Here is a 105658-nt window from a genome sequence, read left to right on the forward strand (position 1 = left end):
GTCCCAGCTACTCCGGGAGGCTGAGGCAGGAGAATGGCATGAACCCGGGAGGCAGAGCTTGCAGTGAGCTGAGATCACGCCACTGCACTCCAGCCTGGGCAACAGAGCGAGACTCCGTCTCAAAAAAAAAAAAATTGCAACACAAAAATCACTGGTAAAATGTTAACAAACAGAATCCGTACCATATTGAAAAAAATATAGCAGAAGCCTGGGTGGCATAATGAGATCCTGTCTCTAAAAATACCAAAACCAATCAACTTAGCTGGGCGTGGTGGCACACACCTCTGGTCCCAGCTGCTTGGGAAGCTGAGGCAGGTGGATTGCTTGAGCCCAGGAGTTTGAGGCCAGCCCAGGCAACATAGTGAGATCACAACTCTAAAAGAAAATACCTACGGCACAACTAAGAAGGGTTTATTCTAGGAATTCAACCATGTTTCAATATTAGAAACTTCATCTGTTTCTCCAGATGTCTTAGCATTTTGGAGAAACACTAGAGAAACTGAATAAGGTCAAGAATAAGGCGAGGATGAAGGATGCATAGTACTGCTGCTACTGTTCCAATTGCACTGGAAATATGAGCTAATGCAATTAGAGAAGGAAAAATAATTAAAAGAATAATAATTAGAAAGGGAGATGAAAAATTATCTCTATATGTAGATGATATGATGGAACATGGAAAATCCTGCAGAATTAATGGTAAGACTAATTTAAACAAAATGTAGCTTTCAGGCCGGGCGCAGTGGCTCATGCCTGTAATCCCAGCACTTTGGGAGGCTGAGGCAGGCGGATCACTTGAGGTCAGGAGTTCCACACCAGCCTGGTCAACATGGTGAAACCCCGTCTCTATCAAAAAGATAAAAAATTAGCTGGGCGTGGTGGCATGTACCTGTAATCCCAGCTACTCGGGAGGCTGAGGCAGCAGAATCACTTGAACCCCGGAGGCAGAGGTTGCAGTGAGCTGAGATCGCGCCACTGCACTCCAGCCTGGGCGACAGAGCAAGATCCCATATCAAAAAAAAAAAAAAAAAAAAGTAGGCTTCATCTTATAAACATATAACCAGTCAGGATAGGATATAGTGGAAGAGAAAAAGAGAAAACCTCTATTAACAATAACAATGAAATAGATACTTAGCAAAAACAATTTAGGAAATGTTAGAAGTCTTTATGAGAAAAATTTTAAACTCAAAGACAAAGTAGATGAGCAAATTTAAATGATATTCCTTATATCTCTCAACAAAATAAACCTGCTATTTTCCCTTAATTTATAAATGTAATGTAACCTAATATAAATGCCCACAACCTTTTATTAAAACCTTTCATTGCAAAATAATGATAGATCCATAGGAAGTTGCAAAAATGGTAGACAGAAGTTGAGAGTACCCTTAACCCAGTTTTCTCTAATGACTACATTTGTACAGAATATCAAAACCAGGAAAGTAACATTGACACAAAGTGTGTGTGTACCTCTAGGAAGTTTTATGAAGTACAGAGAGGTCGAGAGTACCCTTAACCCAGTTTTAGTGTTTGTATGGAATATCTTTTTTTCAGTTTTATTATCAACCTTTTTATATCATTATATTCAAAATTTCTTAGGAAATACTTTTCAAAGTATTTCTTAGGAAATTCTTTTTTTTTTTTTGTCAAGGTCTCACTCTCTCGCCCAGCCTGGAGTGCAGTGGCACAATCAGATCACTGAAGCCTTGAGCTCCTGGCCTCAAGCAATCCTCCTGCCTCATTCTCCTAAGTAGCTGGGGCTACAGGTGTCTGCCACCACACCCGGCTAAATTTAAAAAAACATTGGCCGGGCACGGTGGCTCACCCCTGTAATCCCAGCACTTTGGGAGGCCAAGGCGGGTAGATCATGAGGTCAGGAGATCGAGACCATCCTGGCTAACATGGTGAAACCCTGTCTTTACTAAAAAATACAAAAAATTAGCCGGGCGTGTTGGCGGGCTCCTGTAGTCCCAGCTACTTGGGAGGCTGAGGCAGAGCTTGCAGTGAGCCGAGATCGCGCCACTGCACTCCAGCCTGGGCGACAGAGCGAGACTCGGTCTCAAAAAAAAAAAAAAAAAAAAAAAAATTTGTAGGGACAAAGTCTTGCTAAGGGAGGAGACCACCCCTCATATTGTCTTATGCCCAATTTCTGCTTCCAAAGAAAGAAAAAGTAAAAACTAAAAGGCAGAAATAAAATCCACAAGCAGACAGCCCGGCATCACACCCTGGGCCTGGTAGTTAAAGATCGACCCCTGACCTAATTGGTTATATTATCTATAGATTACAGACATTGTATAGAAAAGCAGTGTGGAAATCCCTATCCTGTTTTGTTCCCATCTCATTACCGGTGCATGCAGCCCCCAGTCACGTACCCCCTGCTTGCTCAATCGATCAAGACCGTCTCACGCGCACCCCCTTAGAGTTGTGAGCCCTTAAAAGGGACAGGAATTGCTCACTCGGAGAGCTCGGCTCTTGAGACAGGAGTCTTGCCAATGCCCCCCGCCGAATAAACCCCTTCCTTCTTTAACTCGGTGTCTGAGTTTTGTCTGCGGCTTATGCTGCTACATTGCTATGGTTGCCCAGGTTGGTCTCCAGCTCCTGGGCTCCCTCCTGCCTCAGCGTCCAGTGTGAGCCACTATGCTTGGCTGTTGGTTCTTTTTAAAAAAAAAAAACAAAAACAAAAACAAACAAAAAAACACCTACTCTGCCAATCTGTCTTTTTATTATTTTATTTCTATTTGATTTCAAAATTTTCATGGATGTGGCAAATTTGTTTGCCTCAGTATCATGAAATTGTAAAAACTAGATTTACAAAAAGATATATATATATATATTAAAAGCAACCAGTGTAGTGGTTATTCTAGACTGTGGAATTATAAATAATTTCCCCCCTTGCATGTTTTATATTTTTCAGTTTTTCTACAGTGAATATATACTGCTTTATATTAAGGAAATGTTTATGTTAAGAATACCCAGTAGGCTACAGTTTCAAGATGGATTTTGTGGCCTGAAAGCTGGGGCTGTTGCCAATATTGTAAGGCCTTTGGCTTCCATTTGCTGTGAGATGTGGTACCGATGGAAGGTTGTGAGCAGAGAAGTGACATTATCTGGCCTATGTTTATAAATACCTGCTTATTTACTTATTTATTTAGAGATGGAGTCTCACTCTGTCACCCAGGCTGGAGTGCAGTGGAGCAATCTCAGCTCACTGCAACCTTCACCTCCCAGGTTCAAGTGATTCTCCTGCCTCAGCCTCCCGAGTAGCTGGGATTACAGCCACCTGCCACCATGCCCAGCTAATTTTTGTATTTTTAGTAGAGATGGGGTTTCACCATGTTGGCCCACCTGGTCTTGAACTCTGGACCTCAAGTGATCTACACACCTCAGCCTCCCAAAGTGCTGGGATTACAGGCGTGAGCCACTGAGCCCGGCCGTATGCAGTTTTGTTATATGCATAGATTACATAGTGGTCAAGTCAGGGCTTTTAGGGTATCCATTACCCAAATAATGTGCATTGTACCCAATTAGTAATTACCTATCATGTGACCCCCTCATACTCCTTCACCCTTCCAAGTCTTCATTGTCTGTCACCCCACTCTCTGTCTTCATGTGTACACATTTTTTAGCACCCACTTATGAGTGAGAACAGGTGATATTTGACTTTGTGTGCCTGGCTTGTTTCACTCACCAATCTATCTTTTTATTAGTGTATTTAGACTGTTTGTATTTAATGTAATTACCTGTATATTAAGTCTTAGGCCTTCCATAGAATTTTTTTGTTATCTTTGTTTCCTCTGTTCTTTGTTTCTCTGTTTTCTTTTTCCTACTTTCCTTTGGGTTACTAGCACCTTTTTAGAATTCTATTTTGATATGTCTATAGTGATTTAGTGTGTATCTCTTTGTGTAAATTATTTAATAGCTGCTCTACATATTACATTATATTGATATTTCAGTCTACTAGTATTGACATTTTACCAGTTTGACTGAAGCGTAGAAACTTTACAATTCTTTTAAGTCGTTTTACCCTCTCTCACTTACAATTATCTTAATAATTCTTCTACATACTTCAATAACCATGTTAGACATGTTAAAATTTTTGCTTGGACAAAGATACTCTCGAAAACGCAACAGAAGAACTGTCTAGTGTATTTATCTACTCTTTCTGTTGTTCTGTGTTCCTCCCTGATGTTCTAAGACTTATCATTTCCTTTCTATTTCAAGAATTTCCTTTAGCCAATTTTTTAATGGTAGGTCTGCTGGTGACAAATTCTTAGTAGTTCTTCATCTGAGATTGCCCTTCCATTTTTGAAGGCTGTTTTCACTGGATAATAGAATTCTCGATTGACAGTGCTATTCTTTCAGCACTTGGAAAATACTGTGTCACTTCCTTCTGGTGTCTGTGATTTCAGAGGAGAAATATGCCATCATTTAAAAATTGCTTTTCCCGGCAGGGCGCGGTGGCTCACGCCCGTAATCCCAGCACTTTGGGAGGCCGAGGTGGGCGGATCGTGAGATCAAGAGATTGAGACCATCCTGGCCAACATGGTGAAACCTTGTCTCTACTAAAAATACAAAAATTAGCTGGGCGTGGTGGTGGTCGCCTGTAGTTCCAGCTACTCGGGAGGCTGGCGTGAACTGGGAGGCAGAGGTTGCAGTGAGCCAAGATGTGCCACTGCACTCCAGCCTGGGTGACAGAGCGAGACTCTATCTCAAAAAAAAAAAAAAAAAAAAAAAAATAGGGCAAATGATCTGAAAAAATTTTCATTTTCTCAAAAGAAGACATACTAATGGCCATCAGATATATAAGTAAATGCTTGACATCACTAAGCATCAGAGAAATGCAACTGAAACCACAATAAAATAGGTATCATCTCACCTCAGTTAAAATGGCTATTATCAAAAAGACAGAAAATAACAAATTTTGGGGAGGATGTGGAGAAAAGGGAACCCTCTGTACACCGTTGGTGGAAATGTAAATTCGTACAACCATTGTGGAAAACAGTATGGAGGTTCCTCAAAAAATTGAAACTAGAACTACCATATGATCTAGCAATCCCACTGCTGGGTATACACCCAAAAGAAAGCAAATCAGTATATTGAAGAGATATCTGCACTCCCATGTTTACTGTAGGACTAGTCACAATAGCCAAGATATGGAATCAATCCAAGTGTCCATCAACACATGAATGGATAGAAAACGTGCTAGATACGGCTGGGCATGGTGGCTCACGCCTGTAATCCCACCACTTTGGGAGGCCAAGGAGGGCGGATCATGAGGTCAGGAGATGGAGACCATCCTGGCTAACATGGCGAAACCCTGTCTGTACTAAAAATACAAAAAATTAGCCGGGCGTGGTTGCGGGTGCCTGTAGTCCCAGCTACTCGGAGAGGCTGAGGCAGGAGAATGGCATGAACCCGGGAGGCGGAGCTTGCGATGAGCCGAGATCGTGCCACTGCACTCCAGCCTGGGCCACAGAGCGAGACTCCATCTCATAAAAAAAAAAAAAAAAATGTGCTAGATATACACAGTGGAATACTATTCAGTCATAAAAAGAATGAAATCCTGTCAGTTGTAGCAACATGGATGAAACCACGTTAAGTGAAATAAGCTAGGCACAGAAAGATACATATCCCACCTTCTCACTCCTATGTGGGAGCTAAAAACCTTGATTTCAGGGAGGTGGAGAGTAGAATGATGACTACCAGAGGCTGGCAAGCAATAGGAGGGAGGGAAGGATGAAAAGAGGTTGGTTATGGGTACAAAGATAGTTAGATAGAGGGAATGATAGCACTGTGCAGTGATAATAGTTAACAATAATTTATTGTATATTTCAAAATAGCTGGAAGATTTGGAATGTTCCCAGTACAAAGAAATAATAAACGTTTGAGGTGATGAATACCTTCATCACTCTGATTTGATCATTGCACATTGTATGCATATATCAAAGTATCACACGTAACACATAAATGTGTACAATTAGTATGTATCTATAAAAAGAAACAAAGGAAAAAAGTTGCCGTAAAAACAATGTTGGGATAATTGTCAAAATTTAAATATTGAATATATCATATATGGGAAAGTTGTATGAATATGAAATTATCTGAATTTGGTAATAATTGCACTGGGGTTATGTATGAAAACATCTTTGATCCTATGAGGTTCATATTGGATTATTTAGAGCTGAAGAATGTCGATCTCTTCAATTTACTCTCAAGTAGTCCAGCAAAAGAAAAAAAGTGATTGTGTAAATATATACACATATATACTGTGTACACACACACACAGATGTGTGTGTATGAGACAGAAAATTAGTGAAGGAAGGCTCACAGGGTTGTTATAATATTTGTATAACTTTTCTTTATGTTTAACATTTCTTTTCTAAAATAAAATATTTAATTTTGAATGGTTCTCCATTAAGGCAACAAATTGCCAGAGCCTGGGAAAGGTGACAGATGCCAAGTCATATTCTGTTTGAGTTGCACCCTGAAACCCACGCCAGGAAAATGAAATGTGTTCTGTGACTGCTTCCACTCAACAGCTCCCTCTCCTCCGGAGAATGCGCGTTCCCAAACCAATACTGAGAGGGAGGTTCAATGTTTAATTCATCTTAAAAATTATTTTTTTATATTTGGAAGCATGCAAAATACAGTACAATTTAAAATAAACATCCTGACAAGACGCACAGACGAAAATAGGCAGGAGAAAGTTGTGGAGAGGGACTGAGCAGAGGTCACATGAAACCACGCGTTTGTAGAGAATGTGTTTTGTAAAGGAGTACTACTTTCTCACACATTGCTTCTGTTTTCTTTTTTTAAAAAAAATCACTTGCTTGTTTTTTTTTTTGAGACAGACTCTCGCTCTGTCGCCAGGCTGGAGAGCAGTGGAGCGATCTCGGTTCACTGCAACCTCCGCCTCCTGGGTTCAAGCGATTCCCCTGTCTCAGCCTCCCAAGTAGCTGGGACTACAGATGCACACACCACCATATCCAGCTAATTTTTGTATTTTTAGTAGAGACGAGGTTTCACCATGTTGGCCAGGATGGTCTCAATCTCTTGACCTCACGATCCACCTGCCTCAGCCTCCCAAAGTGCTGGGATTACAGGTGTGAGCCATCGTGCCTGGCCACATCACTTGCCCTTATCCCCTGCAACAAACCCTGTCCTTTCCCCAGGACAAAAATTCTTGTCAGTTTCTATAAATTGTTCCTCACGTTGGGCAAATAGCTTTTTTATAAATAGCTTTCCATTTTGAGGGGAACTAGATTATCCCGTTAAAGTTAGCCAACATCTTCCTCTTTGACCAGGTTTTTAGATAGAATTTTAAAGTGAGGTAGGTAGGTGTGGCCTTTTGTCTCATACTTCTTTATTTTATTTTTTTTAAAGGGAAAAAGAGTAAGAAATTCAGACGATGAGAATTCCAGGGACACTGACAGTATCCCGAATTGGCAGAAATACTGTGTAAACTACAGAAATTGCTTCTCAGGGCCCACACTTTCTTTTGAAACAAATATTATACAGTTTCATTATAAACTCTTTCGTGTATGATTTTGAGAAGTCTTTCCACCAATGCTTTCAAAAAGCACAATCTGTCTTAATAAAAAACTACTACCTGGTAATATTATTTTACATTTTAAAATTGTGAAACAATATTAAGCCTACAGAAAAGTTGCAAGTATAGTCCAAAGAACTTCCTTCTTGAACTATTTGAGAGTCACTTTTCCACGTGACGTTGCATTTCTCCCAAATCCCCTCCTGTGAAGTTACTACCACCTAATCCTCAGACCCCATTCAAGCTTCACCAGTTGTGCCAATATTGTCCTTTACAGCCAAAGGATCCAGTTTGGGATCTCCTGTTCATCTATGACCTCTTTGGTCTCTGCCAGTCTGGAACCGTTCCTCAAAGCTCTCTTTGATTTTCATGAATCATTTGAAGATGGCAGGCCAGCTGATCTGCAGAATGCCCCTCAATTTGGGTTGGCCAGGACCTGCGTCCTGGCGAAGGGGTTCCAGTTACTGACCTTCGACGGGAACAACACGGAAGTGACGCCGCGCTGGCTCCACCCTGTCCTCTGGTGGCACACAATTCCAGTGTTCCCCGAACTGATGACTTTATTGTACTGAATAGTTACATTAATTACATTCTTTATAGTTATAATGTAATATTACATATGAGACCATGGGGTTCATCTGATTAGGTCCGCCCAATTTAGCCTGCCCTGCTTGCTTTGGGTCACTTGCTTTTGTTATTTTTTTTCTGTGAAGCTGAAGGCTGCACCACTGAGCGCTGTAACTTAACCTTGCCGGCTTCCTTACAGATAACATGTATGTCACTACTGTCATGATTGTTCAAATTGTTTTTCAGGAACTTGGGGCAGCTCCTGCCTAGTTCAAACCAGTTGAGACTGTGAGCTTTTTTTTTTCTTCTTCTTCTTTTCTTTTTTTTTTTTGAGACAGAGTCTCGCTGTCACCCAGGCTGGAGTGCAGTGGCACAATCTCGGCTCACTGCAGGCTCCGCCCCCTGGGGTTCACGCCATTCTCCTGCCTCAGCCTCCCGAGTAGCTGGGACTACAGGCGCCCGCCACCACGCCCGGCTAATTTTTTGTATTTTTAGTAAAGACGGGGTTTCACCATGTTAGCCAGGATGGTCTCAATCTCCTGACCTTGTGATCCACCCGCCTCGTACTTCTTTATCTATCTGTGTACACATACTGAAAATCATGGATCCACACTGCTAAGTTCAATTCCAGTTCAACACTAGTGGGCTCATTCTCCCTTTCCTTATTTGTAACTCCTATCTCTGACAGTTTCAACTCTGGCTCCAATTATCCTTAATACATTCAGTTACCTGGTCATCCCCCTGTATGTAACTAATCTGTCATCTCCACCAGCACCCTGCCTTCCCTGGACAGCACACACTGGGCCACTCCAATACCGGGATGTGCCACATCCTCAAATTGCTTGGGCTCTGACACCTGGGCCAGGCTGCACCGGCACCCATTTGTGTCTGACACTGTGCTGGGCAGCCCCACTGTGCTGCCATCCTCTGCAATCTGCTCCGGTCCAGCACCCTGCTTGGGCCACTGTGGAACATACTACACAAACGCCCACTTTGCTTGACACACCTGATGGCCTTAGCACGGAATTGTTCAGGAGGGTACCATGAAGGATGGAAGGAAGAGCCCCATAGAAATGTAATGGAGCCTCACATTATATAGTCCAGCCTCCACCCCAAGGTTCACCCTTGTCCATTCTGCACTGGGGCAGCAACACCAATTACTTTGCTCCACTGACCTACCAAGTTTCAGATAGAATCATTGGATTGACTATTAATAGTTTTCTGCTGATAGTTGCTGCAAGCAACTACAGCTTGCTCCTTAGCCTTCTACCGACTTGCTATATTTAGCATATTTTATCAAATTTTGCAACCTCCTCTCCTCATTGCCCTCACTTGAGTTTTTGAGGTTCCTGTTTGTGGACAAGACTTACCAGATGTATGAAGCTGGTTATATAACTGGTCAGTAAATATAATGAGGACGGACCCTGCACTCAGCACCGTGTACCTGTGTAAACACTATACTGTGCACAGTCCACCAGCCTTCCAGGGAGAACACGCTGCACTGCGCGCGACACTGCCTCCATTCCAGCAGCAATCTAAGCGGAGTCTGGGCTGACGATGGACATGTGGATAGCCTGTATGTATGTGTCTGTGCTCATGCTTCTAACACACATCCACCCTATTATGGACACGTTTATACATTTTCATGCCATGGCATTTTGTACCTTACTGCAGACGCTACCAACGCTTCAGTGAGGTCCTGGCAGCTTTGGGTTTTTGGAGGCTCTCTATTTGTCCATTGCTGCGGGGACGGCTTTCAGAAAGAATGATCGCTTTGGGGGAATTGTACTCTGCTTTCCTGCGCAAATTCCAGCGGCTGGAGTTTGAGACCCCTAGCAGATAACCTTTCTGCCCTTACCCCCATGAGTCTACATACAAGAAATACATCTCTAAAGAGGTAATAAGCCTTTCCGGTGTGCATGTTATAGATCTCCTAACCTTATATATACACAGATGGTCCATCACTTACCGTGGTTTCACTTACGATGTTTCGACTTCATGATGAGTTCACTGGGACTTGACCCATCTTTTTTTTTTTTTTTTTTTTTTTTTTTTTTTTTTTTTTTTGAGAGGGACTCTTGCTCTTGTCGATCTCTGCTCACTGCAACCTCCGCTTCCTAGGTTCAAGTTATTCTCCTGCCTCAGCCTCCTGAGTAGCTGGGATTAAGCGCCACCACCCCCAGCTAATTTTTGTACTTTTAGTAGAGATGGGGGTTTCACTATGTTGGTCAGGCTGGTCTCGAACTCCGGACCTCAGGTGATCCGCCTGCCTCAGCATCCCAAAGTGCTGGGATTACAGGTGTGAGCCACCGCGCCCGGCCTGACCCCTTCTTAAGTGGAGAAATATGTATCTGGATGCCCACAGGGGAGCTCCTAATTACACCACGTGCCGCATCCACGCCACAGGCCGGTGATGTGAAGACAGCCGATCCAAGAAATACAATAGCATTAAGAAAGAAAAAATGCTGCCATGGATACTACCAAACGCCAAATGACTCTAACACGTATGCTAATTGCAAGGACCTTAAAATCGCAAATAAAAAGGCGCCTGTAGGTCGCGCGCGGTGGCTCACACCTGTAATCCCAGCACTTTAGGCGACCGAGGCGGGCGGATCACCTGAGACCAGCCTGGACAACATGGCGGAACCCCATCGCTACTAAAATACAAAACTTAGCCAGGAGTGGTGGCGCATGCCTGTAATCCCAGCTACTCCGGAGGCTGAGGCAGGAGAATCGCTTGAACCCAGGAGGCGGAGTTTGCAGTGAACCGAGAGAGCGCAACCGCAACCGCACTCCAGCCTGGACGACAGAATGAGACTCCGTCTCAAAAAAAAAAAAAAAAAAAAAAAAAAAAGCGAGCACTGGAAGTCTGGAGCAGGTGCGCGGCTGCAACGGCCGCCGCGGGAAGCTCGGGCCGGCAGGGTTTCCCCGCATGCTGGCGCCCGGCTCCCGGTGCGGAGGCTGCTCTAAGTTTCGCTTTCCATTCAGTGGAAAACGAAAGCTGGGCGGTGTGCCGCGAGCGCGGGGCCAGACGAAGGCGGTCCCGGAGCGGAACTTCAGCCTCAGCTCGGTCCCCGCCTCAGTCCCAGCGTGGAAGTCAGCAGCGGAGGCTGGACGCTTGCGTGGCGCTTGAGGCAAGTTTGGGGCTCATTTTGGAAGTTTTCTTTCTAGCACAGACATCCAACTCTGCTCCTATGCCAGTCAGATAATTAAGGAATTAAGTAATAATTGTGCTCTGCAAATTATGATAGTGATCTGTATTTACTACGTGCATATATTGGGCCAATGAATTTTTTTCTAAGCTAATAGAGTTATTTGGACTTTTGACATGACTTTGTGTTTAATTAAAACAAAAAAAGAAATTGCAGAAGTGTTGTAAGCTTGTAAAAAAAATTCAAACAATGCAGACAAATGTGTCTCTCAATCTTCCACTCAGTATCATTTTTGTTTGTACCTTATAAGAAATGTTTCCATGTACAAGTCTTTAAAATCGTTTCGAACTTGCTTTGTCCACTGAGTATATTTTGGACATCTTTTCATGGCAGGACATATAGATATGTTAATAGCATTAAAAATAAAACAAAAAACTGATTCGGCCTGGCATGGTGGCTCACGCCTGTAATCCCAGCACTTTGGGAGATCGAGGAGGGCGGATCACCTGAGGTCAGGAGTTCCAGACCGACATGGAGAAAACCTGTCTCTACTAAAAATACAAAATTAGCCGGGCATGGTGGCACATGCCTGTAATCCCAGCTACTCGGGAGGCTGAGGCAGGAGAATCGCTTGAACCCGTGAGCAGAGGTTGCGGTGAGCCGAGATCGCACCATTGCACTCCAGCCTGGGCGACAGAGCGAAACTGTCTCAAACAAACAAACAAAAAAACCTGATACATAGTAGGGGAAGTACATTGTTTAAACAATGCATGGAGATTTAGTTTGTTTCCAGTTTTTACTGGCACAGATACGGCAATGAATATCATTTTATGTACACATTCATACAAATATATCAGTGGAAAATTCCTAGAAGTGGAATGGCTGGGTCAGTGGGCATTCATATTGAGAAATTGGAAGGATGTTGTCAAACTCTGCAAATCAGAGTATTTTAGTCTTAACCTCTCTTCTTCCCCCCCTTTTCCTTGGAAGAAAGCTAAATTTAGACTTTTAAACACAAAACTCCATTTTGAGACCCCTGAAAATCTGGGTTCAAAGTGTTTGAAAATTAAAGCAGAAGCTTTAATTTGTACTTATTTAGGTATAATTTTTACTTTAAAGTTGTTCCAGACAACAAGGCAAATACTCAAAAGTATTTCATCTGAAGTTTCTTTCTGGTATTGTACAGAGTTGGATGGAGAGTGAATGCAGGTTACTGATGTGTTCGCAGGAACAAAACGGGAGGGAGAGTAACACAGGTGCACGGCTTCATCTTGATTTATCAAAGAACTTGCTTTTGGACTGTTAAAAAATGTGTTGCACAGTTCTGACACTTTTACACAATGATGAGCTCACAAAGGGGAAAATGCTTAACATAAACATGGTTTCAAAGAAGATAAGTCCTAGGTCTTCCACATGAGCTGTTTTTTTCTGAGAGAGTAGTCCCAAAATTTCCCTATTATGTGGTTTTTCATCCAAAGTGTTGTAATCCGTGTGTTCTAACCCGCATATTACGATTACTCAAGAAATGCAAAATAGGCCGGGCGTGGTGGCTCACGCCTGTAATCCCAGCACTTTGGGAGGCCGAGGCGGGTGGATCACGAGGTCAGGAGATCAAGACCATCCTGGCTAACACGGTGCAAACCCGTCTACTAAAAATAAAAAATATTAGCTGGGCTTGGTGGTGGGCGCCTGTAGTCCCAGCTACTCGGGAGGCTGAGGCAGGAGAATGGTGTGAACCTGGGAGGCAGAGCTTGCAGTGAGCCAAGATCGGGCCACTGCACTCCAGCCTGGGCGACAGAGGGAGACTCTGTCTCAAAAAAAAAAAAAAAAGAAAAAAAAAAAGAAAGAAAAAAGAAATGCAAAATAATGTGAACACATCATCGAGACTGCGGTCTACAATTGTGATTGCCATGATGGAGTGGGTCGGAAGACACCTAGGCTGCTTGAATCATGTTCCTAGCAGGTTAATTTTGTTCCTTTAGGGCATCTAAATGTTGGAGTTGGCTTTCCTGGCACAGAGTCCAGTTGTGGGTGGAGTATTGGGTGGAGGCCCCACCCTCCCCAGGTTTTCTGCAGCACATTCCTGGCTTTTCTGGGGCTTCTCTGAGGACCCCGATTGGTCCTGGGGCTACTTTAGTGGTGGGCCTGGGCCAGTTCCTTCTATTGCTCACCTTCCCCGAAGCTTAAGGATAACATTTCGGGAAGATCATGAGAGAACGTGAACCAGAAAAAAAAAAATTCAGGTAGGGTGGGAGCTAAGTTAGTTTAGTATTTGGGTTTTTTTGTTTTGTTTTGTTTGAGACAGAGTCTTGCTCTTATTGCCCAGGCTGGAGTGCAGTGGCACTATCTCGGCTCACTGCAACCTCTGCCTCCCGGGTTCAAGCAATTCTCCTGCCTCAGCCTCCCAAGTAGCTGGGATTACAGGCACCTGACACCATGCCCAGCTAATTTTTGTATTTTTAGTAGAGATGGGGTTTTTGCCATGTTGGCCAGGCTGCTCTCAAACTCCTGACCTCGTGATCTGCCCACCTTGGCCTCCCAAAGTGCTGGGATTACAGGAGTGAGCCACCGCGCCTGGCCTAGGGGTCTTTTTTTGAGTCGGGGGTTGAGTTTGAAAATCCCCTTCCTTGGAATCTACCCACACTGTTTTCTCTGGTGGATGCTTATTGCCCCTGCTAACTTCAGCTGCGGTCTCTCTGCTCGCCTTGCCCTCTCCATCCTCCTTAGATCTTTTAAGCTTCACTTTCATTTCCTTGCTGCCCCATCTCCCTGTCTCCCCAGTGTGATCTGCCCTGAAAGGCTGCTGTATTTTCTGTTTCCCTTTGGGACCGAGCCTGCCCAAATGATCTGCTCCATGAGGTTTTACTGCTATATCCTACTGAAGTATCCAGGAGGTCTTGGCGGAGTAGAGGACAACACCCTGGAAAATGCAGCCTGGAACCTCTCTGCTCTCTTTCATCAGCTTTCCTTCAATGAGCTCAAAATCCTCTTTCTTGCTGATGGAATTGTCTGCTGTCATCATTTCAGCTGATGCCTCCTAGGCTGGGCCTTGTAAGAGGAACAACTGTTTATAACTACTGAAAGTCAATATTTACTACGAAAAAGAGGTTGTTGTTATCCTAGCCATTCAACATGAATTTAAGAATATATTCCAGGCTGGGCGCGGTGGCTCACGCCTGTAATCCCAGCACTTTGGGAGGCCGAGATGGGTGGATCACCTGAGGTCAGGAGTTCAAGACCAGCCTGGCCAACATGGTGAAACCCCGTCTCTACTAAAAATACAAAAATTAGCCATGGGTGGTGGCACACGCCTGTAGTTGCAGCTATTTGGGACACTAAGGCAGGGGAATTGCTTGAACCTGGGAGGCGGAGGTTGCAGTGAGCTGAGATTGTACCACTGCACTCCAGCCTGGGTAAAAAGAGTGAAATTCCGTCTCAAAAAAAAAAAAAAAAAAAAAAAAGAAGGAGACAGGGTCTTGCCCTGTTGCCCAGGCTGGAGTGCCATGGCACAATCATAACTCACTGTGGCCTCAAACTGCTGGGCTCAACTGATTCTCCTGCCTCAGTCTCGCAAGTAGCTGGGACTACAGGTACATGCCACCATGCATGCCAGCCTAATTTTATTTTTATTTTTAGAAACAGGGTCTTGCTATGTTGCCTAGACTGGTCTTGAACTCCTGGCTTCAAGCTATCCTCTTGCCTCAGCCAACCAAAATGCTGGGATTGCAGTTGTGAGCTGCCATGCCTGGCTTTCTATTCTCTATTTCTAGGAGATACGCTTTTTGAGTTTTCACATGTGAGTGTGAACATGTGGTATTTATCTTTCTGTGCCTAGGTTATTCCACTTAACGTAATGTACTCCAGGCTCATCCGTGTTGATGGGAATTACAGGATTTCATTCTCTTATAATGGCGGAATAACATCCCATTGTGTGTATATAGTCCATATGTTCTTTATCCATTCCTCTTTTGATAGACTTAGGTTGATTCCGTATCTCGGGTATTATGTGCTGCAATAAACATGAGAGTGCAGATATCTCTTCAACATACTGATTCCCTTTCCTTTGGATATATATATTCAGCAGTGGCATTACTAGATCATCTGGTATATCTATTTTTGGTTTTTAAGGAATCTCCATACTGTTTTCCATAATGGCTCTACTAATTTACATTCCCACCAATGATTTGGTTCAGTTTATTCCTCACTCTGAGCAGCATGTTAGCTGGACTTAAACCCCGTCCAGCTTGTCTACATCTGGCCCATCACTTGCCAATGCGAAAGGCACTTACTTCTTTGTATCTCAGTTTTCTCATCTGTCAAATGGAAATAAAACAGTAATTAATTCACATGGCTGTGTAAGGATAAATAAGACAGTACATATAAGAGGCTTTCACCTTTTATAAGAAATAGTGCTTAGATGTTACCCATTATTATTATTTCATCTTATTTATTTATTTAGATACAAGGTCTCATTTGTTGCCCAGGCTGGAGTGCAGTGGCATAATCATAGTTCACTGCAGCCTCAAACTCCTGGCCTCAAGTGATCCTCCTCCTTCACCCTTCTCAGTATTTGGGGCCACAGGCATGCACCACTATGCCTATCTAAATTTTTTGGGTATTTTTTTGTAGAGTTTTTTTGGTATTTTTTTGTATGTTACCCGGGCTGGTCTTGAACTCCTGGGCTCAAGTGATCCTCCCACCTCAGCCTCCCAAACTGCTGGGATTACAGGCCTGAGCCACCATGCCACGCCTCATCTCTATATCTTTAGGGTTAGTCACTGGCACCTTAATTTGTTCATTTGGTGATGTCATATTTCTCTGATTGATCTTGATCCTTATGGCTGTGTGTCAATGTCTGTGCATTGACATAGGTACCTAAGCCAGTCTTCATTGCCTGGCTCTGTTTGGGCTCGTCTTTCATCAGGAAACCCATACGAAATTAAGGAGAGGCTGATTGGTCAGGACCCTAAGCCCATGACTGCTTCAGCTATTGTAGTGCTAGGGGGTGCTCTAAGCCCAGGATCACTGTGGTTGGAATTCTTTAGCCACTGAGGCTGACACAGCCCTGGGTTACGCCTGAAGGCCATGGCTGCCGAGACTGGCACAGCACTGGGGCACGCCCAGGACCCACAGCTGTGATGGCGTGCCTGCTGCTGCTGAGGTTATTCAGGGCCCAGGGCCACTGTAGTTGTCAGGTGGTGATGTGGGCCAGATCCCCAGTCCCTGTTACTGGGGCTGTGGATTCTCATCTGGCACTAGGGTGGGGTGAGATCTGCCTGTGGGTACTGGTCTAGTATCAGGGTGATGAGGCTCTGCCCAGTACTGGGTTTTACTGTAGTGAGCCTAGTCCTGGTGACAGGTGACAGCCTGCTGGCAGCCCTCACAGCCCTCGCTCGCTCTCGGCGCCTCCTCGGCCTTGGCGCCCACTCTGGCTGCACTTGACGAGCCCTTCGGCCTGCCGCTGCACTGTGGGAGCCGCTTCCTGGGCTGGCCGAGGCTGGAGTCGGCTCCCTCAGCTTGCCGGGAGGTGTGGAGGGAGAGGCGGGGGCGGGAACCGGGGCTGCACGCAGCGCTTGTGGGCCAGCGCGAGTTCCGGGTGGGCGTGGGCTCGGCGGGCCGGGTACTCGGAGTGGCCGGCTGGCCGGGCCTGCAAGCCCCGGGCAGTGAGGGGCTTAGCACCTGGGCCAGCAGCTGCTGTGCTTGATTTCTCGCCGGGCCTTAGCTGCCTCCTCGCAGGGCAGGGCTCCGGACCTGTAGCCCGCCATGCCTGAGCCTCCCACCCCCTCCGTGGGCTCCTGCGCGGCCCAAGCCTCCCCGACTAGTGCCTCCCCGACTAGCGCCGCCCCCTGCTCCACGGCACCCAGTCCCATTAACCACCCAAGGAGTGCAGGTACACCGCGCGGGACTGGCAGGCAGCTCCACCTGCAGCCCCTGCGTGGGATCCACTGGGTGAAGCCAGCTGGGCTCTTGAGTCTGGTAGGGACTTGGAGAATCTTTATGTCTAGCTAAGGGATTGTAAATACACCAATCGGCACTCTGTATCTAGCTCGAGGTTTGTAAACACACCAATCAGCACCCTGTGTCTAGCTCAGGGTTTGTGAATGCACCAATCAACACTCTGTATCTAGCTACTCTGGTGGGGACTTCGAGAACCTTTATGTCTAGCTAAGGGATTGTAAATACACCAATTGGCAGTCTGTATCTAGCTCAAGGTTTGTAAACACACCAGTCAGCACCCTGTGTCTAGCTCAGGGTTTGTGAATGCACCAGCGGACCCTCTGTATCTAGCTACTCTGGTGGGGACTTGGAGAACCTTTGTGTTCACACTCTGTATCTAGCTAATCTAGTGGAGACGTGGAGAAGTTTTGTGTCTAGCTCAGGGATTGTAAACGCACCCATCAGCACCCTGTCAAAATGGACCAATTAGCTCTCTGTAAAACAGACCAATTGGCTCTCTGTAAAATGGACCAATCAGCAGGATGTGGGTGGGGCCGGATAAGAAAATAAAAGCAGGCTACCCGAGGCAGCGATGGCAACCCGCTCAGGTCCCCTTCTATGGTGTGGAAGCTTTGTTCTTTCATTCTTTGCAATAAATCTTGCTACTGCTCACTCTTTGGGTCCACCCTGTCTTTATGAGCTGTAACACTCACCGCAAAGGTTTGCAGCTTCACTCCTGAAGCCAGGGAGACCACGAACCCACCGGGCAGGAACGGACAACTCCAGATGCGCCGCCTTAAGAGCTGTAACACTCACCGCGAAGGTCCGCAGCTTCGCTGTTAAGCCAGCGAGACCACAAACCCACCAGAAGGAAGAAACTCCAAACACATCCGAACATCAGAAGGAACAAACTCCGAACACGCCGCCTTTAAGAACTGTAACACTCACCGCGAGGGTCCGCGGCGTCATTCTTGAAGTCAGTGAGACCAAGAACCCACCAATTCCGGACACACTGGGTTCCAAGGCAAAGTCCTCCACTTACCTCTTTTTCCCCCAAGCAAACAGTGTCTCTCTTCACACGGCTGTGCTGGGTTGGGGGAGGGTACACGGGTACCCCTATGGCCACTGAAGCTGACACAATATTGGGTCACACCCAGAATCCATGCCAGGAGACCAGCCCAGCACCAGGTTGTGCCCAAGGCCTGCGGGTGCCACAGCCTGCCTGTAGCTAAGGTTTATCTGACTGCTGCAGCCGGCCGGCAGTGATGCGGGCCAGAACACGAGGCTGTCCTGCCAGGGCCGCAGGTCCCCTTGGGTGTTGGGCGGGTTGAGAGGCTTCCTCTGTGTGCCAGCCTGGCATCAGGGGCTGAGGGTTCCTGCTCAGTGCTGGCTTTTACTGATGTGGGCCTGGTCCTGGGTTGTAAAGCAAAGTCCTATGCGCGCTTCCCTGTCTTTTCCCAAGAGGGCGCTCCCGGTTAGGATTTGGCAGTCCGCTCTGAGGATGAATGGAAACGCCTGGGACGCAGGGTAGGGGATGTGTAGCCTAGCTGTCATTTCCAGCCTAGAGCTCTATGAGTCAGTCTCCGCAAACATTTATCTCCCTCTGAGACCTGCTCTTTGGCATCAGAACGGATTACAATGAATACACATTCCTCCTTCTCTAATCCCTACCTACCCGCATTGTATTTTCACAGAGATTCCATCGTGCCTGGCTCACATAAGCTCTTCCTGGAAGTGAAGTCGTGCTGTCCTGAACGCGGGCCAGGCAGCTGTGGCCTGGGGGTTCTGGAGTGATCACGAATGAGCAAGGTGTTTGGGCTCCTGAGACAAACCTGGCAGTCCATCCTGGCTGCGTCTCCGCAGTCCCCGGCAGATCTTGAAGAAAAGAAGGAAGAAGACAGCAACATGAAAACAGAGCAGCCCAGAGAGCGTCCCAGGGCCTGGGACTACCCTCATGGTCATTAGACACCTCCCATTTTCCTCTTCTTGACTGCATGTAAATGTTCGGCTCACCCCGTCTGCTCTGAAGCAGCAGAGCTTTGTGTTTGATGGCTCCTGGTTTCCTGTGCCTGAGTTTCTGCATCTTTTAGATGGGGATACAGCCTGGGCCATAGTGAAACCCTATCTGTAAAAAAACAAAAACAAGGTCGGGCACAGTGGCTCACGCCTGTAATTCCAGCAGTTTGGGAGGCCGAGGCAAGTGAATCATGAGGTCAGGAGTTTAAGAGCACCCTGGCCAAAATGGTGAAACCCGGTCTCTACTAAAAATACAAAAATTAGCCGGGTGCAGTGGCAGGTGCCTGTAATCCCAGCTACTTAGGAGGCTGAGGCAGGACAATTGCTTGAACCTGGGCAGCAGAGGCTCCACTGCACTCCAGCCTGGGTGACAGAGTGAGACTCTGTCTCAAACAAAAAAATGGGGGTAATAATAGTACCAAGCACATAGGGTTGTTGGGAGGATTAAATGGGGTCATCTGTGGAAACTGCTTTAAGCCAGTGCTGGGCATCTAGAAGCACTTAGCATTAGTTCCCATCTTTACTGCTACCTTTTTACGGGTCTGTCTGGAAGCAATGTGCTCCTGATAGTCTGGAGCAGAAATCTGTGCTCACCTGCGACCCCAGATTGTTACTTTCTTACTGTCCTATCTCATAAGCCAAAGCCCTCTCCCCAAGAATCCTGAGATTAGTGGTACTTCCTCCCTCTTAAATTGCTTACCTTGTGGGGTCTGCTGAGCCTGAGGTTGGGTTGGAAAAGAGGAGGTTGGTTGCTAGGGGTCAGACAAATGTTACCTTTTGTTTTTCTCGTATTCTTCTAAGTTCCTTCTGCCTTTCAGCCTCTCAGGGTGACACTGGATTAGGCGAATCTTCCCCAAAGTAACCGTCTGATTTATTTCCTGCCTCCCTGTAGTGGGGACTAGGCAGAGACCTCTCCACTGGAGTCTGACATAGACAAACTGGGGAGTCCCTCTTATCCCTGAGCCCCACAGATGCACATTTGGACTTAGCTCCGTGGAGAACGATTTGAATGAGAGGAAGCCATATTCTCAGTTATGCTTTCTCTAATGTTTCTTTTTCTCTCCCAACAATTGCTCATACTACTCATTTGGCAGTGAGTAATAGACACTTTTGGTGACATCTCACTTTTCCTAATGGACTATATTAAAACTTTTCTTGTTATCAAACTCTTTTTTTTTTTTTTTTTGTGAGTTGGAGTTTTGCTGTGTCGCCTAGGCTGGAATGCAGTGGCACGATCTTGGCTCACTGCAACCTCTGCCTGCCAGGTTCCAGCAGTTCTCCTTCCTCAGCCTCCCGAGTAGCTGGGATTACAGGCATGCACCACCACACCTGGCTAATTTTCGTATTTTTAGTAAATATGAGGTTTCACCATGTAGGCCAGGCTGGTATCGAACTCCTGACCTCAAGTGGTGTTCCCGCCTCGGCCTCTCAAAGTGCTGGGATTACAGGTGTGAGCCACTGTGCTTGGCCCTTCTTGTGACAGAGCTTTTTAAAGGTTCATGTTTGATATCTTCTCTCTGATTTGTTTGCAAGCTGAGTGAACACTTTGTACTTGAGAGACTTTACAGGACTTCATGTCCTTAGTAGCTTTAAGAAAAACATTAGATTTTTGTCAACTTCTTTTTTTTTTTTTTTGAGACAGAATTCCACTCTTGTTGCCCAGGCGCTGGAGTGCAGTGGCGCGATCTTGGCTCACTGCAACCTCCATCTCCTGGGTTCAAGCAATTCTCCTGCCTCAGCCTCCCAAGGAGCTGGGATTACAGGCACCTGTCATGACGCCCGGCTGATTTTTGGATTTTTTTTTTTTTTTTTTTTGAGACAGAGGCTTGCTCTGTCACCCAGGCTGGAGTGCAGTGGCGCGTTCTCGGCTCACTGCAAGCTCCACCTCCCGGGTTCACATCATTCTCCTCCCTCAGCCTCCCGAGTAGCTGGGACTACAGGCGCCCGCCACCAGGCCTGGCTGATTTTTTTTGCATTTTTAGTAGAGACAGGGTTTCACCATTGTTAGCCAGGATGGTCTCGATCTCCTGACCTCGTGATCTGCCTGCCTCGGCCTCCCAAAGTGCTGGGATTACAGGCGTGAGCCACCGCACCTGACTGATGTTTGGATTTTTTTTGTAGAGACACGGTTTTACCATGTTGGCCAGGCTGGTCTCAAACTGCCGACCTCAGGTGATCCACCCACCTCGGCCTCCCAAAGCACTGGAATTACAGGCGTGAGCCACCATGCCCAGCCTTGTCAACTTCTTTACCTAGGCCTTGCCCTCAGCATTTTTTTCTCTTCCCCTTACAGGCCTGGTTGGTTTACACAACATTGGACAGACCTGCTGCCTTAACTCCTTGATTCAGGTGTTTGTAATGAATGTGGACTTCACCAGGATATTGAAGAGGTAAGACTGTTCTTCAGGCTGATAAATGTTTGTATTATTTCTCTTTTTTTTCTGAGATGGAGTCTCGCCCTGTTGCCCAGGCTGGAGTGCAGTGGCGCAATCTTGGCTCACTGCAAGCTCTGCCTTCCGGGTTCAAGCGATTCTCCTGCTTCAGCCTCCTGAGTAGCTGGGACTAGCCCGCCACCTCGCCTGGCTAATTTTTTTTTGTATTTTTAATAGAGACGGGGTTTTGCCGTGTTAGCCAGGATGATCTCGATCTCCTGACCTCGTGATCCGCCCACCTCAGCCTCCCAAAGTGCTGGGATTACAGGTGTGAGCCACCGCACCCGGCCTGTATTATTTCATTTTTAATATATTCCGTTATTCACAGTGACTTGGACTTTTTGAGATCTTCTCTCAAAAGCTGGCAGAGGAAAGATCGGCTTCTGCATATTCTGGCCTGCACATTATTTCTAAAACTTCTTAGGTTGGTCTGGGGTGCAGCTCAGGTATTGGTACCTTTTTTTTTTTTTTTTTTTTTTTTTTTTTTGAGATGAAGCCTCGCTCTGTCCCCAGGCTGGAGTGTGATGGTGCAACCTCGGCTCACTGGAATCTCCACCTCCTGGGTTCATGGGATTCTCCTGCCTCAGCCTCTCGAGTAGCTAGGATTACAGGTGCCCGCCACCACACCTGGCTAGTTTTTGTATTTTTAGTAGATACGAGTTTTCACCATGTTGGCCAGGCTGGTCTCGATCTCCTGACCTCAGATGATCTGCCCGCCTCAGCTTCCCAAAGTTCTGGGATTACAGGCGTGAGCTACTGTGCCCGGCCAGGTATTGGTACTTTTTAAAAGCCCTCTTTGGGTGATTTTAAATGCAGCCAGGATTGACAACAACTAACTTGGTTAAAAGACAGAGTTGGGACTAGACCAAAGTCGGAGGAATAAGTCAGTGGGAGTCCACACCCCTCCTTCCACCAACACTCACACAATGCACTCTCTCCCTCTGTCTCTCTCTCTCACTCCTTTCCTGCCCTGTGCTCTCTCCTTTTTCATTAAATGAATCATTGCCAGACCACACAGACAGCCTTTCATGTTGCCTTTCTTCCCAGGACCTAACCCAGCATGTGCCTCTGCAGTCTGGAGAGCTTTAGGCTGGACATTTTGCTGCTTGCCCGAGATGTGGAGTCAGGACCTCGTGCATCTGCCGTCTGCTCTAGCATTAGTGCTGAGCAGGGTGCAGAGGGGCCAAGGCAGCAGTCGTGCTGATCCCCCTCTCTAGAGGGTCCCCTGTAGAGCAGATTCACTCACATGGTGCTTCTCAACCTTGACCACACATTGAAATAATCTGAGCAACTGAAAAATTCTGATAACTCCCCGCCCCCACCCCCACCCCCTGACCCAGAATTCTGGTTTAATTTGTATGGGAGTGGCCTGGATATGAAGATTTAAAATTTCTCCCAAGTGATTCCAGTGTGCACCTAGCTTTGAGAACTACATGTAAGGAGGTTTCTGGCTGTTCTTGTGTGGCAGGATCACAGTGCCCAGGGGAGCTAATGAGCAGAGGAGAAGCGTCCCTTTCCAGATGCTTCTGCTGCTGGAGAAGATGCAGGACAGCCGGCAGAAAGCAGTGCGGCCCCTGGAGCTGGCCTACTGCCTGCAGAAGTACAACGTGCCCTGTAAGATACCCTCCTACTGGGCTCCTGGCTGCTGATCCAAAGGGGGTGGGAAGCTTACAGAGAGAGTGAAGAGAGGAACTAATGGGCAGTGAAGCAACAAGAAGCAAGTTAGGTAGCCTGGACCCCTCAGATTACAGAGACATTTGTGTAAGAGGCACACGTCTTTGGAGGTGCAGAATTGATATTATTTATGGACACTTTACTTCCATATCTACCCTTTTTCTGCCTCTCAGTAGAGTAAGTGAAGGCATCTCCTTCAAGCTTATTCCACCACAGTTAGGGAACTGCAGGAAAACAGAATAAAGGAATAAAAAAGAGAAAACCTTCTACAAAATAATTCACAAATAGGTTAGGTGTTTTTTTATAGCTATATTGAGATGTGCATCACATGCTGTAAAATTCATCCGTTTAAAAACATACAATTCAAAGGTTTGTAGTGTATTCACAGAGTTGTGCCTCCATCATCACAATCTAATTTCATAACATTTTCATCACCCCCAAAAGAAATCCCACACTTACGGGTTTTCCCTTGTGTATAATACATTGCTTTTCTCTTGCTGCTTTCAGAATTCTTTGTCTTTAACTTTTGAAATTGATTACAATGTGTCTTGATGTGGGTTGCTTTAGATCAGTCTTATTGGTGTACTTTGGGCTTCCTGGATGTGGATTTCGATTTCCTTCCCTGGGTTGGGAAGTTTTCAGTCATTATAGGTATGTGTTGCTTACCAACAGAGATACGTTCTGAAAATGCATCAGAAGGTGAATTTGTCATTGTGTGGACATCATGGAGTGGACTTACACAAACTTAGATGGGACAGCCTACTACACAGCTAGGCTGCATGCTATGGCCACTGTGCTAATGTGGTCTGCCATTGACTGAAATGTTGATCTGCAACTCGTGACTGTTATTTCTTTGGATCAGCTTTCTGTCTCTTCTCACTCTCCTTCTGGGACTCTGATAATGCCTATTTTGGTCTGCTTGATGTCCCCTAACTCTCTTAAGATATCTTCACTCTTTTTCATTCTTTTTCCTTTTTGCTCCTCTGAATGATTTCCAGTGACCTATCTTCTAGTTTGCTAATCCTTTCTTCTGCTTGATTTAGTCTGTTGAGCTTCTCTTTTGAGCTCTTATTTCAGTTATTGTATTCTTTAGCTCTATTATTTCTTTTGAACTTTTTTCTGTCTCTTTGCTGAAATTCTTACTTTGTTCATGCATTGCTGTCCTAGACATGGTAAGCATCTTCATGATCATTATTTTGAATTGTCTGTAAGGTAAGTCACTTATCTTCATTTCACTGGGGGCATTTTCTGGAGATTTATCTTGTTCTTTTGCTTGAAACATATTTCTCTGTTTCTTCATTGTTCTTGATTCTCTGTTATTTTCTGTACTTTAGTTAAGAAAAATACCTCTCCCAGGCTAGGCGCGGTGGCTCACGCCTGTAATCCCAGCACTTTGGGAGGCCGAGGCGGGTGGATCACGAGGTCAGGAGATGGAGACCATCCTGGCTAACACGGTGAAACCCCATCTCTACTAAAAATACAAAAAATTAGCCGGGTGTGGTGGCGGGTGCCTGTAGTCCCAGCTACTCGGGAGGCTGAGGAAGGAGAATGGCGTGAACCTGGGAGGCGGAGCTTGCAGTGAGCCGAGATCGCGCCACTGCACTCCAGCCTGGGCCATAGAGCGAGAATCCATCTCAAAAAAAAAAAAAAGAAAAAAGAAAAAAAAGAAAAATACCTCTCCCAGTCTTGTCCCACTGGCCTTGTATAAGAGACGAACTTACCAATTAGCCCTGCCAGACACTCGGAGCACCTCTTGACCCTTTGTGTTGTCCAAACTGTCATCTATGTTCTTAGCGGCCCTCAGGAGATTAGAATGTGTCAAGTCCTGTCAGTGCCCCAGACAGGGGAGATAGAAACCAGCCCCTTGAGGTGCAGCTGGAGATGTTGGGGCATTGAATGTGTGTTCTAGTTTATTCTATCCTCAGGGAAAAGCTGGGAGCATGAGTTTATCTGCCAGTTGCTCTGCAAAATGCTGGACAGAGGATCTGTGGCAAGTGCCTGCACTCGTGTTTAAACTGCACACTCCTTCATGCATTGTTTTACTCTTTGTCACCCCCAGGGGCCTAGCGAATGCTGGCTCCTCTCTGCTTAGAGACGGACAGGTTAGTTGGAAGCTTGATGCTATCTGTCGAGCAAACCAGTGGGAGCAGCTGTGGAAGTGCTCACCTGCCTGTTCAGGGTCTCAGAGGAGCACTGGTTCCTGCTCTGTCAGCTCCCAGATGCATGGAAACCCCAGGGCAGCAGCTGCACTGTGCAGACAAACTCCTTCTAGGGAGAAGATGGGAGCCGGGCCTTTTTGCCTGTTCACGCTGCACTGGGCCTGGGAGGATGTTCTTTGGTCTCATGCCCCTGTGGGACTCACAAATACAGAGCCTTGTCAGCTCCCAAAGCTCGGTGATTGAGGAGCTAGACCTTCATTTGAGAGGGGTGAATGTTGTGTACTCAGTGTGTGAAGTTAGAGACCTGACTTTATCGTAGAGCAGGGGGTGGGAGAAGGCATGGGACTTGCCCACAGGCCTGTCCAGACTCCTGGAAATCTATTGTTTACCTGCCTCATTGGCTCCAGGTGCAGGCCAGTTATTAATAGAAGCCCATCCCTCGGGCAACAGCTAGGAGAGCCCACAGACATATCCTACCAGGGAGTAACTGGGAGCCTGGCATTTCTGCCTGTTTGCTCTGTGCTGAGCACAGGAGCACAGCTGCTGGAAGTGCTCACGTGCCCATTTAAAACTGCCTCTTTGCCCTCTGTGGTCGCAGAGGATTCATAACTGCTGACCCATGTCTGCTCCCAGAGCTAGGTGACCTAGCAGCCAAGCCCTTGAGTGGGAACTGCAAAAGCTGGGGCTGCCTGTGTGTGGTCCAAACCCTCCCCTCTCCAGGAGAAAGCTGGGAGTAGCGATTCCTTCCTCGCAGTAAGGTACTGTGTCTAGGGTGGGGCTTGTGGTGGAGTGTGTCTCGGCTTTTCCAACCCATTGTGATGTGGGTGTTCTCCCCATTGCCCCCTGTGCAGGCCTCTCTCAGCTAGTTTCTGGGTTTCTTTCAGAGGGAGTTGATCTGTGTGTAGATGAGAGTTTTACCGTGCGTCCATGGGAGAAGGGAGCACCAGGAGCCTCCTCCTCTACCATCTCGCTTATGTCACCCTCTGTGATTCTTTTTATATGTAGTTGAATTTGATTCACTAATATTTTGTTGAGGAATTTTGCATTTATGTTCACGGGAGATACTGGTTTTTAGGTTTTTTTCTTATAATGTCTGTCTGGTTTTGGTGTTAGGATAATGCTGGCCTCAGAGAATGAGTTAGGAAGTGTTCTCCCTGCTTTTGTCTTCTGGAAGAGGTTGTAGGGAATTGGTATAATTTTTCCCATAAATGTTTGGTAGAACCCATCGTTCACTAGTGAACCCATCTGGGTGTAACTGAGTACTCTCATTTTCTAAGAGATAGTTTCATTAGTTTTCTTATGATTTTCTTTTCACTTCTCCTCTTCCCATCCCTCACCCCTCACCGAGGCCGTGTTTCCTGCTTCCTGTTAGCCCTTTAAAAATGCAAATATCACCTTTCGCCTACCCCTCTCCAGACATTCCCTGCTGGGCAAAAGGAAGAATCTGTAAATGGAGGTAGGCTGATGGAGGTTTGATTGAGAACAGGGCAAGTTCTTCCAGCTGATCTTTCCTGAGACTTGGCAGTAGATTTGCAGCCCAAAGCATCCCCACCAGGGAACTCTCCCTGACAGGGGGTGGCTTAGAAACTTCCACCCTCTAGGGGTTTGTCTTTCACCCACTAGGAAAGCATGGAGAAAGCATGTCCACTCGGCCACTTTTATAATTTACTTCTGCCCGGAAAGGTGCCAACTCAACTACTGGGAACTTGATAACTGCCCAGTAGAAAACTGCCATTGCTTACTTATGACAACACACCTTATGAAAATGCCCCTCTCTCCTCCAAAGGAGAAATGGCACATTAAAAGGCAGGATGTGTCTTGCTCCTTCCCCCAAGCTGGCTTCAGAATAAATTCACGTTTGTATATAAAACCTTTTGTATCACATTTTTTTTTTTTTTTTTTTTTTTTTTTTTTTTTTTTTTTTTGAGACGGAGTCTCGCTTTGTCACCCAGGCTGGAGTGCAGTGGCGCAATCTCGGCTCACTGCAAGCTCCGCCTCCCGGGTTCACGCCATTCTCCTGCCTCAGCCTCTCCGAGTAGCTGGGACTACAGGTGCCCGCCACCACGCCCGGCTAATTTTTTGTATTTTTAGTAGAGACGGGGTTTCACCGTGGTCTCGATCTCCTGACCTCGTGATCCGCCCGCCTCAGCCTCCCAAAGTGCTGGGATTACAAGCGTGAGCCACCGCGCCCGGCTCACATTTTTTTTTGTATCAGAGTTAGTTGAACTCTACACACGGTGAGCAGCTCATCAGCTTTTCGGCTGCATGGGTGCTGTGTTCAGCTTTCCTTCCATCCTCAGTCTGGAGAACCTCAATCATCCTAGCTCCAGGTTTATGGATTCTTTCTTTTGCCAGCTCTAATCTGCTATTGACCTCCTCTAGTACATTTTTCATTTCAGTTATTGTTCTCCTCAACTCAAGAATTTCTGCTTGGTTCTTTTTTTATCGTTTTTTTCTTTATTGATACTTTTTATTTGGTGAGGCAGCATTTTCATACTTTCTTTTACTTCTTTTGACATGGTTTTCTTTAGTTCTTTGAACATATTATAACAGCTAAAGTCTTTGTTTAGTAAGGCCAACATCTAGGGCTTCTCAGTGAAAGGTTCTACTGATTGCTGTTTTCCCGTGTGTGGCCATACTTTTCTGTTTCATTGTATGTCTTGTCTCTTTTGTTGGAAAATGAACATTTTAGATAACGTAAGGTGGCAACACTGGACATCAGAGATCCCCACAGCAGGGTTTGTTGTTGCTGCTGTTTTATTGTTACTGGGCAGTTCATGATTCTATATTCGCCTTCATCGCTTTCTTGCATGTGGCCTTGTGGTCAGCCAGAGGGGAGGGATCGGAGCCTTCTCAGGTCTTACTTGGGCATGCGCCTGGCCTTCTAGATCCTCAGGAATGTATCAGTGCTTTTCAAAGTCCCTATGGACATCTCATTACCCAGGCTGAGTGCAGTGGTGACATCACAGCTCACTGTAGCCTCAGCATCCTGGGCTCAAGTGATCCTCCTGCTTCAGCCTCCCAAGTAGCTCTGACTACAGGCGTGCACCACTACTCTCAACTAATTTTTTAAATTTTTTATAGAGATGGAGTCTTGCTATGTTGCCCAGGCTGGTCTCAAACTCCTGAGTTCAAGCGATCCTCCCACCTTGGCCTCCCGAAGTGTTAAGATTATAGGCATGAGCCACTACACCTGGCACTGGAGCTTAAGTTTTAAGAGGCATTCTCAAAAATCAATACCAAACTTACTGTTCGTTTATTGATCACTTCTTCTGTAGAGCCAACTTAGCCTTGCAGTGGGGTGGAGGGCTAGGAAGAGACAAAGTGATGAGTGTTCATGTGTGTCTAAGTACCAGGGCATGAGAAGCGACTCTGAAGGCCTCACTAATTGGCTGTTCCTTTTCTCTGTGGCCAGTGTTTGTCCAACATGATGCTGCCCAACTGTACCTCAAACTCTGGAACCTGATTAAGGACCAGATCACTGATGTGCACTTGGTAAGAACCTAGAACCAGAGCACTCGGAAGCTTAAGATGCTGCTCATTTCACTCATTCAGCTGTTGTTCCTGTAGTGTATAGACGAATAAAAGAGTTAATCCCCTGTAATCCCAGCACTGTGGGAGGCTGAGGCGGGTGGATCACGAGGTCAGGAGATCGAGACCATCCTGGCTAACACGGTGAAACCCCGTCTCTACTAAAAAATACAAAAAAATGAGCCGGGCGTGGTGGCGGGCGCCTGTAGTCCCAGCTACTCAGGAGGCTGAGGCAGGAGAATGGCGTGAACCCCGGAAGTGGAGCTTGCAGTGAGCCGAGATCGTGAGGATCGCACCGCTGCTCTCCAGCCTGGGTAACAGAGCGAGACTCCATCTCAAAAAAAAAAAAAAAAAGTTAATTCACATAAAACACTTATCACAATTTCATAGTATTGTTACTGGTATTATTTTGCACCTTTGTGAGGGGCTTCTGTCTCTTGGCTCCACCTTCTGGCAGTTGGCCTGACCTGGCTTATGGTGGTGTTCCCATCTCACCCCTCCGCTCTCCCTCTTGCAGGCGGAGAGGCTGCAGGCCCTGTATATCATCCAGATGAAGGACTCCTTGATTTGCCTTGACTGTGCCATGGAGAGTAGCAGAAACAGCAGCATGCTCACCCTCCCACTTTCTCTTTTTGATGTGAACTCAAAGCCCCTGAAGACACTGGTAAGGGGATTCTCTTGGTATTTGCTGCCCCCATATGTGTTAGTCCATTTTCTGTTGTTATAACTCAATATCTGAGACTAGGTAATTTATTTCTTACAGTTCTGGAGGCTGGGAAGTCAAGGTTGAGGGGCTACACCTGGTGAGGGCCTGCTTGCTGGTGGGGACTCTCAGAGTCCTGAGGCGAGGCAGTGCAGGGCATCACATGGCGAGGGGGCTGAGCGTGCTAATGTGCCAGCTCAAGTCTCTCTTCCTCTTCGTATGAAGCCACCACTCCCACTCCCAGGATAACACATTAACCCATTAATCCATGAGTGGATTAATTCATTTATGAGGGCTTTGCCCTCATGACGCAATAACCGCGCCCCCGCCTTTTTTTTGGAGACAGAGTCTTCCTCTGTTGCCCAGGCTGAAGTGCAGTGGCACAATCTCAGCTCACTGCAACCTCCGCCTCCGGTGTTAAGCGATTCTCCTGCCTCAGCCTCCCAAGTAGCTGGGATTACAGGTGCCCGCCACCATGCCTGGCTAATTTCTGTATTTTTAGTAGAGATGGGGTTTCACCATGTTGGCCAGGCTGGTCTGAAACTCCTGACTTCAAGTGATCCACCTGCCTCAGCCTCCCTGGGATTACAGGCATAAGCCACCTTGCCCTCCCCAATTATCTCTCGAAGTCACCACCTTTCCATACAGCCACACTGGGGATTCAGTTTCAACCTGGGTTTTGGGGAGGACAAACCCTCAAACCATCACACCACACAGCACAGTGTGGCCAATTACCCCTTGCCTCTTTGATCACAATCTCTGGCTTCTGAAAAGTCACTCATTTCATTTTCATGGCTCTGGCCAATTTCTCCTTTGTTTTGCAAAAAATGTTTTTCCCTCCTACCTCCACTTCCCTCATATTGCTCCCTTAATAGGAGCCCCCTCCTGTTTTGTTCCTCCAGTCAGTAGGTGCCCTTTGAGATCCTGCCAAGTGGACCACAGCAGGCCAGGCATTAAGGGGGATATGAGGAGAACCAGAAGAAAAGCTGAAACCCTCAGCTGTGAAGTGTGGGGAGGCTGTACCTGATACAGTTTGGGTCTGTGTCCCTGCCCAAAAATCTCCTGTTCAATTGTAATCCCCAGTATTGCAGGTAAAGCCTGGTGGAAGGAGATTGGATCATGGGGGAGGGTTTCTCATGAATGGTTTGGCACCATCCCCCGTGGTACTGTCTTTGTGACAAGTGAGTTCTCATGAGATCTGGTTGTTTAAAAGTGTGGAGCCAGGCTGGGTGTGGTGACTCACACCCATAATCCCAGCACTTTGGGAGGCTGAGGTGGGTGGATCACCTGAGGTCAGGAGTTTGAGACCAGCCTGGCCAACATAGTGAAACCCTGTCTCTACTAAAAACATAAAAAATTAGCTGGGCGTGGTGGCGCAGCCTGTAGTCCCAGCTACTTAGGAGGCTGAGGCGGGAGAATCGCTTGAACCCGGGAGGCGGAGGTTGCAGTGAGCCGAGATCGCGCCCCTGCACTCCAGCTCCCCACTTGGTCTCTTGCACCTGCTCTTCCCAGGTAAGATGCCTGCTCCTGCTCCCCAGAAGCAGATGCTGCCATGCTTCCAGTCAGCCTGCAGAACCATGAGCCAATCAAACTTCTTTTCTTATAAATTACCCAGTCTCAGCTATTGTCTCACAGCAGTGTGAGAACAGACGAATATAGTACTCTAGGTGGGAAATACCAGCGCTGCTTTTTCCTTGTTCTCTTGGGTGGGACAGGAGGACGCCCTGCACTGCTTCTTCCAGCCCAGGGAGTTATCAAGCAAAAGCAAGTGCTTCTGTGAGAACTGTGGGAAGAAGACCCGTGGGAAACAGGTACTCATTCCCTAAATCAGACTCAGCTGTCCCTCGGTGCCTATGGGGGATTTGTTCCAGGACCCCTGCTTTTACCAAAATCCACACACACTCAAGTCACACCCAGTCGGCCCTGTGGAACCCACGTATAGGAAAGGTCAGTCCCTCATCTATGCGGTTGTGCATCTGGGATACCGTATTTTTGATGAGCATTTGGTTGCAGATGTGGAACTCGTACCTATGGGGGAGGGCAGACTGTATTTATTTACAACAATTTGTGTATAAGTGGACCCACACAGTACAAACCCGTGCTGTTCAGGGGTCATCTGTCCTTCACTAGTCTGGGGTTGCCCCCCGTGGATTTCCTGATAGAATCATCAGAGGCCCTGAGGACACCCCGTGGTGGGTGAGAAAGGGAATCTGGGTCTGGCTAGTATCTGGGACGCTGGGGTTCTGGTATCTAGAGCCCTGGATGTGGCTTCTCATGGTCGCATCACTGAGAGGGACTGCAGGAGGGGGCCTTAGAGCAGCTGGCAGGGCGTTTACCTTGGGGCGAGACCAGCTCCCTGGAGCAGACGCGGTGGCTCCCTGGGTCCTGGTATCTGTGCAGAGCCCTGTGCCCTTGTGCCTCTTGTAGGGGGCCACATGGTGGTAGAAGAGCCAAGTTTTGCATTATTCTCAGAGGAGCTCAGCAGATTCAGTGAACAGGAGCCTTGAACTCCATGATGTCACCCTGTTCCCCTCCTTTTGGGAAGAACGCGTTGCTAGCCCTGACATTTCTCTGACTCTCTCATTCCAAGTGGACTTTATCTCCAGAGCGATTTTGTTTTTTCAGGTCTTGAAGCTGACCCATTTGCCCCAGACCCTGACAATCCACCTCATGCGATTCGCCGTCAGGAATTCACAGACGAGAAAGATCTGCCACTCCCTGTACTTCCCCCAGAGCTTGGATTTCAGTCAGGTCCTTCCAATGAAGCCAGAGTCTTGTGATGCCGAGGAGCAGGTGGGATGATCCCGACCTCCTTGCCGTCCTGCCTCTCCCCAGATGCCACGTCCTTTCCGTTTTCCCTTCCTTCACCCCCAGTCTGCTAGGAGCCACCTGTTCCTCAGAGACTGTCCCCAGCCTCAAAAGACTTTCTTCTTTCTAAATATTGGATTTGTGTTCACGTGCTTCACAGCACTGAGGGACGGAATCCAGAATTCAGCAGGCTCCTTCGGAAATAACGTGGAATACATAGAAATGCATGGGCAAACATGTCATTGTGGGTTCTTAGTACCAACCAAACTCTCTTCCTCAGATGGCCTGTGCCCACTTTGAGGATAATCATGAAGTAGCCAGTTGACTGGACCACATTTAATCAGAGTAAAGTTTAATTCGCTTGTCCTGAGATAATAACCTATTGAGAGATTCTGAGAAAAAAAGAGACACAAGGCCAGGTGATGTGGCTCATGAGCCTGTGATCCCACACCTCGAAGGGCTGAGGCCGTAGGATTGCTTGAGCCCAGGAGTTCGAGACCAGCTTCGGCAACATAATGAGACCCCGTCTCTCAAAAAAAAAAAAAAAAAAAAAAATCAACTGGGTGTGGTAGCACAGACCTTTAGTCCCAGCTACTTGGGAGGCTGAGTGGGAGGATCACTTGAGCCCCGGAGTTTGAGGCTGCAGTGAGCTATGATCTATCATTGTACTCCAGCCTGGGCTACAGTGCAAGACCCTGTCTCTAAAAACAAAACAAGAAAAACTAAAAAAAAAAAGGCACAAATATCTTTTTTCCATAGATTTGAAATGCTACGTAGCAAATTTTGTATTCCTGTATGTACGGGTCTATTTTTGGAGCGTCTCTTCTGTTTTATTGGTCTGTTTGGCTAGTTATGCTTTAGAACCATGACATTTAGAAAATTAAGGTCTGGTAATACGTTACAATAGCTCCTATTATATCATGATTTCTTTACCTACTTAGGCCGTATACATTTCATAGGATTCTCTTTTTCTTTCCTTCTAGTTCTTTTTATTTCTACCTGCAGATTCTGCCTGATGAAGTATATTTAAAATTGTTTTTCACTTAAAAAAGACTTTTTTGGCTGGATGCAGTGGGTCATGCCTGTAATCCCAGCAATTTGGGCGGTCAAGAGGATTGCTGGAGTGAGGAGTGAAGCCCAGCTGGACAACAAAGCAGGACTCCATCTTTGCAGCAACAACAAAAAAGACTTTGTTATGGAACATTACAAATAGATATCAAAGTGTGTAGTGAAGGAAGAGTTAGACAGTGAATCCTCGGCTGTAACAGTTACCAAAACTCATGGCAGTCTTGCTTTTCCTATAACCCACCCTCTTGTTTCACCCAACCCTGTACTGGATTTTTTTGAAGCAAATCCCAGACATCATACTATTTCATTTATAAACACTTCATTATGTATCCCTAAAGAATAAGCACTCAAAAGATAGTCATCTCCATCTCGTAATTCCTTAATAGCATCAAATATCTGGTCAACCTTCAGACTTCCTGACTGTTGTATAATCTATGTGGTTTGTTTGACTCTAGATCCAAACAACGCCTACACTTGCATTTGGTTAAGTTTCTTTCTTTTCTTAAGTTCTAGATTTCCGCTCCTTTTCTTTTCCTTGCAGTTGATTTGGTTGAATATTTTTTTAATATGCCAGCACTGGCTGGTTGGTATCATTTAACGTGTTCCTGTAACCCTTTTATTTCTTGTAAACGAATATTTAGATACAGATATTGCCCTGCATTTTGTAAAGTTCTGCACAAAGTCTGCAAATGGAAATAGGGATAATTTCAGCCTCCACTGTGGGTGACTCAGCTTTGGGTGTGCCGCCCTTGCCCTCTGTCTCCCCTCCCCCTACAAAAGACTTTTTTGGCTGGGTATGGTGGCTCAGGATAGGGTCATTCCTGGGCTTGTGGAGAAACAGAACTGTGTTCTGATGATCCCCACCCCTCCCAGGGGAAAGTTCTAATCTTGCCTTGGCTTTGGGGGCCTCTCTCGTGACCTCCTGCCTTCCATCTCTCGTGTGCTCTGCCCTGCTGAGCTGCTGAGCCTTCGCAGTTCAGGATCCACACTCAGGAAAGCCCCTCCCGGAGGGTGCCCACTGGCCGTGGGTAGGGACTGTTTTCTAATATTCTAAAGTCCCAGAGTCGGGCCTAGGGTGGGCAGGTATAAATGTGTGAGGCAGTTGTGTTTGTGGTGGTGGGTGAACTGTCTCGTGCCTGTCTCTTTACAGTCTGGAGGGCAGTATGAGCTTTTTGCTGTGATTGCGCATGTGGGAATGGCAGACTCCGGTCATTACTGTGTCTACATCCAGAATGCTGCAGATAGAAAATGGTTCTGCTTCAATGACTCCAATATTTGCTTGGTAAGAAACATCGTCCACAATTGCCTCCTGCCCTGGATTGGCCACGTCTAGCAAATGCTGGGCTCAGGGCTGCATGGGTCTCCGAGATCAAGACACACTGTGGTCCTGCTGTCTGGGTGTGGGGCCTTTGATGAGGGTTCAAGCCTTTTTCGGTCTGAAGTCCCCATGTGGTTTGCACCTCTGTAAAGATTCAATTCACTTCCCTCCACTTCTAAGTTTTTGGTGCTCTAGGCTCATGCTCTGCAGCTTCCTGCTTTGTGGGAAATGTCTAAAGAGCAAGGAGAGTTAGAAATATGTAAGGCTTCTGGGATAAGCATGACCAAGTTTAAACACAGGGACAAGGGTGCTAAAAATACTTCATTGCACAAGACATCCTGCTGCTGTTGCACCAGGCTCTTGGGAGTTGCTAGGGGTGGGCTTGTCTGGAGGATGAGGGGCACATTATAGCGTCCTGTCCTCTGTGAGTGCTTGTGTCAGCTGGCTGCTTGACCCCATTTGTTTCTGGCTTCTAGGTGTCCTGGGAAGACATCCAGTGTACCTACGGAAATCCTAACTACCATTGGTAAGAAACGGATTTGGGTAGTGGGAGTCTGATGAGCTCACATAGGGTCCTTGGAGCTGCATGAAACGCCCGTGGATTCCCCTGTTACCAACATGCTAATGGCTCACTGTCCGCCTCATCTCCAACACTCACCCCACCACCCCATGCTTGCCTGACACGTCACACTCCAGGAATATTAAAGAACAGGTAGCTGCCAACCAGCCATGCCCTCCATCTCCCGTCTGCTGTGCACATGCACTTCCTGACCATATTGTCCTCTCCTCGTTTAACATCTAGGCCAACTCCCCACTCATGTGTTCATACTCATTGTTTTTTCCTATCCTGTGAAGCCTCTGCTGATTCAGCCAGATTCGTAGGGGCTTCTTGTATGGTTTTCTCTTTTTTTTTTTTTTTTTTGACAGAGTCTTGGTCTGTTGCCAGGCTGGAGTGCAGTGGCACAGTCTTGGCTCACTGCAACCTCCGCCTCCCAGGTTCAAGTGATTCTCCTGCCTCAGCCTCCTGAGTAGCTGGGACTACAGGAGCGTGCCACCAGGCCCAGCTAATTGTTTTTTGTATTTTTAGTAGAGACGGTGTTTCACCATGTTGGCCAGGATGGTCTCGATCTCTTGATCTCATGATCTGCCTGCCTCAGCCTCCCAAAGTGCTGGGATTACAGGCATGAGCCACCATAACCGGCCTTCTTATATGCTTTTATTGCATTTGAGCATACCTCTTTTACAGCGAAGATCTTTTTTTTTTTTTTTAATTTTATTTTTAGAGATGGAGTCTTGCTTTGTTGCCCAGGCTGGAGCACTGTGGTGTGATCATAGCTCACCGCAGTCTTGAACTCCTGGGCACAGGTGATCCTCCCACTTCAGCCTCCTGAATAGCGGGGACTACAAGCATGCACCACCATGCCTGGCATATTTTAAAAAAAATGTTTGTAGAGATGAGGTCTCGCTATGTTGCCAGGCTTGTCTCAAACTACTGGGCTCAAGCCATCCATCCATTTCAGCCTCCCAAAGTGCTTGGATTATAGGCACGAGCACCGTGCCTGGCCATCACACTGTTTTTTTGTTTGTTTGTTTGTTTGTTTGTTTTGAGATGGAGTCTTGCTCTGTCGCCCAGGCTGGAGAGCAGTAGCGGGATCTCAGCTCATTGCAAGCTCCGCCTCGTGGGTTCACGCCATTCTCCTGCCTCAGCCTCCTGAGTAGCTAGGACTACAGGCGCCCGCCACCACGCCTGGCTAATTTTTTGTATTTTTAGTAGAGACGGGGTTTCACCATGTTAGCCAGGATGGTCTCTATCTCCTGACCTCGTGATCTGGCTGCCTTAGCCTCCCAAAGTGCTGGGATTACAGGCGTGAGCCAATAAATATTTTTATAATCATTAACTACCAAGGAGAAGCTGGAGAGAAAAAAGGTGGATGAAGTTAAAGCAGAGACACTTTGTAAGTTTCTTGGCTGAGCTTTGAGACTGTGTATCAGAGATGCTATTTGAGGTGATTTTCAGCTACAGAGATAGGCCTGGTCATTTGGAAAATAACGGATTAGGTGAAGCTTGTGTTTGAAATCCTCCTTCTACTCTCTTGTTTATTCTGAGCATCCATCTTAGACACCCAATCTTTGTCACTTTGAGGTTGTCATTGATTTCCCTGTTATTGAGATTAGAGGTTGGCAGACTTTCTCTGTAAAGGGCTGGAGAGAAAGTACTTCAGACTCTGTGGTCTGTACAGTGTCTGTTGCAACCACTTAACTCTGCCCTATACAGCAAAAGCAACTGTAGACAGTACATGGGTGGATGAGCATGGCCGGGGTCCAGTTACACTTACTTGCAAAAAGGGGCTTGGGGACTGGGTGTGATCTCACACCTTTAATCCCAGCACTTTGGGAGGCCGAGGCAGGAGGATCCCTTTAAGCCAGGAGTTCAAGACCAGCCTGGGCAACAAAGCAAAACTCTATCTCTACAAAAAATTAAAAATTATTATAGCTAGGCATGGTGGTACACACCCGTAGTCCTAGGTACTCAGGAAGCTAAAACTGAGGCAGGAGGGTCAGTTGAGCCCAGGAGCACGAGGCTGTGGTGAGCTATTATTGTGCCACTGCGCTCCAGCCTGGTGACAGAGCAAGAACCGGTCTCACCAAAAAATAAACAAAAGGCTGGGCACGGTGGCTCACGCCTGTAATCCCTGCACTTTGGGAGACTGAGGCGGGCAGATCATGAGGTCAGGAGATTGAGACCATCTGGCTAACATGGTGAAACCCTGTCTCTACTAAAAATACAAAAAGTTAGCTGGGCGTGGTGGCGAGCGCCTATAGTCCCAGCTTCTCAGGAGGCTGAGGAGGGAGAATCGTTTGAACCTGGGAGGCAGAGGTTGCAGTGAGCCAAGATTGTGCCACTGCACTCTAGCCTGGGCTACAGGGCAAGACTCCATTAAAAAAACAAACAAACAAACAAACAAACAAAACATAATGCATATTCTTTCTTATAAATGGGAGCTAAACATGGGGACCCATTGACTTAAAGATGGCAACAACTGGGAACTGCTGGATGGGGAGGGAGGGGAGGGGTGAAAGACTAACTGCTGGGGAGTATGCTCATATCCACGTGACAAACCTGCACATGTGCCCGCTGAATCTAAAATAAAAGTTGAAAGTAGATTTAAAAAAACCCAAGAGGACTGGATTTGGCTTGTGTGCCCATAGCTTGTTAACCTCCGCTTTAGATATTAACTAATAGAAACGTAGTGCTTATCTTCCCAGGCCATCTATTTTGTTCCTCTCCGAGGTGATGGATAGATGAAGGCTTAATCCAGCCACCTGGAAGTTGGCTGACGCTTGTCCTGTCATGGATTAATGAAGCATTGTTTTCTGATGAAGATTTCATGCCACTGTGCTGATGTGTCTTCTCTTCTCTCTAGGCAGGAAACCGCATATCTTCTGGTTTACATGAAGATGGAGTGCTAATGGATATGCCCAAAACCTTCAGAGATTGACATGCTATCATTTTCCATTTCCGTTCCTGGATCTACGGAGTCTTCTAAGAGATTTTGCAATGAGGAGAAGCATTGTTTTCAAACTATGTAACTAAGCCTTATTTATAATTAGGGATATTATCAAAATATTTAACAACAAGGCCCCTCAGGTCCTGATCAGTCAGAATGGATGCTTTCACCAGCGGACCTGGCCATGTGGCTGCTCAGTCCTGGGTGCTCGCTGCTGTGCAAGACATTCGCCCTTTAGTTAGGCCAAAGGCCAGTGGCAGGGGGTATTTCAGTATTATACCACTGCTGTGACCAGACTTGTATACTGGCTGAATATCAGTGCTGTTTGTAATTTTTCACTTTGAGAGCTGACATTAATTCCATATAAATCAAGTGTTTTGTAACTGCTATTCATTTATTCAGCAAATATTTATTGATCATCTCTTCTCCGTAAGATAGTGTGATAAACACAATTGTGAATAAAGTTATTTTCCACAAAAGGACTTTGCAGTTTTAATGGGGGACAGTAGGGCTTGTGCTGTAGGAATTCAAAGGCAAGGGAAGTCACTTCTGTTGTGGGGCCCTAGGAGGAGCGTCTGGGCTGGAAAGGGTTAGGGTGGAGGTCCCCGACAGGGGCAGCGTACGCAGTGGACTGGCTGCAAAAGGGCGTGCTCAGCATTCAGACAGCATCACACACTCAGCTTTTCTCTACCAGGGAGGCGGGTGGGGAAGGATAGCGATGGGAAGGGAGATGGAGCTCAGAATGTGGAGGGGATCCAGCAAGGCTTGGAAGTTTGCACCTGATCCGGTGGGTGGTGAGGGGCCCCTGAAGGGGCGAGGAGGAGAGGAGCACTCAGCTGTGTTCTGCTTACACTGATCTGCCGCTGGGCTTAGAGACAAATGTGGTGGGAATGGAAAGCCATGCACAGTCACTAGCACCTCTGGGGGGAGAATGGATGTGGCTGGTGAGAGAACAGGGGCCCAGGGAGAGTCTGGCACCAACCTGGGAGGGGAGCCCGGTGGGTGTGAGCACCCCCACTTTACAGATGAAGTGATGGAGACATTCAGATGTTTAACCCCTTGTTCAAGATTCCATACTTGATAAATGGCAGATCAAACTCCCAACATAAAATGTGGGTCATTTCTTTATTATTTTATTTGTATTGGCTAACAATGATCAGCCATGCAAGAATAAGTGATTGTTGTAAAATCTTCAAACAATGTAGATATGTAGAGAATCCCTTCCTTGGAGCTTGATCTTGTCAGACAGGTGTAGATGAGCATCCGGTGGCAGCCGTAAAAACTGCCAGAGACTGGGTTGCTTATAACAGAAACGCATGGTCTCCCAGAAGCCCACATTCAAGGTGTCCAAAGGCCTGGCTCCTGGAGGCTCTGGAGGAGAGCCTGTTCCCTGTCTCTCAGCTTCTGCTAGTTGCCAGCAATTGTTGTCGTTCATTCACTCCAGCCACTGCCTCCATCTGCACACAGCAAAACAGCATATCCTGATGTGCTCAGCCTTATAGCCAATATTTTAAAATATCCGGAACACACAGGACTGTGGGAGTGGCTGTTGGAGAAATTTTCATGAAGGAAGAAAAATTACAACTAAGTTATAAAATGCTAGTTTTGTTTGTCTTGGAGGTAAAAGTGGGAGTAAAAATAGGGAGTTTGGTGTAAGGTGGGAAAAGCAAAGGAACCCCTCATGGATGGGCTGAAGGATGTGATGGGAGAACAGTGAGAAGTACGTTTGGGGAAGCAATTGGAAATAGTAGCTAAGCTTAGTCACAATCTATCAAAAGGGACTTGTGGAAGAATTAATGTGTGACTAGGAACAGGGAGGTTATGGGCTTGTCAGCTTGACAGTGGGCACTCAGTTCCACTAATGAATGATGCCCGTGTGGACAGACAGAATGATGGGCAGGCAGATGAATGCGTGGGTTTTACGCGAAACAGGTCCGCTTGGTTGCTGACAAGATACTGTTTTAAAAGTTCCATTTTGCCATACTTCTAATAGCTTTTCATTAGCTAAATTTAGCCACATGTAAAATCACTAAGGCAGACTTCCAGAGTTCCCACATGAAAATCAAATGTAAACCAGGAGTGACCTACTTCAACACCATCATTGGAAGTCAGAAGTTGAGCTCTTTTTTGATGTTTAACGCCTGCATAATATTCGCTGTATTATTATTCAGCATATTACTATTTCCTTCGTGATGGAAATTTGGTTTATCCCAATTTTCTATTCTATCAAAACACCGCTACATAGAAAATCCCCATGTGCATATTTCTCCTAATTGTGGAAATATTTTACATAAAAGACTCTAGACATGGGATGAAATTCCCAGGTTATTGGAATTTTAAAGTAGATAGGTACGCCCACATTGCCCTCTTACAAATTATATGAATCCGTAAGCTTCCAACTGTTACGGAGTTGCCCATTTTGAGAAATCTGTGCCAAAAGGACCCAAACAATGCTGATGACAATGATCAGGATAACAAGTACACTGGGAAGACAACAAAATGATTTAGATCTTAGACAAGTCATTCTAGGTGTCTCCACTGTTTCAGTTCTTGTGTTCATTCTTGTGCTTTTTCGTTTTACCAAATAAAAAAGCTCTCTGACATCACATGAATCCGTGCTATGCTTAATGAGTATTGGTTAGTAAAATGCCTATGACTAGTCATCTTCATCTATGCAATTAAATATTAATTCATCAAACACTTCAAATGTAAACAATAATTAGTAAACGAAAAGTACATAATACCTCAATTAGAAAAAAATCACTCCATTTAAAGACATTTGTGTGATAAAAGAGATTGCCATTTTTGTATTTTTCTACAAGGTTAAAGAAAACTAAGTCAGCTTATACAAGTGAATTTTAAAAGACTTTAGGGCGGGCGTGGTGGCTCACGCCTGTAATCCCAGCACTTTGGGAGGCCGAGGAGGGCAGATCACCTGAGGTCAGGAGTTCGAGACCAGCCTGACCAACATGGTGAAATCTCATTTCTACTAAAAATACAAAAAAATTAGCCCGGTGTGGTGGCATGTGCCTATAATCTCAGCTATTTGGGAGGCTGAGACAGGAGAATAGTTTGAACCTGGGAGGTGGAGGTTGCAGTGAACCAAGATCGTGCCGTTGCACTCCAGCTTGGGCAACAAGAGCAAAACTCCATCTCAAAAATAAATAAATAAACAAACAAATAAACAAATAAATAAAAGCCTTTAACCCAGAATGCTGAGTAAATTGGCCAAAAATGCTAACCTATGCATTTCAATACTATAGGATTCACATAGGTAGAAATAACCAGATGAAATACTTCCGGTATTTCACCTTCCCAACCCACACAAGCCAGTGTTTTTTCTGTGAATAACAAAAACAGCAGAATTTACTTGCCTGTCCATAAGAGGTTACCACTTCTGTGTGTTCCCCTGAAACAGGTGGTGGCTGGGTGAGAAGGGGGACAACACTAGGGCAGGAGATGGGGGCTCCAGTATCGTGGGCGAGCTTCCTAAACCTCTGCAACTTTCGGCCCCTAAATGGGATGAGCCATCGGAAGTTTTAGCACAATGACCAGAACAAAGTAAGGATTTGACACGATGCCTCTCTCTGCATTGTTCTGTCATCAGCCACCGCATCCTGCACCTCCAAGCCCACTGGGCTCTGGCTGTTTCCATCACATGGAGAATGACCCAGAGCTTCGCCTCCAGCCGCCCTCCTGGCCCTGCTGCTTCTCACTCTGCCACTGGCTCCTCAAGGACCAGCCTGGGTGTCCTCAGACATACCACACACTTCACTGTGGGAGTCACGCAGCCCTCACTGCTCCTTCCCCAGGGACTTTCCTCCTCAGGAGGGCTCTGCGAGCACCTGGATGAAGGGCCCTCTCATCCCTCATCCTCCCTTAATTTTTGTCGCAGTTCTCCTTCTTTCCACTCAGTGCAGCACACACTGATTGATCCTCCATCTTCCCCACAAAGACAAGAATAGCACGAGCAGTATAGATTCCAATGATAGAAAAAATAGTCAATGATTTCTCATTTCCATTGATCATCAATGAAGAAAATGTATGCCAAAGGTCACGTACCTCCCATGGGACTGCTGCATCCTCAGCCTCCTGAATTTCAGCCCAGCACCTTCCTCCCCAGCAAAGCAACAGGTCAGCCCTTACCAGCAACCCTCTCTTATTGCCTTTGTGCAGAGCCAGGACCAGGGCCAGGGGAGGCCTTGGGATTGTCCCTCCCCAACAATCTGCGAAACAATCCTTTACATCACCAACAAAGCACAGCCTTATAAATTGGTGGTCAGTCCCTCCCAACACCTCTATCACTATAAAGCTGGCAGGCAACCCTCCAAGGTTGGCCTTCCCAGGCCCTCCCAGGCACTGCACCTCTAGGTGACGGAGCGTGTCCTTACCTTGAGGCCTGGGTGCCCAGTCTATCCTGTCCAATGAGCGAGCTGTGGAGAAGGGGGGATTCCAGGTTAAGGGGAGACTAGCAGGGCTCCTGCTTTTATGTTGCCCTATTGGGAAGGCTGTTAAAGAAACATAAAGTGCTAAGCAGTGAAGATAGACCATGTTTTCATTATTTAAACCAATACATTCCACAGACTGGAATAATAAGAAATGCTACAACCAAGCTAACCGAATCCATCAAAAAGATCATCCACCATGATCAAGTGGGTTTCATACCAGGGATGCAGGGATAGTTTAACATATGCAAGTCAATAAATGTGATACATCACATAAATAAAACTGAAAACAAAAATCACATGATAATCTGAATGGATGCAGAAAAAGCATTTGACAAAATCCAGCACTTCTTTATGATTAAAACCATTCATCAAAATCAGCATAGAACGGACATACCTTAAGGTAATAAAAGCTATCTATGACAAACCCACAGCCAACATTATTCTGAATGGGGGAAAGTTGAAAGCATTCCCCCTGAGGACCGGAACAAGACAAAGATGCCCACATTCACCACTTCTACTCAACATAGTGCTGTTCACTACAGCATTGGTTATAAGAGCAAGACTGGAAACAGAACAAATGGATACCCATAGTGGGGTGCTTAAGTAATTTGGGGAATAGTCATAGGGTGCAGTACTTTATAGCTCTGAAACAATACAATGGATTTACATTTGAAATGTGGAATGATAACTAAGGTGCATTGCCCAGTGATATATGCAGAGGGGCAGAGGACTTTGTGTAAACACGATCACGCATCAGCATGCATTCCAGGTGCATGTTTCTATTTGCACATAGATTGCAGGGATGATATGCAAACAAAAGTGTTGACTTGGTGTTTGGAAGTTCAGAGTGGAAGGGAAACTTCCTTGCTAACCTTTTATGATATTTAGAGTTTCTAAACGTGAGTATGTAATACGTTTAGAAATCTTAGTTAATAAGAAAAGCCTCTGTTCCTGGCCTCCTGCTGGCACATGTCAGGTGGTCATGGGGCTGTCATGCTAATGTGTGCAAACTGAAGAAAAATCCAAGAATAGGAGTCTGCTTTTTTCATCATACAAATAATTATTAATAGAAACAGTATGATAACTGCTTATTGATATATCATGCATATTCTATTAGATAATAATAAATTTCTGACATTTGAACTATATTTACACATAGAAATTGAAATATATGGATGAAATATTGTGGCTTATATAGGCAATTGTTTTATTGGCATTTTACAAACTGATCATCATTCCTCATGGCACGGGTCTGTGTGATATTAAGTAGCTTGTTATGCTTGGGAAAGGCAGTGATGACCACAAGAATAACTTCAACTACTAAAGTACAATGGAGATTTCAATAATGTTTTGTTTAATATTTAAATATTTCATTGTGCTCCCAGGTTTTTTCTCACCCTAATAGCTCTCACCCATATCATGTGGGTCCCATTAATACAGATACCTCCAAATGCACCACTCTTCCATCATATCCAGTCAATTGCTGGTTACCTTGGGCCTACAACTGGGGGAAGGCAGGGGCTGCTGGCCACCTCCTCAGCTACAGTAAGAGTCAATGAGCAGTTAAGTGGATACTGAAACCATTTATCCTGCTGGAGTGAGAAATAAATGGTTTCTTTCAGTAGGGTAGTAAAATGCATCTTTTCCATCAAGGCCCATCTCAATTCCAGATGCAGATTCTCACAAAGGTGAGTAATTCCTGATTCTCACAAAGGTGTGTAATGTCATCCATGGCCCAGTGCAGAGGAACACAGGTGTTGCCGTCAGACTGCCAGGGTCCGATCCCGCCTCCTCACTCACCCCGGGAGCTCCCTTTAAGCCAGGAGTCAACAGTGAGGATGGAAATATGAGTGCTTTTTAAAGTCCTAAAAGTTCAGAGGACGACCATCAATTTCTCCTGCACCCCTGGGCACACACCAGGAGAACTTTGTCTCCAGGTTGAAGTAAGTGCCTGTGAGAGAGTTGTGTCCCTCAGACTCTGTTCGCCACAGGTGACACTCGATGCGACCCCAAACCTCTTCTGCACAATCCCAAGGGGTGCTGACTAATCCAACCCAAAGGCTGTGATGTTTGGCAGAGGCAGAAAAGAAAAGGCCAGGTGTTCCGGGAAAGATCACCTTCAAATAACACAGCACTCTCACAGCCCAGAGAGACAGTTCTTACTATTATGCCAATAAACCCAGAAAAGACCAAATCCAATTTGATACATATTTCCTTTTTTCTTTTTGATTTCATGCCCCCTCCCTCAACCTCCCAAGCAGCATGGATACCCCGAAGGCCCCTGGGAACTCTCTCCCATTGAATCTCACGTGGAAAGTAGTTACCTACCTACAAATCCCCATCATCGGATACGCTCTCCAAAAACAGATCTTTAAAACACAAACATCAGGATAAGTCGTTAGAGAGGCCCATCCACTCCTCCCACCCCAGCTAAAGCCATGGTGCTTCACACAGGATCCCCTGGTGTTTCCTCTGGTTCACAGACATCCCTACAGCCTCTCTGGACATTGTTTTATACTTGCAAAATCATCTGCTCTCACCAGACCCCAAATCCTCCTTCCCAAAAGGAGCCCAGAATCAGGTTTCTGTACCCTAGAGACAGCGTTTTTTCCTCAGGAAGTGGGTTATCTCGGGGTACATACCATTCTCCAGTGTTGATGGCTTCTGCAATTATAGAAAAGAAAACATTAGGAGGGTGAAATGATGCCATGCACGTCACACAGATCTGATAGTCTTTCGACAACTTGAGAAAATAAGAAGGGGTATAGTGATTGAGTCAAAGGTCAAAGCCCCCCAAAACTAGCACGGAGGACACCTGTGGAAAAGACAAGACCTTTTCCCACAGAATTTATCTTTAAAGTGTATCTAGATTGGCAGTTTCACAACTCTTAATCCATGGGGGAAAACTGCTGTGGAGGGAAACACCTCTGCATTGCAGTGGATCATGGATGCTGCCATCTACCACGCCCCAGTGTGCCCGGCATGGGTTGGTGAGAGGCTGCCAATCAATAGCACCACACCAAGGGAATTGCAGATGTCATAAATAATCCACACTGGCAGATGTTCATGCCTACATTTGATTAAATTGCAGATGACATCGATAATGCACATTGGCAGACATTCATGTCTACATCTGATTGGAAAGAAGCCAGGAAAGTAACATTTCTGTTCAAGACAAAGAAAAGTGTCTTACCTTGGCAGCAGCATCTTTTTTACAGATGTCTTGTACAGTGTCCTCATTAGCGATGTCATATACAGCATCCTTATTAGCGATGTCGTATACAGCGTCCTCATTAGTGATGTCTTGTAGTTTCCTCATTAGCGAATTTGTATACAGCATCCTCATTAGTGATGTCGTATACAGCATCCTCATTATCGATGTCGTGTACAGCGTCCTCATGGGGAGCTAGGAGAACACAGAGTAAAGGTCAGTGCCCTTGGTGGTGGAGACCGTGAATCACCCAGGCAGCTTGCTTGCTGTGGTGCATGGAGGTGGCTGATCACAGCATGGGCCAAGCTGATGCTGGGCCATCCTCCCAGGTGGACCTGCACTAGTGAAGCTAAGGGACATGGCTCAGAACACTTTCTGCAGTGGGAATCAGTTTCCAGGTTCAGGTATGCATTATCCGGGGAAGTGGGGAAATATAAAAAAATAGAAATTGACAAATTCATGAAAAGCCTTCCATGAGTGCAAGTGTGATTTTTTTAACCACTTTACATTCAGTATGCATTCACACATACAAAATATTTTTACAAGAAATCAGAAATTTTAATTTTTGTCAGTTATATGTAACTTAGCTGCCAACATAAAGATTCTATCTCATTTACTTTGTGGTCTCGAGAAAATCTAGCACATAGTAAGTAGACCAAAATGTTTATTAAATGAAAACACAGAGCAGAGATGGGGGGCTGGTAGGCAGACCAGGTTGCACCTGATCACCTGGATGATAATAAACTGCACAAAACCTCGGTCAGATTAATATTGAAACCGCCTTTTGCTTGGGCTCGTTTCCCTTGCGGAAGAAGGATGACCAAGAAGATGAACAGGAAAGAAATGAGAAACAGAGGCCCTTGCTTAGTAGCTAAAGGCCACCTTCTGTAACATGCAATAGTCTACAAGTGGCCTTGAACTCTGCCGTGATTCAGTGACAGAGTTCCCTCATGTCTTCTACCCAGGTTGAAGTCCAGCAAAATTGCGACTGTCTTCTTTACAACTTGCAAGACCACGCTGCTTCTGCATTTGCCGGTTGTATGTAGGAGATTCACACTTGTTTTAAAGCAACATTTTGTTTCAGTTGGGCTGGTGGCCATACACTGCACTAGCCAGTCAATAGTGAGATGGCTCCTCATAGAGGAGGCTTGGCTTGAGGCTGAGGGTCTTTATCCCACATGCACAAGAGAGTTGCCACGAGGGGATGGAAGCCAGGCTAATAACCAAGTGCGCCTCTGTCCCTCCTCACCATTTTCAGCTGGCAGGATTTGAGCATTTTAGGGCTTGGGAAGATAGTATTACTAAATCTACTAAAATACATCACCCATCCTTATAGACTTCAGCCAGTTGCTGAGCAAATTAACTTCACAACTGAAGTGGGCCACACTGGCCTGCGTGGTCCCCCACTCCTCTTAGAATTTGTGAGTGTGGGGCCTACTGGAGGGTGGGAGGTGGGAGGAGGGGGAAGATCGGGAAAAATAACTGATATTAGGCTCAATATATGGGTGATGCAATAATCTGTACAACAAACTCTCATGACACACATTTACATATGTAGCAAACCTGCACATCCTGCACATGTACCCCTGAACTTAAAAGTAAAAAAAAAAAAAAAAAAAAAAGGATCTGTGAGCTGCCCCAAACACCTGGGGATCTCTGTGCTTTTGACACACTGATGACTATGCCGGTCCATGGGGAGATGTGCCTATAACTGCCCTGGGTTGTGGGACCACAGAGGCCACTTTATGATGATGGGCAGTGTCTGGGGCCTTTTGGGCTCAGTGCTTTAGGGCTTATACGTGAATGCTGGACTCCCTGTGTGGTGGTGAACACCCCATGACTAAGTGCATGTCAGCGTCAGCACTGGCCCACACTCCTGGGTTCGTGTTTTCACTTTTTCATTCAGGAACTCGGGAGCTGGGGCCACTCTCTTGGCCCTTCAGGTTCTCCACCTGAGCAGTGGGGATAATAAGCCAGAGCCAGGGATGGCTCTGCTGAGGGTGGAGGAGTCACTGTACAGACAGAGTAGAGCGGGGGTGGATTTTATTGTTAGAAGTGGACACTGGTGATTGGACTGTATAAATGGGAAATCTCTCCTGAGAAAACACACAGCCTCACCTGTACAGAAACACACACATTCACACCACACGATGCAGCCTCACACAGGACACCACCAATCCTCAAGCACCCAGCTCAGCACCACCCAAAAGGGAGCACGGCTGCTTCCTCAAAATTTGGCCATAATTTTTCCCTGGGGAATTCAGGTTTTAAAAAAACACTTCCACTATACTTACTCCTATCACAACCCCAGGATCAGGGTGGCTCTTCACATTGAAACCAGGCAAGGATGCCACACATTTCTTGGCATCCAGATTGCTTTCTTGGTGAGTAATTCCAGAATACTTACTACAGCCCCTCTGAGGGGCTGCCTGCACCACCTGCACTCATAAAACAAAGCTTTATGAGGGGTACATCTTGTTGTGGATTGTTTGCACAAGGCTCTGTTTCTTTCAATGAATATTGAAAACTTGATCAGAAAGTGTAGTCAACTTCAAGGCCCCCCAAAAAAGGGTAGGATACACACTGGAAAAGACATCAGCTTCTGGATGGTGGATCTCTCAGGTCCACATAGGTTGGCAAGTGCAAAATACTGAATCCAAGGAGAAGACATTGCTTCCAAGGACAAGGACCCCAAGGATACAGTCTACAACCTGAAGCCATCATAGCTAAATGCCATTTTGGATTACATATCAGTTGCTAAGAGTCACTTCTTCCACTCCCTCAGAAAACTGCATTTAATACCTGTAATGGACATTGTCATTTTTTCACATATAAATCAGTTGAAAAAGAAAGATGCCAAGAAAGGAACATTTCTATTTCAGAGAAAGCAAGGCAACCTTACCCTCGCGTTGACCGGCGTCTCTCCATCTCCTCTATCCTTGTGAACTAGAGACTCCTCAGAGGCTAGGAGGACACAGAGCAATGGTTAGGCATAGATGCTTTTGTTCATGAGTTATTCAGAGAGCTCTGCTTAATGTGAACAACAGGACAGTGTGTGCAGATGTGTTTCATTAAAAGCACAGCTTGAGCTCCTGCTAGAAAATCTTCCCTCATGGAAAGATAGGCAAGAATGAGGAGATAAGGAGCAAGAAATAGAGTCCCTGGCATTTTGCTGATGGCAACTTAAGGCAACAGGAATGAGTCAGTCTACAAATGGTACTGAAGCACATGCTGTAGTTTGATGAGAGTCCCACTGCTCACACTGTGAGGTTTGAAACCCAGCTAAATGGTTTTCTAAATCCTGTAAAAACAATATTAGCTTGTAGGATTTATGTCCCAAGACTACTTTTACCTCTGAGGATCCACAGTGCCTGTCACTGCAGTTACATGTTTTAGCATTTTGCATTTGAATAAAAGCAAAGTTTAATAGACAGATTGGATTCAATTCTAGGCAAAACGGTCTATTGTATTTATTCACTAATCCTTTGTTATAATTGCTGATGGGAGAATTAGAAATACTGAAATTATATCCTTTAAAATTAATTAAAGCATAATTATTAATCACACAATATTTTTTCATCCAGGCCTCCTTTTCTTTGTCATGCATGCATATTAATTGAGGATGGAGAATATCTACGCTTGTTCAGGCCAGCCAACATAGGACAGTTTACTTCAAGAGAGGAGACATGGGTTGAATGCTGGTATGTTTTAACTCTGCAGCACAAACAGTTGCAACAAGTGTGGTGAACTAATCACCAAATGGCCTTTTGCTGCCTTATTTGTCATTGTGCCTTACGTGTAGCTTGCAGGATTTGATTACGCCTATGTTTTGTGGTGATCATACTTTCAACTATTCCTAAAACACTGCTTCAGTCTTATCTGTTTGGGGTCAACTGCTGAGGATTTCATACAAATTAATGAATTGTGTGAATCTAAAGTTCTACACAAAGGGGGAAATATTTGCAAATCATTTATCTTGTAAGAGACTAAAATTTAGAATATATTTTAAATATATTTAAGATATATTCAAAAATCTACAACAACAAACTAACTAAATAAAAGTCAGACAACTCTTTCAAAATGGGCAAAAGACTTGAACATATATTTCCCTAAAGAAGACACAGCCACAGATAGTAGCACAGGAAAAGCTGCTCAGTATCATTAGTCATTAGGGAAATGCAAATGAAAAACACAAGCAGACACCAATATACACCTACTAGGATGATTTAAAGGAAAATAAGTGTGAACAAGGATGTAAAGAAATTATAACCCTGATACATTGACAGTAGAAACGGATAAAGTTGCAGCCACTGTGCAAAACAGTCTGCAGTGGCTCAGAAGGTTAAATATAGAACTTCCGTTGGACCCAGGAACTCTACTCTTAGGTACCCCAAAGAATAGAGAACAGAAATCAAAGAGATATTTGTATACTAATGTTCATAGCATCACTTTTCACAGGAGCCAAAAGGTGGAAATAATCCAGCCATCAATGAACAAATGAATGTAACAAAAGCAAGGTGATCTACATGCAATACTACATCATCCATCTGTAAAAAACGAACATAATTTTGATAGATGATACAACATGGGCGGACACTGAGAACATTAAGCTTAGTGAAATAAGCCAGACACAAAAGGAATATATTGTATAATTGTACTTATATGAAGTGCCTAGAATAGTCAAATTCATACAAGAGAAAGTGGGATAGGAATCACCATGGGCTGGAAATAGGGGCAAGGTGCTATATTCCTTATTGTGGACAAGATTTTGTAAGAAATCATCAAAATTGTGGGTGTAGATAGTGGTGTTGGTTATGCAACACTGTGAATATATTGAATGCCACTGAGTGCACACTTTGGTTAAAAGGTTCAAATGATAAATATTGTGATATATCTATTTCCCCACAATAGAAAACACGCACAGCCAAGCCCAGATGCCAGTCTTGTTAGCTGCCTTCCTTTACCTTCAAGAGTGGGCTGAAGCTTGTCCAATCTTTCAAGGTTGCTGAAGACTGTATGATGGAAGTCGTCTGCATTGGGAAAGAAATTAATGGAGAGAGGAGAAAACTTGAGAATCCACACTACTCACTCTGCAGGGCCAAGAACTCTGTCTCCCGTGCATTGCTGATCCATCTCAATATTTCCTGTGACCACCTCCCTTTTCAACTGAAGACTTTGCACCTGAGGCGTGCCACTGTGCCTGGCCCCTTTATTATTTCTTATTGGTCAGGTCTAGTGGTAATAAACTCCTTCAGCTTTTATTTATCTGGGAATGTCTTAATTTCTCCTTCACTTTTGAAGGACTGTTTTGTCAAATATAGTATTCTCAGTTTGCAGGCTTTACTCTTTCAGTACTTTCAATGTATCATCCCACCACCTTCTGGCCTGCAGGGTTTCTGCTGAAATATCCACTGATAATCTTCTAGAGGCTCCCTTGCACATGAGAAGTCACTTTTCTCTTGCTGCTTTCAAGATTCTATATTTACTACCATTAAATTCTACACTTAAAAATGGTATAATCTGTTATGTATATTTTGCCACAATAAAAAAATTGGAAAGAGGTACCATAGAAGAGCATATTACATGCACCACAGGCTGGAAAACATTTTCAGAGATTAGGCTATTCTCAGGAACTCACATATCTAGTTCCAGTAAACACTGATTGATTTAAACAAATATCAATGAACAAAGTATTACATGCACCACATGCAGCTAAACAGTGTTTCACTGAGATAACACTAGCACCTAGATCTGATAAACTATCTAAACAGGCATCACTGAAAACTATACTACAGAAAACACAGAATGCTAACCACAGTATTTCCAAGAGTCTACGCTACACCTAGGCAATCTTGCACCTATCTCTGTTAAACACAGGGTTTGAACTTGGAACAACAAAGAAGGTAGTACCTGCACCACATACTTCTAAAAACAGGGTTTTGGCTGGGTGTGGTGGCTCACGCCTGTAATTCCAGCACTTTGGGAGGCTGAAGCAGGCAGATCACCTGAGGTCAGGAGCTCGAGACTAGCCTGGCCAACATGGTGAAACCCCGTCTCTACTAAAAATACAAAAATTAGCTGGGTGTGGTGGCAGACGCCTGTAATCCCAGCTACTCAGGAGGCTGAAGCAGGAGAATTGCTTGAACCTGGGAGGCAGAGGTTGCAGTGATCCGAGACCACACCACTGCACTCCAGCCTGGGCGACAAGAGCAAAACTCCATCTCAAAAACAAACAAACAAACAAAAAAAACCAAACAAACAAGGTTTCATAGGGAAAACACTATGCTAAGTCACTCACAAACCTATTTCTAATAAACACAGATAGTGAACATGCATTAAAGAAGGCTATCTTAGATGAACCACACCCTGCTAAACACATCGATTCTCAAAGATAATGCGAGGCTCACTCACTCATGGTAGACCTGTTAAACTTAACATTTAAATATGTATCACAGAAGATGGTAGTACCTGAACCTCATGCTTCTAATGCAATGCTTCACCGAGGTAGCATTATTCTCAATCACTCATGCATCTGCCTCACTTCAATACAGAGCAAATATGTATCAGTGAACAATGTGCCACATGCGCTATACATGGCCAAACACAGTGGCTCATGTAGTTAACACAAGGTGCGGTCATTCACTGACAGAATGGGAATGAGGAATGTGTCCCACTCTCTCAGCTGTTGTATTATATCATGCAAGGTGCAGTGACTAAGTTCATTCAAGAACCCAGCTCTCTTAAACACAGAAATTAAACACATATATGGGACACAGCACACAGTGTGATTTGTGTCTGCATCTCCCTCGTGCATGTTGTATATTTCATACAATGTAGGTACAAAATGTGACTTTGGTCTTCACCCCCATCGGCTATCATCTATCACAGGTTACATAGTGACATAATACAACTCAGTTCTGCATCCCCCTCTGCTATCATATGGTATCATGTGTGACAGTGTGACCCGAGGTAATGACTATCCCCTCTCCCTTGCTGTATGGTGTCATAAGTGACATTTGTGACTCACATACACTGTGAATCAGGCCTACAACCCTTCTGTCAGTTGTTGTATGATACTGTATGTGCCATAGTGACATAATGCAACTGAGGTCTGGGCTCCTTGATGTCATATAATATCATAAGTGACATGGTGTGAACAGGGCTGCCTCTCCCTCTTGGGTTATCACTGGCTATCATATAGGACATAGTGATACAAAGTGACAAGTGTGTGTCCCCCTCAAGTGTTATATATCACGTGACATAGAGTAAGGTGAGCCTGAGTCCCTCTCTTGGCTGCCTTAGATTATTTTATTTTTTTGAGATACAGTCTCACTCTGACCCCAAGGCTGGAGTGCAGTGGTGCAATCTCAGCTCACTGCAACCTCTGCCTCCTGGGTTCAAGCAATTCTCCTGCCTCAGGCTCCTGAGTAGCGGGGACCACAGGCATGCACCACCTCACCCAGTTAATTTTGTATTTTTAGTTACACAGTGACAAATGTGACTGAGGTCTGCCTGCGCTCTCAGCTGATGCTGGCACCTTTATTGCCTAGGCGTTAAATGCTTCTCAGGTCTGCATCCTATCTCCCGTCACACACTCTCATATACTATGTAGGATGAGGACACAGCTGACATACTTAGTCACTGCACCTTGTATGATATAATACAACAGCTGAGAGTGGGACACATTCCTCATTCCCATTCTGTTAGTGTAACATAGCATATAGCAGCTGAGAACGGGGTACATCCCTGACTCACATGATGTCACAATGTTACATACGATATCATAAATCATCCAGTGGGCCAGGCACAGTGGCTCACACCTATAATCCCCACACTTTGGGAGTCAGAGGTGGGTAGATCGCTTGAGCTCAGGAGTTCAAGACCAGCCTGGGCAACATGGTGAAACCCTGTTTCTACTAAAAATACAAAAATTAGCCAGGGGTGGTGGTGTGTGTCTGCATTCCCAGCTACTCAGGAGGCTGAGGTGGGAGGATGGCTTGAGCTGAGGAAGCAGAGGCTGTAGTGAGCCGAGATTGTGCTACTGCACTCCAGCCTGGGCAACAAAGCTAGACCCTGCCTCAAAAATAAAAAATTAAAATAAGTCATCCAGTGATACAATGTGACTCACATCTGCAGGCCATCTCTTGGCTGCCATATGGTATTGTCAACCTTAAATAACAAGTTTCAGGAAATATGGTTAAATGTAGAGTTTATTTGAGCACAAACCTTGACGGCAGCCACCCAGGAACACAGATTCCAAAGAATGGAATTCAGTGCTCCAAAGTGGAGAAGTTTTGGAGCTCGTTTACATAAATAAGGTTTGGGAAGCTTAGCAGGGTTTCAACATATTCCCTCAAGGCTAGCATGCAGTTACAGTAATCTGATGTCAAGGCAGTATTCCTTCTGAGAAAGGCGTATTTAACATTCCACAATGAAGATGTAAAAGGCATGGGGTCTTTTGTACCATCTCGTCTGAGTTAGGTACAGGACAATAAAGGACACAGTTAATCTATGACAAAGATCAGTGACTAGAAGGGGAGGCCTGGTTTCTGGTTTCTCCTGGTCATTTACAGAACATGAACAATGAGGAAGAGAGAATTTATGATCTAAGAAGCTGAAGTTGCAACTACCCGCTTACGTGGCTCAGATCACAGTCACATCTCTCTCAAGGCTCAAAGTGTCTGGGGGGTCCCAGCAGCTTTTACATTTTATCTACTTTCACAATAGCATATGTTATAAAGCAGCATAATGTGTCTCAGGTCTGTGTCCCTAGTTTTGGCTATCTGTGATGCCACATGTCACATAGTGGCATAATTGAGTCCGGCTCCTGTGTGTGATTTGTTAGTCCCGACCACAGGCAATAACAAAGGCTTTACTCGGCAGGGCTGACAGGAGAAAACCCCCTCTCAGAACAGGCTTGTTGCACAGTCAGTGCATGGCAGGCCCAGGCCGAGCACAAAGGCCACATGCACGGCCTGTTGGATGGTTTCTAGGCTTGTTGGCTGAATTGCGACGCAAAAGTGGCTGTCTTTTAAAAGATCTTATGTAATGAGCTGAGCAAGGTCTCCGGGTGAGGCATGAGAGGCCGCCAATACTTGAGCAAGCAAATCAGAATCGGAGTATCGGTGCCTCCTCTTCGTTCACTGGAGGTTTCTCTCTAGCGAGCTCAGAGATCGTTCATCAACCCCCATGGTCCTGTGATGGTTGATTTTGTGTTGACCATCGTGGCTGGACCACAGCATGCCCAGATTGCACACTGTTCCACGTGTGTCCATGAGGGCATTTCCAGGTGCATTTAGCATGTGAGCCAGTGGGTAAAGCAGACCGCCCTCTCCAGTGTGACAGGCATCACCCAATCCACTGAGGGCCTGAGTGGAACAAAGGCTAGGGAAGGAGAATTCACTTCCCTTTTCCCTCCCTCACTACTGGAGCTGGACACCTCATCTCATCTCATTTTCTCCTGCCCTCAGACTGGCATTTCCACATCCACTCCCCTGGTTCTCAGGCCTGGGGAGCGAAGAGTGAAGGTGTTGGATGGACAGACACCAGTCAGAGCAGCACAGGCCTCAGGAGGGGTCTAGGGCCTCCAGGTCTGTGATCCTATCCAGCAAACACCAAGGGAGACGGGGATCTTTATTTTTATTTACTTTTTTTTTGATGGAGTTTCACTCTTGTCATCCAGGCTGGAGTTCAATGGCACGATCTCGGCTCACTGCAACCTCTGCCTCCTGGGTTCAAGCGATTCTCCTGCCTCAGTCTCCCAAGTAGCTGGGATTACAGGCACCCGCCACCACGCCTGGCTAATTTTTGTATTTTTAGTAGAGACAGGGCTTCACCATGTTGGCCAGGCTGGTCTCAAACTCCTAATCTCAGTGGATCCACCCGCCTCAGCCCCCCAAAGTGTTGGGATTATAGGCGTGAGCCGCCGCGCCTGGCTGAGATGGGGATCTTTAAATGCGTGGTCCTTCCGTGGCCTGGGAGGGAGAGAACCTCCATTGTGGGCAGATGACTGATCTCTTCGGGAATACCCTGGTGTCACAGCCAGGCCCACAGGGTCCTCCAGCCTAGTCTGGAGTTTCCACTGTGGTCCTTTTCTCTGCCTTACAAGAAGGGCATTTACCTTGGCCTGGGTCTACTCTTCCACGCTAGGAGCTTGTTGCCAGGAACTGAAGAGTTTCCCAAAGGCTGACTGTGGGGCCAAGAGAAGATTGCGTGTTCCCCAACAGCCTGGAGGTGCTGATGGAACAAGCTCATCAATCTGACCCTCACGACTGTGATGGGTTCAATTTTGTCTTCCTTCCAATTCATATGTTGAAGTCCTGACCTCCAGTTATCTCAGGAGGTGACTGTATTTGGAGATAGGCCCTTTACAGAAGTAATTAAGTTAAATGACCTCATGGTCATTGGGGCGAACCCTAATCCCACTCTATAACTGGTGTCTGTATCAGAAGAAATTTGGAAACAGACTGTTAAATCAAGTTTAGTCTAAAACTACCTCCTTACATATTTTAAGTTCAGCCTAAAGGTTCCTCTGCACATTGTAAACTATAACCTAAATGGAACCGTAAACAGACTCTAGCCTACCTTTGTGCCAATCACCGAGTTTTGGCCAATTAAATGTGGCCAACTGTTCAAACTGTGTTGAAATAAGGCAAACGCCGAGCCGTAACCAAGCCGGTTGTTTCTGTCCCTCACTTCTGTTTTCTGTAGGTCACTCTCCTTTTTCTGTGCATAAATCTTTCACTACGTGCCTGCACTGGAGTCTCTGAGCCTACTCTGGCTTGGGAGGCTGCCAACTCACAAATTGTTCTTTGCTCAAATTCTTCTAAATGTAATTTGGCTGAAATTTTTCTTTTAACAAGACACACAGAGGGAAGACATTGTGAAGACACAGGGAGACGTCAGCCATCAACAAGCTAAGGAGAGTCCTAGAACAGATCCTTCCCTTACAGCCTTCAGAAGGCACTGTGAGCCCAGAAGTATGAGACAGATCTCAATCCAGTTAGAAAGTCCATTTTGCCAAGGTTAAGGATACACCTATGACACAGCCTCAGGAGGTCCTGATGACACATGGCCAAGGTGGTCGGGGTACAGCTTGCTTTTATACTTTTTAGGGGAGAAATGAGACATCAAGTAGTACAGATCAGATTTACAATCGGCTTGGTCTGGAAGGGCGGAGCAACTCAAAGCAGGGGACTTTGGGGTCATACGTAGATTTAAAGGTTTTCTGATTGGCAATTGGTTGAAAGAGTTAAGTTATTATCTAAAGACATGGAATCAATAGAAAGGAATGTCTGGGTTACGATGATAAAGGATTATGGAGAGCAAAGTTTTATGCAGATGAAGCCTCCAGGTAGCAGGCTTCAGAGAGAGTAGATTATAAATGTTTCTGATCAGACTTAAGGTCTATATTGATGTTAATGCTGGTCAGCTTTTCCTTAATTCCAAAAGGGAGGAGACATGTCCAACCTCTGCTTCTCGTCACTGCCTGAACTAGCTTTTCAGGCTAACTCTGGAATGCCCTTGGCCAAGAGAAGGGGTCTTAGAATTTTATTTTTGGTTTACAGAACCAACCCTGCCAACAACTTGATCTCAGCCCTCTGGCCATGAGAACTGTAAGAAAACACATTCCCGTTGCTGGCCTCCGTCTGTGGTCCTTTGTTATGGCAGCCCACAGACACACACACACAGTGACATCTCATCATCTGGGCAGGCCTGTTTTCCATTCTAAACCCAGGCTGGGGTTACAGTGGCCTGGGAAGATACAGCTGTCCCTCATATTGTCCATGGCGCTAAGCGGATGAGGAAACAAATCTGGGCAGGCCAGGGTTCCCTTGTGGAGGTGAAGACCCTTTGCACAAGTCCTGGTGGGCCTTTGCAAGTTTTTCCTCATGCTCACATCACTGGCACAGTGGTCATGGCCTGGCCGGCTTGGGACATGGGGGTGGCCATTGGGCACCTGAGTGACATTCACTCCTCATCCTGCATGTGCCAGCAGAGGACCAGCCCCCTGGAGGCTCACTGGGCTTTTGCCCAAGCCCGTCAGCAACATTCCTTCTCTCATTGGCTCTAGGTGCAGACCGCAGAACGTGCATGTATTACTGACTGCCCATGGGATCTAAGGAGAATTCTATCCATGTTCATACCCCCCAGTCAGAAGGAAGCAATCTCACTTTCCCAGTGGCGCAGAGGACGAGCAGCAACTGTGGACTGCTTTCCTGAGCTTTCTGGGTCTTCTCTGCATTATCTCTAACTAGCCATCAGTGTGACTCATTGGGGGTGTCTGGCACAACAAAGATCCCTTGGCCCCTCATCACCAAACACTTCAGCAACCAGGCCATGCCACCACCAGGGCTCTGCTTCCGACCTAGCTGGTTGGCCTGCAGGGTCTCACCTGTCGTTTTTCCAAAGAGCACTATAACTGGGTCAATCTCCAGGAGAGGAGATGAAAGGTCCAACAGCATGGATCTCTCTGGAGCATGCAGGGCAAAGCCACGTGGCACGTGGCCTCTTTTCTGCAAAACAAACACACCTGCTTTTACAGGATTTGCAGCTTTGGCATGAGGAACCTCAAGTTCTTTACTTTGTAATAGACAGAGAAGGCCGGGCATGGTGGTGCACACCTGTAATCCCAGCTACTCAGGAGGCTGAGGCAGGAGAATCACTTGAACCCAGAAGCAGAGGTTGCAGTGAAACGAGGTCGCGCCACCGCACTCCAGCCTGGGCAACAGAGCGAGCCTCCATCTCAAATCAAAAAAAAAGAAAAGAAAAAAGAAAAAGACAGAGGTTGCTCTCTGACTGCCTGAGGGATTCAGGGCTGAGTCCACTAACATTGTTTCATGAAACTCTACTCGGCTGGCCAGTGGAGGCGTCATGTATACAGTCAGCACTCCACACATCCTCACTTCCTGAGCATCTACAGTGCAAACTAACACACCCATCACACTCACACAACAGCACATGCCGCACGTCAACCCGAGCTTCTCTCACAGGTTGCTTTCATCTCTTTTTCTCTCTTCACTGCAAGTTTTTTGCCCAAATTCAATTAGACACTTTTTTTTACAGAAACAGAAAGCAGAGTTTTAACTAGGCACCACTATAGCAGTGGCTGTTGACCGTTGTCTCCTGGCTGGAACCAGGGAATCCTGTGGGTGAGGGAGGAGCAACGCAGCAGCAGGCATGCCTTCTCAAGCCCTGGCTGACTCACTCTGGGGTGGATGGATGGATGGATGAATGGATTTATTTACTTATTATTTGGTTCTCATTCTGTCGCCCAGGCTGGAGTGCAGTGGTGTGATCTCGGCTCACTGAAGCCTGGACCTCCTGGGCTCAAGTGATCCCACCTCAGCCTCCCAAGTAGCTGGGACTTCAGGCACATGCCATTACGCCAGCTAATTTTTTGAATTTTTTGTAGAGACAGGCTCTTGCCCTTTTGCCCAGGCTGGTCTTGAACTCCTGGCCTCAAGCCATCTGCCCACCTTGGCCTCCCAAAGTGCTGGGATTACAGGTGTGAGTCACTGCACTCAGCCCACTCGGTTGTGAGTGGCATTTGCTTTGACTCAGCAAACACTTCTGATGGTAACAAAGCACCAACTGGGTGGCTGGTTTCAATCCTACTCTTGCCACCCAACACCGCAACATTTTATCAACCTGGAGCAAATGCTCTCGGCTCCTGAAGAGCTGGCCACACAGCCCATTTTGCTGGTGGGACAGTGGGAGGCCCCGCCCTCCTCCCATCCCACACCACTTAGGCAAGAGCTGTGCCCAGGAAATGTCACCCGTAACTGGTCCACACAGACCCTGTCTTCTTAAAGGGTGCTGTGCCTCCACCAGACCCCATGGGCAATACATTGTCAAGCACACGCAAGACACGCCAAGGCCAAGGCCTGACTGATTTGACAGTAAAGACACAATGAGCCCCTCTCATTCAGAGCTTATTACTCAGAGTGAAAATAAGAGAAGCCTGAGGTGGCAGCTCCCTGCCGTCCTGGTGCCACACGCTAAAAAGGACAGCACCGAAACAAAAGGGGTCAGAAAGCACGCGTTGCGGGACACCCACTGTGGAGGAGCCCCTTGAGACTGCAGCTGGGCGGCGTCCTCATCTGTAGCTCTGTTGTGAGGGCCGGGGGCAGGGAGCCTCACCCTCACCAGGGCCAGTGAGGCAGGCAGTGAGGAACAGTCTCGGGAGACAGAGGGAGTGAGAAGTGGCCTGGGTGCAGCCTGATGTTCTGGGAGGAGCAGGCTTAGGTCAGCTGCTGTGTGCACCTCTGCGTGGCCTATGGGGATCCTGCAATGGCTCAAGGCCCCACGGCAGAGCTGTTTCTCCGCCCACACAATGGACACACAACCTGACACACGAAAATTCACAGAGAAACACAGAAAGGCACATGTGACACTCAAAGACAGACCCACACAAACGCCACGCATGCACACACACACATACACACAGGCTCCCATCCCTTCAAACCACAGACTTGGTGTTTGCCCAGACACACCTGTGTCAGAAATAGGGGACCTGCAGCTCCCCAACACACACCAGTCACCCCACACTAACCCAAGGTGTCACCAGCCAGCCTGGAGGACTTGGGAGGCTAAGTGGAGGTGGACAGTGGCCACAGAGCAAAGGCCTTCGGTGGATACCACCTGATGTAAAGAGCCATGGGGCCCAATGTGTGCACACACATGGGACACGCATGTCTGCGCACCAGCTCCCCCATTCCTACACACACATCACCCATCCCTAGGGTTCTGGGGGATGAGACCCCTCCCTGAAGACCCACAGGAGTCCTCATGCCTGAGTGACCCACTGCTCATGTCCATGCAAAAGAAAAGGAACTTTTTATCTGAGGAATGCGAGCCCCCTTTAATTATGTGGTCCAGAGAGGCACTGGAATGAAACAGCAGTCACATGTCACTCCCACTTGAGCTAAAGACCTCTTGAAGCCAATTGCTCTGTGGGTTCCAGACTGACGCCAAGTAGACATAAAAAGCCAGACGCTGGACACCATAACTCTTACCCTGTAGTCCAACACTGTATAGCCAGTCACGAAGGTTCTATCTGGAAAGCAGTCAGAATTCCTGCTGACTTCGTATCGGCCTACTCCTTGTCCCCTTCCGTCTTTAAAAACTTGCTTGTAATAAGGCTGAATGAAGCACTCCCAGGGCAACTTGGTGTGTCCTGGGCAGCTCTCTCAGCCTTGGCCCAGACAAACTATATGAACTGTGGTTCAGTTTGTTTCTTTAGGTTGACATCCACATTAGCGGAGCAGTGTTGCTGGGCTGGGGAAGCTGGTTCAGGTCAGACGTTGCACCAAGGGTTGGAGAAGGGGCCTTCCTGCATCAGCACCTGGACAAGGCAGAGGAGCAGGTGTCCAAACCCAGGCCTGGCCTGCTCCTGCTGTGGCTCACAGCCCCCACCCCACCTGGCAGACCCCGGAGCTGGCGACAGTGTTGCCCAGCTGGCCACAGCACATATCATTGTCACGTGGGGCTGCCCTATATCGCCCCCAGTCTCCACAGACACCCTTCATGGACTAGGGGACTGAGGGCAGGGACACTGGTGAAACAGGCAGGCGTCTTCACCCAGCTGCTCATCCCACTCACGACCTCCGGGGGAGGTGACAGTGACCAAGCCCAGCCCCAGTGGCTCCTGGTCACTCGCTGCAGGCTTAGCTCCCACAATCTCGAGTCCCACCTCCAGCTCCTGCCATTCCGAGGGAACTGGAGGCCAGGGTGCCCGGCGCATGACCAGCTCTGGGTTGTGGACCGCCCTCCACAGCAGTGGCCTGAGCCCTTGTTGTCATTACTCACTTTATTCGCTCCTGGTTTCTGTCTGGAAGGGATCACAAAGACATGGCGTGCAGGGGAGCCAATCCTGCCAGGCACTGAGGAAACAGATCCTGGAGAAAACCAGAGACTTTGCTGGCACTTCAGGGGGACCCCAGTTGGCTCAACGCCCCCTCTTCCCCATAGCCAATTACTAACCAATGTTCTCTCTGGAAACCAGTCATAATTCCTAACCTGGTCAAAGCAGGGTCATCTCACACAGCCCAGCCACCCCGCAGGCAGCTAGAGTGCCTGGTGAAATGCAAGTCTGATCGTGTCTGTGTCCCCAAGCCCTTCCGTGCCCCCTGCTGCTCTTTGGACAAGCCCCCAGCAGCCTCTGTAATGCACAGCCCCCGCCCTTGTCTCCTGTGCTGGCTTCCGCCGCCTGGCCACACCGGTCCTCTCGCCCATCCACCTGACCCGACTCTGGCAGGGCCTTTGCAGGAGCCATTCCTCCACCCGAACCCCTCCTATTAAAGCCTGTTCCTAGCCGGTTCAGCCTCAGCCACCAGAAGCTCCCCAGCCCCGGCCCAGCAGCTGGCCTGGGGAGCGGGGAGAGCGCAGTCTGGGCTCGCGGTTCGGGCTGGGGGCCGGGCACCCCGGGGCGACCACGGCAGGCCCAGATGGGGACTCCGGCGCCAACTGTCCTGGCCCAGAGGCTCTAGGGTGGTCTTGTCTGTCTCACCCCGGGGGCAGAGAGGACGCAGACAGACCCCAGCGCCACTGCTCGGCCGCGGATGGTGCCTTAGACCCAGGTCCTGTGGGCTCTGGCCCGAGATCCCTCCCTCTGGGAAGGCCAGTGACCGGGACAGTCCACCTCGCAGGCGCGCCAGCGCGGAGCCCGGACCTCAGCCCGCAATGACTCAACAAGGGCCGGTGGGATTCTCCATGGTCCTGCGATATCCAGGCGACGGAGTCTCGCCTCTAAGGTGGCCCGGGGAGCAGGAAGGTGCGAGCCTGGGCTGAGCGAAACCGTCCTTGCAGTCACCGCGGAAGGGCTGGGCGCGCCTCCTTCTGAATGACGCAAGGGGCGGGGCGCGTGGTGGGCCGGGGAAGGCGCTAGGCGCGCCGCGCTCGGGACTGTCGTAAGAGGGGCGGGGCGCGCTGTGCTCTGGACTGTCGTAAAAGGGGCAGGACGCGCCGCGCTCGGGATGACGTGAGCTAGTGGCGCTCGTCGCTGCAGCTGGCGGCTAGCGGGCATCCACGCCATGGAACGCTACGCGGGCGCCTTGGAGGAGGTGGCGGACGGTGCCCGGCAGCAGGAGCGACACTACCAGCTGCTGTCGGCGCTACAGAGCCTGGTGAAGGAGTTGCCCAGGTACGCGGGCGGGGCGGGCGGCGCCCTGCCGAGGCCGCGTCATGTCCCGCCGGGGCTCACCGCGCCCCCCTACCCCGCAGCTCATTCCAGCAGCGCCTGTCCTACACCACGCTCAGCGACCTGGCCCTGGCGCTTCTCGACGGCACCGTGTTCGAAATCGTGCAGGGGCTACTGGAGATCCAGCATCTCACCGAAAAGAGCCTGTACAACCAGCGCCTGCGCCTACAGAACGAGCACCGAGGTGCGCGGGGGCGGCGGGAGGAGGTGCCGCCGCCTCGGGGTCGGCGCCTCCCGGCAGCTCTTGGTATCTGTGCAGCTCGGCTCCTATCTTGGGAGTGTTCGGAAGAGGTCCCTAAGATTAACAAAATCAAGGGCGCAGAGACTGAGACAGCGCCTTTTTGGTGACCAATGTGTCCAACGAGTTTTGTTTTCGGTTGCGCAGCCCACCCCCTTCTTAGCCGAAACTCCCTGTTCGGGCTTCCCTGTGCCCCACCCCCTTCAGGCCTGATGGCCCTAGGCCTCGGTGCTTGGTTGGCCGGCAGGCTGACTCTGGTGGTAGATCTGACTGCGTTGCCCTCCGGTAATTGGAGTTCTGTTGACAGCTGTGCAGCGCCCTCCGGTAGTTGGAGGTCTGTTGACAGCTGTGCGGCGCCCTTCAGGGTCAGTTGCCTCTCAGGCCTCGCAGGGCCTCTCATTCCAGTTGCACATCAAATTCCTAAGCACACGTCCTGGCTAACACGGTGAAACCCCATCTCTACTAAAAATACAAAAAAAATTAGCCGGGCGTGGTGGCGGGTGCCTGTAGTCCCAGCTACTTGGGAGGCTGAGGCAGGAGAATGGCATGAACCCGGGAGGCGGAGCTTGCAGTGAGCCGAGATCGCGCCATTGCACTCCAGCCTGGGTGACAGAGTGAGACTCCGTCTCAAAAAAAAAAAAAAAAAAGAAAAAAATTCCTAAGCACTGTCTGTCTCCTGTGGCGCCCTCCCAAACCAGAAGAGCTTCCCACTTGAGCTGCATGCTTCCTGGGCTTGGGAGCCCTTTCCTGCAAATTATATAGGGCAGGTCCCCCTGCACCATCAGATTTCCACCTTTGCTGTTTTATTTTTCCCAAACTTCTTATTTTAAAAGTTCAAACATTTGGAAGAACTGAAAAGATAGTGTAGTGCATACTCTTGTGCTCTCCACCGAAAGTTCAGTAGTTAACATTTTGCTGTAGTTCTTGATTTTCAACCCAGCCATGTTGACATTTGTGGCTGGGTAAGTCTTTATGGTGAGATGCTGTCCTGCGCATTGCAGGATGGCAGGGGTACCCTCCCTAGTCCTGAAAACCAAGAATGCCTCCAGACAACCTGGGGGGTGGGATCAACCTTGGCCTTGGATTGGGAGCAAGTTCTCTAGAACAAGAGCAGTCTCCTACACGGCTGCAGAGGGTAGCCCCCTGAGAAATTAACTGTTCCAGGTGTCTCCTAACTTTCAGTGCACGGCCACATCATGGTACCTAACTTGTGGCAAATTGTTGCTTTATAAGTAAGGATCCAGTCCAAGTTCATGTGCTACAATTGGTTACTTTGGTCTCTGCTTTTAGAACAGTCCCCAACATTTATTGTGGCATTGACTTTTTATAGAGTCTAATTCTATAATTAGAATGCCCTGCTCTGGATCTATCAGAGGAAATGCTTCCTCATGCATTTAACCTGATTCTCCACTCTCTGGGTTTACTGTACACTGGACTGCTGGTAGGAGCCTGATTAGAGGCAGGTTTAATGTGGCAAAAATTCCTCCTAGCGGTGCAAGGCCCCCTTCCCCAGAAGGCAGGCAGTGTCCATCTGCTCCAGGATTGGTGTGTGTCTATCAAGAATGGATGCTGGATTTTGACAGATCCGTTTTTGGCAGCTCTTGAGATGATCACGTGGTGAATCATTTTCTATTACAGTGAATTACAATTACTTGAATTCCATCCTACTTGGTCGTGCTGTAGTATCATTTTTATGTACTTTGATTTGATTTGCTAAAATCTTGTCAAGAATTTTTTTGTCTATGTTGATGACAAAATGTGGTCTATAGTTTTCATGTAATATCTGGTTTGGGTATCAGGGTTTTTGCCAGCCTTATAGGATGAGTTTCGAAGTGTTCTCTTCAGTTTTCCGGAAGAGTTTGTGTAGAATTGGCATTACTTCTTCCCCTAAGTGTCTGGGCGATTGTCTTTTTAAAAATTTTTATTGAGCTGTAAGATGCATGCAGTTTACTAATCCCAAGTGCATGGCTCATTATTCCTTAATGCTCAGACTGTGCCATGTGTGGCCAGTGGGGGCGCTCCAGGCTCCTTTAGATGCCGCCCCATCATTCTGTGAGCACTTCCTTGCTTTCTGGTTCAGGTATGTGTTCAGGCTCATCTTTTCTTGTTTTCTCCGTGTCTCAGTCCTGGAATCGGCCATTTTTCCACAGAGTGGTGGTTCCTTCTAGCAGGATGAGGAGTTTCAGTACCTGCCTGGGCCCAGTGCTGTTTGTGCTTCAGAAGGTTTGGGCCGGGCTCTGGTCCCACCAGCAGCAGGCATGCCTGCATTGACTTTCTGCTTCTCCTGCTGATTTGGCAGGGGCGACTGGCTGCTCCTGCCTCCTTTGTGTTCCCTGGTCATGTCTAAGGCCAGGCCCCTTCTGCCCAGGCAGCCGGCGTGGCTTTCTTCTTGCCTTTTGGTTGCCTACCTAGTGGAATCTGGTAGTGGACCTGACACTTGTAGCAATGTTTGATCAGTAGAGTAAAGGAGATGACATTTCTCTGCCTCCCTGTGTTATGGAGCTGTCTTGAGGGGAGCTTTTGGTAAATACCATCGTCGAGGTGTGTACAGAATGCCAAGAAACTGGAGATCGGGGAAGGCTGTAGGCACAGCCGGAGCCAGGCTACCTGCAGGGGAGCCTCAGGGGCCCTGGAGTTCCCTGGAGACTTGCCACCAGAGAAGTGCTGCAACATCAGGGCTCTTCTCAGTAACAGAGTGTTGGGTTTCACGTTTTGTTGTGGCCAGGGACCCCTCCTTCCTGGGGAACTGTAGCCATTTGGCACTTTAATGCACTGGCGCCAGCTGCGGGGTGCTGCATGTTCCATTTTGCCATGATGGTTTATATCCCATGATCGCTTCCTCTGTACACTCCCTTCAGACTAGACAGTTTGCACATCTGTGTTTGTGCACAGTTTAGCAGGGACCGTGGAGCTTTGCTTGGTGGCCGAGGGTGAGCCCCTCAAAGCCACACAGACTCCCTGGCCCAGAGCCTCACAGGCTTGTGGCACCCCAGGTTCATCCCAAACTTGGGCGTCCCAGGTCTGCCCACCCTTCTCCCTCTGGCGCTGTGCGGTGGGGCTGGGAGCTGCAAATGGGGGAGAGGGCTGCCCACCCTGAAGGGCAGCACCGAGGGTGGAGGGGCTGACCACACCCCTGGTAGGCAGAGGCCCCACGCTCAGGGTCGGTGACCCCGCTCCTCCTGCTTCTTTCCCATGCCTTTGCCTGAGGTGGTCTCTGACACTTGAATAGATGTTCCATGGCCTGTGGCCGTGGGGGCCCTGAAGCCCTCAGACCGCAGCCTCCCTCCCACCCGCCTCCTCCAGGTGTCCTGGGTCTGGGGCTGCAGCTTTGGCCCCACCTGGCCAGTCTTCCCCACCCCACCCTCTTCCAGTGCCCCGCACCTTCTGGAGTCCCCTGGAGACTTGCCACCGGATGAGGGCCCGGCCCTGGGTGACAGTGGGGTGGGAGGATGGAGGAGGCTGGCGTCCTCCCCAGTGCAGACACCCCTTTGGCCTGGCTGCTCTGCCGGGCTGGTAAGGCAGGTGTCCATGGGCGAGGGCTGCTGCCGAGTCCCACCGCCTGCTGACGGGCTCTCATCCCTCCCAGTGCTCAGGCAGGCGCTGCGGCAGAAGCACCAGGAAGCCCAGCAGGCCTGCCGGCCCCACAACCTGCCTGTGCTTCAGGCGGCTCAGCAGCGAGAACTAGAGGTACTAGGGGCGCAGGCAGGGTGGCCGGCCCAGCTCTCCTGTGGGCACCACCTGGCTCTGCTGACTGGGCTGAGCTGAAGGGGTGTGGGGGGCTCAGGTGTGGGTGGCTATCCTAGGCCTGAGTGGGACACTGGAGGCCTAGTGAGTCCCACCAGGTGGCTCCTCCCTGAGGGTGCCAGGTGTGCTGGGGCTGGGTGGAGGGTGAAGGCCCATCGGTGCTCCCCTGGAGTCCATTAGTGCTCCTCGTGGGTTGGGGTCTCCGCAGAGCAGGTGGCCTCGGGGGGATACAAAGGCAATGGTGGGGTGATGGGGCCAGCCAGGAAGGGGCCCATCCTTCTCCCAGGGAGCACAGGGACAAGCAGAGACTGGCATGTAACCAACAAGCCATGGGGCAGGGTGTGCCTGTGGAGATGTGTGTGTGGTCCCAAGGCAGCCCCAAGTCAGGGCATTCGTGGAAGTCCCTTGGGGCCCCCTTGAGGGGTTCACATGGCCGAGGAGAGGCCTGGGTGTGGTGAGGATGCATCGGTGGTGTCAGAGCTGGTGCTGTTGGGGATGGCAGCAGGAGCATGTGTTTGAGCTGCCCTCACCTCCCCCGCCGCGCCTGGCCCCATGGCAGGCGGTGGAGCACCGGATCCGTGAGGAGCAGCGGGCGATGGACCGGAAGATTGTCCTGGAGCTGGACCGGAAGGTGGCTGACCAGCAGAGCACACTGGAGAAGGCGGGGGTGGCTGGCTTCTACGTGACCACCAACCCACAGGTCAGCGCCTGGGCCTGCTCTGCCCTAGCCTGAGTGCCCCTGGGCCCCATTCCATCTGGGGTTTTACTGCTGGTCCCTGGGGAGCCAGGCCCAGGGTATAGGGGGTGAAGTGGAAGGACTGAGGTTCTGGAAAGGATTTCTGTGCCATTCCCAGCACGGAGGCCAGGCCCATTCCCTACAGGAGGGTGAGCCAGCCAACCATGGGCACTGCCCACCCTCCCTAGGCCTGCTGTGCCCCACAGAGCCCTCTTCTGCTCCCCTCCCGCATGCCATTCCGAGTGGCCCTGCTCAGGGCAGAGGCTCAGATTCCACCCTGTCCTGGCAGGCCATGACCAGGCTTCACAGGATGGTCGCCCCATGGGCTCACTGCCTGGCACCCTTGGGCCAGGGTGAAAAGGGCCCAGGGGTCACTCTGGCCTTTATGGGGCCCGTCTATATCCCAGGAGCTGATGCTGCAGATGAACCTGCTGGAACTCATCCGGAAGCTGCAGCAGAGGGGCTGCCGGGCAGGGAAGGCAGCCCTGGGACTGGGAGGTCCCTGGCAGCCGCCTGCTGCCCAGTGTGACCAGAAAGGCAGCCCTGTCCCACCATAGCCACAGGCAGCAGAAGTCTGGGCAGAGTTCATCTTCTTGACCTTTGGCCACTGCCTTCCCAGCTGCCCACAGGGGTCCCCCTGCTGAGGAGAGGCCGGGTGGACCCCGGCTGCCTGTCATCCTTCGTCTGGGACTTGCTGCCAAACGCTAGGATAGTCTCATAAAGGGGAGGCCGGCCCAGCCTCCCGCTGTCTGCTTCAGGGCCAGGCAGAGAGTGAGGCTGGGGGTTCTCACACCTTACTCCACGGGGCACATCCCAACCTGCACTGGGACCTACCCAAGAGCTTGTTTTGGTCTCAGCCGCTCCCTTGGCAGCTGCAGCTGCCATGCAGAAGAGGCTCCCAGGCCCAAGCTGTGTGTGACCCAGAGAAATAAAGATGCCTCAGTGTGGCCCACATGTGGCTTGTGTGATAGCTGCAGGTTCTGCCATAACCAGGGACCTGGTAGGGCTCCCACCTCTGTTGCAGCAGAGGCCTCTGCCTGGGGGCCCCTTCCTGGGCTGTGTGCCCAGCCTACCACCCTTCCCCCTGCATGGAGACTGGGACCCTCCAGCCTTTCCTGCCCCAGCCCTGGTCCCAGGATGCTGTCACTGCCATCTGCATGGGGCCCCCATCCAAGCCCCAGGGTATGAGGACCACATCCAGCCTGCTTTGTGGGGCTGGGGGCTGGAGAGTGTGGGAGAAGGCCCGGGGTGCAAGTATGCGCCTGCCGCAGCCTGGTCAGTGTCCCGTGGGAACCACTAGGAGGAGCCTGATGCAGGTTACTGGGGTAGAGGACTCAGGGTGGCAGGAATGGCCTGAGGAGGAGCCCCAGGAGGAGGCGTGCCAGGCTCGCCGGGGGAGCTTGGCCTCTGCATCTGCATGAGTCCCCTCCGTGCTGGGCTGGGCCCATGGGCCCTGCTGGGTCCTTGTGGAGTCGGTTGGGGGGTGTCCAGCACCCTGGGTGCCCAGGTCTGCGCAGGGCCTGGCCTCCAGGAACAGATGATGCTGGAAGCCAGAGTCTGGGGTGAGACTTCTCTGACCCTGTCTGAGCCACTCCCTCTTTGTTGCCCAGAGCTGACCCTGTGTGAGGGCAAATGGCTCTCAGCTGCAGGAACAGTGGTTTATTGACCAGGCAGGCCTCCCCAGCCCGGCCACTGCTCCCCTAGGGGCTCGGGCTGTGTGGGCTGGCCCTGGCAGAAAGCGGACAATCCTCTAGGTCCAAGGACATGGGGGTCACAAAGGTGGGGGCCTTGGGCCCACACATCCGAGGAGAGTTCCCAACAGTTCCCAGCGGCTGTCCCAGGCAGGTATCAGGTTCGGCCCACACCTGAGTGCCCATACCCTGAGCAGGGCTGGGAGGCACCTGACCCCACCTCCAGCAGCTCTGCAAGTGTGGGGTGAAAAAAGATGAATCTGTGTGAGGATGGGGTTGGCTGCAGCTGTGGTGATGGCCTGTGGGGGGTGGGCTGGGCCTGGAGGCTGAGGGTGGGCTGGCGGGTGCTAGGTAGGGCAATGGAAGAGGCTGCAAGTTCGGAGCCGCCGCAGGAGCTCCAGCCACATCAGCTGCCGTTCCCGATGGGCGCCCTTCATGAGGCTGCTGTTCTCCAGGGCACGGCGGGACAAGTAGGGCAGTACCTCCATCACGGGGCCGTAGGGCACGTACTTATACACGGGGTAGCCGGCCTGGCCTGCATGGGGGCAGATATGCCATGAGGCCCAGGCCCAGCACCGTACCTCATCGCACCAGGGAGGGCCCCACTCACCGAGCGGGAAGCTGATCTGGTCACACATGCCTAGCAGCTGTCCAAAGTACACCTGGTGGTCAGCAGGATGCAGGCCCAGCTCCTCCATCCTGTGCAGGTAAAGCCAGGAGCTGAGGGCCAATTCCAGGACACTGTCCCCAGTGCAGGGATACAGGGCTCCTGTCCCAGCTCTGAGCCTGTCCTGCCACCCCAGGTGCCCCATCTACACACTCTCCAGACTTCATCCCCTGCAAGGTGGGGCTAGGGTATGGGCTCTGCCTGGCCCTGCCCCAGTGAGGCCTCTTCCCAGCAGGACTCTGCTGGGCTGCCCTACTCTTCTCCCTGGGGAGGCCTCAGCCCTTAGCCAACAAGGCCCCCCTCCCGCTTTCCCTCCCCTCTCCTCTCTCACCTCTCCTCTACCCCCCTTCTTAGAGGTGCAGCCCTTCCTGGGGCCCTGACCCACCTAGCAGCCTGCCCCACAGGGCAGAGAAGCTCCTCGGCTCTCCTGCCATCCCTTCCTCAAGCCCCTCCAGGGTTCTGTGGTATGACTGGTCTCCGGCCCTTGCCCTCATCCTCTGTGGGCTGCTCCCCTGCCCCATCCTCACAGCTGCTGTGTCCCACACAGCTGCCATCAGCCCCCATGTCCTCGGAAGGCGGCTGCTCTGAATCGAGATGTGTTGGCAAATGTCAAATACACACGGGATTTAGGAGACTTTCTAGAAAAATAATGCACAATGCTGCATTGCTTTTCTAAAAGCAACTTGAATACAATTTGAAGTAATATTTTGTATATTTTGGGTTAATTAAAATATATTCTTGAAATTCATTTTATCTTTTAACGTAACTACCAAAAAAAATTTAATTACAGATGTGGCTTGCATTATATATCTATTAGCACTGCTCAGATATTGGGGTGGGGCCCTCAACTCTGTCCTGTCTTCACACCACCCCTTACAGGGTCTTCCAAAGATTCTCAGGGTTTGAAATATCCATGCAGTGACAGTTCTCAAGTTTCATCTCCAGCTTACTATATCCAGGTATCCTGACTTAGCTGGTCTGCACAGCACTGGGGCCGCCACCCTGGGACAAGTTCCGCCTGCTGCTCACGCATCACCCGGGTGACTGGTGGGGCCTGTGCTGTGCTTCCCACTCCCTCCCCGAGGGCCTCACCTCCCCTGTTCTCCACCTGCCCCAGCCCTGGCTCCCAGAGTACCCATCGGCCAGAGGCCCTTTCCCTCCATCCCAGGGCTGGGCTCCAGTGTCGGGACCACCCAGTCTAAAGCAGGCACCCATCTCCGCCACATCACCCTGGCCTCCATCTTGTGTCTTCCTCAACCCCAGGACATGAACCCGAGAGCCGGGCTGCCACTGCTGGCTGCCCCCTCCCCTGCTGGTGTGCACAGCCTCTGCCACGTGACTGCGGCTCCTCCCAGCGCAGGACAGTGGCTCATTCCACCTGGCATCTGGGCATGGCCTCGTGAGGCACTTTGGCCAACAGGGAGGTACCAAAGGTGACACAAGCAGAGGCTTGCCCTCTCCAGGCCTTCTGGAAGCCTGAGCCCACCACGTGCCAAAGCCTGGGCTGTGGGACGCTGGACCCGGGATGCAGTCTCCTTTACTGCCCCAGCCGTGAATGAGCTCATTAGGCCCCAACGGCCCCAGATCACAGACACAGGAGGGACACAGGCACAGCCAGTGGCAGAAGCATCAGCTGAGCCAGCTCCCCCTGGCCTACACAACATGCCACTATTCCAGCCTCTAAGTAAGTTTGGGGCTGGTTTGTTCCTTGGCCAAAGCCAACTCGGGTTGTTTGAGGGTGGGTGGTGTGGCAGTCTGGGCCCAGCATAGGACAGAGCAGCTGCCATAGTCTAGAACCACTTACCCTGGGGAGGAGACCCCAGCTCCGCAGAGCTCCCCAGCCACCCACAGCAGGGGCACAGAGCTGAAGCCTGCAGGGGTCCAGCCTCTCAGGCAGGGATGTGAGCGTGGTATTGGGGGAGCCTGGCACAGGGCCCTTGGGGCCAAGAGGAGAGAGCCTGGCTGCCACTCAGGGGAGGGGGAAGCTGTGTCCAGTAGGGAAGCCACTGCCACAGCAAGATAGTAGGGACAGACAGGTGCCGGGGGGAAACTGGAGAGAGGAAGCCCTGCTGAGGGCAGGCTGTCCTTTCGGAGTTGGATGGTGATGTGTCTAGTCAGGCTATGAGTCCACCAGCATTGAGAGTCCACCCAGAGGCTGGGAGTCCTGATTACAAGCTGAGAGGACCCTCCACCATCTCCCGAGTGCTGGGCACTGCTGGCCACAAGGCCCGTGTGTGTGGAGAAAGTGAGTCTGTCCCATCACCGACACATCTATGACAATTAGCAGAGGGTCAGGGCACAAAAATGGGTGTGCTGCAATTTCAGGCCATGAAAAAGCAGCAGCATCGTGAACAAAGGCCGAATGTGGACATCACTGAATGATTTCAGAGCCGTGAGTCAGCTCCCTGAGCAGCACCAGGACGTGTCCTGTTGGCTGCAGCCCCGGCCCCAAGCCTGGCCCTGTGGCTTCACAGCTCCTTGGGGAGCCCCCTCGTGCCACCAGCCCTGGATCTGGGGCACCCTGCCCTCCTGAGGAGTGGAGCCCCTGCTCAGCTCCTAGGAAGGCGAGAGCCAGCGAGGCCACTGCCCAGGCCCCCCAGGGTTCTAGGGGGTCCCATCCCTGGGAAGGTGGAATCTGGGAGGGGAGGGCGACCTAGGACCCCATCGTGTGCATAGCTTGGGCTAAGGCATGAGATAAGACCAGGGTGACAGTACAGGAGTATCCAAGAACTGACTTCACCTAACTTCTGCATTTGACTTGTTAGAATTCTACCGAAGTTATGCTCCATGGGACAAATGTTTAAAGAGAAAACAAACCGTTACATTCCAGATGTAGTTAAAATGTGAAGGGAACTGCTTATAAATGAGGTGGTGCTGTGGAGGCCTCCTGAGGGACTGGGCTCCAACACTGCATTTGTACCTTTCAGGACCCATCCGAATCCCCTAATGAAATTTAGTTTTTTAATTGTGAAGTTTAATAACTCAGATATTAATTTTTAAAAGTCTGGGTACAGTGGCTGATGCTTGTAATCCTAGCACTTTGGGAGGCCAAGAAGGGAGGATCACTTGAGGCCAGGAGTTTGAGACCAGCCTGGCCAACATGGTGAAACCCTGTCTCTGCTAAAAATACAAAACATTAGCCAGGCGTGGTGGCACACACCTGTAATCCCAGCTACCTGGGAGGCTGAGGCATGAAGAACTGCTTGAACTTGGGAAGTGGAGGTTGCAGTGAGCCGAGACCACGCCACTGCACTCCAGCATAGGTGACAGAGTGAGATTCTATCTCAAAAAAAAAAAAAAAGTTAATTTTAAAAACCAACGTAACTGCAAAGAGCCGTTGTGCTCTCACAGTCCAACGTCCAGAACGCCAGCGCCTGGGCCTGCGGCACTGAAGCTGCCCTCCAGCTCATTTCACCAGCCTTTCCCCACAAATGCCCAACTGCACCCAGCAGGTCGCTCTGCCCACCCTGAGCTCTGCGCTGCTGCCACCTCTCCCCAACCAGAGGAGATAACGGCTCGGGGTGGGGTTTCGGTGCAGGGTGGGGCGCACCTACCTGTGCAGTGCGAAGCGCACTGTGTCCTCATTGTGGGAGGCCACCATCACCTTGGCCTTGGCGTTGTGCTTCAGCTCCTCCAGCACGTAGTCCAGGCACCTGTGGAGAGTGCCATGTGAGCCCAGTTCCAGGCCTGTGGCCACCTGCACCTCTCATTACCAGCTGCACAGAGAGGAGGCCGAGGGCAGACCCAGAGCCATGCAGTGAACTGGCTCTTTCCAAGGGTATCCACAGGATCAGGAGGAACAGGAGCAGCATCTGCCCCTCCCAGCACCTCATGAAAAAGAAAGACTAGCAACCAAGAAAAAGCGATGTCTGGGACCAGACAATTCACACAGAACCAGCTGGGGCACAGCGTCCCTGCATCAGACATGCTGTGACTCTGGGGACCAGCCCAAACATGCCCATGAGCCTCATGACAGACACAGCTTTGCTTCTGGGGAGGGATCGTACAGTGCACCCCTGGCCCTGCAAGGAAAGAAAAGGGAAGCAGGTCCCTGTAGGGCACCGTGGGGGTGGGCATCCCGGTGCCCCAGGAAGCCCGAGTAGTACGGCTCCTGCAGCGAGGACACTCAGCAGGCTTGACCATGTGCACGTTCTCTCTGACCCAGCAATTCCATTTCCAGCAACCTAGGACAGCTGCATCCTCAGACACAAAACCCGATGGCCCCTGTGTACCACAGAGGGTGACGGTATGTCCAGCGAGTCTGTTATAATAACCAGACTGAAAACCAATAAGATCAAAGATGCTGGACACACAGCTCCGGACACTCCATGCTGGCTGTTAATAGCACCACTCTGCAAGCCCACACAAGGGGACCCAGATGGAATGCGAAATGAAAAACACATTGGGCAGAGGACACGCTACAACGCAAACAACAATGGCAGAGATGTGTGTGCTGTGGCACGACATGCACAGCGGCTGCAGGAGGGGAGCTGGAGCCAACCAGGAGACACTTGGGGTCTCTTTGAATTTGCAGCACACACACATGCCTCTAAGAGGAAAAGCCCATGGTTGGCCAGCCTGTGCTACATGAAAAGATCACCAAGAAACTAGAGCAGTAAAAGCAGGTGCAGAACAGCTGATGGGCGATCCCACTGTGTGAACTGAAAAGCAAGCAGGCTGAGCCTGTGGCGGGGAGGACCGGGGGCTCGTGCACATCTCTGGATCTAATTGTCTGCAGGAGCCGGCTCAGGGAACTGTGGCCAATTTTGCTTTAATAGGCTTTTCTATATTTACAAAAGAATAACATTAATGTTTTTGAAAAAGTAACACATGACACAAAAGCAGAGGAAATATCAGTTTTGGCCTCAGGACACACGTGGCTGCCACTCAGGCTGGGGGCTTCTGGCCCCAGCAGGATGGGACGGGGTCAGCCCCAGCAGCCTCTCCAAGTCTCTCCCTCAGGCCCAGTTTCTTGGCGCCCTGCCCTGGGAAGATGGAGGGGCGGGAGAGTGCGTACCTGTGGTACATGGCATTGGTGGCCTCATACGTGGGGTTGATGGGGTCCTCATAGCCGATCTCTGCCGCACGGGCTCGCTCCTGGGCCAGGTATGCGCCCCGCACCAGCTTGGCCCCAAAACACCAGCCCTCACGGCGAGCCAGCTCCACGTCCAGGGTCACATTGTCATAGGCATCCTGTGGGGCCAGGGCCAAAAGTCTCAGGGAGCTTGGGCAAGCCCAAGTGACAGCAGGATGGGGCCTTCCTGGGCCCAGGTGCAGTCACCAGGGCTGGGCAGCAGCTGTCTGGGGAGGTGCAGCTCAGGGCACCTGGAGCAGCTGTGGGTGAGGATGGGCCTCCAACCTCTGTCTCCAAGGAGCAATGGCAGTGGGGACGTCTGCAGCTTCCTGTGTGGCCTGTGGATGGCCCTGTGGGTGCAGCCCAGGCGCCAGCAGCCATCATGTGCTCCAGACTCCCAGGCTGACTCCCAGGCCGACAGGGAGGGGTGCGTACTGCATGCTCCTGCCTGGACCCCTCCCCATGCCACCGTGTGTCCTCGGGGCACCCGGCTCACCCCTGAGAGCTCTGGACCTGCTAACATCCCTGAGCAGTTTGGGGCCCACAGGCTAGGGTGGGCTCCCTGAATACATGTGACATCCCGGGTGAGTCTTTCTGGGGAGGGCCCAAAGCTTTCAGGAGGTTCTTAGGGGCGCTGAACTGAAAACACGCTGGAGGAAATGGTCGTGTGACGCCTTCCAAGTTTGTCGGGCACATCTAGTGGGCCCTCATAAAGATCGTTGTCTTCCTCCTGCTCCTTAGACACTCTTGGCTGGTTCCGAGAACCAGAGGAGAGGCTGCGGGCAACAGGCCTTTCTTGCTACTCCGAGGCAGTCACCCTGGCCTCGGCCTCCTCTGCAGGCCTGGCTGTGGCCACCACCTAAGGGGCTCTTTCCTGGACCCTGGGGCCCGCTGGGTGAGCTGTGCTGCAGAAGACCCCAACAACCCCTTGGGGGCACAGCCCACTCCCTCCTCCATCCCATGAGCTCCCTGGTGGGTGCTGAGTATAAAACCAGGCAAATGCCAGGGAGCTCAGATGAGAGGAGCCCCTCCTGTGTGGTCTCCAAGCCCCAAGGCAGGCGGGAGGGGCTGAGCGGGGGCTTGCCTTGAGGTAGCACTGGTATGTGTTGAAGATGAGCGGCTTCTCCATATTGAACTTGCGCTGCATCTCCAGCGTCAGGCGGCTGATGGCCGGCTGGAAGTAGGTCTGCTCCGCATCCACCATCAGCCGCACGCCCATCTCTGTGGCTTTCTGAGAGGTGCAGGGGGTAGGGGAGTGGGAGCAACTATTGCTGAAGTGAGGCAGGTGCCCTCTTCCGCACGAGTCCCAGGTCCCCAAGGCCCCAGCCCTCTGCCTGAGCGGGACAGCTCACCTTGGCCAGGATATCCATCCGCTGTAGCATCCTCGTCATCTGTAGCTCCTCCTCCTCAGTGAACCGGGACAGCAGGGGCTCCAGCTGTCCTGTCTGGGGGTGCAGCACGCGGTCAGGCCACAGCGAGGGCTGGAAAGTGCCACCGTGAGGTCCAGGCTAAACCTCTCTCAGTGTTCCCAGCCCACAGGAACCCTCTCATGCAGGGCCGGGAGGGAGGGCCACCTGGACACAGCAGCACAGTGCCCCGGAACCTCCAACGCAGCCAGTGCACTGCCCTACGCGGGGTCTGGGGGTACCATGAGGGAGCTCAGTGCCCATGTCAGTGGACCCCAGGCTCAGTCCAGGCCTGCACCCTGAAGTGTGTACTCTAACAGCCTCCCCAGTTCTCACAGAGGCCCCACCATTGTGGGAGGGCCCCCTGCAGCTCCCACGTGACACTGAGGAAGTGAACACTGACCACCCAATCGTCAAACAGAAGGGCTCCGCCCGGAGCAGGGAGAGGGCTCAGGAGGAAGAACCCCTGGCTACAGGCAGACAGGGCGGTCGTGTAGCACATGCTGTCACGTAGCCAGGGACCAGGGCAACCGCCAGGATGAGGCCTTCAAGGAGCTGGTGCTCAGAGGCCATGGGGACCCATCCCGCAGGGCCTCCCGCTCACCCCTTTGCTGGCCCCAGCAGCCTTGCCTCACTGGGCACAAACAGTACCGCTCTATCCCTTGCTACACCGCGCTAAAGTCTCCAACAGCTGGTGGCCTTGGTGCACAGCCACACGGTACACACTGCGCCCCGAGGCTCTGGGTCAGGGCTCTAAGTTTGAGGCTGGGCCCTTAGTGGACTGGGGCTAGATGTGTCATGGAAAGCTGCCTCTGCAGGATGTTTTCTGAAGGTGCTTCTGTTCTTTCTTCAAATCCCAGTTTAGGTTGTGGTTTCAAGCAGTCTGCCAGGTCCTGGGGCCCCCTCCCACAGGCAGATGAGTCTCATTCCTCTCCCCGCTGTATACAGGCTGGCCTGGTGACATGCTTCTAACAAGCAGAACTTGGCAGAAAAGACACCGTGTGACCTCTGAGGCGAGGCAGGAAAAGGTCACCCAGCTTCTGCCTGGCTCTCACGTCTCAGGGGACACTGGCCCTTAGAGCCCAGCTGCCATGTTGGGAAAAAGCCCAAGCCACAGCCAACACCAACTCCCAGACATGTGAGTGGGCGCCTCGCCCAGGTCCCAGCACCACCACTGTGTGAGTACAGCTACCCAGGAGACCCCAAGGGAGAACTGCCTAGCTGAGCCCTGTCAACCCCAGAACCATGAGGCAGAAGCAGAGTGGCTGCTACCGTTTCAGGCCTCTGAAGTTTGGGGTGACCTGATGCACAAGACAGATGACTTGGGGAAGGCCCCCAGACCCCCTCTCCTTGTGGTGTCTTAAGGCTCCACGTGGGTCTCTGTCCCACCAAGCATTCTGTGGACACTAGTGGGTTTGTCTTCTTCCCCCTGGACCACAGGGGCTCTGTGGGGCCATAGTGTGCAGTGATCTTGGTCATGTTAAGTTCCCAGGGTGGGCAACAAGAGACACACATGGCAGGCTGAATTCCCTTCTTAGCCCAGTGCCCTGCTGAGCTGGGCCTCACTGAGGAGCGGAGGTGTTACCTGTGTGTTGGGGACCACCAGGTGCTTGGAGAGCTTGGTCCTGCTGTCGATGAGGCTGCTCCAGTCCAGCAGGTCCACGGTGCTGAGGGAGGAGGCGCATCAGCAGGGGGCGACCCCACCTGTGGGTGCTAGGGTCGGGTGGGGGATCCAGGCCCAAACCTGTCCGTTCACCAACCACCACAAAACCCACCTCGGTGTTCAGTTTTAAAAGACAGAGGAAATGTAAATATTGTTCTCTGTTTAAAAATTTAAAACCAGTGGCTCAAACTTCTAATCCCAGCACTTCGGGAGGCTACAGCGGGCAGGTCACTTGAGCCCAGGGGTTTGAAACCAGCCTGGGCAACATGGTGAGACCTGGTCTCTATAAAAAATAAATTAAAAAAATGTAAAACCAAAACGCAAACAGTCCTGTGTCTGGGCGGCTCTGAAAACACTGAGTACCCTGGGGCTGTTTTGGGCTTGTGGAGGGGCCGAGCACAGGCAGCCAGGCCGGAGGCAGACACAGCTCTGGGGGGCCAGGGAGGACACAGTGGGCAAGGCTGGCAGTGTGTCCGGGGATGGCTCACTACTGCACCACCCCAGTCACCTCCCCACTTCAACTGGAGGCTCCCCAAGGATGGGGCGTGGGGCTCTGATCCTTCGCCTGCCAGCATGGACTCCAGGAAGGGCTGAGAGTGCCACCTTTGCTCTGGACCCAGATAATTCTATAAAGAGCCCTCTGTGGGGTCTGTGCTGGCCCTATGTCTACCCTGCCCAGCCCAGTCCCAGCCTCAGGGACTCCTGAGGCCATCAAGTCCTGCTGTGGGAAAAGCAGTTCCTTCAGCACTGTCATCCCAAGGCCCACCCTCTCAGGCAGGGCAGCCAGGAGTGGGAGACGCCGCTGGGGCTTGGCTGGAACCATGGCTGATGCTCATGTCCTCTCAGCCTGGGGGCTGCTCTCACCCAGACACTCCCAGGGTCTCCGCCGTGAACCAGTCCTCAATCTCAGCCCTGGATGCGATGCCCATCTTTGCAACACTTTCCTTGAGAAGTGAGAAGGCCTGGATCAGCCCCATTCACTCACATTTTATCCTTCCCCCAACCCATTGGCCTCTGGTGCTGTTTCTGGTTTTATTACATCGTTAGTAAGAATAGGATCCATTTCTGGTTTGTTTCTACTGCATAGACAGGTCTATTCCCACCCCGCTGCTGATACACGCCCACGCCCTGCAAGGCTGGGTCCCCAGCCCTCCCGCCAGCATCTCCCCTCTCTGTTCAGAGTCCCTCTGACCTCCTCCTCCGCGCCAGGCCAACCCCAGCAGCTGTGGAGTGAGCCACATGCCCTGGATGAGTTCCCAAAACCACCTCAGACCACTGCCCACCATGCCCCCTGTGCGCCCCCACGGTGCCCACCCCTCACAAGCCACAGGAGTGGGGAAGGGGAGGGCTGCCTCACCTGCAGCACCTTCACCTCCAGCTTGGTGTCCATGGCAGCCAGGCCTGCCTGCCCTTGCTCCACAGCCATTTGGTGAAAGAAGCACCTCCACTTGGCCAGCACCTCTGAGAACTGCAGCTGCAAACGCAGGCCTGAATGCCATCTGCACACGCTCCTGCCCGCCCCAGTCCCACACACAGCCCCTGTGGCCAGCTCAGGCCTCTAAGGCATGGGCACCTGTGCTTTCGGTGGATGCCCACAGCTGCCCTGAGGACTCGCACAGCACCAGACTCTGCAGGTGGAAGGTTCTAGCACTTACCAGAAACTGGGGTCTCCCCAGTGCCGTGAGCTTAATGGCTATGAAGCCGTCATCGCTGACTCTACCTGTCAGAAGCCACAGGAAAAGCCGTGACGGCCCTGAGAGGTGCGTGGAGGCAGCGCAGGGTGGGACAGGGAGGGCCGGGGCCTGGCCAGCCCACAGCAAGGCTCCTGACCCCACTCCACCCCGCCCATGAAGTCCTCGCACATGGCGCTCTGGAGGCCCTGTGGAGATGGGAGGGGGCTCCGTGGCGGGGTTTGTGTTTCCATGCAGGTGTGGGACAGCAGTGGGCACAGGAGCTGCCTGTCCCCTGCCGAGCAGCCCCCACAGGCTCCCTGCCTTGGTTTCCTCCCCTGTGCCACCAGCACCATAGGCTGCTCACACGTGGGTCACAGGACCCAGAAACACCGAGTGTGGCTAAGACAGAGACATTCCAGCGAGGCCCCCTTGCTCAGGCCTCTGCCCCAGAGCCAGGATTTCCCAGGCACCTCTGATGCAAGCGCAGGCTCCTGCCCCCGTGCAGCCAGCCCGCAGTCCCACCCTGTCCTCCAGGCCAGCCCTCCTGCAGCATTCTTGCCCCTGACACTTCTTTCCAAGCAACAACCAGAAATGTTCCTTTAAAGTGAAAGCAGATCTTACCATCTCATCTTGTTTCACGTCACCCCAATGCAGGGCCTTCCCCTTCCATCTGCCCTGGGAGAACAGGCAATGGACGAGGAGAAGACGCCCCTCACCCTGATGGCCCAGCATTCAGCTGGCCACTCTGACTCCCAGCCCCAGTCAGGAGGCGGCTTCCAAGCACTGCTCAGAAGGGCCAGGTGCAGTGGTATGTGCCTGTAATCCCAGCACTTTGGGAGGCCAGAGTGGAAGGTTCACTTGCGCCCAGGAGTTTGAGACCAGCCTGGGCAACATGGTGAAACACCATCTCTACAAAAAATATGAAAATTAGCTGGGTGTGCCGGGCGCGGTGGCTCACGCCTGTAATCCCAGCACTTTGGGAGGCCGAGGCGGGCGGATCACGAGGTCAGGAGATCGAGACCATCCTGGCTAACACGGTGAAACCCCGTCTCTACTAAAAATACAAAAAATTAGCCGGGCGTGTTGGCGGGCGCCTGTAGTCCCAGCTACTCGGGAGGCTGAGGCAGGAGAATGGCGTGAACCCGGGAGGCGGAGCTTGCAGTGAGCCGAGATCGCGCTACTGCACTCCAGCCTGGGCCACAGAGCGAAACTTCTTCTCAAAAAAAAAAAAAAAAAAAAAGAAAATTAGCTGGGTGTGGTAGTGTGCGCCTGTAATCCCAGCACTTTGGGAGGCCAACTTGGGGGGATCACTTGAGCCCAGGAGGAGTTCCAGGCCAGCCAGGGCAACATAGTGAGACCTCATTTTTTTTTTTTTTTTTTGAGATGGAGTCTCGCTCTGTCGCCCAGGCTGGAGTGCAGTGGCGTGATCTCAGCTCACTGCAACTTCTGCCTCCCAGATTCAAGCGATTCTCCTATCTCAGCCTCCCAAGTAGCTGGGATTACGAGCGCCTGCTGCCACGCCCGGCTAATTTTTGTTTTAGTAGAGATGGGGTTTCACCACGTTGCCCAGGCTGGTCTTGAACTGAGCTCAGGCAATCCACCAGCCTTGGCCTCCCAAATTGCTGGGATTAGAGGTGTGAGCCACTGCGCCTGGCTGTAAGACCTCCTCTTTACAAAAATTAAAAAAAAAAAACAACAAAACTTGGCCAGGTGTGGCGGTGTGCACCTGTAGACCCAGCTACTCCAGAGGCTGAGGGGGGAGGATGGCTTGAGCCCAGGAAGTCTAGGCTGCAGTGAGCTATGATCACACCACTGCACTCCAGCCTGAGTGACAGGGCAAGACCTAGTCTCATTTGAAACAAACAAACAAAAACATAAACAGGCCTGGGACCTGCTGCCCCTGACAGAGGGCTGCTGGGGCCAGCATGGGGCTGTGCAGGGTTGGGTGTTTCTAACACTGAAGGACACTGGGCCTTGGTGACCTCTGGCTTCTCTAGCCCTGGAAGCACCTGCTTCCCCCACCTCTGGCCCCCAGAGGCTGTGTCAGGGAGGGATTCCTGGACAGAAGATGCGGCACCAGCTCCCTGAATGGAACCTCCACCCTGGGCTAAGTGTGGCTCGGCAGCTGACATGGACCAACTTCCTGCAGCTCATGGTCCTGGCCCCAAGCCAGGGAGAAGGGTGGGGGGCATGAGGCGGGATCAGGGAACAGGGAGCTGGGGCAGGAGAGGAGATGCCTTCTGGGAGGCAGTGGGTCCCCTCAGGAAGGGGCTGAACAGTGAGGGACCCAAGTGTGACCAGAACTCAGCCCTCTGGCTCCTGCCCCAGCTTGGCATTCACCCACCAGCACCTCCATGACCCCAGGGGTCCACTCAGGCTGGGACATGGCAGGGGTATAGCCAGCAAAGAGGGGGCCCCACCTGAGGCTTCGATGCAGCGCAAGAATGTCTCCATGTGGCTGTCGCACTTGGCCTCATTGGCATAGAAGTAGGTGCGGGCACTAATGACACCATTCCTTCGGTCCCCAAAGGCCCGGTGGGCCTGGTATTGCTTGTCCCGCTTATTCGTGCCTGGAATGGCGAACGCACTGCCTGAGCACAGCTCCAAACACCCACTCCCAGCACCCACACACCAATGCCCCAGGGCCCCTGCCCTCAGGAGGGCTCCAAGTGTAGTGGCCTTGCCAGCCTGGCCCTGGCACTGCGCTGCCCCATGGTTCCCATCCCCAAGCCCACCCTCCTGTCTACACTGCGTCTCTTCCACCTGGAGTGCTGCATCCCCCTGGCTAGGCCTCCTCATGAGGCCAGGACGGCAGTCTCCTTAACAAAGGCCTGGGTCCACCAGGAGGCCATGAGAAAGGAGCAGGGCGTCTCTTTCCCCAGACGCTTTCGAGTATGTCAGAACCCAGAGCGACAGGGCAGGTGCCCTGGACATGGGGAGGAGCCCGGGCTCTGACATCACCCCAAGGCCCACTTGTGCCCCAGCCTAGACTCTCCTGAGCCACCATGGGGTGTGCAGAGTGGGGAGGGCGTCTGTTCCCACGTGGCGGCCTCTCACTCACCACTGCCATCCCTCTCCACAGCTGAGGTACAGGACCTGTGGGAAGGAGGGGGAGGGCAAAGGTCAGGGTCACACCACCTGAGCCTCAGGTGACAGGCAAGTTCCCAATGAGGCTGCATGGAAGTCCCCACCACAACCCTGGTGGAGGGTAGATTCCAAGGTGCAGCCCCAGCCCCACCCCCACCCCTAGCCTGGGGTGGAACACTTGGGCCTGGGAGGGACAGCAGTTTATGGGGCTGCTGTGTCCCAAGGGCTCAGGAAACCTGGGGCTCCTTGTGGGTGGAGAAATCAGAACCCTATAACCATATGCCTTAGCTCTCAGAACAGCCCAGGGCTTGCAGCAGGTTCTCAAATAAAGGTAGTTACCTGGTTCCAAAGACAGAGTCAGTCAGGGCTGAGAGGAATGGAGGCGGGAAGGTACCAGCACACAGAGGTCCCCAAATCCCCAGGGAGGCCCCCTTACTCAGGCCTCCGCCCCAGAGCCAGGGTCTCCCAGGCAGCTCTGATGCAAGCACAGGCTCCTGCCCCCGCGCAGCCAGCCCTACAGTCCCGCCCTGTCCTCCAGGCCGGCCCTCCTGCAGCATTTTCTTGCCCCTGACACTTCTTTTCCAAGCAACAACCAGAAATAATTCCTTTAAAGTGAAAGCAGATCTTACCAACTCATCTTGTTTCACGCCACCCCACCCCAGGTTCCCATCATTTCCCAGTAATGCCCAAAGTCCTGGGCCCCTGGCTTGGGCACCTCCAGACCAGTGAGGCCAGGATGTAGGCTGTCCCCCGCTAGGCTGGCCACACTCTGCTCAGCCAAGCCCCTGTCCTTCCTACAGGTGCCTCTGCATCTCCACCTGGCCAGCACCCCCATTCCCCCTGGCCCCTCCCTTCTCTAGGGTACCCGGCTTCCCTCCCCCACCAGCCCTGCACCCCTGCCAGAGCCTCCTCTTCTTCCTTCTCCCCACGGCCACAATCTGATTCTGGCACTTGGTTTCCGTGCTGTGTCATCCAGGCTAGCAAGAGCTGCTGCGGCTGTTAAGTCTACTGTGACAAAGCGATCATGGTCTCCCTGGCCCCTGGAGCAGCTCTGTGGGTCATCTGACTTTATATTCAAAGCCTGATTAAGTCAGTGACCATGGAGAGAGCTCTGCTGCATGACCAACAGCATCCAGAGCCTTCCTGAAGCTCCCCAGAGGCGCTCGGACCCTAAGGGGCAGCTCTGCCCACACTCACAGGAAAGGAGAGAGTCCCCCTCAGGTGCTGGGAAGGGGAAAGGCAGAGCAGTGGTCAGTGATACGCATCCCAGAGGCCTCCGTGTCAAGGGGCCTCAGCTGCCCACTTTCCACCTGGCTGCTCAAGGAGCAAGCCCTGGGCCAGGAGCCCCTGCCAGGAGGCTTTCCCTCCCACCCACTCCTGGGAAGCCCCACGTGGGCCAAGGACTCCACAAATGCTGCCAGGGCCCCTGAGGCTGCAGCCCAGGGATGGGAGCTGGCAGGCAGATATGCTCTGGCCGCCTTATGCTGACACAGAGATGTGACAGAGGAGGGTGGAATGTCACCATGTGACTAGGGAACAGGCAGGCAGCACGTGACCCCCTGCCTGAGACAGGGAGCTCCTGGGACCCTGGCTTGGGCACCTCAAGACCAGTCATGAGGTCAGCCCCAGGACCTTCACGCCGAGGCTTGGGTACAGCCAGGAAAAGCCATGCCCAAGGGAGACTCACTGTCTATGTTAAGGCCGGGGCGGCAGCCAGGGCCCTGCCCAGGGCAGAAACCCTCATGGCAAGTAACAGCAGACAGTGGGGATGGGGCCTCAGGGGCCTCCATGACCCTGAAGAGAAGGTTCCATCCTGAAACCGCACAGCCCACAGTTTGGATAACACGGGACTTAACCACACAGGTGTCTGCCTTTGAGGCAGCCCACCTTCATGAAACAGGATCATTATCTGACAGGTCCCCAGGCAGATGAGTTCCCGCTCAGCATTCCCACAGCTGTTGTGTTCATCCTCCGAGGTGGGCCTGGCAGGAGAGGCTGGGGAAGCCAGGGCCGCTCCCTCTCCTGCTCTGACACACTCAGAGGCAGAACACCGTAGGCTACCGCTGTTTCTCTCCGTGAACCTCCAGAGCACAGACCAGGCTGACACAGCCAAGCAGAGTGGCCAAGATGACCACACAGCAGGTGCAGTGGCAAGAGGGGCAGCCGGGTCTCAGAGTGGACAGCTATGCAGCAAGGACAGGGCCACACTCTCCAACAGGCATCATGGATAAGTCACAAGGAGACACAAATGGTGGTTCCCAGGCAGGTCGGGGTCCTGTTTCCACTGGAGGGGAGGAAGAACGCACCCTGAGAGCAGCTGATTCAGAACTGCTGGTGCCACACAGGAAATCTGGCTTTCGCCACCTGGGACGTTGCCACGTCGTGGCTCAAGGCACCACAGGGAAGAGGGGGGCACGTGGCACTGGCAGCCGTGGGGTGTTAGAGGAGGAAGGGTGAACCGGTGGATGTGGGACCCTGATCAGGGTGGGGACCACATCCCAATGCCTCCTTAAAGCTGGACCCGCCTCGTGCTCCCCCAGCCCCACCCCTCATCATGCCCAGGGCATAGTCTGTTGAAGGGCACATGATCGCACACATGGGCACGGCCCGGGACACAGAGGAGGGAAGAGCGACAAGGGGACATGGGGCAGAGGAGGACAAGCACGAGTCCCCAGGGGGTCTTCAGAGAAGGCAGGAAGACCCTGACCACCCACACAGCCTCTACCGAGCTCAGCTCTGGGTGGCTGTCCCTGGGGACGTGATGCCTGTTTGAAACAAGCAGAGTATGGGGGTCCATGCCCCGCCCTTGTCCAACTCTCCCCTGGAGGGAAGCCTGGCAAGCCCCTTTCTACCTGTACTCCCCTCCCCAGCTCCCCAACCCCCTTCCTCCCCAGCCCCTCGCTCAGGACACACACTGCACACATATCCCAAGTGAGCTGCCCCAGCCTGGAGACCAAGGCCCAGACCCCGCCTCCAGCCAGCCCTGGGCCTGCACAGCCAGACCAATGCCCCCATCCACCCCCTAGGTGTTCCCTCACGGCCCAATCATCAGGAAGATGCCTTGGCCCCTTCCCCATCCCCAAGCCCTCAGCCTGCTTGGGGGATCCCTGGGACTCCTCTCCTGGGGTCGGGTGGGGCCCTAGCCTCTGGGAAGCACGGTCTCACCCCTCCTCTGGGTGGACACTGCCCTCCTTTTCTCTTTCTTTCTCGGGAGCACTGCTGGGACTCACTTCGCCATGCACTCAGATGCCTCCATCCTCCCTGGGCCTCTCACGGTTAGGCCAGCACCACTTGCCATGGCCTTAATTTGGGGCAGTGGCCTCAGCGTCTCTCCCCAAAGTAGAGCCCATGGCCCTTGTGACAGGAGGGTAGGTTAGGAAGGCAGATCTCTAAGCAGTTCCCTGCACTAGGGTCTGCGTGACTGGTCACTCCTGGCCAGGCAGGCCATGCTGCAGCGTGGACATCAGACCAGTGCTTGCAGACCCAGCCCTACCCCCATGGCTCAGGCCCCTCTGAAAGCACAGAGCAGCTGAGCTGGGTAGGTGTCCTCACCATGCACCCCTGTGAGGACAGGAAGGAACCCTGTTCACTTCCCAGAGCTGCAGCAGGGCCCCTGCAGACAGCAGCCACCAGCAGCAAGAGAGGTGCGGCCCTTGCAGGGCAAGGGACTCAGGCTCCTAAGGACACAGGTGCCCAGCCCCCTGGCAGAGTACAGGCCAGTCCACCTCCAGACACTCAGCCTGCAGGGCAGGGAGGAAGCCAGGCAGGACCACCCTGGGAAAGGAGTCTTTTCATACCAGAGGTGCCTGAGAGGAAAATCCCATTGTGAAACCAAGTCCCCACCCAGACTCCTTCTGAGAACACACAGGCCATTGGTTATTCAACAGGCAGCTCAGCAAAGGCTGCAGCCAAGAGCTCAGGCAGCTGCGAGGCCCACAGGGCCTGCTAGGAACACAGTGGGGTGCTGGGGCTAGAGTACCCCACCTTCAAAACAACCAATCGCAAGGCAGGGGCTGGGCTCCCCTGGCCAATCCTCTCCAGGCAGCTGGCAGCCAACATGCTGAGACAAGCCTCAGACATTCCGTTCCCAGGGCTGGAGGCTTCATGTGACTGCCTTTCCCTTCCCTTCCCAGGCCAGCCACCAGGGGAGCGGCAGGAACAATCACCAAGGCCTGACAAGGTCCACAGAGGGACTGTCCCAAGCCTTATGTGGGTCAAGCCCGGCTGCTGTCAGGGTGCAGGGACCCAAATACATAGGAAGACATAGAGAGATCCCATCTTTACAAAAAAAAAAATTAAAACTTAGCCAGGTATGGTGGTGCGTGCCTGTGGTCCCAGCTACTTAGGGGGCTCAGACGCGAGGATCACTTGAGCCCGGAAGGTTGGCTGCAGTGAACCATGGCACCACTGCACTCCAGCCTGGGCAACAGAGCAAGACCCTACTTTAAAAAAACCGGTTGAAAGAAATCAAAACAAGAATAATATTTTGTGACACAAGAAAACTATATGAAATTCCAATTACTGTCGCCCTACCGAGGCAGAGTGAAGCTGTTGTGGCGGGGAGGGTCTGGTCCAAGACTGAGAGTCTGTGCTACCTGGCTGTTTACACAAACATTTCCTAACCCGATGGAGGAGGCTCTGCTACAGCCTCTCTTCTGCAGGGATTCCTGACCCACAGGCAGGTCCCATTGCCCGACCCTTGCCTGGCCTCAGCCTGCCCTGCAGGTGTGGAACCTCCCAGGCCTGGCCCCTGCCCCAGTGTCAGTGGAGAATCGAATTGAAGCCAGGAGCGGTGTGGCAGGCTGGCCTAGAGTCAGCTCCTGGAGGTCACTAACCTGATACAGAGCCCCTTCCCTGGGCAGTGAGTGTGCAGTTGGTACCACCCTGACACGCCCTCCTGGGCATCAGGACAGAACAACAAGACCATGTTTCCCTCCACTTCCTGGAGCAGTCCCTGGCTCATGGGAGATCCATGCAAGACCAACCATTCTTCGCAGAGTGCTTGGTTCATGTGCTGGTGCCTGTGCCCCTCCAGGCGGTGGGCTAGATAGGGCCCAGGGCCATTCTGTGCTCGGCCTCCTCAGGCCTCACGCACACCAGGCCTCCCATGAAAGCCCAGAGCTGTCATCCACATGAAGCAAAAATGCAAGAACTCCAGGCAGAGCCCAGGAGGGTCATCGGTAGTTGGGCTGACCAAGCTCTCCTAGCCTTGGCCTCCGCCCAGCTGAGGCTGAAGCCCAGCAGCTGGACACGTCCCACCTGCTCCCACTGGGTGCTCCCGGGTCATGATCGGAACGCCCGCAGACACCGGGCAGCCTTACTCCATCTCCTTCTGCTCTGCCTCCTCGGGGCTCAGGTCCTCCTCCACTCCATAGTCCAGGATGGCGCCGACACCGAAGGCCCTGTTGCGCTGAAGCAGGGGCTGGATGGACTCCTGGTCCTCGCCGGCTACAAAATGCCCATAGAAGGTCATCTTCATGAGCTTGTTGAATAGTCTCTGCCCTAGAAGTTTCCTGGAAACATACAGCAGCTGAAAGGCAAAGGGAAGCCGCTGTCCTGGGCTGCCCGAACTCTCCTTCCCCAGCAGGGCACCGCTGCTCATCCCCGACCACAACACTTCACCCTAGCCATGCGGCCTTGATATGGTCTCTTGGCGACCGGGCTTTCAGTGTCAATTTCATGGTGAAGACCAGCTAAAGCCGCTTGCTTCTCCACTCTGTCCATCACTCCAGTTCCCATCCAGGGCAGAGAGACCACAGGAGGTACCACCTGCTTGGCCTCAGGACACTGTTCCCACCTGGACTCTGCCCCGTCAGGGCCCCACCTATGAGTCACTCCAGCGGCACACAGTGGGTGCCTGACCACTGCTTGGTGGATAAAAAGGAGAGTGGCTGGCCTCCCTGGGGACAACAGCGGGCATTTTGAGACCATCTTCTGTATCCACACCTTGGCAGTTCTGCTGGGGAAGAGGAGGATCTAACTTGACTTTCTAGTACTTGAATGTCCAGATTTTTCAATGTTTTGTTCCCTCTTATCACAAGTCCCTTAAACAGTGTGAGTGGCATGAGGCCAGCCCCGAATGGATGCTAAATAACAAACGTGTGAAACTCAGGCTGAGTCTGCGCCCAGCTGGAGGGAGGCATGCCCTGGCGACAAGGACAATGAGCTAGGTGACAGTCCACAGGGGCCTGTGAGATGACTCCCACCCCATGACCCATGGGCTCTGCAGGGTCATCTGGGGCTGACCAGCCACTCTGATGGATGCTGCCTGGGAACTGTCCATCTCCTCCAATCATATTTCACCACGTCGCTCATTCAGATGTCCCAAGCTGCCATACACCAAGCACATTTTATAGACTGGAAACAACCAAAGGAAACTAACCAGGATCTCACATCCTGGTGGTAAAGGAACCCCAAAGGGGAAGGAGGGACTCTGCCTATGACTCAGGACAGGGGGATGAGGCAGTGCCTGCAGGGTGGGGCAGGGGTGTTTACTAACCCAGATCCAGGAGTGGGGCTTGCCAAGGCGGGGAGATGGTATGGAGAACTGTGGGAGCTCCAGCACAGGGGACAGCCAGGGCAGGAAGGACAGGGACAATGAGAGGCTACTGGGAGAGGAGGGCCGAGTGTGATACTCAGAAGCACACCTCCGTGCCGTGTCTGCTGCCCCTGCCGACTCAGCCCCAACACAGGAAGAGCCTGGGATTTCTCAAATCCGATGGATACTAGAACTCCTTTTTTGTGGGGAGCATCTCTTGAGACCATAGTTTCAGGAACAACTTCTAGTCTAAGCAAAAGCATTAGTGAGTCAAACACTTATACCCAAGCCAGCCCTGAGCACCCACACGCCTGCCGACAGGCAGACACGGCCCCACAGCCTTACCCTCAACATTGGTGCCCCATGGAGACGCCTCCTGAACATCACCCCTGGGCATGCCATGAGGCAGCCCCAAGGACCAGGGTTTCCCAGGCACTCACCCCTGCCTTCCTGCAGCCTCCAAGCAGAATCTGACTTTACTGCATTTTGTTCTTTTATAAAGAGGATTAGAAACTGGAAAATGAACATGCTGACATGTTCTCCGTCTCCCACTGAGCCTGAGCCAGGCCTCATTCCTGCCGGCAGCACCCAGGGATAGTTGGGAGAACGGGATGGGTCTGAAACCTATCAAAGATCACCCAAGTGGCAGGCGGGGCAGAACTGGGGACCTGAAAACCATCACTGGGCTCATCCACATCCGCTCTGAGAGAATCATCAGAAACACAACAGGAGGGAGGGTGGGCAACGTGTCTACTGCACGACTGCTGCACAGGGCCATGCAGTCTCTCTCTACCTAACTACTCGCCTCTGCACAGCCAGCACTAAATGAAGGGGCGGAAGCCCAGGCTGCACTGACTCCAGGGATGCTTATTCACAAAGATGGGGGGCTGACGGACTGGGCCTGGGCTGAGGCTGGAAGCTCCCTGCACAGGGCTGCAGAAGCACACAGGCAGGGCTGGCAAGTTATTTATTTATTTATTTTTAGAGGCAGGGTCTCACTCCTAGGCTTCAGCGACACTCCTATCTCAGCCTCCAGAGTAGTTGGGACTACAGGCATGCACCACCACACTCAGCTAACTTTTTTTTTTTTTTTTTTTGAGGCAGAGTTTTGCTCTTGTTGCCCAGACTAGAGTGTAGTAGCACAATCTCGGCTCACTGCAACCTCCACCTCCCAGGTTCAAGCGATTCTCCTGCCTCAGCCTCCCAAGTAGCAGAGATTACAGGTGCACACCACCATGCCCGGCTAATTTTTATATTTTTAGTAGAGATGGGGTTTCTCCGTGTTGGCCAGGCAGGTCTCAAACTCTTGACTTCAGGTGATCCACCCGCCTCGGCCACCCAAAGTGCTGGGATTACAGGCGTGAGCCAGCGCCTGGCCCCAGCTAACTTTAAAAAATATTTTGTAGAGACAGGGTTTCATGATGTTGCCCAGGCTGGTCTTGAACTCCTGGCCTTAAGTGATCCTCCTGCCTTGACCTCCTGAAGTGCTAGAATGACAGGCATGAGCCACCATGCCCAGCCTAGGGCTGGTAATTTTGAAGCTGACTCCAGAGCAAAACAACCACTTTAACACCATCCTGGTAGCACTGATGCCCCCGCATGGCACTCCCTGAGACCAGGGCAGCCCCACATCTTCTTCAGGTGAGGAGATCCTTCGAAGATTTAGAAACCTGCACCAGTAACACATACACTTGTACCCCTGTGAAAGACTCAACTGGATGTGTGCAGAGTAACACTGGTAGAGCTGGTTCTCTCCCCACATCCGACTCAGGGAACCACTGTCACCACAAGTCCTGCCCCTTCTGTGAGGGCACACACCCAACCTCAGTTCTGTTCTCATGGAAATCCTGGGACTTTCCTAAACCCTCCTCAAAAAGTTCAGCTTTCAGCAAGGGCGGGCCCCAATGCTGTCCCCATCCAAGGCAGCAGCTCAAAGAACAACTACTGCAACCTGACACACCTGTGGCAGATATGATGGCCTCATTGCACGGGCGCCTCACAGACCTGTGCTGGCTCAGCAGAAGGAATCTCCCCACAGCCCAGAGGGTGAGGGAAGGAACACCCTCTGGCCTGCTCACAGGACCAGGTTCTAGTGAGCAGCTCACAAGCCCAGGACCTGGCCTCTGCCTTCTTCCAGTGCTGAGGCTGCCGACACCCATGGGACCACTAGCAAGACAACAGTACAGACCCCACCGAGGGGCTTCCCAGGGCACAGGCAGGACCCTAGGGGAGCCTGGGACAGGTCGCCTCTGGATGCCCTGCCTTTTCCAGGTACCCACAGCACCATTCCTGAGCCCTGGCACTTGCCTCAAGAAGGCATCCAAGGGACAGCGGAGCTGACAGTTTCCTCCCACAGTCACGGAACAGCACCTGGCATTCCCCGCAGCGGACTGGGCACCAAACCCCACACCCTGCTCTGCTGGTTTCTCTGTGCAACAACTGATCTTGAATCTAGACAAGAAAGCTTAGGGCAGTGCCTACAGAAACCTGACCTGGTGCCTTTCTAGTCCCCTCCCCATCCTGGCCACGCTTAGAGCTGTACCTACAGAAACCTGACCTGGTGCGTTCCTAGCCCCCGCTCCATCCCGGCCACACTTAGGACTGTGCCTAGAGAAAACTAACCTGGTGCCTTCCTAGCTCCCTCCCCATCCCGGCCACACTTAGGGCTGTGCCTAGAGAAACTTGACCTGGTGCCTTCCTAGTCCCCGCTCCATCCCAGCCACAAGGTGGGCATGGCTTCTGCACGACTGGCCCCAGCTGCCACCTAGGATGCCCGTCCTTGCCCTGTGGCTGGCCACTCCCTCCCCTGGCATTCCTGCCTTGCTGCCTCCTCCTCCTATTGCAGCACCACCAGCACTGGCTGCTCTTTTGGGATGCCCCTTAGATGTGGGCACTGCCGAAAGCCTCCACATCACCGTCCCCCCCCTTGTCAGTTCCTCTACCTGGGATGTCCCTTTCTCACCTTCCTGTACCCTTGGTCTGGGCTCTCCATGGCAACGGCTTGACCTTAAGGCATCCTTGTGTGCACAAGCACAGCAATGGCCTCTCAGAGGCCACCATCTGTCCAGTTCAGCTCCTTCCTCCACCATCCTCCGCACTCCCGCCACCACTGGTCCTAGGCTGACCGTGACGCTCCCCATGGGATTTGGGCCAACAGCACCTGACTCTGATTTCGTGGACCCCTGCCCTCACCTCGCACCTGCCGAGGCCTCACCTAAGCTCAAGTGTGGCTGGGTGCTTCTCATCTCACACCGCCCCCCGCCTTCCCCCGTCTCCTGGTGAGGCCAGGGGTGCAGCTCCCGACCTCTGTACAGTCTCACCTGAGAAATCGGCGCCAACAAACAGAACCTTGCAAACTCTTCCCAGGGCCACCTGGAGATAACCGTCATCTCTAGTACCCCTAGGCTGATGCAGCTAAAACAGTGTTCTGCTTGTTGACCCCCCACCCACCAAAAGCCCTCACACTTTTTAAAGTTACCATGGGTGTGTTCAAAGCTGGGCGTTTGAGGGGCTTCCCATTTTCCCCCAACAGTGTGCTCAGAGTGGCCGTGTCTGGGAAGCAGCTGGGTCCCGGGGACTGAACTCTGGGGTCCCAGGCTATGAGCCCTACACCAGGCTTCTCTTGTGTCAACATGAAGAATACTCCATTTTAAATTTCAAGTGATAACTCTGTATTCCCACAAGTGGTATATATCGTAAATATTAAAACGACCATTGTTTTTAGTTGGTAGACATCGACAAATAGGAAAATTTGCGAGATCCGAGGGGGACTGCAGGAAACGCCTCCCTTCCTGGCTTCCCTTGCTCCAGGAGATGCTTGGGAGGCACCCGGTTCACGCCAGGAAGCTCCGTAAAGACTCCTGGGACCGGCAGAAGCCCCGCGCCCCCGCCTGCACCCCGCGCACCTGCTCGTGGCGCGCCAGCAGCGCAGGCCAGGCGCATAAGCGCAGCACCAGCAGGCTGCGCGCCAGCTCCCAGGTTCGCCGGCTCCGGTAAGCCTCCTGCGCGTTGCCGAAGTCCACGGCGGGCACCGGCGGCCGCACTGCCTTGGCTGACCCACCTCCCGGCACGGCCGCTGGGCCCGCGGCGGGCTGCTCGCGGGAGGCCGGCGCAGTGGACAGCGGGACGAAGCGGGGAATGTAGGGGCGCAGGACGGGCAGGACGCGCTTCAGAGCCATGGCGGGACGCCGGTACCCGCCCGGGCCGCTTAAGTATTCGCTGTTGGCCCCGCCCCGCCCCGCCCTGCCCGGTCCCGGAGGCCTCACCCGACATTCCTGACAAATGTCAGACAAGGGCTTAGACTTCGGGAGCACCCTGGCACTTCAGCTACATGTGGGGACCCTCTGCCGGCAGGGCTGAGGCCAAGGCCCACTGGCTTCCCAAAGCCTCTGCTTCTGCTCTCCGTGAAGACAGCAACAGAGTGAGACCCTGTCTCAAAACAAAACAAAACAAAAATTATGTATTTTCAGCTAGCTTGAAGGAGAATATTGAGTGTTTGTAATGCAAAGAAATGATAAATGTTTGAGATGATAGGTATGCTAATTACCCTCATCTGATCACTATACATTACATGTACAGAAACATCACTACGTACCCCACAAATATGTACAATTATTATGTGTCAACTAAAAAATAAAAATAGCCGGGTGTGGTGGCTCACGCCTGTATCTCAGCACTTTGGGAAGCCGAGGCAGGAGGATCTTTTGAGCCCAGGAGTGCCAGAGCAGTCTGGGCAACACAGTAAGACCTCGTCTCTACAAAAAAATACAAAATTAACCAGGCATGGTGTTGCGTGTCTGTAATCCCAGCTACTCAGGAGACTGAGGTGAGGGGATTGCTTGAGCCCAGGAGGTTGAAGCTGCAGTGAGCTGTGATTGTGCCACTGAACTCCAGCCTGGGCAATGGAGGGAGACCCTGTCTCAAAAATAAAAGTGAATTTTTTTTTTTTTTTGAGATGGAGTCTTGCTCTGTCACCCAGGCTGGAGTGCAGTGGCATGATCTCGGCTCACTGCAAGCTCTGCCTCCCGGGTTCACGCCATTCTCCCACCTCAGCCCCCCGAGTAGCTGGGACTACAGGCGCCTGCCACGCCTGGCTAATTTTTGATGTTTTTAGTAGAGACAGGGTTTCACCGTGTTAGCCAGGATGGTCTTGATCTCCCGACCTCGTGATCCCCCCGCCTCGGCCTCCCAGAGTGCTGGGATTACAGGCGTGAGCCACCGCACCCAGCGAATTTTTTTTTTTAAAGAAGGATTCCAGACACAAACAGCCACAAGTTGTATTGTTCAGTTTATATGATGAGCTCAGAATAGACAAACCGATAGAGACAGAAGTCACACGAAGGCAAGCCCATAGTGTAGCCTGGTGAGTGTGGCACTGGTGAGGGCCTGGAGGTGGAGGACAGGAGGAGTGGGAGGGGCTGCTAGGGCCCACGGAGTTTCTTTGGGGTCTGGAAATACTCTGGGGCTAGAGAGTGGTGATGATTGCTCAACCTTGTGTATAGACTAAAAAACCATTCGATATCTCAATATCTCAATAAAGCTGTTATTTTTTTTTTAAAAAAGCAAAGTTCTAGCATTTGCTTCAAGGAAGCCTGTGGCCCTGCATAGAGGCGAAGGTGGGCAGGGGCTGCCAGGGGCAGGGCTGCAGAGAGGGCAGGGGGAGAGGCGAGGGGTGCAGGGATCACAGAGATCACCACTCACGTCCAGACCATAGCAGGGCAGGCCAAGTGCTGGGTGCCCAGGCCCACGAGAGAGCCCACCTGTGAGGGCACTTGTGGGAACAAGGCTAGCCTGAAAGTCACTGGCTCCGTGTGATGATTAGTGAAACAACTGAGTTTCACAGGAGCTCTGTAAATCCTAGGAAGCAAGTCTTATGCTCAGCTGGGGACTCTTGGCAGGTGGCTACCCTGAGCCAGCTGATGGCTTTCTTTTTTTTTTTTTTTTAAAGAGACACGGTCTCTCTCTGTTGCCCAAGCTGAAGTGCAGTGGTGTGATCACAGCTCACTGTGGCCTTGAACTCCTGGTGTCTCACGTGTCCGTGTGAAGAGACCACCAAACAGGCTTTGTGTGAGCAACAAAGCTGTTTATCTCACCTGGGTGCAGGTGGGCTGAGTCCAAAAAAGGAGTCAGCAAAGGGTGGTGGGATTATCATTAGTTCTTAAAGGTTTGGGGATAGGCAGTGGAGTTAAGAGCAATGTTCTGGGGGCAGGGAGTGGATCTCACAAAGTACCTTCTCAAGGGTGGGGAGAATTACAAAGAACCTTCTTAAGGGTGGGGGAGATTACAAAGTACATTGATCAGTTAGAGTGGGGCAGAAACAAATTACAATGGTGGAATGTCATCAGTTAAGGGTATTTTCACTTCTTCTGTGGATCTTCAGTTACTTCAGCCCATCTGGATGTATCCATGCAGGTCACAAGGGATATGATGGTTAGCTTGGGCTCAGAGGCCTGACACCTGGGCTCAAGTGATCCCCCTGCCTCAGCCTCCCAAGTAGCTGGGACTACAGGCTGGACTGCACCTAGCTAATTTTTAAAAAATATTTTTTTGTGGAGACAGGTCTGGCTGTGTTACCCAGGCTGATCTGAAACTCCTGGGCTCAAGCAATCCTCCTACCTTGGCCTCTCAAAGTGCTGGGATTCAGGTGTGAGCCACTGTGCCCAGTTATGGATTATTTTGAAAGAATGATGACCCACCAGGGCCAGGGGATCCAGGTGGGAGTTGGTGGTGGGGGGTCCTCAGGGAGATCGGCTGGATGGGGGGTGAGTGCCGGGGACAGAGGGGTGGGCTCTGTTCTCCAGCTCAGGAGACAGGCAGATCTGAGAGGGCCAGACTTAGGCATGTGGTGGGGGGCCCAGCTGCTGGGCGCCCCCGAGGTTGGGCCGGTCACCAGCGCCTGCCACTCCCAAGGAAGAAGCAGACAAGAAACAGACCTTCAAGGGTAGAGAGGCCGCTGTGTTGCCTGTCCGGGCCCCTGGGGACATGCAGTCAGCCGAGCTCAGTACTCCTTCCGTTCCCCGACTTGCACTCATTACTAGCGAGATAATTGTTTCTCCTCAGCCATGAGCATGACACTGGAGCTCTGGCAAAGTCAGGTTTTTTGTTTTGTTTTGTTTTGTTTGCCATGTGCCTCTTACCTGTATTCCTGAAATATTTGTTTCTGTGCTGGAACCACGGCTCCCTGCATTCATTCTGATTTGTTGCATTTTTCTGCTTGCCCTGTAGCCACTTTTACTGATATATTTGCCCTGTCTGCAGGCAAAGGAATTTATTCACATTTGTTTAATTTGGGGCTTGTTTTTACTTTATCAGCCTGCGCCAAACCTGGGCTGCTGAGTATATGAATTCCCTCATCGGTACGTTATCCCCTTATGCACTCCATGCTGCCGTTCACAGATCCTACTTGAGTTCTATTTAGCTATGTCATTTTATTCATTTTTTCAAAGCTAGTAAAATGTGATTGCATTTCCTGAAGTTAAGATTGTCTGCTAGATCCCAGAACACGCCACTGTTTATGTGAATGCAATCACACTTCACCCCTTTATATAATCAATTTCAATGCATGTGTGAGGAAAGGTAGTTAGATCCCCCCACCCCTGCTAGATTGTTTCCTGCTGAGACCAGCTCAGTCGGGGAGACCCTAACCCAGCGGCGCTAGAAGAATTAAAGACACACACAGAAATATAGAGTGTGGAGTAGGAAATCAGGGGTCTCACAGCCTTCAGAGCTGAGAGCCTCAAACAGAGATTTACCCACATATTTATTGACAGCAAGCCAGTGATAAACATTGTTTCTTTCTTTTTTTCTTTTCTTTTTTTTTTTGAGATGGAGTCTCGCTCTGTTGCCCAGGCTGGAGTGCAGTGGCACAATCTCCGCTTACTGCAAGCTCCGCCTCCCGGGTTCACACCATTCTCCTGCCTCAGCCTCCAAAGTGGCTGGGACTACAGGTGCCCACCACTGCACTCGGCTAATTTTTTGTATTTTTAGCAGAGACGGGGTTTCACCGTGTTAGCCAGGATGGTCTCGATCTCCTGACCTTGTGATCCGCCCGCCTCTGCCTCCCAAAGTGTTGGGATTACAGGTGTGAGCCACTGCACCTGGCGTGTTTTTATCCATTTTAGTGGGTTACTAGCTGCTAATCTGTCTGCAGCTCCTTCAAGCACTCTAGTTCCTGGCGTTAAGGTCAGATGTGCCTGGGATGCTTTAAATATTTGTTCTTTTAATTTTGCAAATACAAAGACAAGTTTGTAGAGTGCCCTTCTAGATGCTTTTTTATTCTTTCCCAAATTTTGATCTTATTAAGAACTGTTAATAGTTTCCACAAATCCTTATGTGAAGCTCCTAGAACGGGTCATATCATTTGAGGTTGAGGTGCCACTATACCGCCATGGTTCCAGATAATGGGAACTTTTGTCGTACTTCTTATCATTTCTATCATCTGACCGTTTGTTCAGACCAGCTGAACATAGTGTCGCCATGGCATGCAGACTGAGAGGTGCAATTCAAGCTAAACATCCCCTTAGGGGACCAATCAATAATGATTCCATAGGAATCACTGCACAGCACCTCTGCCTGTTCTGCAATGCAATCTTCCTAAACAAGTACGTTCATTATTTCTGGCCAGGTTCTATTTTGTTTACAAATAGGTTTTTGAGGGCAGTATGCCTCAATTATAGGAGCAGATTTATTATGGTAAATACTGAGATCAGAAAGCATGTGTAAATATGTCATAGAGTGATTACATTCAGGCATTATTGCCAGCCAAGATTGATAATATACCCCATAAGTGTAATTGTTCTCTGTGTCAGCCCTTGTTGAAGGAATACTCCTGGCAGTGATGATAACTGCTATCATAACTACCAGTAAATTACTCATTGTGACTGGTTGTCCCTCTTTCCTCAGGTTTTCTTCTGCCATCTGTGACAGCTTCTTGATCTGTCCCCAGGTGGGTGGCTGTGTTCGACGGGTGTTGTTTGTGACAGTTGGGGTCCTCCTCAGCGTCAGCCTCAACATGGCTGCAACCAGGGGGTCCTCGGGATCCTCCAGAATCTCTTTCTTGGCATCTGGCTCATGATAAGGGTTTCAGGTGTCTTGATGGTATCCAAATCGGCTGTTGATTCGGTCCTGGAGAAACACAAGCATAACCTCTACCCCAAGTTATTATTTTACCTATTTCCCAACTTTTTGTTATCAGATCTGTACACCAAACCAATTGTTCTGCTTCTGTCTTTGCATCTGGTTTCTGTAGATGCTGTTCAGCTGCTGATAACACCTGGCCTTTGGGCAGGCTCAAAAAATTTAAAGTTAATAATGCTAGATTCAGTTGTGTATGGGCTGTTCCGTAATCCCTATTTCTCCCCCTTTTTTGTTTTTGTCATCAGTTGTTTATCTTTGTGAAATAGTAACTGAGCATTTTTAATTAACTGTGTGGAATGAACCACGTATGAAGAATCAGAAATCACATTAATAGGCATATCAAAAACAGTCAACACCTCAATTACAGCTACAAGCTGCGCTTTTTGAGCTGAAGCTTAAGGCATCTGGAAAACTTTACTTTTCGAGCCAGAATAAGAAGCTTTACCATTACTAGACCCATCTGTAAAACAATGAAAACGCTTAGCAGGCTGCAGGTTGTTTACCGCTGGCAACCTCCACTTCTCACTTCTTTGCCACGGACACCCCCATGCCCCCGTCTTCCTCCAGCAGCACAGGAATCCCCAAGGGCCCCATCAGTCCCAACTCCTGAACCAGAGGTCTCAAACTGCAGGCTCTGCTGGAGGTCCAGGCATGGGGGGTATTGGGGGCTCCCACCAGCCCCCTCCCAGATGTCAGAATGTCAGCAACCTGTGCCTTCCAGCAGGGTCACCAAGGTGAGTTCCCTTGGGTGGAGGACAGGGACAGACGGTGCTATGCACATCACAGCTGAAGGCTCGGGCTCTCCTCCTGTCCCAGAGCCCTTCAGGGGCTTCAGGCCTCACGTGGAGCCTGTTTCCTTGGCTGGTGTGGGAGGTGTTTCAGCCCCAGGTCTCAGCCAGCCGTCGCCCAGCGACACAGTCAGAGCTGGGCCTGCCTGGTTCCCTGGGCTGGCACTCTGAGTCCAAGGTGGCACGGTTGGGCAGTGACCCCTCCCTGAGCCCCCAACCTCTGACATTCTAGGTACTGGCCTGAACCGTGGCTTCTGAAAAGGAAAACCTGGAAATTCCTTCAATGTCCACCATAGGTGATGATGGGCTCAGAGCACCATGGGGTGTGCCCAAATGATGAGCCCCTCCCTGCATGTCAGTAACAGGGACATACATCTCTGATGTGAGGGGAGGGAAGCGTCTGAGTGTGTGAAGCTGTCTGTCCACACAGGCCACACGTGGATGGGGGGCAAGGACACGGAACAGAGGAAGACAGGAGGACTCTCATCTTATGTGGCAGTGTTTTTCCATCAACCGCTCTTGTATAAGAGAGGTCTTTACAAAGTAATAGTTTGTATTACTTTTGCAAAGTAATAACGCCTTGAGTTAACCCCACAGTTTATCTTGTAATGTGGAACAGTCAGGGCCAATTGAAGATGAGCATCCCCCTGAGGCTGACCCATAGCAGGGGCCGCTGGAGCCAGGCCCTTAGGGGTATTTGAGATTTCTTTAGCCAGGCCTGGGGGGCACCGGCAGGAAGCGCCTCCAGAGCTGTTCACGGCCTTTGTCTCCCCTCTGGGAAGGGCACTGAGTGGAGTCAGGTGAGGGGCCTGTGCTCGCCCACCAGGATTGTTCCAAACACAGGCAGCCGGGCTCCCTGGCAAGCTCCCTGGTGCCCTGTGAGCAGCTCTGACGTCGGTGGACAGTGTTCCCAGTGAGTCTGCCGTCAGTCCTTGTGCCCAGCATTGATTTTCCTTCCGCGGTCAAGCTAGGCTGTGTTGTTGGTACTCGCTGTACCTCCAGGTGCTGAGCAAGCTGGCCTTGGCCTCCCTGGCCCCATGGCTGCATGAGGCTAATGTCCCCCTACACATCCCACCCCAGTGCCCCCGCCAACAATAGGGCACTGAGGGGCTGGCCCGTGGCTTTCTTGAAACGGTGCATTTCATTTCTGACTGTAACACTAAGGCGTGCTTTGGTAGACAGTGTGGTGGATATGGGGAAGGATAAAAAGGACATCAACCTATTCTGACATCCCAGCACCCAGGGCAGGGACCCAGAGGGGAAATTTGGGTGTATTTCTCTCCATTGTCTTCTCTGCAGGCATGACACAGGTGTGCACACACACATCCAGCCCACTGACGTGTACACACGCATGAACATGTGTGGGACATTTACCCTGTTCCGCAGTGTGTGTGAGGCATGTGCACATCCACTGCCCTCTGTGGAAGGCGTGTTCACACCTGTGCACATACCTGAGGCCACTCTATCACTGCAGGCCCCTGTGCATTTCCTGGGAGGCATGTTCCCATTTCATTAAGAATTCTCAGCTGGGCACGGTGGCTCCCACCTGTAATCCCAGCACTTTGGGAGGCCGAGGCAGGTGGATCATGAGGTCAAGAGATCGAGACCATCCTGGCCAACATGGTGAAACCCCATCTCTACTAAAAATACAAAAATTAGCTGGGCGTGGGGGCATATGCCTTTAATCCCAGCTACTCAGGAGGCTGAGGCAGGAGAATTGCTTGAACCAGGGAGTTGGAGGTTGCAGTGAGCCGAGATCACACACTCCAGCCTGGTGACAGAGTGAGACTCCATCTCAAAAAAAAAAAAAATCTATTCGTGATGGATCTACTCCAGGCCCTGCCTTGCCATCACTAGCCGCAGAGCAACTCACAGCCAGTGCTCTCCTCACAGGGGTCTGAATGGCAAGGAGTGAGCCCCAGGATGACCCAGGACAAGCAGCAGCAACAGGGTGAGTTCCCAAGATGCTGGACAGGCTGTGTGCAGCTGCCAGTTCTCAGCAGGTGCAGAGATCCCAGGGAAAGCCATGAGATGACTTCTGCACTTGTCCTGCCAGCAACCTGCAGGGGTGGGTGGGATCAAGAGTGACAGCAACCACAGGTACCCAGACATCCCCCCAAAAGAGCAAGGGGGGCTCTGGGTGATGTCCTGGAGGGGCAGGAGCGAGGAGGGAGGCCTGGGGCACCGAGGGTGTCTCATCACATGGGCTCTGTCCCAGCCACAGTGCTGTCTCTCCCTGAGCCCTGCATAGCCTCCTGCCCACAGGTGAAGACCCAGCCTCAGCTCCCTGCATGCAGCAGGCCCACCCATCCATCCATCTGTTCACACCAGGAAGCCCAGAGGCAGGTGGACGGCCTCTGTCCTGGCAGTGCAACATTGCTGAAAGCATCCTCCAAGAGTCACCCAGCCCCACAGACACTGATGGAGGACAGCAATGGCGCTTCCTGACAGTGACCACCATTCACTGAGCACTCAGCAGGGGTGGGTGTCAGGGTCAGCCTCCACCATGTCACTGTGGGAACAGCCCCCAGGACCTGCTAACCCATTTTATACATCAGGAGGAAAGCCAGGGAGCACAGTACACTCTCCAGCTACCGTGGGGCCAGCACATTGTCCAGCCACCTTGGGCCAGTGAAACAGAAAAAGTTCCCTTGTCGCCCTTGCAGGGTGTATGAGAAGGGGAGTGGCATGCTTCTTCAGTGCTCCGCTGCCCAAACCTCCAGGGGAGCTTACAGATGGGCAGGCTGTGGGGCTCCGACCCCGCAGCAGTGTCTACGGGTGAATGTTGACAGCTGAAGCCCCAGTGGGCGTGTGCTATGGGGGCTCTTTTAGTTTGTCGTCTGTAGGGTGGCTTGTGTTAGTCAGAGGGCTTTCTGGATCCTGGGGTTCTTGCCTTTGTGTACCAGAAGAGTCAGATCACATGTGGACTTGGAGAATGAGTGCAAGGTTTTATTGAGGGGAGGTGGCTCCCAGCAGATAGGGGAAGCCAGAAAGGGGTGGAGTGGGAAGGTTTTCCCCTGGAGTGGGGCCGCTGAGTGCCCAGGCTCTCCTCCAACTGCCCCAGCCAAACTCCATGTGGTTCTGCCAGTCGGTGGCCTGCCAGCATGCCGGTGCCTATCAGTGCGTTCATCTCGATGTCCAGCGGCCCGTGTGTGTCTCCGCTGATGTGCTCCTCTCCACGTCCAGCTGCCTGTGTCTGCCTGCTAAGGTCTCGGGAGGGTTTCTAAGCACAGGATGGGGGCGTGGCAGGCCAGGGTGGTCGTGAGAAATGCAACATTTGGGTAGGAAGTGCCTGTTCTCACCTAGGTCCATGGGGTTGGAGCCCCAGTCAGGGACCACGCCCTCCTCTACCTGGCACTTCCCTTCCCTGCTTCCGTATCATTTAAATGGACCACATTTTCCCTTCCCAGCACTTGCCTTCCATATCAACAGCACATTCTCCAGCCACTGTGGGGTCAGCACACTCTCCAGCTACGTGGGGCAGCAGCGGCTGGGCTCCATCTCAGGTCTGCACCAGACACTCATTCTTAAACCCCTGTGTCTTGGCCTGCCCATGTCCTAGCTTCCCCAAGTCTTGACTCCCAATGTCCCAGTCTCCTTGAGGTCTCAGTCTCCCTGTTCCAGGCCTCAGCCTCTCCTGAGTCCCTGCCTAGCTCAGTTCCTACCTCCCACATCCCCTCCCCAGGTCTCTGCTACCATGGCCCACCCAGCTGCACCCCCGCCCCACGCGTCTCCTGGGACCCAGGAGGCCACTCATGGGCTAAGCCTGGTGGCATCCGCGTGTAAACCTTGCTCTGAGCACACGCTCATCGCTGTGGCTGCTGACTTTCACTGTGCATATTAAATGCCATTAAGATGGATGGGATTGGTTTTCGGTGTCCAGAGGACTGTAGCACACGGAGAAACAGCCGCCCCGCAGGGCCTCTCCCCGAGCTCTGGCGGGTGAGCCCTTGGTGGGAGGGGCTGGGGAGCAGGGAACATTTAGGGTGTGGTTGGGGGAGAAGGCAGGAGGCAGGTGGGACCCTCCCCGGAGCCTCTCCTGAGATGCCCTAAGGGCTGGGAATGGGAGCTACTTGGTGGGGGAACCCAGCGGGGATTTCCTATCCCTGGGCTGTGGCCATGCCGAGGACCCTCTTGCTGTTGCCTCTCCCAAGGCCACTCGGCCCCTGCTCACTGTGCGACCTTACACAGCAGCTCAGTCTCTCTGAGCCGCTCTGTCATCTTTAGCCACTGCCCACCAGAGTCCCCTGGGAGCCGCTGGCCGAGGCAAGGCTGGGCAGGGGGTTGACATAGGCTCTCACGCCTTCAGATGCCCTCAAATGGGATTCAACCCCGTCTTGGCTCCTGAGACCTCCCAGCCTGGGCTCTGAGGGTCTGTCCAGACCTGCAGGTAGATAGCTGGGCCTGCAGGGACAGAGGCGGCCGGCGGAGGGCAGCAGAGGGCTGCAGAACTGAGCGGCCGGCACTCACCAGGCCGGGATGTGTCCACCCTGCAGGCAAACAGCCCTGCCTCTGCCCTGGGCCTTGTCTCACCCCAGGACACCCCAGGCCCTGGCTCAGCTGCAGCAGGGAGGCCAGGCCTCACCCCTCTCCCTCCTGACACCTGCCCAGCCACTGGCTTGGGCCGCTGCCCTCCAGGCCTCTCCTGCCACCCACCCCAGAACTGGGCCCCCGGATGCCCCTGCTTCCCTCCCAAAGGTCCCTCCTAGACACCATCCTGGCCCAGTCAAGATGCCAGCACAGGATCTCCCCAAAACACTCCGGGCCCTGGAGGACAGGGTGAGGCTCCAGCACCTTCCAGGTGGCACTCATGATCAACAATCCCAGGGGCCACACACCCTGGACCCACCTCCCCCAACACAGAGACCCCAACACAGGCCCTCAGCCATGAGTATGGACACACAAGGCTCCCGGGGTATGGGCAGAAGGTTGACACTGGCTCATAGCGTGGGCACCATGGCACAGGGCGAGACAGAGACTCAGCCCCCAGGGTAGCGGCCAGTGCTGACCTTGGGCTGGGCCAGGGCCTGGCCACGCTGAACCAGGTCTGAGCATCCTCAGGGGCCAGCCTCTCCCTGTGGGGTCCCCACAAAGGCGGCCATGGGCTGGGCCCACCTCGAGCTCAGCATCTTGAGGGCCACAGAGCCTCGTGGCCCAGGCCACTAGTGGTCCCTTTGTATTCTCTGGTGGCAGGAAGCCCCCGTTCCCATCAGCCCAGTCTGTCAGCTCCCTCTGCCCCAGGGTGAGGCCTCTATGGTGAGGCCCATGGTCCTGGCTCCAACCTAGCACTCCTCAGGACCCGCTCCCATGCCCGGCTCCCTGTCAGACCCACACACCCAACCCAGCTAACACCAGCCCCACCCCGTCCTCCACTCTCCTTCACTGGTCCCCTCTCCGTCCTCCTCCCACCCACTCTTGAGAAACCTCCTGCACATGAGCACCTGTCCGTCCCCACACCTGCTCACCAGGCCTGGCTGGGCCTGACCCTCTCCCGAACTGAGGGCTGCAGCCTGGTCGGCTCGGCTCATCAGCACAGACTTGTTTCTGTCACAACAGCTGGTGAGGACTGAACAGTCCATGGGCTAGCCAGGTCTCCACGGCCTGCCCCGGGCACCGTGATGTTCCAGGGTGGTGCAATGAGGGAGGAGGTCCAGGTGGCTGACAGCTGGCTGAGGCAGAACGCGGTGATTGGCGCTGCCCAGAGGGGAGGTGGGCCCCTGGGCTGAGGGAGCCCCAAGGAACAGAGCTGAACCCACCACTAACAAAAGATGGGCCAGAGCCAGCACCATATGGCACAGCATGCAAAACAAAGGCCTCGTGCCCTGTCCCAGGCTGGCCGTGTGTCCCCTCCAGGCCTGTCCTGGCTTCCTGACCGCCTCATCTCCACTGTCCCTGGTAGCCGCCCTCACTGTACCCTTCTCCATGCTGACCTCTGAATGAAG

At 51.0% G+C, this 105658-nt stretch overlaps 4 protein-coding genes across 36 annotated transcripts; 2 read left to right on the forward strand and 2 right to left on the reverse strand.

The window, feature by feature from the left end:
• The first annotated feature begins 10711 nt into the window (after positions 1–10711).
• USP18 (ubiquitin specific peptidase 18) lies at positions 10712–38896 on the forward strand. 5 transcript variants are annotated; one of them, XM_063623308.1, is made up of 12 exons: positions 10992–11244; positions 17928–18223; positions 18894–19156; positions 21509–21605; positions 23116–23261; positions 28896–28975; positions 29529–29675; positions 31430–31525; positions 32340–32507; positions 34741–34872; positions 35385–35434; positions 38334–38896. In XM_063623308.1, exons 3-12 carry the CDS (start codon positions 19000–19002, stop codon positions 38377–38379), a joined length of 1119 nt encoding a protein of 372 aa, XP_063479378.1. In that variant the 5' UTR covers positions 10992–11244; positions 17928–18223; positions 18894–18999; the 3' UTR covers positions 38380–38896. The 5 variants fall into 5 exon arrangements, with proteins under 5 accessions (XP_055107679.2, XP_063479378.1, XP_063479380.1 ...); XM_055251704.2 differs by lacking the exon at positions 17928–18223 and having other exon boundaries at positions 10712–11244; XM_063623310.1 differs by lacking the exon at positions 17928–18223 and having other exon boundaries at positions 11098–11244; positions 18894–19195; positions 21472–21605.
• A 627-nt stretch (positions 38897–39523) lies between these two features.
• Positions 39524–62968, reverse strand: LOC134733530 (uncharacterized). Of its 22 annotated transcripts, none has more exons than XR_010117099.1 (12): positions 62749–62968; positions 61887–61975; positions 61094–61422; positions 58471–58591; positions 51041–51106; positions 48979–49040; positions 46059–46271; positions 45508–45529; positions 45194–45234; positions 42809–42850; positions 41792–41930; positions 39524–39963 (listed from the first exon to the last, which is right to left on the reverse strand). XR_010117099.1 is itself a non-coding variant. In XM_063623330.1 (11 exons), the coding sequence occupies exons 4-9, from the start codon at positions 58538–58540 to the stop codon at positions 45194–45196; spliced, it is 474 nt and encodes a 157-aa protein (XP_063479400.1). In that variant the 5' UTR covers positions 58541–58591; positions 61094–61422; positions 61887–61975; positions 62615–62953; the 3' UTR covers positions 39524–41930; positions 42809–42850. The 22 variants fall into 22 exon arrangements, 17 of the variants coding, with proteins under 17 accessions (XP_063479400.1, XP_063479392.1, XP_063479391.1 ...); XR_010117101.1 differs by having other exon boundaries at positions 62587–62954; XR_010117100.1 differs by having other exon boundaries at positions 62719–62953.
• Positions 62969–63020: 52 nt separating this feature from the next.
• DGCR6 (DiGeorge syndrome critical region gene 6) lies at positions 63021–68948 on the forward strand. The gene is made up of 5 exons (XM_055251705.2): positions 63021–63219; positions 63300–63460; positions 67101–67201; positions 67818–67958; positions 68402–68948. Exons 1-5 carry the CDS (start codon positions 63110–63112, stop codon positions 68549–68551), a joined length of 663 nt encoding a protein of 220 aa, XP_055107680.1. The 5' UTR covers positions 63021–63109; the 3' UTR covers positions 68552–68948.
• Positions 68949–69638: 690 nt separating this feature from the next.
• On the reverse strand, positions 69639–93977 carry PRODH (proline dehydrogenase 1). 8 transcript variants are annotated; one of them, XM_055251702.2, is made up of 14 exons: positions 93699–93977; positions 88577–88785; positions 83230–83264; positions 82589–82738; positions 80151–80215; positions 79853–79969; positions 79360–79439; positions 78418–78499; positions 76779–76871; positions 76511–76657; positions 75370–75545; positions 73907–74005; positions 70296–70384; positions 69639–70220 (listed from the first exon to the last, which is right to left on the reverse strand). In XM_055251702.2, exons 1-14 carry the CDS (start codon positions 93969–93971, stop codon positions 70033–70035), a joined length of 1803 nt encoding a protein of 600 aa, XP_055107677.2. In that variant the 5' UTR covers positions 93972–93977; the 3' UTR covers positions 69639–70032. The 8 variants fall into 8 exon arrangements, with proteins under 8 accessions (XP_055107677.2, XP_063479354.1, XP_063479353.1 ...); XM_063623284.1 differs by having other exon boundaries at positions 76779–76907; positions 93699–93973; XM_063623283.1 differs by having other exon boundaries at positions 80151–80374; positions 93699–93973.
• Between the last annotated feature and the right edge of the window lie 11681 nt (positions 93978–105658).

The sequence above is a fragment of the Symphalangus syndactylus genome, chromosome 18 (genome assembly GCF_028878055.3).
Source record: "Symphalangus syndactylus isolate Jambi chromosome 18, NHGRI_mSymSyn1-v2.1_pri, whole genome shotgun sequence".
Lineage (NCBI taxonomy): Eukaryota > Metazoa > Chordata > Mammalia > Primates > Hylobatidae > Symphalangus > Symphalangus syndactylus.

Coding starts and splice junctions, on each gene's coding strand:
- DGCR6 (XM_055251705.2), top strand. CDS start 63,110: ATGGAACGCTACGCGGGCGCCTTGGAGGAGGTGGCGGACGGTGCCCGG. Junction 63,461..67,100: donor CCTACAGAACGAGCACCGAG/GTGCGCGGGGGC, acceptor CATCCCTCCCAG/TGCTCAGGCAGGCGCTGCGG. Junction 67,959..68,401: donor ACGTGACCACCAACCCACAG/GTCAGCGCCTGG, acceptor TCTATATCCCAG/GAGCTGATGCTGCAGATGAA.
- LOC134733530 (XM_063623323.1), bottom strand. CDS start 58,687: ATGCCCGGCCTTCTCTGTCTATTACAAAGTAAAGAACTTGAGGTTCCT. Junction 49,041..51,040: donor GCTTCAGCCCACTCTTGAAG/GTAAAGGAAGGC, acceptor GTGTCCTCCTAG/CCTCTGAGGAGTCTCTAGTT. Junction 46,272..48,978: donor AGACGCCGGTCAACGCGAGG/GTAAGGTTGCCT, acceptor GTGTTCTCCTAG/CTCCCCATGAGGACGCTGTA.
- PRODH (XM_063623282.1), bottom strand. CDS start 93,971: ATGGCTCTGAAGCGCGTCCTGCCCGTCCTGCGCCCCTACATTCCCCGC. Junction 88,786..93,698: donor TGCTGGCGCGCCACGAGCAG/GTGCGCGGGGTG, acceptor TTTGCCTTTCAG/CTGCTGTATGTTTCCAGGAA. Junction 75,546..76,510: donor CATACCAGTGCTACCTCAAG/GCAAGCCCCCGC, acceptor CTGGCCCCACAG/GATGCCTATGACAATGTGAC.
- USP18 (XM_055251704.2), top strand. CDS start 19,000: ATGAGCAAGGTGTTTGGGCTCCTGAGACAAACCTGGCAGTCCATCCTG. Junction 29,676..31,429: donor CAAAGCCCCTGAAGACACTG/GTAAGGGGATTC, acceptor TGGGTGGGACAG/GAGGACGCCCTGCACTGCTT. Junction 35,435..38,333: donor GGAAATCCTAACTACCATTG/GTAAGAAACGGA, acceptor TCTTCTCTCTAG/GCAGGAAACCGCATATCTTC.